Source organism: Canis lupus, chromosome 28 (assembly GCF_003254725.2).
Source record: "Canis lupus dingo isolate Sandy chromosome 28, ASM325472v2, whole genome shotgun sequence".
Lineage (NCBI taxonomy): Eukaryota > Metazoa > Chordata > Mammalia > Carnivora > Canidae > Canis > Canis lupus.
The window spans coordinates 6073575-6193634 of NC_064270.1; the positions used below are offsets into that span (position 1 = coordinate 6073575).

At 38.6% G+C, this 120060-nt stretch overlaps 1 protein-coding gene and 1 long non-coding RNA gene across 7 annotated transcripts; one reads left to right on the plus strand and one right to left on the minus strand.

The window, feature by feature from the left end:
- Positions 1 to 252: 252 nt before the first annotated feature.
- On the minus strand, positions 253 to 6080 carry LOC112672048 (uncharacterized). The gene is made up of 3 exons (XR_003144001.3): positions 5692 to 6080; positions 2798 to 3018; positions 253 to 478 (listed from the first exon to the last, which is right to left on the minus strand). It is a non-coding gene; the product is annotated as an uncharacterized LOC112672048 (long non-coding RNA).
- A 574-nt stretch (positions 6081 to 6654) lies between these two features.
- Positions 6655 to 76892, plus strand: HECTD2 (HECT domain E3 ubiquitin protein ligase 2). Of its 6 annotated transcripts, XM_025466496.3 has the most exons (21): positions 6659 to 6823; positions 26255 to 26384; positions 43104 to 43242; positions 43941 to 44043; positions 44455 to 44544; positions 46338 to 46402; positions 48464 to 48509; positions 50193 to 50302; positions 51775 to 51923; positions 52866 to 52989; positions 55381 to 55477; positions 58576 to 58683; positions 59513 to 59645; positions 60529 to 60617; positions 63990 to 64148; positions 67736 to 67810; positions 68444 to 68531; positions 68617 to 68723; positions 69986 to 70101; positions 71038 to 71181; positions 74399 to 76892. In XM_025466496.3, exons 1-21 carry the CDS (start codon positions 6683 to 6685, stop codon positions 74517 to 74519), a joined length of 2334 nt encoding a protein of 777 aa, XP_025322281.1. In that variant the 5' UTR covers positions 6659 to 6682; the 3' UTR covers positions 74520 to 76892. The 6 variants fall into 6 exon arrangements, 2 of the variants coding, with proteins under 2 accessions (XP_025322281.1, XP_025322283.1); XR_003143997.3 differs by lacking the exons at positions 68617 to 68723; positions 69986 to 70101; positions 71038 to 71181; positions 74399 to 76892 and adding an exon at positions 68198 to 68288; XM_025466498.3 differs by lacking the exons at positions 67736 to 67810; positions 68444 to 68531; positions 68617 to 68723; ... (1 more) ...; positions 71038 to 71181; positions 74399 to 76892 and having other exon boundaries at positions 6661 to 6823; positions 63981 to 64121.
- The last annotated feature ends 43168 nt before the right edge of the window (positions 76893 to 120060 follow it).

Below are 120060 nucleotides of genomic sequence, written 5' to 3' on the forward strand. Positions count from 1 at the left end.
TTATTTAAATAATCTCTACACCCTACATGGGGCTCAAGCTCATGACTACCAAGATCAAGAGTCAAACTCATGACTACCAAGATCATGCTCTTCCAACTGAGCCAGCAAGGTGCCCCGACAAAGTTTCTTTTAACTTAGATTCATGAAAATTTGAAATGAGTGCATCATGCATGAGATGTTTTTGTTGTGCCATTGTTTTATTGTTGTTTTTGTCTCACATGAGTAGAAAACAAATATAAAATTGGGGTTAAGACTTAAAAGCAACATTTGTGTACCTATATTGAGGTATCTAGGCATATACACCCATATATGTGTGTGTGTATTGATACATTGATGTTTCTTTGGAAATATTTTAAAAAGACATCCAAAACCAACTTAAAAACACATGGAGACATTTTTATTTTACTGCCATTAATACTTTCTTCTACGTTGCACTGGGCTAAGACAAGATGTTTGCTTCACCCATAAGTGTAAACTCCTATGAAAACAGAATAAAAAAAGAACTTAAAAAAGGAAGAAATTATTGAGGCTGTTATGTTAAGCTTGTTATCAGAACTCTTTTAGATCTGCCTTCATTATTTGGGGAAGATTTGCTTGCATATCTTCTAAAGAATGAGGTTAAGATGCAATAAAGCTCATTAATAAAGATGCCACTAATTTGGGGGTACTTCAAGAAGACTTCTGAAGAGTTGAGATGTGACTCTAGAGCACTGCTGTGCACTAAGGTCACCACTAGTTACATTGACTACTCAAAAATAACTAGGGCAGCTCAGGTGGCTCAGTGGTTTAGCGCCGCCTTCAGCCTAGGGCATGACTCTGGAGACCTGGGATCCAGTCCCAATCAGACTCCCTGCGAGGAGCCTGCTTCTGTCTCTGCCTCTCTCTCTGTCTCTCATGAATAAATAAATAAAATATTTTTAAAAAATAATAAAGTAACTAAAATTAACAATTCAGTTCCTCAGTCACAATAGCCACATGTGGCTAGTGGCTATTGCATAGGACAGTACAGATATAGAACACTTTCACCATTGCAGGAAGTTTTATCAGATGGCACTGCTCTAGAAGATCAAGACTTTTAAGAAGCGATACCAGACCAAATTATCTGAATGAGTGCAGCCCATCACTCAGAGCATTTTTGTAATTCCTCTTTGGAAACTGTCTTCAGAACCTTTACAAGCCATAGTAAGAAAATATCTTATTTCATTTATTCTGAGCATATCAAGTGCCTTCTTAACAGCACACTCCAGAGAGTGTGCTGAATGTAGGGATTCAAGGAGTAATGAGACATGCCCTTTCCTCTTTATGCCATGACCTACTGGGGGAAGAAAAAGCTAAGATGTAAAGTAATAGGTGTATAAATGGAAGTGTGTTAGTAGGGCACGTGATGTGATGAGCACTGGGTGTTATACACAACTGATGAATTATTGAACACTACCTCTGAAACTAATGATGTATTATATGTTGGTTAATTGAATTTAAATTAAAAAATTTAAAAATTAATTAAAAAATCAAAAAGTGTGTACAATATGCTCTTGGAGCAGAAAGAAAGAAACAATTGATTCTAATTAAGAAAATGCCTTCTTTATAAAGAATTCAGGTAAAAGCTAAATAAGGGGTTTCAAAGTTTTGCCTTGAAAGATCACTAAGTATTTTTTAAACAAAAGACTGACAAGAAGTTGTGTATTTTTGAAAAGGTTATTCTTATAGGAATTGGAGCAGGTAAAACACTGAAGGCAAGACCAACTGGCAAGCTAAAGAAATAATTTGGGTTAGAGATGCTGAAGGCCCGCGTAGGTCAATGGCCATGAGAATCCAGAGAGAAAGAACAGATTCAATAGCGATCTGATTCAGAATTCAAAGCTTGGTAATTATCCACTCCATTCTTCAGTTTTGCCTCTACATAACGTTGTGCAATTTTTTTAAAAAGTCATCCTGGGGGTATTCTAAAGAATAAGTTGCACAGATTCAAAACAGCATTTTAGCATCTTCTGTTTTTATAAAAACAAATCAAGAAACAGTGTGTGTGTGTGTGTGTGTAGATAGAAGATTTTGTGAAGATACAGATGAAGATCTTGGCAATTATCTGAACCTGGGTAGGATCCAGAGTTTATTTTTTTCATTTTGCTAATTTGTATTTTCTATCTTTTTCTGTAATGACAATGTATTGTTTATGTAATAAAGAAAAGCTATTTTTTTTGTTTTTATTTGCATTTATTCTATGCAGAATTTACCCCCGGGCCATAAGGTTTTTTTCTTCAGTTTCTTCTGGAATATCTTTTTTTTTTTTTGGAATATCTTTTTCTTCTGTGAAACCTCCTCTTCTGGTTTAGGAACAATCTGCTCTTTTTCAGTCAGAATCATCTCGATGTGGCAGGGAGAGCTCATATATGGGTTAATCCGGCCATGAGCTCTGTAAGTTCTATGTCGCATCTTGGGGGCTTTGTTCACATGGATGTGCTCAATGACCAGAGAATCTACATCTAAATCCTTTTTTTTTAAAATTCTTTATTTATTTATGATAGTCATACAGAGAGAGAGAGAGGCAGAGACACAGGCAGAGGGAGAAGCAGGCTCCATGCACCGGGAGCCCGACGTGGGACTCGATCCCGGGTCTCCAGGATCACACCCTGGGCCAAAGGCAGGCACTAAACCGCTGCGCCACCCAGGGATCCCTACATCTAAATCCTTAAGTTCAGTATTACTCTCTGCATTTTTAAGCATGTGCAGTAAAAATTCACACTCTTCTTGGGCCACTGACCCTGTGTCCAGCCCCACTGTTTGGCCTGCACACACTTACCAACTCCACCATTGTAGCAACGGAACGGCACACACTGCTTCTGCAAAGTGACATCTTTCAGATACTTGGTGGCTTTTCAGAAATGCATACCCTTGATGGCCACGGCAGCTTCAAGCGTGTTCTTAAAGTGAACACAAAGATCTGAACCTCTCGATTTGCAGAATTTTGTAGGGTATTCTGGGTCCAGTGAGTAGCAAACCATTTTCAGAGGTCACCTCAGGCTGCTCGGGGAAAGAGCGGAAAAGCTATTTTTTATTTTTTTTAATAATATTTTTTTATTTATTTATGACAGTCACACAGAGAGAGAGAGAGAGGCAGAGACACAGGCAGAGGGAGAAGCAGGCTCCATGCACCGGGAGCCCGATGTGGGATTCGATCCCGGGTCTCCAGGATCGCGCCCTGGGCCAAAGGCAGGCGCCAAACCGCTGCGCCACCCAGGGATCCCTATTTTTTAAATAGTAATTTTTAAAAGCCATAGTCATTAAACCTAAGGAAGCGTTCTAACAATGTTTTTAACAATGCCAACATGGCTAAAATCGTGTCTTTTTCCAAGTTTACTACTACTTTAGGATAACAGTCAGTTGAAATGTGAAAGGACATTTTCTTTAACAAAACAAGCTTACTATTTCATAGCTATAAGTCACTCGTAAATGACCTGCCAAAACTTTGCTATTATTCACTAGATTAGTATTATTCTATGTAATTATAATAGAATGTTGTCTATAATTAGACTTTCCATTACCTTGTAATTTGGTCCTTCCTTTTCTTCCTTTTCTCCCATGGAAATGACCAATTCTCTGACCTATCTCCCCCCCCCGCCCCCCCCCCCCCCCCCCCCCGCCTCAAACTCCTATTCTGCATAGGTATAATTAATGAGCTTGGTTTTCCACCTGGATTCAGGAAGGTGAAATGTTTCTCCAGCTTCACTGCCAGTCTTCCGAAGGCTAATGAGTTTATACTCGGAAGCCATCACTGTTGCACTTCTGGCTGACACTTACATAGCTGAAAAGCATCTCCGCACCTTTGCACAGAACGGCTGGAGCTCTCAGCACGTCCTGCTCTACAAGCCTTGTGGGGCCTGGAGGCACATTGGTGGTGGTTGGGAATGTGCCTCTCAAGCCCATTAGTTCCCCACGGGCTATCATTCTGCAGTGTTCTAGCAGCTCCATCTGGACTCCAACCCCCACCCTGGAGTTCATGTGCATTAAAGAAGGATGGAGTGGTACCTACAGGACAAAGTATTTAGTAGGAAGTAAAAGAAAACATCAGCAAAATATGATTTTTGGAACATAACTCACAGGTGAATTAATCAGTGGATTTGTTTAGAAATGGATTATCCATACTAATGCAGTAGCAGAAATTAAAATTTCTGACTTGCCTTGTTTTGCCAATATTTAGGCATTTTGTTCTACTGAATGTGACTACATGTACAGACACACTTTTATTTAGTCTTACACAGGAAAAGAGAAAGCATAAGGCATGTACTTTAAGTGGTTTCTCATCCAAGCATTTTTATCACAAATTACTCAATCTAGTTGAAAACAGTAAGAAGGAGAATACTTCTGCCCCTCCCCCCAGTATTTGTTCTACCAACCTAGCTTGGCAGCCCAGAATATATTGAATTATAGTTAAAATAAAGGCTTCTCTTTCTAAAACAACATTTGAGTTGTTGCCATAGCAAAAGATCAGCAAGCTGACCTGCTAAAAGTAGGATGTGATTGCATGTTCCTCTCTATAGGATGAGTATTTCAGAGGTTTAAGAAGGAAAGAAAATCCTGAAAGAGAATTCAAGAAAAATAGAAGAATGTTTCAAAGTAATGTCTGTATACATCATTTCCCTCCAAGGCTATTTGGCACATAAATACTTTTTCCTGACTATATGGCACTCACTCCATATTTTTAACTAATTAATATTTAAACAGGTGACGACAGCAACTATATTAAAACTAGAAAGCCTTTCAATAAATGAGTCAGAATTTATAACTTAGAAATTAACTGAATAGGGACGCCGACGCCTGGGTGGCTCAGGGGTTGAGCATCTGTCTTTGGCTCAGGGCGTGATTGGCCCTGGAGTTCTGGGATGAGTCCCACATCGGGCTCCCTGTGAGGAGCCTGCTTCTCCCTCTGCCTGTGTCTCTACCTCTCTTTCTGTCTCTCATGAACAAATAAATAATCTTAAAAAAAAAAAAAAAGAAATTAACTCAGTACTAACTGCTATATTCATTCCACTGGTTGCTTCAGATGTGCTTGCTACAAATTCTGGGTTTGAAAAAGATGCAACCTCATCCAACGATGCACTTTAGTACTTAGTTATGCTAATAATTCTGAATTATGTAAAACAACAGGTAATTCAAACATCATCTTTGGCTTTGTTTCAGATATATTTTTGGTTCTTTTTTTTTTGGATTTTATCTATTTATTCATGAAAGAGAGAGAGAGAGAGAGAGAAAGGGGGGGGGCAGAGACAAAGACAGAGGGAGAAGCCGACTCTACGCAGGGAGCCCGACGTGGGACTCGATCTCGGACTCCAGGATCACACCCCGGGCTGCAGGCGGCGCCAAACCGCTGCGCCACCCGGCTGTTCTCACATTTGGATCTGGGTATCCTCGATCTGAAATTCACTCAAGCTCAAATAAAATAACAAAGCCTAAAAACCTGAAGACTTGAATGTCGAGAAATTGCCTATTTTTAATAGGCGACACAGCGCATTCTCACTCTCCCTCCTCTTAGATCTGCAGGTGTCTCCGCGGCTCCAGTAGACAGAGAAAAGGGAAAGGAGGGGGGCGGTGGAGACCAGCAAGGAAAGGAAATCGTCTGTGTGGCTTGGCGGGCGGGGAGGGGGAGGTGTTCATGTTATGATTAAAAGCTTTCCTCTTCAGTTTGAAAGTTCTTACCCATATTAATGTTCTGACATTAAGGAATAGGAGACTGAGCAGCAGCGGAATTTGAGTCTGTCCATCTGTAACTTATAAAAGGAAAGGAACAAAGCAGGGATAGGAGGCAGGAAAGCGATGCAGGGAGAGAGCGAGATGTAGGCGCGTGGGGACGGGAAGGGAGAGGCGGACTTGGCAGCCGAAGGGGGGACGAAGGAACAGGAATGGAAAGTGTGGCCTGGCCGTCCAGCCCGGTGGCGGAGAAGGTGGAGCCCACGACGTCTCACTTCCCCCCGCCCCCAGATCCTTCTTCCGTAGGTGGAGGCTCTCAGGGCATCTGGAAAGAATCGGTGGGCTAAGGAAGGAAAGGCAGTCGCCCGAGGATGCGCAGGCTCCCGGGCGCTCGCGGGGGCGGGGGCGGGGCGGGGCCGGGGCCGGGTCGTGACCCCAAGGCGCGCGGCTCTGCGGCCGCGGGGGGGCAAGGCCGCCGGCCCACGCCCGCCGTCCCGGGGCCCAGGCCGCGGCCGCCCCGCGCTAACCCCGCCACCCGCGCGCTCTCGCTCCCGGCGCCACCCTCGGCGGGCCTCGCCTCGTCCCGCGTGCAGACCCCCCGGCGCACGGCCTGCTGGCCGGGTCGGCGGCAGGCGGCGAGCAACATGGCCGCCGGCGTCGGCCGCAGGGCCCCGGGTCCCAGCCCTCGGGGGCGGCCCGGCAGGCAGCGGCGGGCGGCGGGACCCGCGGCCCGGGAGCGCGGGGCGGGGCGGGGCGGGGGCGGCGGCCGCGGCGGGCGGGGGCGGCGGCGGGGCGGGGCATCCGGGCGCGCGCGCGGGGCCGGGCGCGGGCGCGGGCGCGGGCGCGGCGCGGGGGCGGCGCGGCGGCGGCGGCGGCGGCGGTTGGGAGCGGCGGCCCAGAGCCCTCTCGCGGCCGCGGCGGCAGCAGCGCCAGCCCCACAGCAGCCCGGCCGCCGCCGCCGCCGCCGCCGCCGCCTCGCGCTCCCGCCGCCCGGCCCGACATGAGTGAAGCGGGCCGGGTGCCCTCGCCCGCCGCGCCGCCCGAGCTGGCGGCGGCCGCCCCGGAGGACAGGAAGGGAAGGGAGCCGGAGCGCGAGAAGCTGCCGCCCATCGTGTCGGCGGGCGCCGGAGCGGCTGCGGCGGTAGGTGCGGGCGGGGGCCGCGGGCGCCCCGACGGCTGGCGTCGGAAGGGGGCGGGGGCGCGGGCGCCCGGCGACCCGAGGCCCGACGGCGGAGATGCTCCGAGCGGTCCCCGCCGGCTGGCGCGGGGTGTGCCTCGTGGACAGCCGCCGGCGCTTCTCGAGCTGCACCTTCCACGAAAACTGGGAAATGTTGGGGGGGGGGGGGCGTCGGCTGCCTGTTCGCGGTTATTGCCTGGGAGGGGGCACTTTCTCTAAGGAAGTGACCAGCGCCCCGGGGTCGACGTGATCACATCTGTTGGGTGAGGACAATGTGTCGGGCAGGGGACAGTGGGTTTTCCGCGGAGGTGCCCGCCTGCCTTTGGGGCGCGGAGATTTTCCCCCTGGAATCTCTTCGCCTTTCCTTCCCTTCCCCCCTCTGATTGAACAGGCTGTGCGACGAGTTTCCACTTAATTGTGACCTTTCCGTTGCTGTCAGGATAGTGGGAGGTAGATGCCTCAGTGATGGTTTTATTTTTCATAAGGCACAGACATGTGACGTAAGGCGGGGAGGCTTTTTTAACCTTTTATTTAAACTCAAGTTATCTAAGCTTCACAGGGATGATTTCCCAGCTGGATTTTCTTAAGGATTATTTGGAGAGGGCTCTGAGGCTTCAAACTACATATTGCCAGATGATGTAATGGGACAGCTCCCCCCCCCCCCCCCTTCCCTGTTTTTACTGGTGGTTATGACTCTCGTTACTTTGGAGCACACACACACAAATTAATCTCTGATTTTTGAGATTTTTATTTGACTTAACATTTAAATACTTTTTGAAAGTTTGCTTTCATACATTTAAAGGCCATGACTTGTCATGCATCTGTGCTTGACAAAATAGTAAAAGTTTAGAGAACATGATACATTTTTTTTATTCCTACTTGCAATTCATTTCTTGAAACCTCCCTCTTAAATGACTAAGAAGTTACTAAAATAGCTCACTCTTTAAAGTGTTAGGAATAATGTTTTGATTCTGTAGGTTTTTCAAAAATATCTAAGGACTGGAAATTGTTAGAACAAGCTCTGCTTATTAAATTAGCAAGATGTGGACAATAATAAAAGGACATACGTATTAAAATATAGCTGCAATCGAGTGGTCTATTGGAGTTGTGCGCGGTAAAGAATCACTTAGGGAAATGCGTTAAAGGACTTTGTCACCCAACTTCTGCAGACTTGGTTCCTGCATTTGTACCCTAGGCTTTCAGAGTTTATTCAGGACATTCCGAACATGCAAAAAATTCTAAATCAGTTGTTTAAAACAATGAACGTATATGCTTATAAGAAACAGTTATATGAAATGGTTTAGGTCCTCAAGTTAGCACCCTTCCCAAAACATATTTATCTCAGTGTAACTGAAAAATTGAAGGTTTGGAATAAAAACTTGGAGAAATTGACACAATATGGACCCAGGTCTACAGACTGTTTCCTGAAGCCCTTGGAGTTTAGAGTTTTGGAATCCAGAGTTTTTCAGAGTTTAGAAAGGCAATTCAATGCATATGTTATAGATAACATCCACAGTGAGGTCCTGGCCAACTAATTCTTTGTAGTCAAGCATGTCAGTAGCTCTGGAGTGAAATGTATGTGTGTGTTCACACTAAGTGAGGTAAAGGCAGGCTTAAGTGTTAATAGCTTCATATCAGTTCACATCAGGTTGGATTGTCCGAGTTTAGGTCAGGTATATGTTTTGTCACCATATGAGTCATAAAAACCTTTCAGTTTTAAAAGCTTATAGGATTTCAGAAGTATGAATAAAGGTTTATGGATTTTTACTACTAGCTAAACAAGAGTAGAGTTTTAAGTTTTTAAAACCTTGAATGGAAAATATGTGTTTAGCCCTCCAGAGGGCAGGAGAGTTGGGATGATATCTGAGTTCAGCAGCAGGTGACTTGGAAGGCCTTGGTGTGGAGGATCAGGAAAAGACAGTTTGTGGCCTGTTTGGTTGTTTTTCAGCCTCTGGTGCGGATTAGATGAAGCTTCTGGAGGTTTGCTTAGGAACCTGATTACCATCAGTAACTTTGTCTTTGGGCCACTTTAGTGATTCTTTTTTCCCCAGGTGAACAGTTCTATGTAGACTAAGTTTATGACTCAATTAATGTGACCCTACATTATTGGCTTTTTCCAAAAATCATTCTATTACATTTTTATGGGAGTTTGGAAATAATTTAGAGTGACAGCTCCCTAGCATAAGAAGAAAGCCAGGTTACGATGACCCAAATTAAGCTTGAAGAGCTGGGACTATATCCTAGAAGTATAAAGAAATGTGCAAGGGTGGGATTGAGGGTGCTGAAAAAGCAGCCCTAAAGTGATTGATTCTAAGACCACTTTAGTGTGAGGGAAGTCCATTCTAGCCGGGAAGTGCCTAACAAAATGTTCTCAAACCTGACTGACCAGAGTTTCCCTGGTGGCACGTTAAAATCCTGATTCCTGATTCGAAGGTCTCACCTCAGAGCAACTGTTTTCAGCCTTTGATGCACAGTGGAACCACCTGGGGAACTTTTAGAGCCATCATTGCTCAGTTTCTATTGCAAACCAGTTGAATGAATTTCTGTGGATGGGGCTTAGACTTCTTTTTAATTCTCAGATGTAGCTAAGATTGAAAATTCATGCTTTATGTACTAAATTAAGTGCTCTATGAAATCTGTATTTTAACTACATTTCTTCAAGTCTACTTAGTTTATGGAGCAACATTTGAATGGACTGGTGAAAAGTATGGATTAAGTGAAAGGCACATCAGAAATCAAAGGGGTGGGGGAATGGAGAGAAATGGTGGTTCTAGCAGTTCTAGTTAAGAGATCCTCAAGAGGCTCAAGATAGAGACCTCAGAAAACCATCAGGGTGCATGGTTTGGCCTTGTTGCTGTGGAGAGGTGATGCAAGTCCAGAGAGTTGAGGAATTGGAAGCAGGACTTGGCTACAAAGGGATGGTGGTATGAACATTGAATCTACTGAGGTTGAGAGAGCGGAGGAGAATATTGTAAATTAGTTACTGATATAATCCAAAAGTTAGGGGAATAATGGTGAATAAGGAAGAAGAAAATGGTCAAAGGAAGAGTAGAAATAATAGTGGCTGGATGGCTCAGTTGGTTAAGTGTTCGACTCTTGGTTTCAGCTCAGGGTTGTGAGCTCGAGCCCTGCATGGGGCTCTACATTCAGTGCTGACTCTGCTTAAGATTCTCTGTCACCCTCTCTCTCTCCCCTGGCATGAGCGAGGGCTCGTGCTCTCTCTCTCAAATAAAATAAATAAATAAAATCTTTAAAAAAGAAAAGAAATAATAGTGGCAAGTGAGGATGAGTTTGTCTACTTCAGCATATAAACCAGGTGAACAAGAAGAGGGAGGAGGTTCTCCACAGGATAGGTTAGCAAGGAATGAAATGGGTTCAAGCAAGAGCCAGATTTAATTAAGTCAGGAAGGTGAAGGAAAATGGAGAAAATCAATTTAGGATTTCAAAGGGAAGTTTGCCCACAACGAAGGTCAGAAGACTTGTCAAGGAGGTGGAACAGAAGCTGAGGAGGAGGAGGTTTTGAAGGCAAGCATAAAGTTTGCAGAGAGGATTTGATAGGAAGTAGCGAGCATGAGAAGTTCATATACGTTGTGTCAGGTGTGTATACATGGGCTTGGTGAAGCCACTAGCCAAAACATTATTGAACATCTGTTATGTTTAGCTTTGGACTGGATGCTACAGAAAACACAAAAACATGGTTTAAGAGAATTCCAGCCTCAGAGGAGGCAGGGCTAACTAACACATGAAAGCATAACAAAGGAAAGCAAGTCACAATGAGCTGTAGAAACAATTTGCACTCTAGGAGACCAGAGAAAGGAAACCATTGTGTGCAGAACTATGAAGAAAGGCCTTCAAGTAAAGGTAATTATTTAAGCCAGCTGGCCATTGGAGGATGATAGGATTTGGATGGACAAAAGAAAGTGGGGTAAGTGATCCAGTGGGGAAAACAACATGAACAAGGCTTAAGGAAAAGCATTAGGGAGTAATACAGTGAGCCCAATGGAAGCGTGCTGGGAACTTGTGGGAGGTAAGTAAGATTGCATGGGGGCTGGAGCCAGATCACTAGGCACAGAAGTATGGACTTTTTTTTTTTTTCCTGTGGTTACTGGGAAGCCCCTGGAGTTGCTTAAAATAAAGGAATGACATAATGAAATCCACAGTAGTGATTAGCGGTAGTTGGCCTGGAGGGGGAGGAGGAAGGGCACAAAGGAAGGAGCTTTGAGCTTTGAAGTTGGTACCCAAGGTGACAGGTGCGTCCACTCAGGTGGTGGCCATGTGATAATGGAAAGAGATGGAAGAACCCATGTGATGTGGAACCTTATTAGAGAACAGAATAGAAAAGAAGGAAGATTGATACGGAAAAAGATTCTATAGTTTCCAGACAAATTCTCTCAGAGAAAAATGTTTACATCAAAAGGCAATCCAGCCAACAGCATTCCAAGTACACATATGTGTGTGTGAACTCACATAAACACTGATCATGTAGGCATTTGGAACGATCTTTTTTTTTTAATTTATTTTTTATTGGTGTTCAATTTACCAACATACGGAATAACCCCCAGTGCCCGTCACCCATTCACCCCCACCCCCCGCCCTCCTCCCCTTCCACCACCCCTAGTTCGTTTCCCAGAGTTAGCAGTCTTTATGTTCTGTCTCCCTTTCTGATATTTCCCACACATTTCTTCTCCCTTCCCTTATATTCCCTTTCACTGTTATTTATATTCCCCAAATGCATGAGAACATATAATGTTTGTCCTTCTCCGATTGACTTACTTCACTCAGCTGGAACGATCTTATATATGAAGACTCTTGTGCCCTTTGTCCATTGTGTTTTAAATAAGAGGTGAGACGGGAAAGAGTGAAGGCTGTGATGCCGTAGGTGTTTTAGGCAATTTAATAAACCACAGATGTTATAAAAATACATCCTATGTGTATATGTTAAATATATATAAGTAACATACAAGCTAGTATTTGAGTACCTACTGTATGCTAAGCATCTTCCCTATATCTCTTGCTTAGATTGCAATCAAAAACAATCACAACCACTGTGATGGTGTGGAAGCTATTCTCATGTCACAGAAAAGGAATCCAAGAGTCACAGAGATTACCTGTTACTTGCTGAAGGGTAAATGGCTAGTAAGGAGAAAAATTTGGTTTAAAATGGATATGTTTCTGACTCAGAAACCCATGTTCTTTCTATATACCATATCTATGGTCAGGGCAATGTGGTTCAAAGAGCCTGCACCTAAAGCAGTATTTGTTATTTTTGAGAAGAGGATGTGGTCCAGTGACAAGTTTGTTCAAAATTTTGTTACCAGAGATAGAACTATTATGGAGGAGAAAGTGTGTTCTAGGATATCTGATAGTGTCAGTTTTAATGGTATGAATGAAAGAATTTTCTATGTAAAATAAAACGATCTCTTTAAAGAAAAATAATCAGAGTTTTAAGACACAAAAAGGAGGGTGATAGCTATATTAATACATATCCAGGGTGTCTCTCATTTTGAGTGGGTTGTAAAATCTGTCAATTTTTTTTAACTGCATGGCCATTATGTAGTTGCCTGCTTATTCTCTCAACTGTAACTAATTCAGGATGTTAGGACACAAGTAATTTGACTCTATGTAACAATTGGAGAAAAGTGGTCATTGTAAGTTATGAACCGGGGAACCTCCAAGAGTACCCTGTAAGATACTGAACCATAGTGAGAAGATTAAATTAATATACATAGGCATTTTTTAGGACATAGTGAGCACTTGACATAGTGAGCACTCAATAAATGTTGGATGATGATATTGTTATCTTCAAACCAACCTCTGTAGCTGGAAATCTGTTTGTAAGCCAGCCAGCCCTTTCTAATTCTGTCCTGTGGCTTTGGTACTTTCCTTCCTACTGTTCTATATCAAGCCTCCAGCCCTGTACCACCCCCATCTTCCTTTTCCACTGTGGCGCGCACACACATACACACACTGAATTAGAGGACATCATGCATTCTCTGAACTCTTTGGGGCTGGTGTATGCCTGGGGTCATATACATTTCTTTTTGAAGAGGAAAACAAATAGCTTCAAAAGGGTAGAACTAGTGTTGCCAGAGTAGCAGCTTATTTTGGCATAGAGTTTGGAAATTAACTTGCTTATTTTTTGTTTGAGTTGAGGAAGACAAGAGTAGGGAAAGATCAACAGAAGACAAATAAGGAAGTGGGTGGAGCTGAGAAAACTCTGGGAAGCTTTGATTTCCCTACTTTTTCTACTGTTTTTGTTTTGTTTTGTTTCTAATATAAGTTTACTCTGTGGGTGAAGGATTCCTTCTTGCATTGCAAAAAGGTTAGACTAGTAAGCCTTACATGAGTAACTAGTTGTTCCTAAGTTGGTATTTGTAACTTAGTAACATTTTGGTAAGCAGTCAAAAAACATGTTTTGGGGAATGATTATAGTAAATGAATATGCCTTTTAAACATAGAAATTACTGAAATGTTACTAATTCAACTGAATTGAAAAGTCTGTCGGAAGTCTGAGCCTAGTCATTAAAGAAAGCTCTATTTCAAAATAACTTGGTTTTGATCCACATGTTTTTATTAAAGAACAGCAGATTGGTTGAGGAATTGTGATTGCATCAAATCATACATTTTTAAAGTAGCATTTTACTATATAATGATAATCTATTGCTGCAATTTTTTTCTTTTCCGAGGTTGTAAAATAAGTGAATAGACTCTCCCCCATGCCACTTTGCCTTCTTGATGAGTGAACACTGAATTTTCTGAGCTTCCGACTAACATTTCTTTTGTATAAAGTTTTCAGTTCTTTGTAAGATTAATTGCATTGTAACTTTCTTGGTGTGGAAATTTTGTTTCAGAATCCACATCCTTATTTCCTAGTCTCCTTTGAAAGAGGTGATTTATATCACTTAAAGAAAAGTAATTCCACTTGGACTGGTGCTACTTAGTCTGAGAGGGAAGTTCACCCCTTGCAAATAGCTAACTTTTCACATCTTAATAGAAGGCTGTCCAGCAAAGTTAGCACTTCTGATTTTATAACCCAGCACCCTAATAGGGAACTGTGAAAAAACATACAAAAAAGAAAAAGTATCTTTACCCAGTAACAGGGCCTAAAATAGTCCCCTTTGTAAACTAAATATAATTGAGCCCTCTCATCTGATATGACCCTACTTGGTCAGTTTCTATAAAAAGTTGGTAAAGCAGACTATCTTAAATATTTTTTTATTTTAACTTAAAACATATAAATGTACTTTTTTTTTCATCTGTCTTTTGACACACTAGCCTTCACTCAGTATCATAGGAAGCTACTCTCTGTACTTTTTCTGTGCATTATAGGTAGTCTCTGGATTTGTTGATACTGAATGATACATGCATTATGCATTATATTAGGAGTACTTAACCTGTTGCTGAAATATTTATCTTTAGACTTGAAAAATAAATTTGGTGAGGTATGCCCCAAAGTATAGATTGCTATTGTCCCTATATCCATATCAGAGATTACCAAAGCAAGAAACTCAGTTTTTATTCATTTAGAGATCTCTTATGCTTTGTCTGTGGAGTATTTTATACCATATTTAAATTCACTACCTTTCCAACAAATCCCTTCTTCCAAAAATTATGTGGGGATATTCTGAATCAGAATAATTCTCTTCTTTTTCCTAAGTTTGTATGCTATATTGGATCTAATGTAGGAAAATATGTTTTCATCTGTCTAGATGAGCTCTGTCCAGGAGAAATACAATGCGAACCACATATGTAATTTAAAATTTTCTAATAGCTACATCAAAAAGAATGAAAAAGGAGGTAAAGTTACTTTTAATAATATATTTTATTTAGCCCAACATATCTGGAAATTTATCATTTCAGTATTTAATCAATATAGACACTGGTTGATATACTTTACCTCTTTTTTTTTCATACAAAGCCTTTGAAAATTGTGTATTTTACACTTACTAAATATCTGTTTGGATTAGCACATTACAAGTGCTGCATAGCCCCCTCTAGCAAATGGCATATTAGACAGTGTAGATCTAGATGATCTCCTCTTGTCCTCCCAAGATATCTTTAATTCATTTGTAGTTTTAATTATTGTTTATCCCTATTGTAGCAGTCCTCAAAGTGTTGTCTTCCACATCCTTACAGAGGTCCATGAGGTCGAAACTACTTTTATGATATGAAGATGTCATTTGTCTTGTCTTATTGCTACTCATTCTCCTGGGTGTAGAGTGTAGTTTACTAAAGGATACCGTGACTTGGTATTGCAACAAATTGAACACAGAAGCAGATAGAAGGATCCAGTTGTCCTCTGTGAAGTCAGATGTTAAAAAATTGATTTGCAAAATGTAAATGCCATTCTTCTCACTAAGATTTTTTTGTTGTTTGAGAAAATATATTTTCCATAAATGGGTTTATTGTTATCTTAAAAGGAATTAATACATGCAATAATTTTTAAGAGTGTAAAGGGATCCTGAGACCAGAAAGTTTGAGAGCCACTACCGTAACATATGTTGAATTTTCTTTGTTTGCTTTTTATTGGGCATTATTGATGACCAGTATTCTACATAAGTGTATTTTCCAACCAACCAAGTGTTATTGAACATTTTAGAATGCCTAATCATTATTTATTGTATGGAGCGTTTTCTAAAATACTTTATGTACCTCTCAGAAGATACTAAACACAATTTAACATGTCCTGTTAACTGGATCCCTGTGACAGCTTTGCATCCAGAGCTGACCTCATCACAGAGCTCTATGCAGAGTCCACCTATCTATATATTTGTAGTGTTTGTCTCTTCAGTAAGTAAAACTTCTGCCAATTGACCTTCTAAATAGCTGGAATGTAATATTAATTTTTACTTGATATGGTTTAAAATGCAAACATTTCCCAGCTTGTTCACAAAACTAGTAATTTAAAACATGTTATGAATAATTAATTTTGTAGATATAAGAATTCAATTTAAAATATTTTAATTCAAAAACTCTAAGATAGTGAGATATTATGGTCTTAAAATGTGTTTCATGATGGAACAGAGAGAGCCAACGTATTCTTTTATCAGTGATTGGTTTAGAATGTGAACAGAAATGTTGTATCTTCTGCAGCAGCTTTTGGGGGATAGAGGATAAGCAAGGTAAATTTTACCAGAATCCTGAATATGATGGAACTTGGTATCCAGTACAAAAGTTATCACAGAAAACCATGAATAGCTGTCTTACTAGCACCTGGTGAAAAATATGATAAAGGGGCGCCTGGGAGGCTCGGCTTAGTCGAGAAGGCATCTGCCTTCCACTTGGGTCATCATCCCAGGGTCCTGGGATTGAGCCCCCATCAGGCTCCCTGCTCAGTGAGGAGTCTGCTTCTCCCTCCCCCTCTCCCTCTGCCTTGCTTATACTCTCTCTCAAATAAATAAATAAATAAATAAATAAATAAATAAATAAATAAATAAATAAATAAAATACATATTTTTAAGGTTCTATTTGTTCATGAAAGACACAGAAAGGCAGAGACATAGGCAGAGGGAGAAGCTGGCTCCCTGTAGGGAGCCTGATGTGGGACTCTATCCCAGAACAGTGGGATCACGACCTGAGCCAAAGGCAGATGCTCAACCATTGAGCCACCCAAGTGCCCCAAATAAAGTCTTTTTAAAAATATGATAAATCAGAAATATAACTCAGGTGTAGTTTGATCCTTAGTAAAGGTTGGAAATAGAAGTTTGTATTAAAATTTAAAATAAGATTGGTAATATTATATGTTAACAATAGCAGAACATAATCTAAGTATTTGTCTATATTTTTTGAAATTATTTATGATTATGAATAGTCAGACCACTGAGGTCCATTTTAGTACTTGTGAAATATAATCTTTGATTAGTTACATAATTAGTACATGAACATTTTTCTGCTATTTGTTGAACCTTTGCCTAGAGAGTCAAGTCTATTATTTATTATGCCAGGTTTAAATATTTTTGAGGATTTTTTTTTTTCTTCAATGAATTCTTGATTTTTTTTAACCCGTGTTCTCTATTTGTGCTTATCCTCAATCTGTAACAGCTGGTTTGGTATCCTGCTACTCTCTATTCTTCAGCATATCCAGCCCACTGCTTGTAGGCTGGCCACATTCCAGGGCTTCATCCTTAGTGTTCTTCTGCTGTAGAACTCATAGATTGCATTTCCAAAACTCCTCAGGAAACCAGATGTAATAAACTGTGGTAGATCCAATTCTTAGAAGACTCAGTAATGTTCTCTAACCTTCAATTTAGTCTGATGTTTGATGTCAGTACCCAATAGCTTCTTGAGTTCATTCTCTATTTTTTAGTTTACCATGGCCAAACAATGCTGCCCTGTTTTTCTCTTGTGAAAGTATTAGGTTATGTGTAAGATTTCTCTTCTATGAGCTAGTCTGGGGCAACGGCAGATTTGCAAGTTTGCTTTTATTAATCATCTGTAGTGTGCTGTCAGCCTCTGAAATTGTACATGATTTGTTCCATGTCATTTCAAATATAAAGTATTGGGAACATAACCATCTTAAAAGACTTACTAGACCAAGGATTTTCCCCCATTGTCTTGTAAGGTTTTTGTTTTTTAATACAAGGAACAGAAAGCCAGCCCATATATGCCTCCCTTAGGAAAAGGGGGGTTTATTGGAATGATACACACACACATAGATCAGAACCAGAGAGCAAACTGGAACAGAGATTGGCTGTTCTCTCACTCTTGGGCGGGCACTCGTTTCCATATTCCTTCATCTAAAATCTGGAAAGACCTCTTTCTGATTACATACTAGAAAGCATCAATGCTCTTTATGCCAGGCCACCTAACATGTGGCCACCCAGGCTACAGATGGCTGCCTTCTGGTTGAGTGCCTATCTCTGCTCCCATCTGTGGCCATTCCTGCACAAAGAATAGCAGTAATGCTGTGGGGACCACAGAAGCAAACATTGGATTTGGCAGCCATGAAATATGCTCAGTGTTACCTTCCCTCAAACCTTTGTCCCCTTCCAGCCATTTAGCCTTTCTCCTCTTCTGTAAAACTTCTGGACAGAGCAATCCTTGCTCTTTGCCTACATTTCCTAATTTCCCAGTCATTCACTAGTCCAGTTCATATAGTTTCTGCCACCAGCATTCTACTGAATCTGTTGTCTCCAGTGTCCACAAGATTTCACAGTTGGTCATTCTAGTAGGCACATTTTAGACCTAACCAGTCTCCATTCTTTAACATCATCGACCCACTTCTCTTGAAACTTGATCCTTCCTTCATTTGTAACACATCACCTTTTCTTGGATTGCACATCTCTTTGGCTATTGATTCTTTATCTTCTTTGTCAGCTCATATCATACATGCCTCAGAGATACTCCAGGTTCAATTCCAGACCACTGCGATAAAGCAAGTGTCACAGTTAAGTGAGTCAAATGAATTTTTTTTCATTTCCCAATACATATAAAATTATGTTGGTACTATACTGTAGCTTATTAAGTATATAAAAGCATAATATCTTGAGAAAAATATACATACCTTAATTTAAAAATGCTTTATTGCTTAAAAAATGCTAACCATCATCGGAGGATTCAGTAAGTCATAATTTTTGTTTTGTTTTGTTTTGTTTTTTGCTAGTGGAGGGCTTTGCCTTGATGTTGATTGCTGACTGATCAGGGTGGTGATTGGTGAAGGTTGGGGTGGCTATGGCAGTTTCTTAAAATAAGACAATGAAATTTGCTGTATCAATTGACTCTTCCTTTCACAAATGATTACTCTGTAGCATGTGATGTTGTTTGATAGCATTATATCCACAATAGTACTTCTTTCCAAATTGAAGACAATTGTCTCAAACCCTGCCTCTGTTTTATCGACTAAGTTTATGTTGACATTTCAACAGTCTTTACCAGGACTAGATTTCATCTCAAGAAACCACTTTCTTTGCTCATCCATAAGAAGCAACTCCTCATCTGTTGAAGTTTTATCCTGAGATTGCAGCAGTTCAGGCACATCTTAGGCTCCACTTCTAAATCAGTTTTCTTGCTATTCCTACCACATTAGCAGTAACTTCTCCACAGTAATCTTGAACCCCTTAAAAGTCATCCATGAGGGTTGGAATCCACTTCTTCCAAACACCTGTGAATATTGATATTTTGACCTCTTCCCCTGAGTCACAGATGTTCTTAATGTCATGTAGAATGGTGAATCCTTTCCAGAAGGTTTTTATTCTAGAAGGTTTTCATTTGACTTTGCCCAGATCCATCAAAGGAATTCCTATCTAGGGCAGCTACATCCTTATGAAATGTATTTTTTAAATATGACTTAGAAGTCAAAATGACTCCTTGATCCATGAGCTACAGAATGGATGTTGTGTTAGCGGTATGAAAACAGCATTCAGTTCATTGTACATCTCCATCAGCGTTCCCAGGTGACCAGGTGCATTGTCAGTAGCAGTAATATTTAGAAAGACATCTTTTTTCTGAGCAGTAGGTCTCAACAGCAGACTTAAAATACTCAGTAAACCATGTTGTAAACAGATGTGCCGTCACCCAGGCTTTATTATTCCACTATTAAGAGTACAAGCAGAATAGATCTAGCATAATATTTAAGGGCTCTAGTGTTTTTGGAATGGCCAGTGAGCATTGGCTTCAATTTAGAATCACCATCTGCATTAGCCCCTAGAAAGGGAATCAGCCTGTCTTTTGAAACCAGGTATTTATTAACTTCCTCTTTCTATGAAAGTTTTATAGTTTACGTGAATCTTCTTCCAATACGCTATTTTGTCTACACTGAAAAACTTGTTTAGTGCAGCTGGCTTCATGAATTAGCTAAATCTGGATAACTTGCTACAGCTTCTATATCAGCATTTGCTGCTTCCCTTGCACATTTATGTTATGGAGATGGCTCCTCTCTTTACACCTCATGAAGCACCTCCTGCTGGCTTCCAACTTTTCTGTAGCTTCCGCACTTCTCGCAGCCTTCATAGAATTTCAGAGAGTTAGAGTCTTGCTCTGGATTAGGTTTTGTCTTAAGGGAAATGTTGTGGCTGGTTTGATCCTCTATGTGGACCACTAAAACTTTCTCTGTATTAGCAATAAGGCTATTTTGTTTTCTTATAATTTGTGTGTTCACTGGAGTAGCACTTTTAATTTCCTTCAAGAACTACTTTTCCTTTGTATTCACAACTTGGCTGTTTGGAGCAAGAGGCCTAATTTTCACACATTTCATACATCATCATATCTTCTTCCCTAAGCTGAATCACTTCTAGCTTTTGATATAAAGTGAGAGTATGCAACTCTTGCCTTCATTTGAATACTTTAGAGGCCATTGTAGGGTTTTTAGTTGGTCTAATTTCAATACTGTTGTGACTCAGGGAGTAGGGAAGTGGGAGAGGGGGAGAGATGGGAGAACAGCTGGTCATGAAGCAGTCAGAACACACACACTTGATCAAGTTTGCCATCTTATATGGGTGTGATTTGTGGAAACGATTGCAATAGTAACATCAAAGATCATTGATTGCAGATCATAATAATAATGATAATAATGAAAAAGTTTGAAATATTGCATGAATTATCAAAATGTGACACAGAGACCCAAAGTAAGTAAATGCTGCTGGAAAAGTGGTGCTGATAGATTTCTTGATCCAGGGTTTCCACAAAACTTAAATTTGTAAAAATGCAGTATCTGTGAAAAATAAAGTATAATAAAAGGAAGTGTGTCCATATTTCCCACAGTTCTGTCTTTATATTAGTTTTGTATAACAGTTGCTATGTGACAGTGGCATGATGATAACCTTGTCAATTAGGAAAAAATCCATTATTTTGGCACAAGAAACATGATTTTACCTAGTGTGCATTGATTCCTTTTCCAGTCACTCACAAATCATATTCTTATAAAACCCAGTCTAGAATTTTCGAGTTTTTACATATTCTTAAGACATACACCCTCCTGTTTATCATGAGGTGTCAAAGAGTGCCTGTTCTCTTGAACTTTGAAATAAAGCATTATATGTTATTTATTTTGTAATTGACAGAAACATTTTGTGATTCTTATTATGCTTCACATTTGGAACTGAAGTAACTGTTATATCATGCCATTTCTTTGGCCCAGCCTTTCATGACTCCTCATTCCTTATTCCTGTTGTCTTGGTTCTTCAGACTTTATGTTCTCTGATAGGCCTGGTTTAGCTTTTAGTATTACTTCCTTCTAGCCTCTTCCTTACACTGCTGACAGAATAATTTTGCTAGGTTACAGATATGATCATGTCACACCCTGCTTAGAAGTCCTCAGTGATTTTTCCCTTTTCTCCTTCTAGCACATCATTTCTACTCCATGGCTTGAGGGCTTCATGATGTGGTTTCTGCCTGTCTTTCAGTCTCATCTCACTGGGCCATTCTCCCTATCTGATTCTCTGTTTCAACTACACTGCTCCCTAAATCCTGTTGTTGCTCAGTCCTAGATAGCAGTTAACTGTTTCTGACAGTTATCAATGAAAAAACAACACTGCCCTTGGTATATTAAATTATTGCAGATATTTAAAGCTAAGTCGACAAAGCTACATTACTGAGAGGCTATTCATTGATCTCATTTCACAAATTGGTTATTTTATTAATTACTATGTATAAATGAAATATAATTCATCAAATTTGGCTTTTGTTCCCACTAGTATTTAAGATGTTCTATAGAACAAAACATACAAGTAAGCAAACATGGCCCTAGTAGTTAACAAAATTTTTAAGTATCCTCATATTTATAGTAAGGAATGATTTACTTTTTCAAATGTATAGTTTATTTTTATTTTCTTTTTCTTTTTTAAGATTTATTTATTTATGATATACATAGAGAGAGAGAGAGAGAGAGGCAGAGACACAGGAGGAGGGAGAAGCAGGCTCCACGCCAGAAGCCTGATGCGGGACTCGATCCCGGGACTCCAGGATCGCACCCTGGGCCAAAGGCAGGCGCTAAACCGCTGAGCCACCCAGGGATCCCCCTGATTTTATTTTTCTAATCAACATACTTGTTCTGTGAATTTGAGTTTATTGCTATAATTTACCAAGAAAAATACTGGATATCACTGTCTTATTATCGCATTCCCCAGTTTTCTCTTTCCTCAGGAATCTGTTAGCGATTAGAATTGATTGGCTGTTAAATGGATTTGTTGATTGAATTAGTTATTTTTTATTATTCAGAGAATCCACAAGTGAACTAAGCAATGTTCTTTAGGAACTTCTTTTATTGAGAAGGGGTAGAAGAAGCAGGAGGAAAATAAAATGTTGAGTCTTTCCTAGATTGCTAGGACCTAATTTCCTTAAAATACACTTAAGTTTTTCTCCTTATGTTGATTTCCTCTGCTTACGTGAATTGCTTCTAAAGCTATAGAATTTTCATTCAGCATATATCTGTAAAAATCTAGAGTAGCCACAAAGTGTTGTGTAAACAGTCTGATATGTGTAACATACCTACTGTCACAGGATAAACTCTTAATAGTGATATCTACTATATGGAGAGATTGATATATGGTTATTTAAGGGTACAGACTTCAGGGTCATTCAGAGCTTGAATTCCCACTTACCAGCTCTGTGAACTTGGGCTTGGTCCTTCAATTTCCTTATTCATATAGTGAGGTATAAATACATATCTCAGAGGAATGGTATATTAAGGTACTTAATACAACACCATGCCTATATAGCAAGTAGTCAATAAGTGAATTATATATTATAGGCATTTGTTGAGCCACTCATCACGTTGTAGGTTTTGTACAGGACTCTAAATGATACTGTTTATGATTGTGGTACCAGATTCATATATTACATCTATTAGAAGATTATTTTAGTTAGGCAACATGTCTAATAGACTGGCTCATGTAGACTAATCCTAACACGTAAATACTAATGAGTCTTCACTGAACCTAAATCTAGTCAGTAGGCAAGCAAAATTTATACTTGTGGCCCTATGAAAATGAATCAGATGATCCCATGTTATCTATAAGAGAGTCGGGAATGTGGGAGAGTCAATCCTTGGTAATCGTGAATGTTTTTGCTACATGGTATATGAGCTAATTCTGAAAAGGCAAATGGAACTCAGTGAATTAGGAAGGAGGAGAGGAAAAGGAAACTATTCTGAAAGCAAAGAAATTACCTTTAGAGTAAAGGAGTGAATATCAGGGAGGTAGTTATGTTCTATTAAGCATCTGTAAGCTAGAAAGATCTAGAGCTAGGAATAAACCCTGAGGTAGCTCCATAATTGAATATTGCCCTCATAATATTTTACTTATAATTATAAAGTACAGATGAATTACATGTTATGGACTATACAGTTACTGTTTTGTGGAAAGTACGCTAATGGATAGATTCTGTGCTATAGAAAGATTGTGCTGTTATATGCACCTAAGGATCCCTAAGTGCTTTGCATTATCTTTTTTTTTTAATCCCATCTCCTGTTTAACCCAACCCATCCCCCCATCCATCTCCCTTCTGGTAACTGTCAGTTAGTTCTCTATAGTTAAGAGTCTGTTTCTTTGTTTGCCCCCCTCCTTCTCTTTTTGCCCTTTGCTCAGTTGTTTTGTTTCTAAAATTCCACATATGAGTGAAATCAGTGGTATTTGTCTTTTTCTAACTTGCTTCACTTAGCATAATGCTCTCAAGCTCTATCTACATTGTTGCAAATGGCAAGATTTCACTCCTTTATGGCTGAGTAATACTCCTGTGTGTGTGTATACGTTTTCTTTATCCATTCATCAGTCGGTGGACATTCAAGCTCTTTCCATAATTGAATTAGTATTTTTGTATTCTTTGGGTAGATACCTAGTAGTGTAATTGCTGGATCATTGGGTAGTTCTGTTTAACTTTTTGAGGAACTTCTATACTGCTTTTCAGAGTCGCTGCACCAATTTGCATTCCCACCAACAGTGCAAGAGGGTTCCGCTTTTTCCACATCCTCGCCAACACCTTGTTTCTTGTTTCGTAGATTTTAGCCATTCTGACCAGGTGTAAGGGAATAGCTCCATTGTAGTTTTGATTTGCATTTCCCTCATGATAAGTGATGTTGAACATCTTTTATGTGTCTGTTGGCCATCTGTACTCTCCTTTGGAAAAATGTCTATTCATGTCTTGTGCCCATTTTTAGTTGGATTATTCGTTTTTGGGGTGTTGAGTTTTAAGAGTTCTTTATAGATAGATTTGGGTACTAACCCTTTTCAGATATGTCATTTGCAGATATCTTCTCCCAGTCTATAGATTGCTTCTTAGTTTTGTTGATTGTTTCCTTGCTGTACAGAAGCTTTTAATCTTGATGAAGTTCCAGTAGTTCATTTTTGCTTTTGTTTCCCTTGCTTCCAGAGATGTGTGTAGTGATGGGCAGCCCTGGTGGCTCAGCGGTTTAGCACCGCCTTCAGCCGAGGGCCTGATCCTGGAGACCCGGGATTGAGTCCCATGTCAGGTTCCCTGCATGGAGCCTGCTTCTCCCTCTGCCTATGTCTCTGCCTCTCTCTCTTTCCCTCTCTGTGTCTCTCATGAATAAATAAATAAAATCTTAAAAAAAAAAAAAAAGAGAGAGAGAGAGATGTGTGTAGTGAGAAGTTGCTGCTGAGGCCAAATACGTTGCTGCCTGTGTTCTCCTCTAGGATTTTTCTGGATTCCTGCCTCACAGTTATATCTTTCATCCATTTCAAATTTATTTTTGTGTATAGTGTAAGAAAGTGGTCCAGTTTCATTCATCTGTGTCTAACTGTCTAATTCTTCTAACACTATTTGTTGAAGAGACTATCTTTTTTCCATTGGATATTCTTTCCTGCTTTGCTGAAAGTTAGTTGACTCTAGAGGTGAGAGTCCATTTCTGGGTTCTCAGTTCTTTTTTTTTTTCTTTTTTTTTTTTTTTTTTTTTTTATTTATTTACTTATGATAGTCACACAGAGAGAGAGAGGCAGAGACACAGGCAGAGGGAGAAGCAGGCTCCATGCACCGGGAGCCTGATATGGGATTCGATCCCGGGTCTCCAGGATCGCGCCCTGGGCCAAAGGCAGGCGCCAAACGGCTGCGCCACCCAGGGATCCCCTGGGTTCTCAGTTCTGTTCCATTGATCTATATGCGTGTTTTTGTGCCAATATCCATACTGTCTTGATCATTATAGGCTTGTAATATAACTTGAAGTCCGGAATTGTGATGCCTCCAGCTTTGCTTTTCTTTTTCTCAAGATTGCTCTGGGTATTCAGGGTCTTTTGTGTTTCTGTATGAATTTTAGGATTGTTTGTTCTAGCAGTATTATTACTATTCCATTGGTATTTTGATAGGGATTGCATTAAATATGTAGGCTGCTTTGTGTAGTATAGACATTTTAATGGTGTTTGTTGTTCCAGTCCATGGCATAGACTATCTTTCCCTTTCTTTGTGTCATCTTCAGTTTCTTCCATCAGTTTTTTCAGAGCACAGGCTTTCATATCTTTGGTTAGGTTTGTTCCTGGGTAGCTTATTCTTTTTGGTATAATTGTAAATGGGATTGATTCCTTAATTTCTCTTTCTGCTGCTTCATTATTGGTGTAGAGAAATGTAACAGATCTCTGTATATTGATCTTGTATCCTATAACTTTACTGAATTTTTCAGTTTTAGCAGTTTTTTCCTGGAGTCTTTCATGTTTTTTATGTATAGTGTCATGTCGTCTGCAAAAGGTGAAAGTTTTACTTCTTCTTTGCTGAGTTGGGTGCCTTTTACTTCTTTTTGTGGTCTGATTGCTGTAGGTAGAACTTCCAGGACTATGTTAAATAACAATGGTGAGAGTGGACATCCCTGTCTTGTTCTTGACTATAGAGGAAAAGCTCTCAGTTTTTTCCTCATTAGCTCTGGGTTTTTCATCTATGGCCTTTATTATGTTAGCATTACCTTTTTAAATCCTGGTACACTCAAAGTATAGTCACAGTGCCTAAAAAGAAATGAACTCTAAAAAGTTTATCTTTTTACCTAAACTGTTAAAGTTGCATCAAAAGGCAAGAAAACCTTCAATGAATCAATGAAGTATCTATCACATGTGTGTTAACTATTGAAAATAATATTTGTGGTGCTCATAAAAATACTGTTACCTAAATACAAAGTCAAAAGAGCCATTAACACGAATGGAGCATGTACGATGTATGAGGAGCTGTGCCAGTGATTTTATATGCATTATCTCAGTGAAACCTCACAGTAACCCTATAAGGAAGATACCATTAATATTTCTATTTCCAAACTTTATCAATTTGTAGCATGATACAACCATTTTCATTTTATATTTAAAATAATTTGGTCCTAGAAAAGGTAAGTCAGTGTTATATATTTTATTTATATATCATATCTATCATCAAATTAAAATCTCGGTTATAAGTGTCTATGATTTCTGCGATAAAATAATTTAAATATAGCTAGTGAGAATTATGCTGCAATGTTAACTTTTCTGTTTTTAGGGTTTGGACAGAGGATCCAAAGGTCAAACTTCCACTTTTAGCAGTTTTATTTCAACTGTTAACCAGAAGAAAGAAGCTGCTGAAAACAGAAGTTCACCTACACATCTCATTTTCCCTAACATCAAGAATGGTAAAATAATAATTATTATTATTATACACACAGTCTGTATATTTTGGCTGAAAATGTATTATCAAACTATTAAAAAGTAGTTTTTTGGTAGGTGAAGTTAATATATAGTATGAAAAAATAAGCTGTATAAATATTTACAGAAAGGAGCAAAATTGTTATTTTTAGGTGATTGTTACCTGGGGTAAGGCATGAATGACATACAAAGCTGATGAATAACAGAATTTGGTTAGGCAGCCAGACACAATACAAATATATGAAAATTCAATAGACTTCTTTTATTTGAGGAATAATCTATTAGAAGACTTGATGGAAAATAATGAAATACTTAGAAATAAACCTAAAAGAAGGTAAGCAAACCTGTATGAGGAAAACTGTAAGACTTTATCAAAATACTAAAAGGTCATGAGAGGGAAAAACAAGATGTCAAGTATATCCAGTTTACTCTCTGCATTTAATACGTTTTTCAACAGTTTTGGGGCGGGGGGGTGTGAATTGTAAGAAAGTAATGCCGTTTGTGCGCTATAAGAATTAGTGTCCAAGAAAATGCAAGCAAAAATAATGAAGGAGCCTTTTCCTCCATAGTACGTATATTATAGAGCTATTGTAATTGCAATACTGCCACAAAGACAGCCAAATAGGTAGAGATAAATGAGTAAAAAATATAGTATGTAAGTGGTATTCATTTATTCAAAAAAATAGAGTTAGGGATAACTGGATAATATTGCTAATAATAACCTGAGATTTTTTAAAACTACAAAGTACTAGAAGAAAACACAGGGGGTTATTTATATAAAAAATCTCTTGGCACAATAACAATGTCAAGAGCCATAAAACAAAAAATTGACAAGTTTAGATACATAAAAAAATGTAAAACTTCCATAGGAATTCCTTAAAGTCCTAAAGTATAAACATCTACAAATGTCATAGTCCTTGAAAAACATATCATTGATCATAAAGACTATTAATAAATCAGTAAAATGAACATTCCAATAAAGAAAAGGCAAGGGATCTGAACAGACCAATCAAAAGAGGAAATTTAAGCAATTACTACACATATGAAAGGATGCTCAATCCTTTTAAATACAATCTTGTATTTAAAGTACAAATAACAATAAGTTAACATTTTCCTCTGTGGTTGCAGAGAATGAAAGGATTTGCATCTGTGATGTCTAGGGAGTGTGAAAATTGGCACTTTATGAATGAGTAGCTTGGAGTACTATGCCTGGTTACGAAAAATGTGATACGTGTATAAAGTGTCTAGGAGAAATGCCCACAGTACACTGTAAAATGAAAAACACAAGTTATACATAATAGGTGCAATATGACTCCAGGTTTTTAAGAGTAAGGAAACCTTTTATACTTCTTTGAGCATATAAAGAGGTATGGAAGGATGCCCACTAATCAGTTTTATGGTTTCCTCAAGAAAGTAGAATTTAAATATGCTTTATTTCTTCATACAGCTCTGTATTGTTTTGTCTCAGGAAACATCCATTACTTGCATAATTTTAAGTTCCCCTAGCCTATAACAAAACAAATCTGCAAAGTTTCAAATGTCCCTGCATCCAAATGACACAAAACAAACCTAGAAATGTTTAAGGACATAGGTTTTGGTAAATTGCTTGTGTCCATAAGCTGCATGTGGCATAAATTACTCTCACACAGATTTTCAGGTGACACTCCATGATAGTGCTAGACTTATTCTATGCTTTTGCAAGTTCATCTTTACATTATTTCATTTATCAACCTTTGCCTTTGATAACTTCTTTCTTCCTTTATTTGTACATTCACAGTGTGCGCGCACGCGCACACACACACACACACACACACAGTCACACACACATTCTATCACTTCAGTCTCCCTCCAAGGAGGCACTAGTGCCCTTTATTTCAGTCCCCCAACCCACAACTAAACAAAACAAGCCTGTAATTGTGGTACCTTTAAAGAAATAAAGAAATTGAGCCTATTTGATGAGTTGAGAGAAATGACATGTTAACTGGAAAACAGCTATAAATTATATTTATGTATATACATTTTTTTGAGTCTCGCAACAATCACGTAAAATAGAGTAGATATTAGAATCCCTGCTGTATTAGTTTTCTATTGCTGTCTAACGAATCACCACAAACCTAATGGTTTAAAAGCAATACCCACTTCTTAGCTGATAGTTCTTTAAGTCAGAGATCTTGGTGAGTGTGGCTGGGTTTTCTACTCAGATCTCACAAAGTGTTGGCTGGGCTGTACTCTGGGAAAGAATCCTCCTCCAAGCATCTTCAGGTTGCTGGCAGAACCTCTGCTGGCTATAAGGCAGGGCTGTTCTCCGCTCCTAACAAGACCACTTGGAGTCTGCCACGTCCACTCACAGAGCCTCTTGGAGTATTGTCGCTTCCTGTTTTAAGGCTGGTGGCAGGAGCCCTTGTGTTGAATCCCCTTCATGCTTCTAGTCTCCCTGACTTTGTCTTTTGCAACCAGTGGGAGAAAACTCTGCTTCTCAAGGTCTTGTGTTATTAGGTTTTGCCTACCTGGATAATCTCCCTGTTTTAAGGTCAACCAATTAATTATTTATATCTGCACAGTCCTTTTGTCATGTAATGTAATGTAATCCTGATGGGACATGAAAAAGTTGAGACTAATGGGGGCCATCTTAGTTTCTGTTTACCACACTATTTTGTAAGGAAACAAGTTCAGAGAGGGTAAATGACTTGGCTGAGGTCACTGCTAAATGTCCAATGTCCAAACCAATATTCAATCCACATTTTCTGACAAAACTTTTGTTCCTCTATCTGACAGAGGAAATTCCTGATTGACTTGTTTCTCTTGCCTGATTAATCATATCACATTAATCATACAACTCTAATTACATCATCTTCATACTCCCTAATGCTTCCAAAATTAAATAAAAAATTTTTACCTTGACACTCAAGGACATTCAAAATATGACAGCTTTTCAATGTTATCTCCCACTTTTCTCCTACATATAACTTATATTTCAGCTGTTCTCTTGGATGCCTCATACCTTACCTCAGAGATTTTGCCAGTTTATTCCCACTGCCTGGAATGCACTCTCTCCTCTTTTCTACCTGACAGATCCTATCCTTCAATGCTACTTCTTTATTGAACCTTTGCTGATTCTCCCCAACCAGATATAGTTCTTCCCTTCTTTGACTTTCCATTTAGATTTTCCTTTGTTATTACTTCTTATCAGTCACTTAGTCTTACATATTATCATTTGAATACTATAATCTCTTAGACTGTATCCCATGAAGGAATAAATACCTTTGTAATCTTTGCAGGCCCTAAGCAGTTTTTACCTTGTCCATTAGAGGTTCTTAGCAAGTACAGTTGACCAGTTGACTCTTGAATGGCACAGATTTGAACTGCATAGGTCCACTTATATGCAGATTTTTTTCAATAAATACAGTATAATAAATGTATTTTCCTTGTGATTTTCCTGTTTTATTTTCTCTAGCTTATTATAAGAATACAGTATATAATACACATAACATACAAAATACCAACTGTTTATATTATCATTAAGGCTTCCAGTCAATAGTAAGCTATTAGTAATTAAGTTTTGGTGTCAAAAGCTATACATGGATTATACCTCAACTGCACGAGAGTTTGGTACTCCTGACCCCCATATTGTTAAAGGGTCAACTGTGTTTATTGCATAGAGTAAAAAAAGAGAGAACTCAAGGCAGAGGAAATAGCTGTCAGAGTGTTTGTGCCAAAGCAATAAAGGCAGCAGCCACAACAGCAACTTCATGTAGTTCTTACTATGTGCCATTCGTGTTATGAGCACTGTGCATATATGAATTCATTTAGTCCTTACAGTAGCCAAAGGTTGGAATTATTTTCTCATTTTAAAGGCAAGGAAACTTAGGCCACAGAGAGTTTTAAGTGACTTGTCCTTCAGGAACTTATATAGCTAATGAATGGCAGACAAAGAAAAAGGAAAAGTGAGCCAAAGGTAGTTTTGGATAATGCCTTCATTAAAAGAGTTGGTAAAAAAAAAGAAAGTGAGTCCTTTAAGAGGGTAAAGAACCATGTTGTGCTGTGACTTGGAAATCAAGGGAAAAGAGGGGTGCCTGGGTAGCTTAGTCAGATAAGCATCTGACTCTTGGTTTTAGCTCAGGTGATGATCTCATGGGTCATGAGGTCAGGCACCATGTGGAGCCCTTCGTTAGGCTCTGCACTTGATGAGGAGTGTACTTGAAATTCTCTTCCTCTGTCCCTCCCCCAACTCCTGCATCGTGCCTATACCCTTTTCTTTTCCTCTACATTAAATAAATAAATCTTTAAAAAAATCGAGAAAATTTACAGGAGAGGATTTTGTCTACAGTGTCATTGCTAAGTGAGAACACCGATGAGATGAGTAAGCACCGAGACAAAGCCAAGGATTTGTTGTTTAATGCGTATATTGGTGACTTTTAAGATAACAGTTTTAATAGGATGGTATGAGAAGAATTCAAGTTGTAGAAAGTTAGGGGACAGATTAGTGGCAAGGATATAGGGACAGTGTAGACTGCCTTTATTTAGCTTAGCTTGAACTGAAAGAAAAGCGGGATCTTGCAGAGTAGTGTGGTCAAGGGAAAGGATCTAATACAGATGGAGAGACTAAAGTTGCAGTGGGAAAATAGAATAATAAAACAAACTAGTAGAATAGAGAAGTGGTATGAGGATAGGATCAAAGAAAAAATGCAAACCACAGTGGTTAAGTTGTCAGCTCCAGCAAAGAGAGAAGAGCACTTCTTATACTATGGAATGAGAGGGAAGAGAGGAAGTAGGAAGAGGAAATGGAAGTAGGAAACTTACTTCTTCTTGCCTTGAATTCACTAATCTCCTTGGAGGGTGTATTAATTTCCTCCTGTTGCTATAACATAGAACACAAACCTGATAGCTTAAAACAGCAGAATTTTATTCTCTCATGGTTCTGGAGGGGTCTGAAATCCAGACATTGGTAGAATTGGTTCCTTTTGAAGGTTCTTAGGGAGAATCTGTTCCATGCCTCTGTCCTAGCCTCTGGTGATGACCAGCAATCCTTGGTGTCTCTTGGCTTGTAGATGCCTCTCAACAATTGCTATCTCTGTCTTCACGTGGCATTCTCTCCTGTATGTCTGTGTCCAAATTGCCCTCTTCTTGTAAGGACACCAATCATTGAATTAGGGCCCACCCTAATCCAGTATGACCTCGTCTTAATTTGTTTGCATCTACAAAGACCCTTTTTCCAAATAAGGTCACATTCACAGGTCATAGAGTTTAGGACTTCAAAATATCTTCAAACTTATTTATTTGACAGACACACAGTTCAGCGCACAACAGTGTTAAGAATCTTAAGAACATTGAAATGTCTGCTATGGAGAATGGTAGTCAAAAAGAAAGTCATGAATAGCTATAACCTTCTTTGTTTGGACTGTTGTTCAAATTCATTAGCCTTTGCTTCCACTCTGATTCCTATATTCTATTCTGTCTGTACCAAAATCCTGCTGTCTGAACCAATGTATTTGCCCACAACCTACCTGCCTTCTCCTTGGGTGGATGCACTGACTCTGAATATGGTCTGTCTGTTTGAGCTCCCACCACTTGTCTGTTTCCCTCTCATCTGTGCCAGTCCTGTGGAATCTGGACTCAGCCCCAATCTGAACTTGGAGTATGTGTTTACACCACTCTCGAGAAGCAGACTCTTAGCACACTTCTTTTACTTCATTAGAACTCCTAGTGTTAACTTCTTCTAGCTATTTCGTCTGGATGCCACCTGGATTCAGGTGTGACTTGGAGTTCATACACTATGGAACTGTCAGGGCTGTTGCAGAAAGAATTCTTTTATTGAATGGGAAATTAGACTCAGTCTTCTAAATGTAAGCATGTTTATACCTCCTTGATCTTTTGGAAAGCCTCTTTTACTTGCCAGTTAGATTGTTTCCTCAAAGATGTACCATCTTTGGCAGTTATTATCATTTCCTCCCTCTTCTCTGGTAGCAGGACCTATGCTGTGTATTCTCTAACAGCTTGTCTCCCCATCTGATCTTCAAGTGGTATTAGAGAAGCTGCAAAAGCCCAGCGTGGGTTTACCTAACAGCTGAGGGATGCCTTTCCTCCCTGTAGATCACATGACTAGGTATGCCTGTCGAGTTGGCTGTCCTTTTGAAGATCAGAGAAGTGTAGGAGTTTTACCTACTACAACAGCTGCTAGGGATGATACATCTTCAGAAAAACAATATAAACTGGTAAGTAATGGTGGAAGGGGATTAGCATTACATTCTCTTATTCTTTTGTATCTTTCTTTCTAAACTGTTAATGTATCCTGCATGGCTTAGCAGTTGGGAGCCTGCCTTCAGCTCAGGGCATGATCCTGGGATCCGGAATCGAGTCCCACATCGGGAACCTGCTTCTCTCTCTGCCTATGTCTCTGCCTTTCTCTCTCAGTCTGTGTCTCTCATGAATAAATAAACATTTTTTTAAATGTCTTTAAATAGCACAGAATATCTTTAGAAGAGGTGAAGCAGTTTCTCCCCATATCTTTTATAATGTCTTTGCAGTCCTGATAATTCAGAAAAGAGTAGACAGGAACTCTGACGTTTACCTCAGGGACACTGTTCCTCTCCCAGCTCAGTGCATTTCATGAGTTTGCTCTAGAGGAGCCCCAATGGGACATAGTGAGCACTGCAGTTTTCTGCCTAACTCTGGAGGAATGCAGATCATGATCTTTACCATTCTGAAATAGCTCAGGGAAAAACAAAGTGGTCTTTAGCTCAAATGGCGGTTGGATCTCTGCGTGGTGGGGTCCTGCAATTCTACACAGGTGAAGTACCCGAGAGTTTTCACAGTTCCTCCAAGAGCAACTTTAGAAGCAGACAGAGAAGCAAGCTGTTAGAAGAAACTCAGCGCAGGACTTGCCATCTGGGAAGATGAAAAGGTCTTGAAATAGCTGCTTTAGGAATCTTACCCTAGAAGAAGTATCTACAAAGCCTCAAATGACCCCATCTCCAGGTTTTTGTGGAGAATGAACTGATTTTAGACTCAATCTCCAAAATCCTTCCCCTGGGTCAGAGTAAGTACATTGGACTTGACTCTTGCTAACTATGCCTATGGGAGAAATGTATCTATCAAGAACTTAGAGTACCCTGCTGCATTTATTTGTTTACTTACATGTCTCTTTACCAGTTTTTAGGCTTCTTAAACCTCTATTTTGGAGAGGGAAAGGCCTATCCTTTTTATTTTTTATATTGAAGTTAGTTTTTTGAATAGGTGACACACTTGTGTGTTTCCAAAGTCGAAACTGTTTTTAAAAATATGTTTCAGATGTCTCATCTTTACATTCTTCTCTGCTGTCTATTATTTCCTGTGTTTCTTTATGCAAATGAAAGCAAATATACATTCTCATTTCCCACCTCTTCTTAAAGAAAAGATAACTGTATATGCCTTGTCCAGCACCTTGTTGTTTTTAGTTAGTACATCTGGATTTTTTTTCTTTATTGGTATATAAAGAGATCCCTCATTCTTTTTTATAATTCCACTGTATTAGATATACTATAACTTATTTAATAAGATCATATTAAAAGAGGGACGCCAGGGTGGCTCGGCGGTTGGGTGTCTGTCTTTGGCCCAGGACATGATCCTCGAGTCCCAGGACCGAGTCCCGTATCAGGCTCCCTACATAGAGCCTTCTTCTCTCTCTGTCTGTGTCTCTGCCTCTGTCTCTCTGTGTCTCTCATGAATAAATAAGTAAAATCTTTAAAAAAAATCCTATTAGGGATCCCTGGGTGGCGCAGTGGTTTGGCGCCTGCCTTTAGCCCAGGGCGCGATCCTGGAGACCCGGGATCGAATCCCACGTCGGGCTCCCGGTGCATGGAGCCTGCTTCTCCCTCTGCCTGTGTCTCTGCCTTTCTCTCTCTCTCTCTCTCTCTCTCTCTCTCTCTGACTATCATAAATAAATAAATAAAATTTTTAAATCCTATTAAAAGAAATGAGTTGTGTCCATTCTTTTACTAAATGATGCCACAATGAATGAATCTGTACATACATCTTTTTGTGTTTCTAAGATATTCCTAAAAGTGGAATTGTTGGGTCTGAGAGTAAATGCATCTACAGTCTCCTTGAGTTTTTAATTCATCTGTGTATCTTCAGGTTCTAGCCTCTGTGGTACATAGGGTCTTTACTTGGCAGATAGTTTACTAAACGAGGAAATATATCTGGGTTTCTGGTCAGTTTTCCCTGTTGGAATGTTAGACCTTTCTCTATAATAAATTCTCTAAGATACATCCAGTATAAGGCATCCTTTCCACTAGAGGTAACCTTTTGTAAAAAGGACTTTTGAATATTTTTATAACTAGATCTGTAAAGAACATTTCACCTGTGTTTTTATTGCAGTTTTACAAACATAAACATCATTAAACTAAGTAAAAAGTACATCTTCAAAAAACTAATGAAAATATTGCAATATATTTGGCTCTGGTGACTAAAGTCCTATGAGTCAGAGGGTTTTTTTTCTCCCTCTTTCTTCCTTTCTCTCTCCCACCTTCAATTTTATTTTTTGCCAAATGTTTAGAAAATCACCCTAAAGACAATGATGTAAACACCACCTGTTATGACTAATCACTCTGGCCTCCCTGTTTTCAGTTGCCTGCCTGCCACTACTGACATAGTCAAAAGCAGTAAAAATACTGAATTGATAGAGGGATCCTTCAGTTTGTAGCTCATTTATTACCTGTCTGATACCCACACATTGTAAATTATGATATTAAATAAGAACTGAGTATTTGAGCTAATTACTACCAGTAACTGTCAGTTGCGATCTTAGACATTACACTTAGCCCTCATAAGCCTCCATTTACTCATTTATAGAATGAGGAATTGGAGTATTATGAGTTGTAAAATATCCTCTACTTCAAAGTTTTGTGACTTAAAGGGTTCATTTTCTAACATAGTGATTTTGTTTGATCCTTGTTGAGCTTTGTTTTGATATTTCATAGTTTACCAAGTCCTACTTCCATGTAAATTTAGGGTTCAGTTTTGCTACTTGTTCTTATACATGGTGGAAGATTTGGCATTATTTGATTGTGGAAAAAACATGGTGGTGTAACTTATCCAGATGGGTTTGAATCCTGGCTCTGTAACTGATGATTCTGGAAAAGTTAGATCTCTGTGCTTGTTTTTCCGTCTGTAACATAGCATAACAAAGAAGCTACCTCATAAGGCTGTAAGGATAAATGGAAAAAAAGCATTTAAAAGTATTCAGTTTCATGCCTTATGAAATTCAGTAAATGTGATAATATTATGGGCAGCTAAGTTGTAGGGAAGGGGCTGTGGTGGCAGGAGTTTTCTTTCTCTTGTTTCAGTTTTCTTTCTCTTATTTCATGAGTAATTGCACAAATGTTTAAAAATTTGAAACATCACACATATAGAAGAATCAACAGTTGTATACGGTTTTAGTAATAAAAGGAAAGCACATGAACTTAGTGCTCGAATTAGGAAAAAGAACATTACAAGCTTCTGTGAACCCACCCAGTTGCATTGCCCTACCTTTTTGTCCAGGGGTAACTACTGTTCCTGTGATTTAAAAAAAAAATAGTTTTGCTGTCTTTATACATTGCTATAAGCAATATACTGCTTAAATTATATATGTAATCACATACACACACTGCTTAGTTTTGAAAAATGGAATAGCAAGCATAAACTTTGGGTGTTTAAGGGACAGTATTCCCATTATTAGGTGAAGAGATGATAGTCTGAACAGTCTCTTGAGTCAGATCTAGCTTCAGCTTCCATAAGAATGCATGACTCCTTTCTGGGGAAGTTAGTGAGCAAGGTCATGAGTGAGTCCAGAGGAACAAAGCATGTCTGACAGAGCTGTGATTTGTTGGACTATGTATGTATTAGATGTCAGACAGAAATACAACCCCTCCGTCTGTCAGGAGTACCAGGTTAAAGTGCCCTGAGGTGACCGGAGTGCCCTCAGCTGATTCAGATAGCACAGCAAGAAATGGAGACCAGGGATTTCATCACCCCACTGGCAAGACAAGCCAAAGTACAGATAACAGTCTGGGCTGGGCTCACCTCTTCTTTCTATCTTCAGTTTAAAAAGAAGAGTACAGAAGTAGTCAGGATCTTGGTGTTGGCAGGCATCAAAATGACTCACTCTTGGGTCATTCTGTTTAAGTGTGTGCGGGGTACAGCTCTCACTTTCCAGGTCCTTTGTATAAGGACAACAACAAAAACAAAAAACCCCTCAAGATTAAAATACATGCATACATACATAGAATGATCTTGTTGCTTTGGGGCTTTCTCTAAAATTGCACAGAGCTGTGACTTGGTGTGGGTCTAGTTTCATCCCTTGTGCAACATGTTTGGTAGGCCTTTTTCATCTAGCAGTTCATGTCCTTGGATTCCAAGAAATTTTCTAGAAACTTTTCATTGATGATTTCCTCTCATCTGCTTCTCTTTTCTTGAGTAATAGGATCTCCTATTACTCAAAAGCCAGACTTTCTAATTTCCTAATTTCCGTATTTTTTTTCACTTCTATTTTCCATTTCTTTATGCTTTTGCTATACATTTTAAGGGCATTCCCTCAAAACCCTTCTATTAAATATTTTGTTTCTGCTAATATACTTTTAACGAATAGGAATTCTTTTTTCTCCCCTCTCTAAATATTTCATTTTTTATAGAACCCTCTTGTTTCCTGATTGTACTGTGTTTTATCCCTCTAAGTTAGTGATAGGTTTTTATTTTATGTATTTATGCATGTATTTTAGTCTCAAGGGGTTTTGGGGGGGTTTGTTGTTGTTCTTTACATTTATCCTGCCATGAATTCATAGGGAATGGGTTCCAGCAGCAGAGGTTCCTTTCCATTGGTTCTCACAAAATGTGCTTTGCTGGGTGGAGCAGGCTGGTGCTTCAGTTGAACCCAAATGCCTTTTTCTTCAGCTTCCTACTTTCTCTGATCATTTTCCTTCATGAACTTCAAGAAGCTATCTCGGCTCTTTGAGTGCTTAATATGCTCCATATATACATTAATTCTCTTGGCAAGAACCTTGCCTTTAACTTGCTTGTTTACAGCAATACCAACAGCAAGCTGGGTAACGTTGTAGACTCTTCCAGTTTTGCCATGGTAACATCTATGGGGCATTCATTTTTTAACAGTGCCCATTCCTTTGGTGGCGACAATATTACTTTTCTTGTAGATTAGCATCTATGTGGCCAAAGGAACAACTCCATGTTTTCTAAAAGTCCTAGAGAACACATAGCAGGTGCCTTTCCCCTTTCCCTATGAGTTGATGATTTTGGCAAATTACTAGAAGATGGTAGTTCTGGCTGAAAGTCTAGTGATAGGTTTCTACATTTTTTTCCCCTCCCTGCATGATTTCTGACTCTTCAAGGTTGCTCTTGTTTATTTGTTTTGGTTTCTACAATATTGAAATCCCATGAAGTCTGTTCACTCACATGCTGGTGGTTGATACTGGCTATAGGCCTTAAACTTTAAATAGGTTCTAGCTGGAACACCTACAGCTGGCCTTTTCATGGACTGCTTGGCTTCTTCACAGCATGGTGACTGAATTCCAAGGTGGAGCACCCCAAAAAGAGGCAGCCAAGCAGAAATTTTATTACCTTTTATAACCTAGTCATACAGCATCACTCTGTCACATTTTTTTATTAGTTAGGGATCCATTAAGGCTGACCCATATTCCAAGGGAGAAAAGTTAGACTCCATCTTTTCATAGAGGAATCTAAAAGAATTTATGGACTGACCTTAAAATGACTGCATCATGTCAACGTAAAATCCCAAAAGAGAACCCAGATCTTTTGACTCTTATTTTAGAACTTTTTCTTATACCCTGTTGTGGGGATAGGAAGTCGTAACTAAAATCAGGCGTTTAGATGACATTATGCATGGTAAGTTTCCATGCTGCTTCAGTTTCTCTATTATATGTCTTCATATAGTTCACTCTAATAGAGAATTTTAACTTTTTTGATTGGTTTGTAAGCCCTACCCATTTTGTTCTTAAATAGTTGTAAAGATGGAAGTTAGAGATTATTAAACTAGTGGTTTTCAAACCTATTTTTATTTTTTATTTTCATAGCAAAACACTTTTGAAAAGTAAAATTTTTCTTAGAGCATCATTATATTAAACAGAGGAAAGCTGAACTGCTCTAAGTAAACATACCCGCCATTACCAGTCCCATGAGGTAGCCCTTGAAGTTCTTTGGAGTCTTGGGAACAACAGACTTAGGTCACCTCTTTCATTTTATAATGTCAAAATTGAGGTTTAAGGAATTTCAGTGACCTATCTAAGGTTATGAAGGTTAGTGACCTAGCCAACAACAGGACCAAGCCCCTTACTCCCAAGGCTGGTGCTTTTTTTGTTGTTGTTACTACTTATTTATTATTTACTTAATTATAACTTAATTCAGGATGAAACGTAGAGTATAGCATTTTGCAACAGTATGTCACCAGCCGCAAACCTTTTAAAACAATATTTCCTTTCCAGCAATAGAGGGATAAGGAACGAACACCTAACCTCCATAGAGACTCTTGTTTACCTGTGATGTTGTCATTGCCATCTGTGCTAGATGGCGGGGAACAATCTTCAGTGTCCTAATCATGTGGCCAATTTAAAATGTCAGTCTTAATTTTGGTGACTACAGTTGTGGAAAACCACATATTACTAGTTTTCAACCAGAGTCAGCTTCTGATAGCTTCTTGAAAACAGTGAGTTGGCTGGCAAAATTTGACTGATAATCTCACACTCTCATACACAGTTGTATTATGATCTTCATGGTTTTTTTCTATATACTTTCAGCTTCTACTAGAACCCTTATTCTTCTTGCACTGGCTTCAAGTGTTTTACTTAATGTTTCTAAGCAACCAACTAAAATTGGCAGCACTATATTAAAAGCAAGGGAAAATGATTACTGCTTATCAATTTAGCACACAGTGTTCCCAAGTATTGGCTGAATGAAACCAAAATGACAGGTTTTCGCTGATAAATATATTTTGGCTTTTTTCAGTGAATTTACGGTATTCTATGTTGCAGAAAAAAACCTGTATGTGATGGAACAAAGAATTGCCTGTTCCATTTATAATATCAGTTTGAGATTTAATTAATCTCACATCACTACATTTATTGATTTTCTCTTTTGAATTAGATTTTAATAACCATCTGTGAGAACAGACTGAAAGCTTGTCTCTGGAAACAATGCCTTGATATTTAGGGACATGAGAGCAGCTGTGAGCTGTTGTTCTTCCTTTCTTAATAGCTGAGTGTCACATCCTGTAGTTTGGCTTTCATTCACTAATGTGAGCAAATGATCTGCCTTTCTTTCTGACTCAAGTTCCATTTACATAGTACTTTAGCATTCTGTATTACTTTTCAGTCCAAGTTACCTTCTGACCTAAAAATAAATCCTGTCTGGGCCTCTGGTTCTAATCTCACCCTATAATCCTCTTGGCCTTACCATTACTATTTCTCTTACGTAAGAATCTTCCCACTCTCAGGCATTGCCAAAATCTAATTCTCTTGCTAAAATTTCACTCTTCTTCCACCTCAGCATGGTATTAATAAAAATGAGTGGGTATAAAAATGTGTATATATGCTCTTGTGAGTGAATAAGTTAATTTATATTTGAATGAGTCTGTGTGTATCTAATAGTGGGTGTTTATAGCCAGGTTGGGAAAGGTGTGTGGGAAGGGATAGGAAAGGGTAAGCCTGGTGAAGAGGAAGAGAAACTGTAGAGGAGCCTCAAGACAATAGTAACAAGACTAGTGTTGGAGAGAAGAGACTATCATCTGTTTCTTTGCTGCTGAGATGCCCTTTCTTTCTTAATAAAGATTTCCAAACATAATAAATCATTTGTAGAGATATCTAATCTTACTTGCTAATGAATTAAACATCTGTCCAATATGTGCCTAAAGTAAAAATTACTAGAAATTGGATATTTCCATACTTAATAAAGGATATAAAAATCAGTTATGTAGAAGTGAATGAAAGAAACTTAATGTTTTTACTGTCAGCACCATGGTTCTTTCCTCTTACCACTGAACAATGTTTCTCAGTGTGACCCTCAGACTAGCAGCATCACCATCATCTGGTAACATGTTAGAAATACAAATTCTCGGGCCCCACCCCAGACCTACTGAATCACAAACTTTGGGGAAGGGCCTAGTAATCTGTGTTTTAACAAGCTCTCTATGTGATTCTGATATATTGTGAAATTTGAAAATCATCGCTTTTAATTATAAGAAATTGGCATCTCTGTAGTATCTTCTAATATGAAAGACATTTTAGTATAAAATATGCCCTAACACTAATGAAATTTATCTTAGTTCATTGAAGTTAGTGATAGATCTAGGAATAGATATTTATTGGGAGAGCGGATAAGGAAATACCTTATAGCTGCGTTACTACTGTCATGATTGATATAGCTATGTTTGTTTAGTTCAAAAATGTATCTTGATTACATAAGAATAGAATTAAAATTCTACATATGTACATTCCACTATTGTAGAATTTAGAATATGTAAAATATTCACCTATTCTATTGGTTTGAAAGTATTAATAATTAAGAAAATACAGTGACCAAAATAAAGTGCTTAGTAGATGGGCTCAGCAGCAGAATGGAGGAGACAGGAATAAATGAACTGGAATATAGAACAATGGAAATTACCCAATCTGAGCAATAGACAGAAAATAGACTAGAAAGCATGAATTATCTCAGGGACCTGCAGGACCATAACAGAAGTAGTTACATTCTTGTCATTGGTGTCTTGGAAGGACAGTAGAAAGAGGGTAAGCTGAAAAAGTACTCAGAAATGACTGAAAGCTTCCTATATTTGGCAAGAGACCTAAACCTACAGGTTTGAGAAACTGAGCAAACCACATTCAGGATAAGCCCAAAGAAATCTATGTCAAGATATATGATAACTTAAATCTCTGAAAACTAAAGACCTTTGAAAAGCAGCCAGGGAGAAACACCCCCTTACTTACAGAATAAGGATAATTAATAATTATAAACTGAGAACTGAAGAAGAAACGTAATAGGTACAATTTCTACACTGATAAAATGATAACACCAATAGACTATGATAAGTTATGTATATATAATATATTTAGAGCAACAGATGAATCAAAATGGAATTCTAAAAAATGTTCAAGTAATCCACAAGACAATAGGAAAAAGAAAACCAATGGAAAATAAAAAATAAAATGACAAACTTAAGCCCTAATGAATCAATATAGCCAGGTTACATTAAATGTAAGTGGTCTAAAATACATCAACTAAAAGAGATTGGCAGAGTAGATTAAAAAACATGACCTAACTATATGCCGTCTATAAGAAACTCAATTCAAATACAATAATATAGGCAGGTTGAAAGTAAAAGGGTGGGAAAAGATATATATAGTAATGGCTGTATTAATATCAGATAAGGCAGACTTAGCACAAAGAAATTATTGGAGAGAGAAAGGGACATTATATAGTGATAAAATCAAAATTACAAGGAAACAATTAGAAATATTTTTTAGAATTTAAAAATGAACCAGAAAGAACACAAAAGCAAACAAACACACATACCAGAGAATGCCTTGAGAGAACTAGAAGATGAACGAAATGTTTAAAATTTAAAAAGAAATGAAGAAAGCTAAAAATTTGAGAGAAATTAAAATTAAAATAGGCAGAGTCTAACATCTGGATAATTGGAGCAGGGAGGAACTTGGTAAGACTCTATTCCTCAACTGGTCAATGGTTTCAGAGGTGTTTATCTTATAATAACTCATTAAGCCATAGATTCCTTCTGTGAGATTTTTTTGTATTTTCTTTTTTTTTTTTAAGATTTTATTTATTTATTCATGATAGACATAGAGAGAGAGAGAGAGAGAGAGGCAGAGACACAGGCAGAGGGAGAAGCAGGCTCCATGCCGGGAGCCCAATGTGGGACTCGATCCCAGGACTCCAGGATCACGCCCTGGACCAAAGGCAGGCGTCAAACCACTGAGCCACCCAGGGATCCCCTGTATTTATTTTCTTTCCAATTAAAAGATTATGAAATGCAACAAAAAGGCAAAGGGTAAACTGGCAAATATTTAACAAAAAAATATATTAAAATGTCATACAAATTGATTTTTTTAAAGAGGCAAAAACTACAATAGTTACAGAGAATGTAAATAAATGGTTTGCTTATATTCAGAAAGGTAATAACACTAAAAACATTGAGTCTTACTAAAGTACTTCCTGGAAGACAACTTTTGGGAAAGGAAAAAGGGAAAGAAACTTTACATTACCTCTGGATAATGTTTAATATAAGATATGGCCTAATATCTGTTGTGGATGAAGTTGGGGTTAGGGGGGACTGGTGGCAATAGAGCCTTCAGTAAGTACCCTTCCCTGTGGTAGATTTTCTGTTATATGATCTCAAGGGGAATGCAATCCCAAATAATTCATTTGCTTTCTGTTCATGTTGAGTTAGCCTGACATTTTATGATTTAGAAAAATTTTACTATTAATTACATTGAATGGGGGATCCCTGGGTGGCTCAGCGGTTTAGTGCCTGCCTTCCACCCAAGGTGTGGTCCTGGAGTCCTGGGATCCAGTCCCACATCAGGCTCCCTGCATGGAGCCTGTTTCTCCCTCTGCCTGTGTCTCTGCCTCTCTCTCTCTGTGTCTCTCATGAATGAATCAATAAAAAAATTTTTAAAAATTACATTGAATGCTTTTTTTATACTTCCCAGTGAGAGACCTACCATCAATTTGCCTTGATGTTAGACAAAAACAGCGCATTTCTGTAGACCCATTATCATCTGAAATAAAGGCCCCAGTTCTTCCAGAACCTGTCCTTCCTCGCCAGCCCAAAACTATGAAAGACTTTCAGTAAGTTTCAGCTCACTGTTATGTGTAGACATACAGTCATCTGCATGCCAGTACTTTACATCATTTAATATTTTTGTGTGAGAAATTGATTGAACCTGCGGCTCTTTATAAGGCCTTGGTCAAGAGTGAAGATACAAAAGATTGGATATCTCAAGTTGAAAGTGAAAATAAATATATAAATAACCGGTAAGGGGTAGCTAATGCTGCAGCAAAAGAAACAACACTAAATAAGAATATGAGTTAAAACAGACAAAAGGAGGTAAAGGTGGTGATAAAATAATGTTTCCTTTTTTAAAAAAATACAATTTCATCTACTATGTGACACATAAACTGTAAAAGCTATGTGACTACCAAAAATAATCCAAATGGGTACTAGAAGGACTAAGTGATAATAAGAAAGTAGAGACAGAGAATGTAAACAGAATCTCTCAAGAAGTTTGGCTATGAAAAGTATTAATTGTAAGGAGCATGTCAAGAATGACCTTTTTAAAGAGCAAGTGAATGGAAAGCTGAATTAATATCATGATCTATTTAAGAATTATAAGTTCATAAACTATATTTACATTAACTGGAACATACTGTATTCAGCTTCAGTGTTTCAGATTACATATTTGGTGACATTTATTTTTAAAGAAGTAATGCTATTTTATCTGAATAATATTTCTATCTGTTATAGTTAATGTATGTTTTCATTTTAGGGAAGATGTAGAAAAAGCTAAGTCAACAGGAGATTGGAAAGCAGTACATGATTTTTATCTAACAACATTTGATTCTTTCCCAGAACTAAATGCTGCATTTAAGGTAATAACACATAAAACACATTTTTCAGTTTTAGTTTTAAATTTTCCAAAGAAGATATGATAACTTAGTTCTTTTTCTACCTAATAATGACTTAAGCAGCTATTTAACAAACATATGTATATATTAATTTCTGAAATTATACCCATCACAAATAAATATTACTTAAGTGTTATCTCAAAGATTGTGTTTGTACTAATGATGAAGTTTGACTCCATTCTTTTAGTTTTAAAAAACAAACTGATTAAAATAATTCTTATATATTCATTTTTATTTCTAGCCTTTTGCCTAAAAGTTCTTTTTCATCATCCTTGTAAAAAATATTAGAAATTGTGAAGTAATGGTTATGTTTCAAAATTACTAAGAACAGTCCTTAAATGTTATATACACTTAATTTATTAATTGCATTTGCAGAAAGATGCCACCGCCTCATTTAATACCATTGAAGATTCTGGGATTAATGCTAAATTTGTGAATGCTGTGTATGATGCCTTACTTAATACTGTAAGTACTATTTATGAACAAATGCAAATATTATAGTTCTTTGTCTCTTTTGTATTTCAAAAGCAGCCACACAAATACTGTAATAATCACCTTGTAGCCTAATTATATAATTTTATAGTAAATTTAGTTGGAATTCTCAAAAGTTAGACTTTTTTGTTATTAAATGAGAATTAAGGAGAAAATACTTTTATGTCTAGTCCTTCTTTGGGAAAGCTCGCTGAAATAAAATCATGCTTCATTTAGTCAGCAAAAGGAAATAAATTATTTGATTGTATTGACATTGCACTGAATCTATAGTGGTTCTCAAATTTTAGTATGTATCAGAATACAGGAAGGGCTTCTTAAAATACAGAGTTTCAGATTCATTGGGTCTGGCATATAGCCCAAGCATTTATGTTTCTAACAAGTTCCCAGAGACCACATTTTGAGAACTACAGTGCTGTCGATGAATTTATGAGGAGTTGACATTTTTTAATCCATGAGCATGGTATATCTCTCCAATCATACTTAGATCTTCTTTAGTTTTTCTTGGTAATGCTTTGTAATTTTTGGATAAATACCTTATACATATCTTGTTACATTTAGTTCTAATACTTAATTTTTTATGCTATTGTAGTTTCATTTTCTAATTACTAGGATATAGAAATACTTTCATATATTTATTTTTATTTACCATGCCAAATTCACTCATTAATTCTAATAGCTCATCAGTCATTTTATTTGGATTTTCTGTATTGACAGCCTTATCATTTGTGAAAAATAAGACTTTCACCTCTTCAGTCCTTCTGTCTTGCATATATGGATGGATAGATATAAGTATTTGCCTCATTGCACTGGCTAGAATCTCTTGTATCATTTTGCATGAAAGAAGTAATAGTATCTTTGTCTTATTTCTAATCTTTGTACTTATTATTAAATACGTGAAAAGCTACATAATAACAATTGTCATGAGAGAAATGTAAATAACATTACACATCCATTCAAAATGAGTAAAAGGTTTTTTAAGTACCATGAATTGTGGGACAGCTGGAACTTTCATACCGTGATGTAGTAGTATAAACTAGTACAACCACTTTGGAGAATTGACGTTATTTACTAACACTAAGCATGTATATATACTGTGACCCAAAATGTTCCATTCCTAGGACATTTGTCTGACTTCTTTTGGCTCGAAATGATATCAGTGTTTTATAGACACTAAAAAATTAAAGCTACAACACAAGGGGAAAACTCTCTAAAATGGAAATAAGATTTTTCTTTTAATATTTGAATTATTAAACTATATAGGAATGTTATTTTATGCCTTTTCCAAGTCCAGTTATGATAAAAATTGTATTTTTTATTGAACATAATTTTATTGCACTTAATAATGAATTGTGGATTTAGCTGCTAATTGTAACTTGTTAATGGTAGTAATAAATTTATTTAAATATATGCAGTTGTGTTCTATTGTTAAACATGCTACTCTTTGATTTGTGTTCATGATTTTATCCTGCCAAGCCAGGGAAAGTGAAATTTTTTTCAGTTATATAAAACTGATTGGCCATCAGAGGGCCACCATATACATTTTGCAGGGTTTTTTTGTGCACAGCACATCTCAGGGAGCATTCTCATTGTACTCTTATGACATTGGTGCTCTAGTGCTTAGATGTGAAAATCATACTGCCATAAATGGTAGTCCTCAGTCATCAAGCCTTATTTTAGTTATTAAAACAGCTCTGTAAATACAAATAACATATAAAAGTCACCTAAGTACCTAATCCTGATTTTTTATTATTTTCTTTTGTCCGTAGCCTCAAGACATTCAGAAGACAGTATTAAAGGGAATCATTAACAGCTTATTACGAGAATGGAAAGGGTAATTTTACCTAATATTTAGTTAATATAAATAATTTCTATGTCCCATACAATATATATATATATGTATTATAAATAAGTATATACTTATTGGTATATATAAATATATACCAATTTATATATATATAAATATATATTTATAATATATATTTTTTTTACTCTCAGATTTTAGTTGATTTAAAAACAGATCAGAAAGAAACTATAAACCATTTATGACCAAAAAAACCCTGTAAAACACTTATGACAAAACTTTTTAACTTGAGATTTGTGACTTCTCAGAAGGCTCCATAAAGGGTGGGCTTCACAGAATCTGTGAATCCTTTAAAATTGTATATAAAATTTGTTATGTACAGATATATGTGTGGTATAAAAATGGGGTGGATAGTTACATCAGTAACCTAGAATTAAATTATATGGACATTAAATTTAGCCTTGGATTTCTTAGTAGCTAGAGCAAAATTTTTCTTCTTTCTAATATAAGGAAATATAAGTTTGGCTACTGAAATTTTTTTTTCTGGAACTAAATCTTGAATCATTATATAAGGAATGATGAGCAATGTAATTAATATTATTTAAGTAGCGTATAACTTAAATAATAGCTTCTACCAAAGCCAAAGAAATAATAATTCAAATGTTTATATTAAGCCCCATTTAAATATAATATTAAGCCCCATTTAAAAATTATTAAATGTTAAGGGGCACTTGGGTGGCTCAGTCAATTGAGCACCTGAGTCTTGGTTTCAGCTCAAGTCATGATCTCATGGGTCATGGGATCTAGCCCCACATCAGGCTTCACACTCTGGTGGGGATCTGCTTGAGCTTCTCTCCCTCTGCCCATCCTCACTCACATGCATGCACTTTCCCTCTCTTTCTCTCTCTCTTTCAAATAAATTTTTAAAATTATTACTAAATGTTAAATGTACCCTATTTTTTTAATAGCATTGCTCTGATTTTCAAAGAAATTCATGGTTATTACAGAAAATTTAGAGAAAGCACTACTAGTATTTTTTTTTTAAAAGTAAACATGTCAATATTTTGCCATCTTTTTTCTAGTCACCTTTTTAAAACAATTGAAACTATACTGTGTAGTTTCATGTGATTTTTTAACAGTATTTTTCCTAATTTGTCATTATTGTAATAAATTTGCATTTTCCTTAAATTGTATGGTTTTGAGGTGAACCATTTTTAATTCAAGAAGTTACTTCAGAGTATTTATGAAAGGGTATTCAGTAGATCCTGAGAGGGCAAGAAAGAAACACTCGGCAGCTTTGAGGATAACAACAACTCTTGGTCAAATTTGATAATGTGAATATCCAGATTAATATGGAAAAAGATTACATATTAGTTACTTCCCAGAGGTATTCAAATACGAATTTAATTTCAAATTTAATTAGAAACATACTAGATGCATTTACAGTGTGATTTGATTTGCAGACTTTTCTATATCATTTCAGAAATAGATGTATAAACACAAGCATATTTTCTTTCTTCAATTCATCAATATTTTTAAGCTATCAACTATCCTTTATTAAAACAAAAATATAAATATTCTAAAATTGTTGATTATTCTTCAGGCTTTCAACTCTTTCCTGAGTTAGTCTTGATATTTACCTTATAAAATGTTATAGCCCACTTAATTCATTTTTTTCTTTTAAGATTTTGTTTATTTGAGAGAAAGAGCATGTAAGAACATGAGCAGGGGGAGGGGCAGAGAGAAAGAATCTCAAGCAGACCCCATGCTGAGTGTGGAGCCCAACACAGGGCTCCATCTCACAACCCTGAGATCATGACCTGAGCTAAAATTGAGAATAAGATGCTTAACCGACTGGACCACCCAGGCGCCCCTACTTAATTCACTTTTTAGGTGTCTTCTGAACCAGCCAAGAATAAGCACAGAAGAATCTATATATTTCTATGTCTCAGTAATTATACATATTAACTTAAGTCTCATTTTTGGCTTTTACCAACTGAATTCTCACAAAAACATGTGCTGATCATTTTTTGTTAGATGCCATAAGATTAAATACTAATCTGTAAGCAATTATGCTTGTTTCTTTTACAGTCCACGAACAAAAGATGATCTTAGAGCATATTTTATACTTTTACAGGTAAGAAAGCAAGAACTAAAGTTGTCTAATTGAGATCTCAATCTATGCATGTGTTAAGGGAAATGATACCAAGTGCTAGGTATTATTTTTTTGCAACATTATTGATATTTTTTAGACTATAGTGTTACTAGAGCATGAAAGTTATAACAGATAAACAATGAGAAGCTAAATTATATTTGGGATTAAAATTTTAATGTAGTTCTTGCCTTTCTGCTGTGGTATTCAGGAATAAGCAGAATGAAAGCACCTTTTCTTCCTCTAATCACCTTCTTCTAACTAGCTTTACTGGGCTCCAGAACTTTCTTTTATTTCCCAACTAGTAGTTTTCTAACTTCTCTAGGTATTTTTAATAATTGCTTACATTACATTTCAATGGAAAAATCAAGGTGGTTGCTTATGTTTGCTGAAGGAAAGGTGATGAACTTTCTCCTCTTGAAAGATACAGATTTGTAGATACAAATAAAAAGGTCCAAACAAATGAAAAGCGATTTTTAGTTTGTATTATTTTTTTGAGAAAGAAGTATGTTATTACATAACTAGCATACTGCTTTTGTATTAGTCTTTACAATTTACAAAAGGTGTTTGCATATATTATTATCTCACTTAAAGGTAAGAAAAATAAGATACAGAGTTTAGTTTAATATTTTGTCCAGTAAAAGGAAATATGCATGGTGAAAATAAAAGAAGGGGGATAAAGGAGAAAAAATTGGAGAAAAAGGAGAAAAATAGACAAGAGGTAGTTGAGAGATATAAGAAGGAGAAATAGGAAGGACAAAGGCAACACTAAAAGAACAGACATCTATGTAGACAGTAAAAGCTAGAGAAATGACAGCTGAAGTTTGGATTTTGTGAGCGAGTCTGTGGGTCAGCGGTAAGCTCTGCCCATGATGCCTTCTCATGAGCACCACTAGGTGAGGCTATCAGCTGGAGGTACTCTGATTTTGAATTTGTCCTTGCCACTAAGTCAGTTTTGAAAAATAGATGGTGCTTAATTCCCACAGCTTATTTTTCAGTAATACTGATTTTTTTCCAGGAAATTCTGAAATACACATTGTGATGAGAGTATAGGTTTTAGAGATGTAACTAGAGACTCCAAGCATTCCTTCTGTGTCCCTTTGACATTTGAAAGCTGCCAGAAGCTGTGATGTGGTTCTCTCCTTATTCTTTGTAAGACATGCACCGAATTCATTTCACAGTGGCAAAAGTTTCACAACCAGCTTTTATTTCATTTTTCTAGCATTCTTTTTTAATCAAGGAAGAACTAGGTTTTTTTGTTTGTTTGCTTAATTGGATCATAGTGACTACCATGGAACAAGGTGCCTTACATACACTTTATTTTTACTACTTAAAAGAAATAAGATAGATATTATCATTCCTATTTTACAGATGAGGACATTGAGAATCAAACTTTAAGGAATATGCCTGCAGTGGTAGAATCAGCCCTCAGACCCAGATCTGTCTTAATTTCAAAGCCCATGCTCTTTCTGCTATACCACAGCCAAAATCAAAGTCTCTGTTAATTAAATAATTAAACAAATAGATTATTGTTTTTTAGGATTTCACCCAGTATTTCATAGTCTCAAATTTAGTTTCCGAATTTACCACTTAGCTCATTAAGCTTAGTGTCTTTCCTTTTACATGTTAACAAAATTTTAACACAATTATCTTTAATATCTTTTTCAGAATCCTCAATTTAATAATACATCTACGTATGTCATCTATGCTCACTTGCTACGGCAGATAGCTACCTTAGTGGAAGCTGATCATCATTTCCTAGTTCACTGGTTTAAAAAGTAAATCATTCTATCATATTAATAAGAACTCTTATAATCGTACAGTATCAAGTTTGATATTAGTTATTTTATAATAAAATATATTTAAATGTTTTCAGGTCTTTAGAAATGATCTACTTAACCATATTCAAAGCCAATTATAAACATATGCCTTAGTACCACAGAGAAGATAATTAAACATCTGTTTTGAAAGCAAGTAACCATTTTGCTGGTGCAGACTGTTGTTCAAGTTTCTGTCCACAGCTCTAGCTTATTACACAGCACCTTCCTGTCAGTGGTTTTCATATGTCACAAAGGTGGTGACTGGATTTTCTCAGATACTGCTACTTCAATTTGTGTCTTCTTATTTCCTGTTCATCATTACTTCCATAGTACCTTTTCCTTACCTAATGACGGCACCATAAAATATAGGGTAGCCATCAATATCAACTTACTAAAAAAACAGTCTGTTTTTCCATAGAAGTACACTCCCATACACAATGATTTTTCTCCATTTTTGATAAAATGTTAGAGGGAATATTTTCAAAATTAATTTTAAAGACAGTTGGTTCTCATTATTCATATTTATGTTCTGTAAAGTCACTGCTAACACTGAATTAACAAATACTGAATCACTGATCCTATGGGACATAACAGGGTTAGGTTCCAATGAGCTGTTGGTCATAGCATTTCCATCAACCAATGAATACATGATCTTATTTTATCTGCATTGTATGTAAAGACATCTTATTTAATAGAAGTTGTTGATTCGTTAACAATGACCTCACAACCAACAGCACTGTGACTAATGTCTGAATGAATTTTATCTAACAGAACTTTATTCTGAAAAAAAAAAAAAAAAGAACTTTATTCTGCATAAGCTACCTCATGTTCCTCTTGTGCTTGAAACGCTAGACAGAACTTTAGCACTACATGCTGGGAGCCATTTTAAAACACCAGAATTACTAACAAAAAGCACAAAAATGTGAAAAACACGACTCTAAATAAACTGTGTAAAAGATACTCATTTACCATCTGAGAGCTAAACCCAGAAGGCAGAGTGTTTCTTTGTTCCACCTCATCTGGGAGCATGCATATCTGGCAACTCCCATTTTTGGCCATTCTGCCCATCTGCAGATGCCTATGACTGAACTCCACTGACCCTGAGTTTGGGGTTACAATTAAATTTTAGCAGGGAGGGAAATTTGCAAATACTGAGTCTAAAGAACAAGGATTGACTGAATATTAAAAGCCTTAAAAATGAAATGCTTAATGCTACCACTATAGTAATTTTGGTGTTTATTTCTTATTTAAGAAACAATACTCCAGGTAAGATTTTGCATCTTTTCAAACATTTGGCAACTTTAAAGGAATAGAATTTGGGGGGATATTCTAAAACTTTATGTGTACAGAATGCATTTTGATATCTAACAAACATATTGCCAAAATAGAAAATGTGAATTTGATTGGAATTATTTCAAAATCTTTACCAGAATATCCCAGAAGAGGTTCAAACAATTGGTAGAGAGATTGCTGCAGTTTATTTCTTTGCGCCTGTTTCCTGCAAAGCCTGAAGAATTTCCACCTATCACAAAGTGTTCCTGGTGGATCCCATCAGCATCTAAAGTGTTGGCTTTACTTAGTAGGTTTTATTATTCTATCTTCTCTTTTGTTAAATATTAGGGACTTTTCTATAAAGATCTCAAAGTGCTGTGGAGATTCTTAAATTTTAACCTTCTTTAAAGTTGAGAGTTGTAATTTATTTCCTGTTTTGATATTTGATAATGGATTTCACAATTTATAAGCATAAAAAAGCTTTATGCATTTTATTGGACAGTATTCTGTGTCCATCTGCTGCATGTGACCTGCTAAGTAGAGTCCCCTAAGAAAGCAAGAACTTGCATTAATTTATGAGAACTCCTGCAGGGGAACATGCTGATAGGAAAGTGGTGTGAAGAGGTGCTCATCTGTTTACTCCCTTCTCTGTACTGTTCTAATCCCCACCATAAGTTGTTTTTTTTTTTTTTTAAGATTTTATTTATTTATTCATGAGACACACACAGAGAGAGAGAGAGAGAGGCAGAGACGCAGGCAGAGGGAAAAGCAGGCTCCATGCAGGGAGCCTGGTGTGGGACTCGATCCCGGGACTCCAGGATCACGCCCTGGGCTAAAGGCAGGTGCCAAACTGCTGAGCCACCAAGGGATCCCCACAAGTTGTTTTATAAAAGCAAGAACTTACTGGCTACATCTGAACCACATTTTTTTTTTTTAAGATTTTATTTTATTTGAGAGAGAGAGACGGTGGGGGTAGAGAGAGCATGAGCAGGGAGAGAGGCAGAGGGAGAAGCAGACTCCCAGGGCTCCGTCCTAGGACCCTGAGATCATGACTTGAGCCAAAGGCAGACACTTAAGCGATTGATCCACCCAGGCATCCCCTGAACCACAATTTTAAAACTACTTTTTTAATTTGGAGCTTAAAATAGGAATTTTTAGATAAAGACTATCTGGTGAACATTAAAATGTTCTTATTAGAATGAATCATGCACGTGTTGGAAAAGATCATTGTTAGAATTTATCTTTACAGATACTGCAAACAGTTTGATTCATCCTTCCCTTATTCCTTATACTGATTTCTATAATTCTACATTGGATCACATTGATCTTATGGAAGAATACCACACCTGGCAGAGCTTTGGAAACTCTCACAGGTACAATCAGAAGCTCATTTTGATTAGTTACCTAAATGAAATACTATTCAAAATAGTGATTGGATGTTAAATTTGTATAAATAAATTTAAGTATGTACATAACTTTATATATAAACTTACAGTTTAGATATCCAGCCCTGAAATATCATTACATTTCTTAAAACATTTTCTTTTTCTTACATTTTGAATTTATGTACATGTTAATTTGATTTTGGTTTGATTAACAACATCTTTTTAAGAAGGGAAAGGTTCTATCTTAGTATGCAAGTTTCTTATATCTCCTTTTTCTATATGCTATCATCCAGTACAGGGGCACAGACTTTCTCTAAAAAAAAGTACTTCTCTAAAGTACTAAATGGTAAATATTTTTGGAACTCTGGTGTACCATTGTAACACAAAAACAGCATTAGGCAATATGTAAATAAACAGGTGTGTCTGAGTCCCAGAAAACTTTCTGTATACAGGTGGTAGGCCGTATTTGTCCCATGGGCCCTAGTTTGCCAATGCCTGTTCTAACACAGTGATCATACACATGTGCACATACACACATGCGTTTCACTCCTTTTCTCCTTTATTCTGTAGAAAAAGTGATTGTCCCTTATACATAATATAAAATAAAGAATGGGAGTTACAGCAAAAGGGCTTCACACAAATTATTTATTACAGTAGTAGAATGGGTTTTCAGAACACTTGACCAACTTCTTTAATATACTACATCAATATCCATACTTCTAGTTTGGATTAAAACAGCATGAGTATCCCAAACATAATTTATTCCCAGACCATGTTGATATCTTAGTGTGTCTATTCTAAAGAAGTCTTAAGAGATATAATAGGGATATAAGAAACCTCAAAACCCTAAATTAGTTTATAAATTGGTTCAGTCTGCCAGGGACCCTTTCTATCAGAATCAGCCATAGCCATAGACTGGCCTTCTAGACATATCTCAGTCCACATCTGAACACTCAACTAAATAGGAATTGTTTCTAAGGACCTTGTTCTGTCAAATGGATATTTTCTTGACAAAGTATATTTATTTTACAAAGACGCTTTTTTCTCCAACTTTAATATAATTGTGTTGTTGTAGACAAAACAACTCCCAAGAGCTACTGTGCATATTTCAATGCCATCTTTTAATAAATACAGAGCTCTTCTAACCACTGTGTCACAGCACTGGTGTACTGAGAACAAGTTACAAAGGAGTTTTGATGCTATGATCCTTTCAGTGTGGGGAAAACCAGCCTGGACTTAAAGGGGTACCTGGGGCCTGAGGGCAAGTCACCTCTGGTGATGAGCAGCCACATCTGTTTATTTCAGTGTGTCACACAGAGTATCACTTTTTCTGTGTGCATAACTAGAGAAAGGCTGAGTCACACCATTTTAAGATACATGATAAGACCAATATATATCCTACTGAGTTCGTTGTACTTCTTTCATTTCCAGATTTTTAGTTAGCCCTTATTGATTCAATACTATTACATATTAGTGCTGAACAACTCATTAAGTAACAATTGCATTTCGGGGAAAGCCATTTTATTTGCGATTCACACAAGGGCTCCTTTTTTTCCCTCATCATGCCTTCTTCACATCCAGTGAAGTTGACTAACTTGGATGGATTCTAGCTGTAACTGATGAATTCATTGAAGCCACTTCTGACGGAAGTTTGGCTTCTGTAGTGTCACTGTCACCTACTAGCTCTCAAAATGTATTTCTCTCTGGGTAGTTGGTGGCTTTTTTACATAACATAGGATCAGCTCTGACCCAGAAAGGAAGTTACTTTCTTGGCCTTCGATCATAATGTTATACTTTACAGATACATACCATTTCATACTACTACACCATTAAACACAATACCAGCAACAACATACTTTTCATCCTTTTATTTTATTGATCTTAAATTTATTACTTTTCTTTTTACTACTGTACTTATTGCTAGATTTCTTCATTTCTGAAGCTTGCACATCAGAAATATCCATGTAATCATGGATCTTTATAATAATTTCTGCACATGAACTTTCTCTCCTAATCCTCCTTTGTTAGTACTTCTGTCTCCAGGTTCTGGTGTTGGCCATATTTTCACAGGTAATGATCTACAGGTGACTACATAAACTGAAACTATTTGTATAAACCATCTAAATGGTTAGTACATTTCAGAATGTTAGATGTAGCTTTCTCTAGAGAATGAGTGCACAGTGCATCTAGTAATGATACGAGCTTCACAAGGCTGTGGGGATTAAAAGAAATGATGCACATAAAATCATTTTGTAGATGGTAAAACACAATACAAAAGTAATGTTTTATATTGTTAGGAGGGGTACCTTAGATATTCCCTTAGTATAATTTTGCTAAAAATACACCATTTTGCTTTTTCTGTTTTCACTTGTTGAGCAGGTTTTCCTTCTGTCAGTACCCATTCGTTATTTCTATAGCTGCAAAAAAAATCATTATTCAAAGAGACTCAGAACAACAGATGATAAGCATCGCAAGGGTAAGCCAGCTACAAAAACATATTTATGCTGACTATAATCAATATAGTAAATAATTTAATAAATAAATCAAATGTCTTGTGAATTGTTCTAGCATAATCAGGAAATGTTAAAAGTAAAATTCATTTCATAACTCCCTCCAAATTGCTTAAACCTGTGCACGATACAGGAAAGACATACATACCCCTCATCAAATTCTCATTATATTATAAATAGCGCAGGAAGATTAAATGCCTCTCACAGACCATCAAAGTACTGGGAACTTGTTGGGCATCATGTGAACACCATATTCCAGCTCCACGGTAGCCAACAGAGCACTGGTGAAGACTACCGTAAAGGCAAGGAGTGTCCCTAAGAGCAAACCACTGAAACCACTGAAATCAAATAGAAACAACAAAAAAATTAGAAGATGTACAACCTTGGGAAACTGAGAAATATATCCAAAAGAGGTGAAAGATGTTTTATGGAGTCTTAGGAAACTAAAATGCATTGAGACCATAGAGACTAGGCTAGCAGTCAAGACTGGCTGTAGGCAGACCATGTAGCAGGATGAAATTTCTCTCTGGGCCTAGCCTTACCACCCCCTACCACTTGTTTTTCGGCACAGCAGAGTAAAGTTGCGTATGTTACTAAGAGATACAGACTGAGTGAGCAGTTTTTCTTTTATTGGAGCACTAGACTATACATTTAAATGCTCATGTATTTTGAGTATCTGCTTTCATGACACTAAACTACTTTAAAAATTAGAGGGAAGGCTGGCTGTAGTCTTCTTAAGATAAAAAGAGATTCTCAAATTTAAAAAAAAATGATTTCCATGTCTTGTCCAAGAATATAAAAACAACCCTAAAGTATAAATTATAATGCTTTAAAATGCTTTTAAAAATAAGAAATGTTTATTCTTCAGTAATTCAGTTCCCAGAAGGTGAGTATTTTTTTCTATCACAGAGCAGGACAAAAGATTTAAGTGACTGGTGACATCCCAGAGTCAGCTTACACTGACTATGAGAATATTAGAAGAAACGTTATTGCCTGTGTGTACCAAGAGAGTTCCAAAGCCACTCTACCCCCCTGAAAAGTAAATTTAAACAGGTATATTTGGCATCAGAATTATTATTTAATCTTGGGTAGATACTAGCACAAAGATTAGTCTATACAACTAGTCATTTTGGCAGTTTCTGTTAGCTGCATTTATGCAATTTCACATGCCTTTTTAGTACGTTTTTACCTTGGGCTATGACTTTTTTATATTTGTAAAACAAAACAAAACAAAACTCAAAGAGCTAGAAGTTTACCTCAGTTTCTCTGAGCAGTTTTTTGCCATGTCACTCACACTTAAAACGTCAAATATCTTCTATTATGGAAGTTTTCTTCTAATAAAAGGAGAGTGGCAGGTGTGGACTCTGTCACAGGCTGTCTTGCACAGAGGATGGACACAGATGAGTAGAGATTGAAGAGTTAGGTGTCATCATCTGTTCTTACAGAGATCTCCCAACATTTTAACTTGTAAACTGCCACACCACTTGGAATTAATGACCGATGATTATTTTGACATGAGGACAGACAGCCTTACAGGTAGTTAATATAAACAAGAACTTATATGGTATCTGAAATTGCAACAGAAATTCCCCAACCTAAAAATAACTTCCTCATCAGATTGGGTCTAAATTCTACTTTTGGAGATTATTTCTTTCATTTGAGGCATATTCTATTAAATATTCCAGATGAGAGGAGTGGCTTCTAAGCCTTGTCTACCATTAGCATCTTAGTATGAATTTGTTTGCTGGATATTTCCGGTGTAGTGGCTTTCCACGAGTAGACTATGAACACAACATAGGAAAGGGTAGGACAATAGGTCCATGACATAAGATACTATCCCAGGAATACAGATCCATTTGAGCATCAAAGGGGGAGCCCTAAAAAGAAAAGAAAAAAAAAACCCACAATATTAAAAGCCTTTAGAATTGGAAATTGGAGAAATGAAGTGCTCTGAATTAGAGTGTTTTATTATAGCAGTCTACAAAATCAAGAACATGGCCTTCTACAGATTTTATTAAATTAAAATTTTACCTACTAAAGCACTTCTCTGCACTATTTAAAATGTCTGAAATGTTCATCTCTAGTATGTACAATAATTTTTCTTTGTTAGCAAAGAAGATGTAGTCTGATAAAATAATTTAATTAGATTATATAAACTTGAATTATACAAGCATGTAGATTTCTTATGATCCTGTATATTTCTAACATATTTTAATGTGTTTTTTACATACTCATTACTTATACTTTGAAAAACCATGAAAAATAGATTTTTTAAATTACCCACATTTCCATTACCCAGACATAACAACTGTTAATATTTTAGTAAACTTTCTTTTGATATTTCTTCTCTATATTATCTTTAAAAGGCAATAGGGTTGAAACAATTTTGTATATATACTTTTGTTCCCTGTTTTTTCATCTGTACCTTTCTTAAATATCTTCCATGTTATTTATATAATTATACCATCCATTTTAATAGTTGTATTATATTCTATTAGATGGATACATATATATTTCTAAAGTTTCACTCTTATAGGTAATGCTGTGATGAACATCTCACTGTATAAAACATTGTTTAGAATTCCCAGAAACGAAATTATTGGGGCAAAGGGTATGAACATTGCTAATGTTTCTGATAAATGTTAACAAATAACTTTCTAAAAGTAGACTAATTGTGCTTTTATGGTAAATTCAGTATCTAAAAAGCTTAAACCAAGTTTATCATCAGTAGTATATACCTCGTTTCAGATGTTCCCACTTTGTATTTATTGAACAAAAAGCCTTGCTATTTAAGAGATGAGACATGGAAACTGTAATGCAACATTCTTTACTATAGAAGGTGAATTTTTTTGGTCCTCCATTTTGGACTGCCTTTGGCTACCATTGTTTCAAAATGAAAAGATCTATATAATAAATAACAAAAATTTGCATAATTGAGTTTATGAAAATACAGGAGAGATAGCATAGTGAAGGATTTAAGTAATTTTTACTATAGTGCTTAAATGTTTTAAATGAAATTACAGTTTAAGTAAAAGTAAAAATGCTTGCTTTCTTTTTTAATTAGCAAAGTCTGGTGGATAAAGTATCTCGAAGACAGAGACCTGATATGAACATGTTATTTCTAAATATGAAAGTAAGACGGACACATTTGGTTAGTGACTCGCTTGATGAGGTATATAGATCATTTATTCCAAAATGGCACTCACTGATTAAAACTTTAAATAAATTCTACAATATAGTGTATTATGAAAATCTGTTTTTTATTTTTGTATGCTAATAAGTGTACTTCCTTATATTTTGGTACCATTGTTAAAATCAGTTGTGTATTCACAATTAAGCCATATGTTCATTATTTATATGTTTATTAATAATTTGTTATTAACACCTCAGAAAAGGATTTTATGTAGAACACTTAAGTGAGCGATTCATGTTTCTGAATATGTAACTTAGATACTGGACCCATCTTTTTTACTTGTTGGGTATGTAACAAGCCATTTTAAATTCTCTGGGCCTGAGATTATTCATCTACAAAATTAGAGTTCTGTACTCCAGGGTAGACTGAGTGTAGAGTGTACTCAGGCCCCAGTGTACTTTGATTGTGTGTATATTACTAACCTACATGTATTGCACGGTGCTTCAGCCAGATCTTCATTACAAGATAATGGCTAATGTCATTATGTGATTTTTAAAATCAAGAAGGAAATTAAATATTTTATGATATAATCTGCTAAATTGAAATCTTGGAGGCAATATGATACCAGGATACAGTAACTTTGAGCAAGATACTTGATACTTGACCTAATTCTCTTGATCTCTACAGCAAACATAATAATGCTTAATTGATACAGTAACTGACAAATTATTGAATGAATGGATGGAGTGAATTTTGTGACATTGTAAATAAAGATAAAGATTGCCTAATACATCTCCCAGAATTGAAAAAGTTAATTTCCCTTTTTACTGCCCTTTGTTCTTCTCTTCGATATAATTTCTTTAAATAGTTAACCCGGAAAAGAGCAGACTTAAAAAAGAAGTTGAAAGTTACATTTGTAGGGGAAGCTGGTTTGGACATGGGTGGCTTGACTAAAGAATGGTTCCTTCTTCTAATTCGCCAAATTTTTCATCCAGATTATGGTGAGTATTCAATTTTTATGAACAGTGTATCTTCATAATTATTATATTAAGTAGGCACTCTCATTTGCAACCTACCATATGACTTTATGGATATTTTTGTCCACCATAAATGTTGAATAATTTAAGGATTGTTATTTACCTCTTTAAAAGTGCCCAAATTGATGATCAAAATGTTCATTATCTTACTGTAAATCCTACACTATAAAGACTGAAAGTATATATTTGCAAGGTAGCATCCCCATCTTTCCTGAACAAACCAAATGCAAGAAAATTTGTCATTGAAATAAAGAACATTCAGAATTTAAAAACAAGACTGTAGCTTCCTCCGTACTAATATTTGAAGCCTCTTTCATTAGATTTTGAGCCATTTTGATAAATAAGAATTCGTTAATTTTTAAGACATGAGTAAACTTTTGAATTTTGTTTTACCTTATTTAGAGAAAACTTATATAATCCTTAGTATCTGTAAAAGATCTTTCTTCAAAGAGAGTTTTAAGTGTTTTTCTTACTCTTTGTTTTGTATACCTGTATGTATGACCGCTTTCTGGGAATGGAGAATAGCGATGACATAGATAAATTAAAATCTTTAGATAATTCTCAAACTTAATTTTGATCATGTTATAAAACTATCATTTTTATAAAAGAAAATCAACTTATTGAGTTTTCTATCTTTTTAGCCCATTTATACCATTGGTTCAGGATACCAGTAAAGAGTAAAATGCTCTTAGACATCAGTGTGCTTATATTTTATATATTTTAACATGAAAAATGGTTTATAACAACTACTGCTGAAATATTTTGCTTCTAACAGATGAGATACTATGTATATTTTTAATACTTTAATTTTTTTTTAATCAGTCATGTTAATGTTTCTTTTTTTCAGGCATGTTTACATATCACAAGGATTCACACTGCCATTGGTTTAGCAGTTTTAAATGTGATAACTATTCTGAATTCCGATTGGTTGGAATTGTATCCTTTAAACTTTCCACTAGGAGGTGCTAGTACATTAGAGATTTTAAATTTTATCTGAATTTTGGAAAACTGTTCTCATTAAGCCTTTTATTCAGATATAACATTCTTGTCAAATTTACTAATAGATTTTCAATTATTTGCAATATCACAGCTATATAATGTCACCAGAGTTAATTAATTAAAAGGAATTGTGAGTTTTCTCTATTTTTCTCTGAAAATGTGATCTCAAAATAAAAATAACTATTGCCTATTTCATATATTATCTGAATTGTCAGAAAATTAAGACATTTTTAAAATTAAAGTATCTTTTCCCTTCATAAGGAACTACTTTTCTGTTCTTTTACTTTGTGCTTATTTTGCTTAATTTAATAAATTGAAATTGTGGAAATTAAATCTAGGTTGTTAATATGTCCCTAAATCTGGAGATATCCATAAAAATTAAAAATTGAATGGAATGGGAATATTTAAAGTATATATTATTTTATAGTATATTTTAAATTATATAAATCCTTGTGCTATCCTCTGATCCCTATCAGGTGTAGTGGAGAGGACATTCCTGCACTGGGTAGGAGATTGGAAAAGATAACTTCCACAGTATTTTTTTAATTCTAAGAGATATAATTGACTATGGAAGAAAGAAGGGAAGAGTAAATAAATGAGCACACACTGGAGATCCGTAGAGTAAAAGAGGGGGAAATATCCTCTTATGAAGGTTAATGAATAGCCTTATGAAGGTTATGGTCTAGATAGGCAGAGGACTACCAGTTCAAGGTCATCAGTTCTCAGACTCATGATTTTGTGACATTAAGTACTAAGGAGTTCTGAGATGGAAGAGGATAGGTGTATTCCTCCCAGAGAAGGGAGAGGCTTATAAATGGAACCATTCTATCTGATTAGCACAGCGTTGGAGGTAGTAGGAAACAGTCTGGGAGAATGGCTGGAAAGCAGGCTACATTGTCCTAGGCCCCTTGGGTGAAGCAGAGGGCCCCCCCGGGAGTCACGGAGGATACCTTCAACAAAGGGATCAGGAGTGATGCTGGAGAGGGCTTGGAATGCTCAGTTGCATTTGATGGAATAAATCCTGAGGAATGTATATTAAACTTGATGGGAAAAAAGTTAGCAGGGAGAAAACTGCATGTTAAGATGGTAAACCTTATTTGAAATGTTATATATGTCATCATGTCCAAAGATCTAAACACCAAGTTCCACAATATGGAGTCCTGTCAGTTCTTAGATGTCTGGTTTTATTGTGTTCTCTACAGTGATCATTTGTTGAATGTTTCCGTTTCATTGAAGGCCTGAGCCACCAGTACTTTCACTACATTATGAGCTATTTGAATTCCCTGACATATATGTTTGTCATACTTTACATTCTTAGCACAGTTTAGATTTGTGTGATATTTTGACTTTCAGATATTTATAATGCAGTATTAGATTTTACTTTAGCTATCTCATTTTTAGAATGGTGTTATACGTAAAATCATAAGTTTACTAATCAGCTGCTTTTGCAGTGGGCATTAGTTTCTATTCCAATCATTACCCAAAAGAGCAAGGTCATTAAGCATACTTACATATGCTGCATATTTCAAGTTAGTTAATTAAAGCTAAAATTAAATTATTAAGGCCACTGCCATCTCATTATTATGTGTATTTATCTCACATGCAGACTCACAAAGAAACTGTAGGACATGAAATAGGTGCCCAAAAAGCACGATTAATATATAGGAAAAATATGAGATGATAATGGATTATGATCATGTAAGTAGGTGATAGATCTATCACCGGTGAGGAGAAGTAAAAATTGAGAACACACATTCTATATTGAGAAAATATCATTGGTTCTGTACATATTTTCACTTTCTAAATTTTAGGACCAAAGATTTCTCGTGCTAGTAGTTCTGACAGCATTGCATTCCTAATACCTCAATTTTAAATAGAATAAGGCTTTGGAGTTTACAAGAAATGTTATAGTAAAACCTGTAATAATAATTATAGAATGTTTTGAAGATTGCATGAAGAGCTATAAATATAACAGTTTTTTAAAACTATAATCACAAAAAAAAATAAATAAAATAAAAAAATAATAAAACTATAATCACTTTTACCAAATGGGGCATTTGAAACAGGATTTTCAAACTCTGGTTGCACCACGTGATGCTTCAGTGGCCCAGCGGAATTCCCCCGTCCTCTTCTCGTCCCTGCTTCAGCCAGCATGGATTGACTTAGTATGACATGAAACACTGTAGTCTGCATATGAAAATGCCCTGAGGCAAATCTTATGGGCCTACTCAACTGCTCAAAACCTGCCTTTAGGGTTATAATTTTTTTTTAATAAAAAAATACTTAGAACTTGGCACTGTGGTGGATGATTATAAATGGTAACCATCTTAGTATTATGGCCACTATCATTGTTGCTATCATCACAGTATAGAAGTATATTAGACCTTATTTTCAATATCTGTCCCTTGAATATACTGCTCAGTCCCTGTTGATATGGTTACCTATAAAGTAATATATCTATTCCTTAAATTACTATTAACTCTCATTCTGCCTTGACAAATTGAAATACTGGTTGTCTTCTAATTTTAAAAATTATTTTCAGTAATTTATCCAGCCCATATATTTAGATTTCCTTTGAGCCAATAAAATTGATGACTTCTTTAATAACTTTGACAGCTGAAATATGACATTTAAAACCCCTCACAGCAAATGGATAAGTTACATATTGCCGTATAAGTAATAAATAAAATATAATTGGGCAAGGTTTATATGTATAATATCTGTAGCTTTTAACTTCAACACTTTGTGTACACTTCAAGTAATAAAGGCCTTTCAGGTATTTCTGTAGGAGATTAATTGTCTTGTTAGCCTATCAGTAGTAAGTGTGTACATCTGTGTGTGTTCCCGTGTCCATATGTTTATTCAGTTCAGCTCTCTTTACATAGTCTGTATTTAGTTTTAAAATAGTTAAAATGATCACCAAAATTAGTAGTGTGTTCTGTGTGGAGTTCTGAATAAATTGCTGCTGCTACCTATAAAGTCACCAACACCATTTAAATTTAGAAAATGTTTTTCTTTTGTGTCAAATAATTTATGAAATGTCTGAAATTGCTATCTGTTATGATCTTAGATAAAATTTTCTAGGGAAATCATCAAATACTATCAACCGACCCCTCCCTTTCACATAACTTTTGGTAATCAAGGAATTACATTATGTAAAATAAAGGGAAAATAAAGAAAAGGAAGTATGTGGGATTAATTAAAGTCAGTGTTAGATCTGACAGTATGCAAGAAGTAGACTGATGCATAATTCAAAACTCATTTTTTGTCATGGATTTTATGTTAATGCTTAACATTCAGTATGCATAGCTTATGGGACTAGCTGTGTATAACAGCATCACCTTGGATATTCGTTTCCCTCCCTGCTGTTACAAGAAATTATTGAGCCCTCCCATCATTCCTAGTGATCAAAATATACCAGTAGGCATCTGCAGTGTGACCACTGACGACTTATGTCAAATTATGCCTGTAAGTATAAAGTTATTAGCATCTTATTCCTTAATGCTGAATCATCTGTCTTCTACCTGAAATATTTCTCCTCCTAATGCTCTTCTTATTTTTAAATATAATTTCTGTCTACCTATGTAACCCATCTCCTTTTTTGTCTAGCTTTCTCCTTCCTCATAGAGACTTAGCACCCACTTTGCTGCACTCTTGGGCCTTTACAGCATAGCAGAACAGGCTTTGAAGTGAGAGAGACAGAGATTAGAATTCAGGCTCTGCCACTTACTGGTTCTATAAACTTGGATAAGTTTTTTTAACCTTTCTGACCTCTAGTTTCCTTATGTGATCAGTGGGACAGCAAAACTTATATACTGGGGGGTTAGATGAGATAATAAAGCTCTCCTGTGGATTCTAAAATTAGATGATACTGTGCCATATTGGTTAATAGTGTCTGCAAAAACATCTCTAAAATAAATACAACAAATGAATTTAATGGTACTGTCTTTCATAACATTCCTCCATTCAGAAATTAGATTTCTCATCATCAAATGTAATCAAAGATTAAAATTTAGCAGAAGAGTGGATACTATACATATACTTCTGACTATCCTCTATAGTATTTTTTACAGCTGATTTTTGATAACTGTTGGTTAGCAGAAAATTCTTGGTAATATCTTTAGCAAATAGCCTAGATGTGAAGAATCTCTTTTACTAAATATTCCTATCTAAATAGCCCTGTGTTTTAATAATCTAATGAGTTTGATATAAGTTTGGTGCTTTCCTGTGAAAGTTGAGAAATCTCTTTAGAACATGTGTTTGGAAAAAAAAAAAAAGAACATGTGTTTGGTTAGAAAACTAATCTTCATACTCTGCGGGGTTTGATATCAGGCACATTTTTTGGAAGTTGGTTTAGGATATTTTCAATTAAGGGCATAAAGCCACATTTTTAGAAGACTTAATAGTGGGGTGCCTGGGTGGCTCAATTGGTTGGGCATCAGACCCTTGAGTTTGGCTCCGGTCATGGGGCTCTGTGCTGGGTGTGAAACCATCTTAATATTCTCTCCCTCTGCCTCCATCCCCCAACTCCCTCCCGCAACATGTGCATTCTCTCTCTCTCTCAAAAAAAAAAAAGACTTAATAGAAAAATAGTGTGACATGAGAGTGCACAAGTTAATAGAGCAGGTCCTGATTAAGAAACTGAAAGGTCTCCTTTCTGTAATCTTCTCTCTGAAACATATTAGCTTTGACTCTCGATTATTCACTTAATTTCCTTACTGTAAAATGTAGGAAATAAACTAATCTCTGAGTTAACCATCTCATTTTAGATTTTTGTGATTTTTAAAAATTACACATATTCCATTTCTGTCAAATTTTTTACCAACTTTATAATTTTATTATTGGTTTTTGCCAATAAATTGCGTAATTTTATGAGTAAAGCTATTCAATATTGGCTTATTTAGAGCTAGCTTTTTTTAAGTTAATGGATATTTTATGAATGACTACACTGAAATGTTTTATATTATGGAGCTGAAGATTTCACTGTGCTAATTTCATATTCTTATGTTGGCCCTTTAATAATGAATCAAGATTCCTGCAGTGTGGTGCCAATAAATGCAGTAATATTCCACTGTTTCCTTAGAGCACTGGGATTGTCCAGCGGGAACAATAAGAAACCTTCCCAACCACAGCCTTGTAAGATTATACTCGAGGGTTTTAGATGAGAATAGAGACTCAAGCATATCCTGAAATCAGCAACTTATAATATTTCTTCTGCTTAAATCACTCCCAAATATGTTGTATTAAATAAGATTAAGCAAAAAAAAAATAAAATAAGATTAAGCAGGGTATTCAAATGGTGTGTAAAAGCAGTATTCAGTGTCTTCAGTGTGACACTGAATACTGCCCAGTGGTTAATTAATCATATTTCAGAAATAGCATATTATAGTTAAGAGTCTATAAGACTAAGATTGACAGTGTAGGTAAACAAAAAAAAAAATCTCAACAAAAATAGGGGTTTGAAAATACAAAGTCTGGAAATAAAGGGCCTAATAGTCCTAAATAAAACAGATTTGAATACATAACTTCATAACCTATTGACTTTGTATTTTGTCATTAAAAATTTCATCTCTAAAAGATTATGACGGTAAGTCCTTTTCCATGGGTTCACCTGGTAGTCTGTGGAGTTCCTAAAAAAATGGAAACTCAGGGCAGCCCAGATGGCTCAGCGGTTTTTTTTTTTTTTTTTTTTAAGATTTTATTTTTTTATAGAGACACGGAGAGGGAATGAGAGGCAGAGACACAGGCAGAGGGAGAAGCAGGCCCCATGCAGAGAGCGTGACGTGGGACTCAATCCGGGGTCTCCAGGATCACGCCCCAGGCTGCAGGCGGCGCCAAACCGCTGCGCCACCGGGGCTGCCCTGGCTCAGCGGTTTAGCGCCGCCTTCACCCTGGGCGTGATCCTGGAGACCTGGGATTGAGTCCCAGGTCGGGCTCCCTCTGCTTCTCCCTCTGCCTGTATCTCTGCCTGTGTGTGTGTGTGTGTGTGTGTGTGTGTGTGTGTGTGTGTGTGTGTGTGTGTCTCATGAATAAATAAATAAATAAAATCTTTTAAAAAAATGGAAACTCAATTTTCAGTGTTCATGATTTTTATTAATAATTGAAGCAAATGATGACAGTCATACCAAATCTATGCCAGCCTAGATTTGTATAAAAATTTCTGATTTTAAGAGATTGGAAAATTTATTACGTGTATAAATATGTAAGATCATTCTAACTATGCTGCTTACCTTTTTCCTCTAATAATTTAAAATAAAACTTTAATTTTTTTCATAAAACCTGAAAAGTATCTTTAAATATTGGGCCAGGGGATCCCTGGTTGGCGCAGTGGTTTGGCGCCTGCCTTTGGCCCAGGGCGCGATCCTGGAGACCCGGGATCAAATCCCACGTCGGGCTCCCGGTGCATGGAGCCTGCTTCTCCCTCTGCCTGAGTCTCTGCCTCTCTCTCTCTCTGTGTGACTATCATAAATAAATAAAAATTTAAAAAAAAAATAATAAATATTGGGTCAGTTTTTCTGTTTGTAAATCTTTGTTCATGGATAACATGAATTATAGGAATATATTTCTTCCACTGTTTCCAACTTTTTGGGGGGAGAGAAGAGCACTGTAACTGAAATGTAGAAACTACTTAACATGTATGAACTGTTTTTTTATGCTTAAATGATTAATCCTAAGATTTTTAAAGATTATATATGGAGAAATACTACAAATTCATAAATAGTAATGTTGCAGATGGCAGTAAATTATAGTGGAAAGCTGTGCTCTTAGCTTGCTGCATAAGAATAGGTCCCAGAATTATGCCTCTATCATTTGAACTGGATGTTTTCCTCTTACATGACTTTTCCCAGTGAGTTTTTCCAAGCCTTTTATGTGGTAGAAATCATTAACAAACATTGTGTGCCCTGGAAAAATATATCTGAAATACTATCTTTAGTTCAAAATCTGAAAGAGTCTATCTACTCTATCTTACATGTGAGTTCACTCTAAGATCTGCTTAACTAGTTTTAGGTAATATTTTTTGATTAAAAACATAGGTAACAGATTTCTTTTTACAGGAGTTGGCCCATGGGTTAAGTGAACTCTTGTCGTATGAAGGCAATGTTGAAGAAGATTTCTATTCAACATTCCAGGTACTGTTAAGGGCAAATGGCTTTCTGTTAACCATGTATTTCATATATGAAAATTGCCATTTGTTATTCAACACCTATTACTAGAAAAGATGACCGAGAATTGATCAACACACACCATACCATCCCTTATCATAAAGGGTCTTAACCTGATAAAGTAGAGACAGTGCAGCAGATACTTGGAGATGAACAGTCAAGGAAAGTGCCTAAAGAAATTCCCCAAGGGTGAAGGCACCCTGCTAGGCACCTAGCATATTCCCTTGCTTCAGTTACTTTCTCAGAGCTCTTCAGCTTCTAAAAATAAGCCTCTCCTATAGCTTAAACACAAGAAGTTAGGAGCAGAAACTAATGGATCAGACCAAAACAGTCTCATTTCCTTTCCCTTAACAGTAATTGGGAAATGGAAGTCAGAGTAATCCACATAGCTGCAAAGAGCTGAGTATTATCTCAATGGCTACACAAGTTGATGAACAGCAGTAAGGTATTTAACTGTATTCAACAGAGCGGGCTCAGTCCCTGTAGTTTGTATGTTGACAAGTGGGAGGAAACCCATGCTTAAATTTTACAAACTTGTTCATTGAAGTCTATTATTTTTAACCATACCAGTAAATATCTTATGTTGGAATCTTCCATTAGGTTTTTCAAGAAGAATTTGGAATAATTAAGTCCTACAATTTAAAGCCAGGTGGTGATAAAATTCCAGTTACCAATCAAAATAGGAAAGGTAAGTAAACACCATTTCTTAATTAAAATGCATTAATGTTTACCATTTACTTTTACTATTTAATGGATATAAAATTGCTTTCCAGAATATGTACAGCTTTATATTGACTTTCTTCTCAACAAATCCATCTATAAGCAGTTTGCTGCATTTTATTATGGATTTCATAGTGTGTGTGCTTCAAATGCCCTGATGGTGAGTTTAAAACTAAATTATGCTTTCAATTAGGTTTTGTAATACTATAATATTGACAAGTCCTTAAATAGATAAGCTTCTAAAGCAGAAAATACGTTTTACTTTTTAAAAGTAGAGCTAGAAATAAAAATAGTTTTCTCATTTTAGCCTTAATTCTCTAATGGAAAAAAAGACCAGTCAACTCGATTTTTCTTTCCTTGGACTGTGTCTTATTCTGTATCTTTTGGGGCTTACGAATTTTCCTTAAGAGTAGATGAAGAGATCCCATAGGCTCAATGTCTTAATCCTGAGGGACAAAGCACAGAAAACAGAGTTAACACGTAAGCTCCAGGGCCGAAGCCATAAGTTCTGATTAAGGAATATATTTATAACTGCTTCCTGAGTCACTTTTTACCCATCGGAAGTAGTATGTCTTCAGAGTCATGATAAACTCTGTTTGGTTTGACTTGCCTTAGTCATGTGAATACCGTGTCAGAATTACCCTTACCCTAAGGTAAAATTCTTCTAAAGAAGTACTGCTCTCCGGCCCAGCTACACAAGGGGCATTCCATCATGCCACTTGTATCTCCCCTCAGTTTTACTATGAGGGTATGGAGTAAGGTCTTCCCTTTGATTTACTATTATAGGAGAGAGCTTGTTTTAAGGTAACTTTTGTCACGTATTTGTTATTAGAAGCACCTTTGAAAAAGGAGCACTTTATTGAGCTCTAACTGGGTTTTTGTCTGTGAAGCACTGGTAGTTGTGGGGTTGGAGGAAGGGAAAATAAGTAAATGGCATAGCATGGTCTCTATTCTTAAGTTTTAATCTCTTTAGGTGAGAGACAACTTATGTAAGTGAAAAACCAGTGAACGACATGAGGCAGAGTATAACCAAGTATCCAAACTCTGCAGTGCACCTAGGAGACGTGTGGGATATTGGAAGGAGGCTGAAATAGCTAGGAGAGTTTCAAGCAGGCTTTGTGGGAAGAGTTGTAATTTGGATTCATGCTTAGTCATCTGCTTGTTTCTCTGGCAAACTGCTAATTACTATTTGCAAAAGGGAGAGCCTAATAGTTTGACAAGATTTATAAATTTTTAGAAGCAAAAATACCTTAGCCTCAGTAGAAAAATAAAAATGGAGATTTTTTCCCCAGTAAAAATGGCTTGATTTACTATAAGAGAAGTCATGTGTTTTATAATATGATTCAGTGAAGATAGTTCCAATTTCATTTTTTTTAATCATCTTTTTTTTTTAAATCATTTTTGGAAAATGATTATTGGCAGCTGCTTCGTCCAGAAGAGGTTGAAATTCTGGTATGTGGAAGCCCTGAACTGGATATGTATGCTCTACAAAGAAGTACTCAGTATGATGGCTATGCCAAAACAGACTTAACTATAAGGTTAGCTCATTCTACTTCTGAAAGTGAGATTGCCAGAGAGGGAATGAAAGAGAATGTGACTTACTTGTATAATTTAGTCTTTAAATCAAGTTAGCTGAAATATTGTAGAGTCCTACCTTGCTTTATCTTTAGAAAGTAATGTGAGAATATTAAATATGAAATCATTTAGCAATCCCCTTGGGAGAAAGTGATATAAATAAGTTTCTACGAAAGTATAAAAAGTTTTTGTTTTTTATTAGAGTGTGGGGTGGGTAGGGCAGAGAGAGAGAGAGAGAGAGAATCTTAAGCAGACTCCACATCTAGCACAGAGCCCAACACGGGACTCAATCTCATGATCCTGAGATCATGACCTGAGCCAAAATCAAGAGTCAGATGCTTATCCTACTGAGCCACCCACGTACTCCAAGATTTTTTTTTTTTTAATGGCTTTGAAAAAAAAAATGGCTTTGGTTCTAGAATTTCAGGGATGCTATACTTATAAATAGCATTTTTAAAATACTGTGCTGAAAAAAAATAAGACTTGTGAATTATATAGGAGATAAGTGACTTTGGTACTATCCACTGTTGGATTACTTTTGTAATTCTATAAAGTAACATGTTACTTTTGAGATGCTTTGGTGGCTCAGTTCACTAAGTGTCTGACTCTTGATTTCAGCTCAGGTCTTGATCTTAGGGTCTTGAGTTCAGGTCCCATGTTGGGCTCCATGCAAAGCATGGGGTTTACTTTAAAAAAAAAAAAGTTACTTTTATAATAATATTAGTCAAAAATCCAATTCATATGTAGAATCTTATGGCTCCTTAACTTCACATTAAGGGCTATTGTGTATGTTTAAGGGAATTTTTTTTTCCTTAAGAGTTTACTTTATGTTACCTTATTCTGATCTGTAGGATTTTTAACAAGACATTTTTATATAAATTTCCTTTGGTGTTCTTTAGATATTTTTGGGATGTTGTGCTTGGATTTCCTCTTGATCTTCAAAAGAAGTTGCTACATTTTACTACAGGAAGTGACAGAGTACCGGTAGGAGGAATGGCTGACTTGAACTTTAAAATCTCAAAGAATGAAACTTCTACTAACTGGTAAACTTCCAGATTGTAATTTTATTTTTAATCTGTAAATTTTGCTAATAATAATGTGTTTGGAGGGGATCCCTGGGTGGCTCAGCAGTTAAGCACCTGTCTTCAACCCAGGGTGTGATCCTGGAGACCCTGGATTGAGTCCCACGTTGGGCTCCCTGCAGGGAGCCTGCTTCTCCCTCTGCCTGTCTCTCTGCCTCCTCTCTCTCTCTGTGTCTCTCATGAATAAATAAAATCCTTAAAAAAAAAAAAATGTGTTTGGAATTAGAGGATTCTTTCAATCAGGAGTCATTTTTGTAGGAGAAATCTTGGGAGTAAATAAAGCCTTGACATGAGACAAAATATGCATTCAAATTCTCTACTAATTTTGAACACTTATCAATGCCAACTGTTAATTCCTTTCTATCAGCTTTTTACTTTGCTAAGTCAACTGCTTCGTAGTCTCTTTTAGAATCTAGCTGGCTTTTTGTAGTATACTGTATAATGTTCTTTTTTATTTAAAGGTGTTTTTTATTAAAAATATTAAGGTGAGTTTTTTTGGCTACTGCAGTTAATACAAGTCCTCTAGTAGTAGTCCTCTCTCTCTCTCTCTTTTTTTTTTAATCTAGTATGCTTTGCATATGAAAATAACAATGATGGCTTTATTTTCTAATAGTATTGATGGGTTTAATGCTTATCTACTTGTTTTCTCAAACACCTTATAATTTCCAAAGCTGATTTGAGTAGTCACTATTTTTATTAGAATCATTTTTTTTCTCCCACTCAATATGTTCCCTGAGTTTTGTCAGCTTTTCCTTTCATTTTAAAACTAGACTCTGTTCTTTCCTTTCACTACTGTCACCACCCTGGTGTAGTTACTTTTTGCCTCATTCCTAGTTTATTGAAATGGACTTCTTCCTGGTCTAGTTGCTCAGATTCTTCCCTTCTTAGTTACTTTATCTTACTAAATTCATTGTCCTTAACACTGCTTTGTTCATGGTTATTTCCTTAGGCCATAATAGCTTTACTGCTCTCCTTCAGTTTAAGTTCTAGACTCTGGAGCCTGTCAGATAAATTATGCTCTACAGTCTTCTCCCCAAGATTACATATCAATTTTCCTTTCTTGTCTTGCTTTAGTCAGCAGGCTATTTTGCTATTCCTTAGATACAAAGACACATTTTGTCCTTTCCTTTTTTCATATGTTTAAGTAATTCTCTTAAAACACTTCCTAAAAAAAAAAAAAAAAAAAAAAAAACTTCCTATCTCTCTACTCATGAAAGTTCTACCCCTCCTTAAAGATCCAGTTTCACATCAATTTCCTCTGTAAAGCCAAAAATCATTCCTTTAATGTGCACATCAATTGTTTTATAGAAGTCTTAATGTCACTTAGCATTTTGCACCTTTATCCTAGTCATTTAGCCCCTCAAGACAGAGGCCATGTCTTATACATCTTTGTAATTTTCAAGTAGCCACACACATATTAGGTGCCCGATAAGTGTTTCTTGAAAGAATATTTAAGTCAACATCATTATATTAAAATACAAGATAAATATTCATGCATATGTATATATAATGAAAAAATGTCCAAATAAGATTTACAACTAAAGACCTAAAATGAAAAAAATTCAAAAGAAGCTTTTTAAAGGTTATATAGGCTTTTTTACTTAACAGAAATTAATTTTTTAGAATATTAACAAAACTATTGTCAATTTAAAAAGAGTAATCTAAAAAAAATAATAAATAAATAATAAATAAATAAAAAGAGTAATCTGAGGGGTTCCTGGGTGGCTCAGTTGGTTAAACGCCCAACTCTTGATTTTGGCTTAGGTCTTGATCTCCATGTCGTGAGTTCAATCCCGCATTGGGTTCCATGCCCAATGTGGAGCCAACTTTCAAAATAAGGAAGGAGGTGAATGAATGAATGAATGAATGAATGAATGAATGAATGAATGAATAAGTAATAAAGGATAATGTGAATAATGCAATTTAAAACAAAAAGTGACATTACAACCAAACTTTTCTGTTATCATTTCAGGGATTATTTTGTCGGCACACATGGTTTAGGCATAAATCTTTCACAACTCTAGGATTTGCAGTAGGACATTCACATAGATTAAATATAGTTGACTATCAAAGATGGTCATCACCATTGTAGATCCATTAGATTTTTGTTCAATAAGAGTGTTCAATTTTTACATGGCAACAGTACTGGTGTAAGGTCAAACAAATCAGGGTTTGATTATTGGGTCTACAGCTTTACCAGCTCTATAATGTCAGACAGATTGCTTAACGTGTATGTTCCCATGTTTATTTTTTCTCATCAGTAAAAGGAGGATAACAAAAACCACTTTTTAGGTTGCTTTGAGGCTTAAACACTGCATATAAAAGCACTTAGCACAATACTTGTTGTAGACCAACCACTCAATAAATGCAAACTGATTATAACAATTTTAAGTCTCTTAATAACAAGGGCTATCGAAGTTTAGTTTCTAATCATACAAACTTCTTTAAAAATGTTCTCCTTTTCTCTGGTACCTTCCCTATTTTTGTTCACTGCCTTCTCTGACTGACAGCTGTTCTGATGCTGCGAAATCCATAAAGTCTGAAGAAAGGGCATAAGAAATCAGTAGCAATCTAAAGTGAAGATGAACAGTATCATCAGGGAAAGGGACTGGGGGCTGGTCCAGAAGATTCAGAGGATGAATGCTGCACGTGCCCTGAGGGCAGCGGCATTGAAAGTATGGGCATCAAATATCCAGAAATGTTCTTTCAATTATTTTTGTATAGTCAAGACTGAAATAATAGTAACAGCTCTATTATCTACTATTCTGCTGGGTGTTTTATACACATAGCTCTTGAAATCTTTTAAACAACCTACTTAGATAGGTTTACCCTGTCATGGTAACAAAGACACTGACATGTGGAGACCTGAAGCCACAGCCAGTAAGTTGGGGAGACAGCATTCAAATTCAGGTCTGACTCCAACAATAATGCCGCCAGGATGCAAGTTTCACAAGAGCATAGGGACATTGACTGGTCCATAAACCCAGCCCTAGTGTCTAGAACAACAGTGCGCATACATAGGAGGTACCCTGTAAGTATCTGTTCCATGAAGAAATTAATGAGTCACCTCTTGGTACAGCAGCAGAGATCTGAATTGGCCATATTTGACAGTAGCTTAGCTCTTAGCCTATATGTATTTTGAGACTTAGTGTCTTTAACAAAATTTTTTTTTCCCTAGGTTGCCTGTGGCCCACACCTGCTTCAATCAACTTTGCCTTCCCCCCTACAAGAGCAAAAAGGACCTAAAACAGAAATTGATCATTGGAATTTCAAATTCAGAAGGTTTTGGACTTGAGTAACCTAGAAGACTTGAAATATATTTTATATGTAGCATTCACTTCCCTCTTATTGTGCCTTTAACCTTTTCATGTCTCTGTCTCACAGTACCTTGATAAAGCTCACCAACTTTAAAATACTGATTTTTTAAAAATCAAATATGAAATATGTTCACTGGAGGAGGCATGATTTTCTGAAAACACAGAAATTACTTGAGTGAGGAAAAGACCAGATGGCAGAGACAGGTGTGGGTCCAGCCCCTCTTTTTTATAGCACTTTATGATTCTCCATAAGTAGTTTCTCACAGGTGTTCCACTGGGAAAGCAAAGCACAGTGAAGAATGCATTGACCACACAGTGGAGCCCAGTGGCAGATTGTGTGCTGCTAGCACACGGTAGCAACACACATAGCTACATTCTCATTAATGTAAAGCATGTAGCCATATTTTCATATAGAGGTGAACAACAATAGTATAAAATGCAGTTTACAGGGTTTTTTTGATATACTGGCTTTGGTCCTTTAAGATTCTTTTCAACTTGCTGAAAAGCATGTAAATAACTACATAATAGCCTGAGATTAATGGGATTTTGATAGTGCCATTTATTGCTAAAAGATTTATTTTTACAAAGTAAATTCAGGGTTTTAGATGTGTATACAGCTTTTACAAATCAATAAAGATGATTGTACAAGAGTGTTAACTATTTTCAGACTAATTGGATTTGAGGTTCTGTTCTTTTAAGTAATGTTAGTCTGCATGCACATTGGCAGTAAACTAGTTACTTTGAGTATTCTGTAATATTTGTATAATGATCATTTCTTCTTAAGGGTCAGGACATTAGAAGGGAAATCAGATCTAACTAATTGTTGATAAATTAAGTCAATTACAAGCACAAAAGAACTGTTTTTATATATACTTTGATGTACAAGGCTTATTTCTAATACTTTTTGATCACCAGTTACACTGAAACACTAATTTTTGAGAAAGGCTAGGATAAGATATTTGACAAAAGTGAATATAATGATGACATGTGTCAAAATGATGTAGCTTGGTGTAAAAATAAAGTTCAACATTTTGGCCAAAATGTTTGTATTTCACTGGATTCTGAATGTAGTAAATTCAAAAGTACCCTTCTTGGAGTTTCTAAAAAGTAGCATGTAAAAAGAAACTGCATTTTAAGTCAGACTGTAAATGGTTTTCTTTTTATTTACAGCAAATGAAGCAGTTTTATTGGCATGGTACAAATATTTCCGAATCGAGACTTCTCTATTATACTTTGATAGCTTTTCTTCAGAAAACTCTGAAGATATATTTGCAATAATAATGAAGCCAGCATTTGGTACCAGCATACGGTTCACAGGCAAATAATACTCTCCCCCAATTTTTTCTTAGTTACACTGTTTTCTTATTGCTATGCTTCCTGAACCCCACCAGCAGAATTCTTTCAGGGTGGGGGAATGAATCTGCTTGTTCTCCTGTAGTGCTAAAGCCAATTCGAGAATCTTTGAGGAATAGGAGTTAGATTACCATTTGTTCTCCTTGAGACAGCAGTGACTCTGCTTTCCCACTGACTATATACTACGTAAAGGAGTTTTCTCTTAAAAATCTTGGAAAAGCCTAAGAGAGTTAAAGGCATGTTGGTTTTGTTTGGTTTGCTCAGTTTTTTATCCATATATGCAAATAAAACTGCTTCTCTGTTACACTGCTTGAATTAGAACGTAAGATGTTTAATGTAGGTTACTACTTACTAATAAGCACAAAAGAATCATGTATCAGAAATCAGATTTAAGTATTTTAAATAAAATGTAAACAGTTTTTATTTGGTAGAGATGGAAAAATTGTGTTGGCTTGGTCTGCATGTGTTTAATGATGTGCTTGTATATCGATAGCTCTGTCACTTTTAGATAAGTACACAAGCAAGCCAAATTTTTAAATGACAAAGTCCATAAGTAACTAGAAAATTATTGTTGTCTGTTGTTATTAAGTTGAAATCTGTAACCATTTATCACTTAATTACACATTGCCTTTATTTATTTATGTTCTGTTTTTGGTTTACAGTGTATTAATACCTCATTTTCTTAAAAAAAACAAAAAAACAAAAAAACCCCACTACTGTTCTATTTCGTAAATTTAAATAGCTAGAAAATTCATGTAGTTGCTTTTTCTAATATAATCTGTTAGAGAATTCTTAATTTTTATATCTGCCACAGTAAATTAAAGCATTGTGCAGTATTAGTATTTACAAAATGTCCTATCCTTTTTAAATCTTTGCTTAATCATATTTTTGTCTGTATCATCAAAAGTTTTTAACAGTCTGTCTTTTTTGTACAAATCTGTATTAAGTTGTTCATTTCTGGATAAATTTTTTCAAATATTAAAGTTATACAGTCAGGTTTCAGCTCAATTTTTTAATATTAGGCAATTAATTAAAACCATAAGTTTAAAATACCTTATAAAATCAAACCATTCTCTTCATTATACTCTTAAACTTGTGCTTAGGACAACTTCTGATACATACAGCTTCAAAAGATATGTGTTGATATTGACACCAAATAAAATCAGCTTCTTTCACATTTTCACAGTATGAAACAATGTCTATCCAGTGTCTGGATGGTCCCAGACCATTCTGTCAAATGAACGTTACAACGCCACGGAGGCTACCCAGAAAGGAACCAAGTATGACATTTCATTGGGCAACTTCAGATCTTTAGTATTCCTCCCCAAAACCGTTAGTTTGGCCTTCTTTCCCTTGCCCACATCTCCTATGCTTAAGGAAAGAGAGGATATTATGAGAATGTAGGGAGGAATGTCCTGGTGATTCATGGAAGAAGAGAGGTGACTGATTAATGAAAGATAGGTAGCTTAGTAGGAGGAAGAAAGACCAGGGTAGGTTTTCACAGTGGGAAGTACAAGATTAGTTCACCTAGATGGCCACACAGCCTTTGGTCTGGTGGTCTGGTGTGGTGGTTACGAACCACACTTAGGAGCCAGAATACCTGGGTTTGGGTTTGCTATTCACTAGCTGGTTTCCTTCGGCAAGTTACTCTCCCCATGCTTCAATTACCATGTGAAAATAATTTGTAAATGGAAATATACCTATCTATCTCATAGGTAGACTTGTAGGAGGATTAAATGAGTCAATGTGTGTAAAGCACTCACAGCACCTGGCATATTGTAAATAATATGTGATGCAAGAGGGACCATGGTGCTAATGTGATAACGTCTTAAAACCACTGCTTTTGAAGCCTTCTGCAGAGTTTTGAATATCAGACACTGGGGACAACCACAAATTAAAGAACACAAAGTGCTTCTGAGGCATTAAAATTGTGTTAGAATATTTCTTATTCTAGAAACAGTGCTTTAGAATTTATCCTTCTAGATATTTCACTAGACAAGGGTTTGGGTTTTTTTGCATCAATTTCTCTTTGTATTTTATTTTCTTTGTTTAAATTTCATTGATGTATTACTAGCTTCAGAGGTAGAGGTCAGTGATTCATCAGTCTTATATGACACCCAGTGCTCATTATATCACGTGCTCTCCTTACTGTCCATCATCCAGTTACCCCATCTCCCCATCCCCCTTCCCCTCCAGTAACCTTCAGTTTGCTTCCTATGATTAAGAGTCATTTATGGTTTGTCTCTCTCTCTCTCTCTCTCTCTCTGGTTTTATCTTGTTTTATTTTACCCTCCTCCTATGATCCTCTGCTTTCTTTCTTAAATTCCACATATGAGTGAAATCATATAATTGTCTTTCTCTGATTCACTTACTTCACTTAGCATAATACCCTTTAATTCTGTCCATATCGTTGCAAATGGCAAGATTTCATTTTTCTCTGATGGCTGAGTAGTATTCTATTGTATATATATACATATACATATATATATACCACATCTTCCTTACCCATTCAGATGAACATCTGGGCTTTTTCCATAGTTTGGCTATTGTGGACATTACTGCTATAAACATTGGGGTGCAGGTGCCCCTTCTGATCACTATATTTGTATCTTTGGGGGTAAATACCTAGTAGTGCAATTGCTAGGTCATAGGGTAGCTCTGTTTTCCAACTTTTCAAGGAACATACTGTTTTCCAGAGTGACTGCACCAGCCTGCATTCTCACCAACAGTGTATGAGTGTTCCCCTTTGTCCACATCCTCTAGGCAAGGGCTTCCAAGACTATTTTACAGATACGTAAATGGCATAATTTTAAAAGTCATAGATGAGTTTATTTTTAAAGAAATATTTCAAATACAGAGATTTCAGGGATTAATAAAACCATGTCCCTACATTCAGATCTAACAAATGTTAACATTTGGTCAGTTTTATTTAAAAATAAAATATTCGTGTCTAAATAAATACTTATATTTATGCCTGAGCCTTAATCATATGTGTGGTATTATGACTATTATTATCATAGTTTATACATTTAGAGATATTTAGTATGAGGCCTGACTTTCATAATACGAATTTTTTAATTTTAATGTAGTTCATGCAATGAAACATGGTTGATGTTTGTTTAGATTTAACCATATATTTACAATTTCCTTGCACACCATTCCCTCATCTTTTGTTTCTCACATTTACCTCTGGGATCAATTTTCTTCCTAAATTACAATTATTAGAAGCTCCTTTAATGTTTGTTGGTAGTAAATTCTTTTTTTCATTCATCTGAGAATGACTTTCTTTCACTTTTATTCATGAAAGATAGCTTTACTAAGCATACATTTTTATGCTGATGGTTATTTTTCTCTTAGGACTTTTAATACATTAATCTATGTTCGGGTTTCATTATTGATATGAAATAAGCTGTCAGTATAATTGCCATTTCTTGGTAGATAATCTCTTTCTATTTAATATTTTCTCATGACACTACTGAACATCAAAGATTATATATTTATATAGTGTGTGTGTGTATATGTATGTATATATATAGTGTATTTTTTATCCCACTTAGAATTCATTATGGTTCTTAAGTCTATGGATTTGCATCTTTCAATTCTAGAAAATGCTTCAGCCATTTCCTCTTTAAATAATGCTTCTTTCCTGTTCTCTCTAATTTCTCTTATTAAGCATATATTGGAACATCTCATTCAACCATTCCATCTCTCTATGTGCCTAATCTGTTGTTTAGCCAACCCACTGATTTTTTTTTTAATTTTCAGTGGCTCTGTTTTTTATTTCCAGAAATTCTTTTAGTTCCTTTTCAAGCTCACTTGCCCTTTCTTCACACTGTTCTTTCCTTCATATGCCACCCAGTTTTATTTCTTTAATAATTTTCAGCATATTTGTTTGATACTCTCTTTTAGATGGTTCTACTCTTTAGTTCTTGAAGTACCAATTATTTATTTTTATTTTTTTCAATAAAGATTTAATTTTTAAGTAATCTATACACCCAATGTGGGCCTGAAACCCATGACCCCAAGGCTCAGAGTCACATGCTCCATCGACTGAGCCAGCCAGATGCTCCTAATTCTTGTACTTCTTCATCTGCTGGCTCTCTTAGTGATTTGTTTCCTTGTGTGATTTGTGATTTTGTGTTTTTGCATTTTCTGTTTACTTTTGGATCCTGAATCGTGCAGGTGCCCTTAGCAGAGTAATTCCATGTTGTTCTCAGCCAAAGCCCTCCAGGTTTCCCACACTGTAGCAATTATACAACTCAATGTTTTCATGCCATTTAGACATTCTAACTGAACCCATGGGTGTACAGACAACAGGAATATTAGTCCCCATTGAGTTTAGCTGCTGGATTTTCCAGCAACAAAACTTGGCTTTTTCTATATGCACATATACCCCCACACCTATACAAATCACAATAGAAAAAATATAGAATCATTTCAGTAGGATTTCTCAGGGGGCACAATCTCGTGCTGTGTTTCCACATGTATATAGGCCACCTCTCAATATGCCTCCCTTATTTGTCAGTGGCAATCTTACTCTCCTGATTGACCTGGCTTGTAAAGAATGCTCTCATTTCAACTTTTCCTACTCTTCAACCTCTTATCAGCAAGCTTCACCTGCATGATGTTTCTCCCATTTGACCCTTCTTTGTATTCCACTCCTACAGCTTCCTCCTTTGTTTAGACACTCAACCCCTGATAGTTAACTGGCCTCCCTGACTGTAGACTCACTCTTCCCTCAATTATCCGAGGGCTCCTACAGTTAATCTTTAAAAAAAAAAAAAGATTTTATTTATTTATTCATGAGAGACACAGAGAGAGAGAGAGAGGCAGAGAAACAGGCAGAGGGAGAAGCAGGCTCCATGCAGGAAGCCTGATGTGGGACTTGATCCTGGGACTCCAAAGGCAAGCGCTAAACTGCTGAGCCACCCAGGGATCCCTCCTACAGTTAATCTTTATAAAATTCTACTCTTGTCATATGCCTTGCTATCAAGTTGCTTACCTGACCACCTTCCAACTCCAAAACCTAACATGCATTCCACTTCTATTTTCCCCAACACCAACTTCCAAGAGGATATATAGCTCCTTTACTGAACAGCCCTGTTCAGTCCCATCCCTGCTCAGCCTAGTGCTTCTGGGGTACTCTTCCTTCAACTCTTACCATCCAACTCCTCCCTTGGCCCTACCCCCTAATCAGCTCACATCTCCTGCCCTCCATAGCCTCCCAGACTTGAATTTTCTCTCCCTTGCCAAACCTTGCCTGAACAATTACTAACCCCCTACGCAAACAAAAAAGCTAGCTGGAAGGTAAACTTCACTCTTTTTTCACACCATCCTACCTATCTTCATTTCTCAGGTGGTGCTCAGTGTTTTCAAACTGGTGTGTGGTTCAGTATATGCATTATCAGCAGCTTGAGAACGGAAGTATTTCCTGTGTCCCCACCTAGCACCTAGCACAGTGCTGGGTCAGTAAACTCAGAAAGTATTCTCCCTGACTTGTTGACTGGGCAGGTGAAAGAGTCATCAAATCAGTGGAGTGAACCAGAGAACTACTTGCCCTGCTTGGGTATATAGTTTCATCGTTAATCATAGCCTACTGTTCTGACTCACACAAACCAGTCCACACCCTGGCTATCAAGACTCCAGTGTGTCAGCCTTGGGGAAAGGCTGGGAAAACCTTCTGAATCCCCACCTACAACCATGTTCCCATCAGCCTAAGCCTACCCTTCCACTCCAAACTACATGGAGCCTAAGCTTGCCTACCTCCAATTACCGAGTGGCTCGTTCTCCAAATGAAACAAAATCAATGAGCAGTGGCGGTCATTGTACATTAACTGTGAAAGGGGGGAAAATGACCACAAAATAGTTTCGTGGTATAATCCAAATTTTGGTTATGTGAGTATGTATATATGTGTGTACATAAATGTATGTATATGTGTGCATATGTTCTGAAAGATTATATTGCACTTGGTTACTAGTAGTTATCATTGGGATTATGCATGATTTTACTATTGTCTTTTTGCTTGTGTGTTTTTAATTTCTCTGCAATGAACACTTTGTAAGAAGGAAAAAACACTTATTTTTAAAAACAGTTGTCTAGTACTCTAATCATCTACAGAATATTAATTGAAGGAGAAGAGATGTATATATATATTGATCACCTATGGTATATGAGACATTTTATGTACACCATTTCACATTTCATTTAATCTTTACAACAGCAGTACAAAATTGATAATTGAAACTCAGATAAGTCTAGACATTTGCCATGCAGGAACCGAGGCAGAATTTGAAGTCATGTCTGTCTGACTCTAAATATGATTTTCCATTTCAAATGCTTTCCCAAACTAGTGAGGCTCTCCAGAAACTCCTAAGTTTAAACTATGCTGCTAGAAGTGTGTAACATTTGATGATTTCCTTATTTGCCTCCATTTTGTCTTCCAAAAAAATGACAGATATTCTTGGAATTTTAAAATAGAGTACAGAATAATAATTTCCTCTGGGTCAATGAAGAAATTTCATCTACAATAATACCTTAGGGAAACCATGATAGTAAAACACTATACATCTGATCACCTGGAATATAGGCAGAGTATTTATGGGGAAACTTAACAGCTCTAAATATTTTTATTGCTAAAAGATAAAATTCATTAATTCAACAAATAAATTTCAGTGAGGGGAACAGGAAACAAAGAATAATAAAGATAAAAAGATAAGAAGCATTAGTAAATAGATTGGAAAACATAAAAACAGTATAATTGAGACATTAACCCAAAAGCAGATCCCTTGAAGGGGCTGATAAAATTGATAAACTTCTATCAAATATTAATCAAGAAAAGGGGAAAACCACCCCAGATTAGAAAGGAGAAGCAGTTGCAAGTGGCAGGATGTGCTGCGGAGCCCATGTTTCTCCTCAGCAGAGGCTGCCAAGTCCATCACCGTCACCATCTGGAAGAAAACATGGTTGACAGGACAGATGTCAGAGGCTATTTTCATAGCACCCTCCAGAAACATGGCTAGGGAGGAAGAAACTGTATTGGACTCTTTCCTGTTCTGCTCTGTCCCTCGCCATAACCTCTCTGAATTCTCTCCCAAATCTGCTCCCCTGAGGGTCCTAACAGCTCCTCCAAAATGTGGCCACTTAGATCTCCAATCTCAGGTCCTCCCTTTCTCCTCTCATCCTCCCATTGTCCTTAATCTCTCTTCCTCCACCTTTCTTCTCTGGTGCTAAAAAATGATACCACCTACCTGGTAACCCCAGGTCTCCCTTGTCCTTGTCCTTGTCCAAGCAGTTGCTGAGCTCCATCAATTGTCTCCACAGCATTATCTGTTTACTGGTCCAGGCCTTGACCACCTACTTACGTGGTGAGCTCCAATCTGGTCTTTCTGTGGCCTCTTTCCTCCCAAATCCATCTACGCCCCAGCTACCAGCAACACATCATTCCCAGAAGCCCTCAATGGCTCTCTGTTGCCCACAACACAGGGTCAAAACATGGCAGCAGATCGGAGACTTTCCATTGTTCAACCCAATTTAATTAACCTTAGTGCCTATGCTTCTCCTTCAAATACATCGTAAACCTTCCAGACTTGTTGAAAAGCCATAACAAGAGTTCTGAGGGATACCTGGATGGCTAGTAAGTTAAGCATCTGACTTTGGCTCAGGCCATGATCCCAGGGTCCTGGGATTGAGCCCCATCATTGAGCTCCCCATTCAGTGGGGAGTCTGCTTCTCCCTCTCCCCTGCCCCTCTCCCTGCTTGTGCTCTCTCTCTCTCTTTCTCTCACACACACACAAATAGATAAATGAGATATTTTTTTAAGTATTAAAAAAGTTCTGAGAGTGTTACTAAGAAATTGTGTAGACACCCAAGTTATTCTTTGAACAAAAATGCAATAAACATTTTTTTAAATAGGCTATATGCCCAGTGTGGAGCCCACTGCAGGGCTTGAAATCACAACTCTGAGATCAAGACTTAAGCTGAGATCTAACTGAGCCACCCAGGAACCCTACAATAAACATTTTTGAGCATGCAAGAATTTAGGGAACACAGACCCTTAAATGCCCATCTTAACCAAACAAACAAAAAAACTACCAGATGACAAAATACAAGCTACAAGTAGATTAATCCTAAATGTAAGAAAACAAAAGCAAACAAAATGTTTTATGCGCAAGTGAAACCTGTGTATGAGGCAAACAAGACATGTTATGCATCATCCTCAGCAGAGAAAAGTATATGGTGCTTTTAAGTCCCACCTCTGAGTCAGACTAGACCTGGATTTGAATCCTCCTCTGTTCCATAGTGGTTATAGGACTATGGAGACATACCTCAATGTCTCTGGGCCTTGATTTCCTACCTATCTGCCTACTTACCTGTCCTTATCATCATCTACTCTTATCTATTCATTATCTATCTAATATCTATCTATAGGGATGCCTGGGTGGCTCAGTGGTTGTCTGCCTTTGGCTCAGGGCGTGATCCCGGACTTCCAGGATTGAGTCCCCCATCAGGCTTCCTGCATGGAGCCTGCTTCTTCCTCTGCCTATGTCTCTGCCTCTGTGTGTGTGTGTGTCTCATGAATAAATAAATAAAATCTTTAAGAAAAAAAATATCTATCTATATACCATCTATCATCTACTTCTCCGTCTATCATCTATCACCTAGCCATCTGTGAATTACAGAAACAACTGAATTAGTCCATTGTTGGGGAAATCCTCCTTCTTCTCCTGCATACCAGCCTTGGTGTGCATACACACACACACACACACACACACACACACACACACAAGGCCTTTGATTCTCCTGTTCACTCAGTGCATGTTAGAATGAAAATATGCTTTCTCTCCACTCTCTCCACTCTCTGCCCCCAAGGGGGCAGCTGCTTTTGGGCTGATGAGAGCCCAGGCTCACTGGGCTATGTTTCACTGGAGTATGGATCTATGCACAGAGAAGCTGCCCTAGGGCTTATGCTTCTCTTTAGTCCTCTAGGAACCTCTGGCCTAGCCACAGTGGTCACCTGAGCTTCCAGTCTCCTCAGTCAATGGCCATGCCTATGAGGCTCATCATTCTTTAGCTCCTCCATTTGTGTCTGGGGAAGTAAGTGCGGAGGGGAGAGAAGTCAGGGATGACCAGCTAGCGAAACAAATAGATGCCCCAAACTCATGGCTTTGTAGAGTAGAAGTTAATTTTTAACTCAACAGTTCTGGGAGGAGATTCAGGTCAGCAGGACAGTTGTCTCTATTGTCATGGCCAGGCCATTGCCATCTTGTGGTTCCACCATCCCTTAGGGCATCATTGATGTTTGCATCCAGTGTGTTGAAGGAGAAAGCATGGCAATCCACCCAGAAGATTTTCATGGGTCCAGGCCTAAAAATAGCATACACTGTGTCTGCTCATATTGCTTTGGAGAGAACTCAGTGACACAGAGTCACAGGCTGGATTCTCAAGAACCAGATGCTGCCATTGAAGTTCAGGGGTACACAAAAGTCATTCAAAAGCAATCCCTGTGAAAGGAAAGGGGAAGAAGCAGAACAGGGCAGAGGGAGAAGCCAGGCTATAACAACACAATCATACAACACAATGGCCAACCCAGTTGGGAACTCTGGAGTGAATATTACCTGTCAGAGTTCTCTTTTTTGGGTCAAAATGGCCAGGCCTTTCTGTCATGCCTCAGGCAATCTGGCAGGCCTGGGAAGGGTGTGATGTTGGGTGAAGTGGCTCTCTGTAGCTTAAGCCCACACTTACCTGACCACGCTTCCTGCCTGGGGGCAGCAGGCCCTTCCTGGAAGGGATGTCTGGAGGCACAGCTCTATGTCTGCCATACATGTCCACACCTAACTGCAAGAAAGTCTGAAAAATGTGATCCAGCCCTAGGCCCAAGAAGAGGGGAGAGCAGGGCATGGTGACAGCTAACAGGCAAGATCTCTGCATGTTCCCCAAGCCCAAGAGGAGCCTGTGCTTGGAAGTTCAATGTCACAGCAGATAGATACTCTGATCTCCATTTAGCCACATGTGCTTACTTTACCTGCTATAACCCTGAAGAGAGCAGGGTGATGGGCACAGGAACCTAACCCTGGCACTAATGTCTATAGAGTATCTGTACAAGAAGTGCCTGAACAATGTGGCTTCCATCTGCAGCTTTTCCTGCTGAATTGGACTTCTTTGAGGGTATGAACAACCTCATTAGGTGCCCAGCTTATCAGTGTTTGGAGTGATTTATTAAGTAAAAGGAGGAGATGAAAATGGCCTCTGAATTACACAACTGCCCTAGATTATGTATGGGCCCATCAGCCTTGACCTCTGAGCTGCTGAAGGCCTATAATTGCTTTCTAGTCCAAGAGAAAAATCTAGAAACCTAGAAATAAATCCCCCACTTTATACCAAATGACCTACTTTTCTCTTCTGCTGTCATTTCTGAGGTTCCAGTGGTCAAAGGAGAAGTTGGGAAGTTGTCTGTGCTGGTCATAGCTTAGGACACAGCTGCCAAGCTCTTCTCTTTGATCTCTCACATGAGAACATTGGGAAATTCAAGCCAAACACACGTCCTGGCTGGCCAGGGAAGCTACCTGGGTTAACTTCTAGTCATCTGGATTCACAGGCAACCAGCATTGGGTGCTCACCGCCCTGAGCAGGGAAGCTGGCAGGTTGGTGCCAACGTCAGTGAGAGCAGTAAGGTTGCAAAGGAGGGCCTGGTGGGATAGGCAAATCTGGGCCTACCCTTCCTCCTCCTGTCACCCTTCAGTGGTACCCTAAGCCTTGTGTTCCCTTTAAAGAGAAGAGAAACCATCACAGAACTAAGAGGAAGAGACCATCTCAGCCCTGCTCAGGCCCTTGCCTGCTCTGTGACCTTGAACAAGTGACCTCGCAGGGCATCCATGATATAACCATTAAATGAGGTGATAATATCAAGTTTGTAAACCTTGAGTTTGTAAACCTCCCGGCTCTGTGCACATCTTCCTTGAGGTTAATGGGTTCTCCTTTGTCACTTTTCTTTTTTATTTTGATAACCAAAAATGGTTTCTACAAGATGACTCTTGGCTTACCTGAGGGCCATGTTATACTGAATCCTGGGTTAGTTCCTGCTCATCCAGAACCACAGACATATCATGGTTTCAGACATGGTGTTTGTGTTTGAATCCAAGGGACCAACTGGCATCTCAGCAGGCAAGACGAATGAATGAAGGTGTATTAGTTTCTTATGGCGGCTGTGAGAAATTACCACAAGCTTAGATGCCTAAAACAACATGAATTTACTTTCCTATAGCTCTGGGTCTTAGCAAGTTAAAATCAAGTTAGTTGTCAGAAGGGCTGCATTTCTTCTGGAGGCTCTAGGGGAGAATCTGTTTCCTTGCCTTTTCCAGCTTCTAGAGATTGCTCGCATTCCTTGGCTTGTGACCACTTCCTTCATCTTCAAAGCCAGCATTGTAGCATCTTGTAATCTCTCACTCTGAGGCTCCCGCCTCCCACTTTCACTTATAAAGGCCCCTGTGATTACATTGGGCCCACCCAGATTATCCAGCATAATCTGCCCATCTCAAGATCCCTCACTTTGTAACAGCTGCAAAGTCCCACTCCGGCTAAAGCAATATATTCACAAATTCCTGGGCTTAAGACGTGGACATCTTTGGGGGCCATCATTCTGTCTGCCACAGAAAGCTTTGCATTGCTCAACCAACGAAGTCCAATTGAAGACAAAATGGACATAAGAATAAGGAAAGGTCAGAACAGTAAAGCGGGTCTTTTTCATTTACTCACTGAAGCAATGCAAGCGTCATTCTTGTGATGGTTTTTTTACTCAACTGTGTCTGAAGTATTTGAAAACTAATTTTAGATATTCTGCTCTTCCTAAATACAGCAGGAATAATATAGAAAATGAAAGAAAACAAGCTTTATATACATCATGGTTTCCTCCTTTTTCTAAAGTCCCCAAAGCATTAAGAAAACCTCTTCTTGATGGAGTACTTCCAAATTCGTTCTATGAGGCCAGCATCACCTTAATTCCAAAACCAGACAAAGACCCCACCAAAAAGGAGAATTACAGACCAATATCCCTGATGAACATGGATGCAAAAATTCTCAACAAGATACTGGCCAATAGGATCCAACAATACATTAAGAAAATTATTCACCATGACCAAGTAGGGTTTATCCCTGGGACACAAGGCTGGTTCAACACCCGTAAAACAATCAATGTGATTCATCATATCAGCAAGAGAAAAACCAAGAACCATATGATCCTCTCATTGGATGCAGAGAAAGCATTTGACAAAATACAGCATCCATTCCTGATCAAAACTCTTCAGAGTGTAGGGATAGAGGGAACATTCCTCGACATCTTAAAAGCCATCTATGAAAAGCCCACAGCAAATATCATTCTCAATGGGGAAGCAATGGGAGCCTTTCCCCTAAGATCAGGAACAAGACAGGGATGTCCACTCTCACCACTGCTATTCAACATAGTACTGGAAGTCCTAGCCTCAGCAATCAGACAACAAAAAGACATTAAAGGCATTCAAATTGGCAAAGAAGAAGTCAAACTCTCCCTCTTCGCCGATGACCTGATACTCTACATAGAAAACCCAAAAGTCTCCACCCCAAGATTGCTAGAACTCATACAGCAATTCGGCAGTGTGGCAGGATACAAAATCAATGCCCAGAAGTCAGTGGCATTTCTATACACTAACAATGAGACTGAAGAAAGAGAAATTAAGGAGTCAATCCCATTTACAATTGCACACAAAAGCATAAGATACCTAGGAATAAACCTAACCAAAGAGGTAAAGGATCTATACTCTCAAAACTATAGAACACTTCTGAAAGAAATTGAGGAAGACACAAAGAGATGGAAAAATATTCCATGCTCATGGATTGGCAGAATTAATATTGTGAAAATGTCAATGTTACCCAGGGCAATATACACGTTTAATGCAATCCCTATCAAAATACCATGGACTTTCTTCAGAGAGTTAGAACAAATTATTTTAAGATTTGTGTGGAATCAGAAAAGACCCCGAATAGCCAGGGGAATTTTAAAAAAGAAAACCATATCTGGGGGCATCACAATGCCGATTTCAGGTTGTACTACAAAGCTGTGGTCATCAAGACAATGTGGTACTGGCACAAAAACGGACACATAGATCAGTGGAACAGAATAGAGAATCCAGAAGTGGACCCTGAACTTTATGGGCAACTAATATTCGATAAAGGAGGAAAGACTATCCATTGGAAAAAAGACAGTCTCTTCAATAGATGGTGCTGGGAAAATTGGACATCCACATGCAGAAGAATGAAACTAGACCACTCTCTTGCACCATACACAAAGATAAACTCAAAATGGATGAAAGATCTAAATGTGAGACAAGATTCCATCAAAATCCTAGAGAAGAACACAGGCAACACCCTTTTTGAACTCGGCCATAGTAACTTCTTGCAAGATACATCCACGAAGGCAAAAGAAACAAAAGCAAAAATGAACTATTGGGACTTCATCAAGATAAGAAGCTTTTGCACAGCAAAGGATACAGTCAACAAAACTCAAAGACAACCTACAGAATGGGAGAAGATATTTGCAAATGACATATCAGATAAAGGGCTAGTTTCCAAGATCTATAAAGAACTTATTAAACTCAACACCAAAGAAACAAACAATCCAATCATGAAATGGGCAAAAGACATGAACAGAAATCTCACAGAGGAAGACATAGACATGGCCAACATGCATATGAGAAAATGCTCTGCATCACTTGCCATCAGGGAAATACAAATCAAAACTACAATGAGATCCCACCTCACACCAGTGAGAATGGGGAAAATTAACAAGGCAGGAAACAACAAATGTTGGAGAGGATGCGGAGAAAAGGGAACCCTCTTACACTGTTGGTGGGAATGTGAACTGGTGCAGCCACTCTGGAAAACTGTGTGGAGGTTCCTCAAACAGTTAAAAATAGACCTGCCCTACGACCCAGCAATTGCACTGTTGGGGATTTACCCCAAAGATACAAATGCAATGAAACGCGGGGACACCTGCACCCCGATGTTTATAGCAGCAATGGCCACAGTAGCCAAACTGTGGAAGGAGCCTCGGTGTCCATCGAAAGATGAATGGATAAAGAAGATGTGGTTTATGTATACAATGGAATATTACTCAGCTGTTAGAAATGACAAATACCCACCATTTGCTTCAACGTGGATGGAACTGGAGGGTATTATGCTGAGTGAAGTAAGTCAGTCGGAGAAGGACAAACATTATATGTTCTCATTCATTTGGGGAATATAAATAGTAGTGAAAGGGAATATAAGGGAAGGGAGAAGAAATGTGTGGGAAATATCAGAAAGGGAGACAGAACGTAAAGACTGCTAACTCTGGGAAACAAACTAGGGGTGGTAGAAGGGGAGGAGGGCGGGGGGTGGGAGTGAATGGGTGACGGGCACTGGGGGTTATTCTGTATGTTAGTAAATTGAACACCAATAAAAAATAAATTAAAAAAAAAAAAAAGAAAAGAAAACCTCTTCTTACACTAACATGGACCAAGGTCCAAAATATGTGGTTAAGTGTGAAAAGCAACCCTCAGAGCAGCATGTTTATTGTATTTCCATAAAATAATAGATTTGGGTTTGTTTCTACGTAGAAAATACCTACACGCATATACACTGAACTATTAACTGTGTTAATAGGGACTGGGCGCCACAGGGAGAAAGCAGCTACAGGATTACAGATTTTCTAAGTTATAATTTCAATAATGTTCAATTGTACTTTTATATATATGCAAAATGTTATGTATAATACAGCAATGTATATAATAAACTCACATTATTTTTTATAAGTAGGAGAAAATAAGACAGTGCTTGTTTGTGTTTAAGAGGCTCTTCTAGGGATGCCCGGATGGCTCAGTGGTTAAGCATCTGCCTTGGGCCCAGGACGTGATCCCGGGACCCCGGATCAGGATCGAGTCCCACGTCGGGCTCCCTGCAGGGAGCCTGCTTCTCCCTCTGCCTCTGTCTCTGCCTCTCTCTGTGTCTTTCATAAATAAATAAATAAATAAATAAATAAATAAATAAATAAATAAATAAACAAACAAATAAATAAATAAATGCAAGCTTAAAAAAAAAAAGCGGCTTTTCTAAAATATAGTTTTTGCTGGAGAGCTTGAATCAAAGCTTCAGGATTCTGTCCAGTCAGTGAGAACCTTAAGTCTCACCTCCAGGTGCTTCCTATTATCTCTTTTCCAATTTCTCTTTAGAAATTTGAGGTCTGTCCCTCGCCATTATAATCACATGGAATGTAGGTCATGTAATTAGTAACCAGGGTTTGTTTACTTTGGAAAACACTCAGTCCACTCAAACAAAATAGGCCGTTCCCCATTCCTCAGGACGGCGGAACCCCAGGGCTTTTGAGAGAAAAGAGATTGTGAAGTCAGGAAGGAAGCCCCTTGCCCCCTGAGGCCCAGATCTCGATCACGAGCTAGTAAGGAGCAGTGCTGAGATTCAAGCCAGGTCTGTGGGATTCTGGAAGTTTTGTTCTTGCTGCTTGACTGCCCTCCCTGCCCACCCCCTACCACCACCTCCCACCCCCGGTCAACTACTGAACATGGGCCTTCCTGGAGGGATTCCAACCTGGGTTCCAGTGAGTTCGCAGGGCCCAGGTGTGCAGCAATGGCTGGCCGCCCATGCCCCCTGTCACCTGGACCTGGGTTACTGGTGACCATGGGGAAGGATCAGAAGCATGGGTGACTCAAACAGCCCAGAGATGCACATGTTGCAAATGGATGGAAGGTTGGTTGGCGGGCAGGAGGGACTGGGCTGCTCCTGTTGCAAAGCAGCATCTCTGTTAACGCTACAGTCTTGACAATTTGCTATGTAGCCCCCTGGCTCCTTAAATGTAGAGCTTTACAAGGCCATTCTCTTGAGTGAACTGAATATGCTATGACTCATGGACTCGAGAATGGCTCTGGCCAGTGAGAATATCAGTGCCAATAAATGGGAGCAGTTTTTGAAAATTACTGAGGATGTTTACATCACTCACTAAGCATCAGGGGAACTGGAAGATTCACATGCAGAAAAGCCTGAGATTCACCCAGAGGGTCAGGACAGGAGGTCTCAGAATATAGCAGCATTGGCCCCCCAGCTCACCAGTAGGTGCGAGCCTATGAAGAAAGGAGGCCCAGCGAGTAGCCATCCTGGAGATACTACTTGGTGTTTCCTCACCAGACTCTTTGCTGGTGTTAATGTGGCCACCATACTCTCCTCCAATCCGGACAAGTCATATAGTAGAAGATGCTGGGGACACATAGCATTGGTGAACGGGTAAAAGCTGCTTCTGTTTGACACCTCCAGTGTGTCACCACCCATGAGCAAAGCCTGATCCCAGAAAGTCACTGGGCTTCATCTCCAAGGAAGTGGGATCCTGGTGCCACACATATAGATCCAGCTACTACATAGCTACATTCCCTTGAAAGTTGGAAACATGTGCTTTGTTCTATGGGGATGAGATGAATAAGGACTGGAGCATCTACTCCAACTCAGAATTCTGAACCATCCCCTCCAGAGCCTTCTAGAGTTGTTCTCATCATTTCCAATTTTCAAGGATTCACCAGTGGGGAAAGACAACTAGCTATTCTCTATTCCAGAGGTGTGGTCCTAGAAATTCTATCCAGAATGGCAGGTTTTGGAATATAGGGTGGATGTGAGACCAGATCTCAGACATCAGGAAGATCTTTCTTCCAATGGAGGCCTTCTGTTCCTTCTGAGATCCTGTGTTCAAATGCCTGGGGACTATGAGGAAGTCACTGTGTACCACTAAAGGTTGATTTGTTGAAGGCCTGCTTCTTTCTTGCCTCCTCACTGTAGACAGTATCATAGTCTGGCTACAAGGGAAGACAAGGCCACAGAAACAGAACTCAGAAGCCATCTAGGAACACAGCCCTACCATCAGGAGCTTTGAATGCAAGGTTGCAAAGGAAATGGATGATCTTACCGCATATAAGGCCCCAGACTTCTGGGAGTCACTCAGGAGAATGACCATATCATATTTCAGTTTCACTATCCAGGATGTGCCAGAAAGCAAGAAAAGGCAGATGGTTCTGCAGTGCCATGACCACCTTGACAGTCTTCCCTCCCTCCTCCACTCTGAGGAATGAAATGACTCATCACACCTTCCTTCCCTTCTCAAGACCTGATGATTTCCTATCTAAGGGTGGGCTGTGGAAGGTGAAATAGGTCAAGGCTCAGGGTAGGAGCAGAGGAGGATGGTGAGGAGATAAGAGGGGGCCCTAGAGAACTAAGAAGAAATCAACTAGGAGAGGAGCTGCTTCATTTGACATGGACCCCAAGGGACTCAAGCCTTCCAAAACCCTAGGTAGAGAAAGTCATCCATCTAATCCAGCCTCCTCAGGGCACAGCTGTGGGAGGAGTCAAAGAAAAGGAGAGGACAACCTGCGCCACACCAAACACATTCCTGGCTGGGCCTTCCAGGCTCCACCTTGGCTCCCCTGGACCGCTCTTTCTCTTTTCAGGGTTTCTTGGAGCTCTGACAACCATGTCAACTTGCAACAAAGCTTGTGGTTGCATCATTACTGACCCCAGACAGTTTACATTTAGGCTCCTCGATGTGGTATGGCCCAGCACTGAGGCACGTGGTAGGGATGGAGGCTGCCCTTCCTGTCTCCCAGTCACCCTGCCTGTTGCCTGTAACCAAGCCACTGCAGGGCACTGATGAAACACTGTGTGAACAAGGGGGTGATGGGATGGTCTTTCTGGCATCTCTGAAAGAGCAGTTCAAACAAGAACATGGGAATGATGAGTGTCTCTGAATTCCTTCCTAAATCTTTGTCCAGGCATTTAATCTCCAAAGCATGAGGATTGTCATCCCCTATCCCCCACAAAAAGACCTTTGTCTCAATTTACTGGCCTTTGCCCATAAGATCCCAGGATTCTTCTGGCTCATCTCTGCCCCCAAAATTCCACCCAAGGACTCTACAGCTAAGGTTCTGTATAATGCAGCTCCAAACTTCCTTCTCTGCTTTGTTGGCATGAAGGCACAGAAAACACAGAGATGAAATAAGACTCTACTCTTGCTGAGATCACCGTCTGGTAGGGAGATGGGATCTAGGTGCTCTAGTCCCTAGAGGTGGTGTGTGCTGTGGGAGAGAATTCTCAAAGAGCCATGGAATCCCAAGAAGAGAGCCATCAATTCTAAGTGAGTAGATCTGGGACAGCTCAGGGAGGATCAGGAGAGTAGAAGGATGAAGAATAAGGACTTGGGCTGAGCAGACCAAGTATAAATCCTCCTGCTGTGTGACTTGGTGCATGTTAACATCTCTAGCCCAGGGTCACATGTAAAATGGGGATAATAATACTCATCTCACTGGGCCATTGAAAGTTATTGAAGACTGTGTGCTTGATGCTTGCCCGTTGCGCTTGCTCAGTATACATTATTTCCAAGAAGGAGGAAACCATCTGAGGCCAAAGGCTATTGCAGTTTAGGTCATGGGCTGTGTAATCCGAAGACCTGGGTTCAAATTCTGACAAAGTATGTGGTTTATCTGAACATCAGTTTCTTCATCTATAAAATAGGAATGATAATAGGACCCAACTCAGAGGGCTATTGGGAAACTAAATAGAACACACTTGTAAGATGATTAGTGTAGGACCTGGTATTTATTAAGCACTTAATAAATGTTGGCTACTTTCACAACTGGTAGACTCATGCAGCCTGGGTTGAGTGGTACACATCACTCACTGGCCCAAATCCCAAATGGCCTACAGTGAGGACAGGGCATGAGGGTCTCTCAGGGGCCACAGAGAGAGCAGCCACGATCACATGCTTCAAATGAGTGAGTCCTTTCACCAAGAGACCACAAAGTCACCAAAGCTTTGTGGAAACACCTGTCTGTTTGCTCAGTGGATTTCAACACCCGACCTATTGGTCCTACCTCCATCCATGAATTCCAATCTGTTTGTCTGAAACTTTCTTCCTGATAGATGGTGTACGAGTTCAACTTTAAGTAGTCAGTGGTATTGTCAACAGTCCACCCACTCCTCAGTTTAGTTACTTTAAAGATGAAGCAGGTTGGACTTTGATCTTGCCTCTGAACTGTTATGACAACACAGTAGTAAACAATGTCTGTCCAGCTCATACAACATCTCTGCTACACACTCTCACACTCACTCCTCATGACTGCCTGTGAGTCTGATGGGGCAAGGGTATCTCAGCAGGTTAGGAGGAGATGGGCCTCCAGTGGCCACTCTATGTTTTGTAAATTGTCAGCGGTCTGGAGGGGGATTCTCTTCAAACTGCATGTGCATGATAGCACCCTGTTGTGGGTTGATCTGTTGGTGGCTGGTGGCTTGAAGAACTGATAGCCTCCCCGGGGGACCACTAGACGTTCAGTATAATCTAATTCAACTTTCTTATTTTGCAAATGGAGGAAGTTGGGGTCCAAACAAGGGAAGTAACTTATCCAAGGTTATGTGACAGGAACAGGAATTCCCATATCCCAGTTCCCACTTTGTGATTTTTCTACTAAACCACCACACTACCCAGCATATTTTGACTTGGTAATTTTTTCGTTAGAAAAAAATCATTTCTGCCTTTGAAGTAGTATAGTGAGAAAACAATCTTTTTAAAAAAGCTTTTATTCGATTTACTTAAACTAAAAAAACCAACAGTTTTTCTCCCAGCCCTGTCCCTGGCCTATTACAACCACTCATCTGTTTTCTCTATCAGCTTATTTTTTGCTTTTTAATTTGATTCCACATAAAGCAAAATCATATGGTATTGATCTTTCTCTGTCTGACTTATCTTACTTAGCATAATGCCCTCAAGGTCCATCCATGTTGTCACAAGTGGTAAGATTTCCTTCTTTTCATGGCTGAGTAATATCCCATTGTGTGTCCATATACCATGATTTGTCCAGTCATCCATCAATGGGCACTTAGGTTGTTTCCATATCTTGGCAATTGTAAATAATGCTGCAACAAACATGGCACAGACACCTTTTCAAATTAGTGTTCTGGTTTTCCTCAAATAAATACCCAGAAGTAGAGTTTCTGGATTATACAGTAGATTTTCAATTTTTTGAAGAATCTCCATACTATTTCTGCAGTGGCTACACCAATTTACGTTCCCACCAATAGTGCCGGAGGGTTCCCTTTTCTCCACATTCTTGCCAATACATTATCTCTTATTTTTTTTTATTCTTGTCATTCTAACAGCGTGAGGTGACATTTCATTGTGGTTTTGATTTGCATTTCCCTGATGATTAATGATATTGAGCATCTTTTCATTTATCTGTTGGCCATTTGTGTGTCTTCTTTGGAAAAATGTCTATTCAAATATTCTGCCCATTTTTTAATTGGATTTTTTTTTATTTATTATTTTTTTTGCTAGTGAGTTGTATGATGAGGCATTTGTTTTGTTTTGTTTTGTTTTGTTTTGTTTTGTTTGGGGAGGGTTAGTTGTATAAGTTCTTCATATATTTTGGATATTAGCCCTTATCAGATATATGATTTACAAATATTTTCTCCCATTCAGTAGGTTACCTTTCATTTTATTGATGATTTCCTTTGTTGTGAAGAAGCTTTTTAGTTCGATGTAGTCGAACTACATTTTTTTATTTTTACTTTTGTTCCTATTGCTTTTTGGTGCCAGATTTTAAAAATCCTCACCAAGGCCTACTATGTCAAGGAGCTTACTGCCTATGTTTTATTCTAGGAGTTTTATGGTTTCGGGTCTTATGTCCAAGTCTCCAATTCGCATTGAATAAATACACCATATGTGTTTCAGAGTTCTACCCCAGCACTATTTTCATTTGAGCAAAACTGGGGCCCTGAAAGGGCAAGTGACTTGCCTCAGGCCATAGAGCCAGGAAGTGGCAAAGTTGAACAGGTTTTCTTGTTCTTTCCCCTGCCCCTCTGGCCCAACCCCTCAAACATAAATGTGCATGCCCCAGCCTGAGGCTCCAGGCTAAGCTCCTCTTGTGCCGGAGTGATCTTCTCACCCCTTGATCGTTTCTGGCATGTTTTGCAGTCTCCCTGATTGTTGAAGCACAAAACTGAAGCCTACATGGTTTTGGGAATGGATATGCTTTTGTTTCCTGGGAAAGCCAAGCTCCCTTGAATAGACTGGACATGATAGAATGTGATAGAACATTAGGGCTGTGGCAGCGCCTGCCTGAAATGCAAAGGAAAAGAAAAGTATTTCGCTGGCTAGGGGATGAAGGGTGGGGATGGTGAAGCAGATGAGATTAGGCATCTTCCACCTCACAATTTCTTACCACTAATATGTCTTCTACATGATGGCTAGTCTTGGTGGCCTTCCCAAAGGTAATTTTTTCTAAGAAAAGTGGCATTTTGCCACTCCCATATAAGGGATAGGCTGGGTTTCTTATGTCTGCATCAGGGGGTACATGAGGAGAGTTGGCAGGGAGGTGGGAGGAAGGGAGGATACTGAGGTGGAAACTGCAGTGTTTGGTTCATGGTGAAGACATAAGAAAGAATAAGAGGACAGTTGATTTGCTGAAAAAGGAAGCTAGAGAAGATTAATAATAATATTAAATAATGATAATTTATTGGACATATTTTACATGCTGGCATTATTGTAAAGGAAATATTCAAATCACCACTTTATAGATGAAGAAATCAAGGCGTAGAAAGCTTCAGTCCATCAATGATCACCCAAGATAGAAATTAACATTTTGCTCACCACCTGAAAGTACCCAATTTAAATACTATTTAAAAGGTTTTTGTTGTTGTTGCAAGATTACTCAGTCTTTTTTATAATAGTACAGGTTAATTTCTTGTTTTATTAGTTTCAGAGGTAGAATTTAGTGATCCATCAGTTGCATCTAACACCCAGTGGTCATCACTTCAAGTGCTCTCCTTAATGCCCATCACCCAGTTAGCCCATCCCCCAACCCACTTCCCCTCCAGCAACCCTCAGTTTGTTTCCTAGGGTTCAGCCTCTTTTGTGATTTGTCTCTGTCAGTTTTTTCATCTTATTTTATTTTTCCTTCCCTTCCACTATGTTCACCTGTTTTGTTTCTTAAATTCCACATGTGAGTGAAATCATACGGTATTTCTTTTTCTCTGACTGACTTATTTCACTTAGCATAATACCCTCTAGTTCCAACCACATCATTGCAAATGACAAGATTTCATTTTTTCTAATAGCTGATTCCGTTGTATATCTATCTCACATCTTCTTTATCCATTAAATTTGTAGATAGACATCTAGGCTCTTTCCATATTTTGGCTATCACAGACATTGCTGCTATAAACATTGAGGTGCAGGTGCCTCTTTGAATCACCATGTTTGTATCCTTTGGATAAATACCTAGTAGTGCAACCAGTGAGTCATAGGGCAGTTGTATTTTTAACCTTTTGAGGAACCTCCATACTTCCCAGAGTGGCTGTACTAGCTTGCATTCCCACCAACAGTGTAAGAGGGTTCCCCTTTCTCCACAATGTGGGTTAATTTCTAAAAGAAAAATCATTTGTAAAACTTTTTCCAAACTTTAAGTCCTTTTTTCCCAGCAAACGCTTCTTAGTATCTTCATAACTAACACAGGTGGGAAATGTTGTTCTTATCTTGTCTATCTATTTGCATCTAAAGAAAAAAATCATTTCCTAAGCCAAAAATCAATCATGACTCAGAAGGTAAAGAGAGGGGCCTCTTCTCAAAATGAAAAAAAGAAATCCCAACAAAGATTCATTATGAACATGAGACTGCCTTGACTGCTGATCCTTCATGAAACATCCAGTAAAGGTGGAGGTGAAGCTGGAGGAAGTATGCCAGACTGTATTTTACAATGACAGCTGCAAAAATGCCTGTCCCACTTTCTTTCTTTTTGTTTGACATTTTTTATGTATGTATATTTTTTTATTGGAGTTTGATTTGCCAACATATAGTGTAACACTCAGTGCTCATCCTGTCCAGTGCCACTCTCAGTGCCAGTCACCCAGTCACCCCACCCCACCTCCACCTTCCCTTCCACTACCCCTTGTTCATTTCCCAGATTTAGGAGTCTCTCATGTTTTGTCACCCTCTCTGATTTTTCCCACTCATTTTCTCTTGTTTCCCCTAATCTGTCCCACTTTCTCTTCTACAGTGCAACCTTGCCAAGCTGCCATTAGGAGGCATAGCAGATTTCCCTTCTGCGGAAAACTCAGTCACAAAACCTTATGACTGTTTTGACCAATGGAATAGGGCAGGAAGTAACACTGAGTTCTGGGGGCTGAGTCATAAAAAGTGATGCATCTTCTACTTAGGCTCGCTGAAATACTCATGAAAGAATTCCAGCTGCCCCAAGGTGGCCATGCTCTGAGGGAGCCCAAGTCACAGGGAAAGGCCAAATGTAGGTGCTCTGATCAGCAGTCCACGTCTTCAAGTCATAGTAGCCAAGGCACCAAACATGAAAGTAAAGGAACCTCCAGGTGACTATGGCCCCCACCTCTGAGGTCACTCCTAGCCTTCTAGTCTTCTCAGCTGAGGTCCCAGATGGCACGGAGCAGAGATAAGCCATCTCCTTTGTGCTCTGTCTAAATCCCTGACTCAAGGAACCCGTAAGCATAATAAAAATGGTTGTTTTAAAGTCACTAAATTTTGGGGTTGCGTGTTATGCAGCAATAGTAACTGGAAGAGCGAGTGTGTGTGATAGGGCACAGAGAACACATTTAACTGAGGATTTAGGTAGGTTTCAATATTCTCTTTTATGTTGATAAGTGATTCTCCTGTATGCCTTTTTGACTGGCATTCAGCCTTTTGACTGGGGACTCATTTATTCAACAATACCTATTCAGAGATGCCTGGGTGGCTCAGTGGTTGAGTGTCTGCCTTTGGCTCAGGTTGTGATCCCAGGGTCCCAGGATCGAGTCCTGCATTGGACTCTGCCTATGTCTCTGCCTCTCTCTCAGTGTCTCTCATGAATAAGTAAATAAAATCTTTAAGAAAAAATTACTGAAAAAAAATTTAAATACATATTCACATACAGCTATTTGTAGGATCAAAGGGGTACCATCTCCATGGTGCTTCTATTTATGTGGTTATTTAGTCAAATGCTAGTTTCACACAACTGGAAATACTCAACAGGAAGGAGGGACTGGGGGAGGAAAAGGAAGGAGAAACTCCCTGGTAACCAGGAGATAAATAAAGCTCTGGGTGCTCAAAGCCCTGAAGACAGTAAGTCAAATGGCTTGATGCCGGAAATGGTTTTCCACCCAGCTGTGAATTTGAAAATCCCGTATGTGGTACAACATTAAGCTGCTATTTTGGAATTTCTTTCATCTTTTTCAGAAGCATCTCAGGAGCCCTTCCTTCCTCTTGAAAGGCAGCCAGTCCTCTGCAGAAATCACTTCATCAGCAGGAGCCGAGGCATTTCGCATGCAACTGTATAATTCTGGAATCAGAGCTTTAAAAATATTCTCTCCGGGGTGAAGAAAGAAACATCGAGGAGCAGTGTTTCTGTAAGCACCAGCTGGGCAGCTTCGAATGCACTCTTTTTTCCTTTTCCCTTTGAAATGGCAAAATCCTGGCATCTGCTTATGAGCGTAATGCAGCATTGTTGATTTTCTTAAAAGAATGATGATTCCACTTCTGAGTTATTGAAAATTTTCCATGATCACCAGTGTCTATGGCACTGGTAGCATCCTTAAATGTTCAACTGAATTTATACTTATTCATTATTTGTGCCAGACACTGCCAGGAGCTGGAGATGGGGTAATGAACAAGAGTCTCCCTCTTAGCCAGGCCACAGGAGGAAAAGCAAGGATGATGTTCCCTGGGGTGGAAGCGGTACTAAAAGCACCCTGCATCAGGATGAATGGGAACCCATCCTAATGAATACATTTTGGATGCGAGAAGAAAAAGTCATTGAGACTGAGAAATTTTAACGTGAACGGGGTATTAGGAATTATTAACTATGTTTATATGATAATAGTACTGTATGCAGGTGGACTGTTGTTGCTTGGTTTTTATTGTAGTCCTTTTCTGTTACAGGCACATACTGTATTTATAAGTGAAATAATATGCTGTCTGGGATGTGCCTTTTGAATGTCCAGGAGCACACACACACACACACACACACAGAGTAAAGCCCCAGACTACTTCCCAAGAGTATTCTATCAACCCTTTAGGAACACATCATTACAATGCTATTTAAACTGTTCAGACGACTGAAGACAGATTCACTTATTTAGTCCCCATTCTCTCATTTAGTGGCCCTATGAGGAAGAGAGCATCCTCACTTTACATATAAGGTCACTAAATCAGAGATGTGAAGAATCTAGGAGGTGGTGGAAACAGATTTGAAACCAATCGATGCAATTTCAGTGCAATGCCCCTAACCTAGGGCTGCCACATATGGTCCTTTGGGAATAGCACTCTCTGGAGTTGAGCAGAACATAGCACAACCTTTAGAATGTTCATGTGAACCTACCTTTATCACTAAAGTGACAGATTCCTGTCATTGACATTACTTGCTTAGATTAAGGCTCAAACAAAATGTGGATCTATAAGGTAAGGGTAAAAGCACACAGAAACACATTATTTCATCCACAAGCTAAGAGAAAGTAGGACCAAGAGAAATGAGATCCAAAAGAGTATCATGAGAGAAGAGAGAAATCCCCAAAGTCCCAAGTGCAGAGCTATTTGTTGAGAAGAACTTACCTCTGGTACCATTTTGGAGGGAAGGATGGTCTGGGAAGATGGGCCAGGCAGGGTATGGACATTGGAAGACCAGCCAAAGACCTGGGAGACCAAGAGCTGTAAAAAGAGAGAAGATTGAGAAAGGGTTGAGATGGATGTGTTGGTTTTTATTTCTGTGTGTACAGAACACTTTCCCATACTTTTTCTTTTAGATCCTTTGAGGAATCCCTCTCCATTTCATAAGGTCTCCAGTGACTCTCTTAATCACAGTGTCCAACTCTCATCTCAATGAAATGAGAGTGTGATCCAGGCTAACCAGTTAGACTCTTCCATGAGACTGATACACAGACTTTGAGAGAGAGAAGTCTGCCATCAACATCTTTTTAAATTTTGCTTTAGTTTATATTTTCAAAAAACTCCAAATGTACAGAAAAATAGCAAGAATAGTATAATGAACTGAGTATGTCCTTCACCAAGATTAACACTTTGCTATATTTGTTTATCACTTTTTCTCTTTTCCCTTCTCTACATAATCTTTTCTGTTCTATGTTGTTTTGTTCAATTCTATTCTATTCTGTGGTATTATAGTTTTATTGTGGTTATTTTGTAATTGTTACTGAACTATTTGAGGAAAAGTTACAGACATCATGATCCTTTATTCCTGAATACATTTATCTCTTAAGATCAAGAATATTCTTTTATATAACCATAATACAATGATCAAGTTCAGGAAATGTAAGGTTGAATCAATACTATTACCTTAGGTACAGTAAATTCCTTTATAACAACTTTTCTTCCCAGATCGAATCAAGGATCCAGGATGGTGCATCGCATTTAATTTTCATGAATACAAATAAGACTCTGTGGTTTCATTTAGTTTGAAGAACTCCTTAGTCTTTCTTTGTTTTTCATGACATTGACATTTTAAAAAATATATAGGCTGGTTGTTTTATAGAATGTTCCTGAATTTGGGTTTGTCTGACTGTTTCCTCATGAGTGGATTCACTTTTGGCAGGAGTACCAGCAGCCTTATTGACAGATAGGGAGAGCCAGTCAGAGGAATGACGCGGTATGGAGATGAGATGAACAAAGAGGTAGAGAGAGATAAACCAACCCTGATGAGCCTCTTAATCCAGTGTACCTAACATCAACTGCAGCTCTGGACCTTCCAGTTACAAAAGGTTACATAAGCCAATAAATTCCTCTTTTTTGCTTAATTTAATCTGAGTGGGTTGGTGGCTACTCACTCATCTCTTAGCCAATAATTTTGGGCTATGCAGTATGCTCAAAAGGCCTCAAAAGAGTAGGACCAAATGAAGTCTGACCAGAAGAACATATCCCAGGCATCCCAACAAAACTGACCATCTCCCCTAGTAGCAAGTCAGAGCAAGCTACTTTCTCTTGTTTCCCACCTAAAAGCTCTTGTCTCTGGAGAAAGCACATAATGTGCTATGGTCTGAGACCTAGTGACATAGAAAGGAACCTGGCTTATCCATAGTCCAAGGATATGGTCTTTCTCTTCTTTCTGCCTCTACTCCTTCTCTGGGACCTCCCCATGGGGGGGGGGGGGCCTCCATTTTCTTCTCCTATGTCCATCAACCTATAGTCACCAGATGTCCTATCTTCATTTACCATTCATGCCTCATTACCATCTCATTATATGGCACAGGCTCTTGGGCAGCGGCGTGCCAGAGGTCCAGCTGAGCGATGCAGGGGGAACTGGAGACAAGGAGAATCACTAGGAGATCCTCAGCCCCCCAGAAAGGGGGGCCCCAGTTTTGGAAGCTAGAGAGGAGAGAGGCATCCAGAAAGAAGATGGGCCGACTGGAGAAGCACAAAGGAAGGCAGAAACGGCAGAGCTCCAGGATTAAGCATGGAGAATAGACACAGAAACCAGGAGATCAAAATCTCCCCTTGTACAGGCTTGAGGACACACACAGCTGCTCTCCATCTGTGTTAAGCCTCATCCTGACACCCCGAGTTGGTTAGGAAATGGCTTGGCAAGGTCCCTCCTGGGTTTTTGGAAATTCTTCTGAGCTACTGGTCATTTCCCCTCCATCCCTCTTCCTTCCCTTTTTCCTCCCATCTTCCTCTTTCTTCCTCCCAACCTCCTTCTCTTTCTCCCTTTCCTCATTCTCTCTCTTTCCTCTTTGCCTCCTTCCCTTCTAACTTCCTGGCTTCTGGGGGAAAAGTTGCCCCCAGCTATGCCTCCAATTCTTGGAGGACAGTCCCCCCTTACTCACTGGACGTAGAAGAGCAGAACGATGCCAGAACACTTCTGCTAATTGTTCCCACCAGCTCCAACTGCCTCACCCCCAGAAACCTGTCCATAGGAGAAGGTCCAGTTCAATGACACAGGAAGCCCCTTTTTCTCTCAAAACTCTCCAAGCTGTTGATAATCAGCTTGTAGGGAGAAGGGATGCAATGGCATTTAGAGCAGAAAGGCCATCAGCTCCTTAGAAAGGCTGGCTTCCATTGCAAGGGACCTTCCATTGCTCAGAGGTCTGTGGCCAGGTATGGCCAACACACCCTGGGTCAGTCTTGGCATGTATCCTCAAGGGGGCAGGCTGCCTCTTCTTAAGTGTGTATGTGCGCACAAGCACACAGGTACTCACACACACATACACACAGGCACAGTAATCCACCCCACATTAGGAAAGAGCCATTCTAACCCCTAGTTGGTAGAAATGGACTCTTGCAGCTCTAGATGGGAATTCGAAAGCCCAGGTCAGCAGGAAACCAGCTTTAACTCCTTCCTTGAGCCAGTCATCTCAGCTAATAAATCCTGGTGCCTGGGAAGTCCTGCTGACCTACATAGACTGAGCCTCCTAAGTGTTCCCTGTCCTTTGTGCAGCCATCCTCTCACGAAAACTACTTCCTCTGTCACACAGCACTCCGTACACTGGGGGTGTCCCACAAACACTGTGCAAGGGGATGTGGATTTTCCCAGAGAAGGCTTTAAACCACCAGTGGTCTTGGCTGCAAGGCTACAGCCTCTCCTCCAGCCTCTTCCATTTGTGATTTATCCAGGGCCCTTCAGTTCAGCAAGGACCCCTGGAACAGGCCACACCTGCAATGCAGGAAATGTTTATGTCAAAAGTTTCAAGTAAGGTGCATATCCTTAAGAGTTCTTTCCAAACTGCAAGGTTTGAATGATTTGTACTGAAAGTACTGCTGTCACCTGAGACTTCATCCCCCATATAACACATGTGCACCCACACTCATGTAAACACTTAGACATATACAGATGTGTATACACATTAATCTATTCACTTGCATGCATAATTACAGAATTTTATTTTTTATTTTTTAAGATTTATTTATTATTTTTAGGGAGAGAGAGAGAGAGAGAGAGAGCAAGGAGGAGGGGCAGAGGGAGAAAAAGCCAAGCAGGCTCCCTGTTGAGCTTGGAGCCCAATGCGGGGTTTTATCTCACTACCCTTGAGATGGCAACCTAAGCTGAAACCAAGAGTTGGCCACTTAACCAACTGGGCCACTGAGGTGCGCCTCTTTTTTTATTTTATTTAGGATTTTATGGGGCGCCTGGGTGGCTCAGTCGGTCAAGTGTCTGCCTTTGGCTCAGGTCATGATCTCAGTATCCTAGGATCTAGCCCCGAGTCAGGATCCCTGTTCAGCAGGGAGGCTCCTCCCTCTCCCTCAGCCTCTCCCCACTGCTCATGCTCTCTCTTTCTCTCTCAAATAAATAAATAAAATCTTTTTAAAAGATTGTATAATTACAAGGCATTTATAATTATAATAGGCCAAATATTACAGAGATTATACTTTAATAATTTCAATACTTCAAGTCATCAGTGTTAGCATTTTGGAATATATGCTCTTGTATCTTTCTCTGACCTGATACAAACACATAGAAACACTCACCAGGGACTTTTAGATCTAAAAACAGGATCATTACTAAACTTGTTTTTCAGCAACCTACATCTTTTAACAGTTTTTGGGCATTCCTTCAACTCAATATGGATTTGATCCTTTATAATAGCTGTACACCCACACTTAATCCACATGTACTTATGTTTGCACAAACCTGTGTGTATAATTATACACACACACACACACGCACACACACATCCATCCCCAAGGCTAATCATGCTGGTACTGCCCCCAGTCTGCCGAACATGAGGTCACTGCCATGTGGTTTCCGCCTCATAACCACTTTCCAGACCTCACTGGCTTGACTCTAGAAGGTGGTTAAGGACGTTCCACCTGACCCAGCCTGAGCATCAGAGAACAGGCTGCTCTTGCATCTCACCAGCCCCTACTTTCAGAGGTAAAAACTTTATCCTGAGAACATGGACCATGCTCAGTCCAAGGCAAACACATTCAGAGGCTGCTATGGTGATGGGAATGGAGAAGGGAAATTGGTAGGCACAGCAAGAAGCTAGGAGTGTCCTGGAGCAGCAGCAAGAGACCCCTAAGCTTAGGGATCAGAAACTGGGTTCTAGCCCCAGCCATGACATTAACTCACTGTGTGATGATCTTAAGCAAGCCTTTACCCTCTCTGGGCCTCTGTTTCCTCGGCCATAAAATGAGGGCTTAGCACTGAAGTTCTGAAGGTCCTTCAGCACAAATACTGGGTTTGGTCAGTATTTGTGACCAAAGAAGAGAGTCTTGCTTCTTTCTCTGTGCTGGGAGCTCCCTCTTACACCATCCTCCCCTAAGACCCTGCTTCCTGCACCCCTGGGGCTGAGGGCTCCTGGGAGGGAGCTGGGGAGGCCAGGGCAGAGGTTGCGCCTGCTGAGAAAGGCTGGTAGAAAGGCTGCCCTGGAGGCCAGAAGAGACTAGAATTTCCTAGGCCTAGACAAAGCCCCACCACCTCCTCCTTGAGCAGGAAATGCCCATTCTGCCTAACTGGTCTCAGCTTTAACTGTTTATCTGGGCTGGTCTCTAAGTAGAATCTGTGGCCACCCTCAAATCAGGCAACTGGCACAGCCTCTGGGTATTGACTGATTCAAAGATTATAATTGAGCAAACAGGAGCACGTTAATTTTTAATTTCACTTTGTTGACTGGTGATCAGGCTTCCTCTTTGTCCCATAACCGAAGATGACCTGGTCAGAAGAAACATGCGATCCTTGCCCTGAAAGTCCACTCATCTGGCCTTCCTGGTCCTAGCAGGGCTTTTTAAAGCAACTCCCATATTGATTTGGTCTCAGTCAACAGAGAAGTAAGGGACTTCTGAGTTGGGCAACCCTGGATCAATAAGAGGCCCAGGCTGAGCAGCATGATCCTCCAAGAAGTAAAGAGGTGGAGGTCTTTGAGGTTTGGGCTTTTGGGTAGGGACAGGGCCTTTCTTCTAACAACGGAGAGACTGTGACAGAGCAGGGGTCTCTTTCCGGGGCCCCAGGTCAGGATGAGTCACCACCTACCATAGACAGCCTGCAGCACAGCACAAGGGCAGAGAAGACCGGCGATGTTCAACTCATCCTCACAGGGATGCTGCTGTTTGCCACATTCCTTTTTTTAAAAAAAATAATATGGAAAATTTATTGGCTATATAACTAAAATGTCCAAAGATATAGTGGCCTTCAGGAAAGATTTGATCCAGCATTGTCAGTATCACCACATTATTGTTTTTTTGTGGGGTTTTTTTGTATATTTTTTTTATTGGAGTTTGATTTGCCAACATAAATTGTAACACCCAGTGCTCATCCTGTCAAGTGCTCCCCTCAGTGCCCATTGCCCAGTCACCCCATCCCCCTGCCCACCTCCCCTTCCACTACCCCATGTTTGTTTCCCAGAGTTAGGAGTCTCTCATGGTCTGTCACCCTCTGATTTTTCCCACTCATTTTCTCTCCTTTCCCCTTTAATCCCTTTCAGTATTTTTTATATTCCCCATATGAATGAAACCATATGATGATTGTCCTTCTCTGATTGACTTACTTCACTCAGCATAATACACTCTAGTTCCATCCACATCGAAGCAATGGTGGGTATTTGTCGTTTCTAATGGTTAATATTCCATTGTATACATAGACCACATCTTTATCCATTCATCTTTTGAAGGACATCGAGCCTCCTTCCACAATTTGGTGTCAAACTCTCCCTCTTCACAGATGACATGATACTGTACATAGAAAACCCAAGACTCCACCCCAAGATTGCTAGAACTCATACAGCAATTTGGCAGTGTGGCAAGATACAAAATCAATGCCCAGAAATCAGTGGCATTTCTACACACTAACAATGAGACTGAAGAAAGAGAAATTAAGAGATCGATCCCATTTACAATTGAATCCAAAAGCATAAGATACCTAGGAATGGGCAGCCCCAGTGGCCCAGTGGTTTAGCGCCGCCTTCAGCCCAGAGCGTGATCCTGGAGACCTGGCATGAGTCCCATGTCGGGCTCCCTGCATGGAGCCTGCTTCTCTCTCTGCCTGTGTCTCTGCATCTCTCTCTCTCTCTCTGTATCTCTCTTGAATAAATAAATAAAATCTTTAAAAAAAAGATACCCAGGAATAAACCTAACCAAAGAGATAAAGGGTCTATACGCTAAAACTACAGAACACCTCTGAAAGAAATTGAGGAAGACACAAAGAGATGGATAAATATTCCATGCTCAAGGAAGAATTAATGTTGTGAAAATGTCTATGCTGCCCAGGGCAATTTACACATTCAATGCAATCCTGATAGGGATTGCAAATACCCATGGACTTTCTTCACAGTGTTGGAACAAATCAACTTAAGATTTGTGTGGAATCGGGATGCATGGGTGGCTCAGTGGTTGAGCATCTGCCTTTGGCTCAAGGTGTGATCCTGGAGTCCCAAGATCAAGTCCCACAGTGGGCTCCCTGTGAGGAGCCTGCTTCTCCCTCCGCCTCTGCCTCTCTCTGTGTGTTTCTCTCATGAATAAACAAATAAAATCTTAAAAAAAAAAAAAAAAAGATTTGTGTGGAATCAAAAAAGACCCCAAATAGCCAGGGGAATATTGAAAAAGAAAACCAGAGCCGGGGGCATCACAATGCTGGATTTCAAGTTGCACTACAAAGCTGTAATCATCAAGACAGTGTGGTACTGGCACAAAAACAGACACATAGATCAGTGGAACAGAATAGAGAACCCAGAAATAGGCCCTCATCTCTATGCTCAACTCTTCTTCGACAAAGCAAGAAGGACTATCCACTGGTAAAAGGACAGTCTCTTCAATAAATGGTGCTGGGAAAATTGGACAGCCACGTGCAGAAGAATGAAACTGGACCATTCTCTTACACCATACACAAAGACACACTCAAAGTGGATGAAAGATCTAATTTTGAGACAAGAATCCATCAAAATCCTAGAGGAGAACACAGGCAACACCATTTTTTAACTTGTCCACAGCAACTTTTTGCAAGATACATCCATGAAGGCAAGAGAAACAAAAGCAACAATGAACTATTGGGACTTAATCAAGATAAAAAGCTTCTGCACAGCAAAAGAAACAGTCAACAAAACTCAAAGACAACCTACAGAATGGGAGAAGATATTTGCAAATGACCTATCTGATAAAGGGCTAGTTTCCAAGATCTATAAAGAACTTATTAAACTCAACACCAAAGAAACAAACAATCCAGTCATGAAATGGGCAAAAGACATGAAGAGAAATCTCACAGAGGAAGGCATAGACATGGCCAACATGCACATGAGAAAATGCTCTGCATCACTTGCCGTCAGGGAAATACACATCAAAACCACAATAAGATATCACCTCACACCAGTGAGAATGGGGAAAATGAACAAGACAGGAAACCACAAATGTTGGAGAGGATGCGGAGAAAAGGGAACCCTCTTGACTGTTGATGGGAATGTGAACTGGTGCAGCCACCCTGGAAAACTGTGTGGAGGTTCCTCAAAGAGTTAAAAGTAGACCTGCCCTACGACCCAGCAATTGCACTGCTGGGGATTGACCCCAAAGATGCAGATGCAATGAAATGCCGGGACACCTGCACCCCGATGTTTATAGCAACAATGTCCACAATAGCCAAACTGTGGAAGGAGCCTTGGTGTCCATCGAAAGATGTTTGCCACACTTCTTAGTTCCCATCGACAGCATGCTGTTCCTAGCAGGTCACCACCAGCACTCCCTGGCATAGAAAGGGAAACTGAGGATAATTAACCTGCCAAAATTCCACAGTTTTTCAGTATCTTACGGGGTACACTCACTTCATGTAGAGTTCTGCCACATGTTCTTCTTCTTCCTATTTTTATTTTTTTGGGGCCAAAGTGGTTTCAGTTTGAAAACTATGTGGAATTTAGCATAGATCAAGAAAAATTGCAGAAGCAGTTTTTCCCATCTACTCCCTGTGATGGAGTAGATGCTTCTATTTTATGCCACTGTGTCTACCCTGTCACTCACTGCAGAGATAACATTCTGACATTTCCCTGAGGCTGTTGGACCAAAAACAACCCAGAGAAATAAAATATGTAGTCAGAACCTGAGCAAAACTTGGTATTGGGAACTCCTGAGTGACTCAGTTGTTGAGCATCTGCCTTTCAGCTCAGGTCCTGACCTGGGGTCCTGGGATTGAGTCCCATGTCAGGCTCCCTGCATGGAGCCTGCTTCTCCCTCTGCCTGTCTCTGCCTCTCTCTCTCTCTCTGTGTGTCTCATGAATAAATAAATAAGATCTTTAAAAAAAACTTGAATGTTAGAGACCCACTGAGTAAGGATTCATTCAACTGGCTTTTTAAAACAACTAACTCCAGAAAAAGATGGGTCAAAGACACGTGTATGTGTATATATATCTTGCCAACTTCAACTTCATTCACAGATGTTGGCAAGTGACTAAAAAAAGGGGGGGAAATTTTGTTCCAAGCTCAGAGATGAATGTATTAAATCCTACAAGCCCCACAGAATTTGAGAACCAGAGGGAGGCTAAGAAATGAGTTAGGAGAGTAAGTCAGGGCTTGTAACCTTTTTCTGAAGAGCTACTTCCAAGTTTCCTTAAATGTTATGGTCTTGGGAGACATCATGGTTGGTGTGGCTGGGGAGTTAGGGGCAGGGCTTCCTGAGCACATGATGCTATCATTTGCCTGCTTCATGTACCATGAGTCTTCCCATCACCTGTACCAGTGTTTCTGTCGAAGGTCAGTCTCCTGGGGTCCTTCTCTATGCACATTTGCATGGTCATGCTTGTTTGGGAGATGCTGCACATCACAGGCTATTCTTGGATGTTTATGATATCCATCAAAAATAAAGGCTGTTGCACTAAGAAATCCCAGAACAAAGGAAACCTTATTAACTTTGTTTAAGCCAAGCCCCCAGTCTTATTTCATGATTAACAGGTAGGATACAGCTGCAAGTAACAAAAATTCTGACTCAAAACTGTGATGAACAAGAGTGGAAGTTGATACTTCACAAAACAGACGTTCAGCAGGGTAAACAGGCTTTGGAGATTTTTCTAGTCTGGCATTCTCCGTTGCAGCTTTCATGTCAGACCCACCATGAGATGGCAATTCGAGGCATCACGCTCAGGCCTAATGCATGAGAGAGAAAGATGAAAGATGATTCCTTCATAAGAAGAAACTTCTCTGCAAGGACTCTGGCATCCACTCAGGTCTCACTGGCCAAAATCAGGTATCATAGCCACTCCTGAATCAATCATTGGGAGAAGAAATATCATTCCCTTCTGATCAATCCCTCTCCTGCTAGAAGTGGGTCAGCTTCCCTAAAGCAGGTGGCTGTATGGAGCCGAAATATATTTCTGAACAAAAGTGGAGCTCTAGTAGGAAGGCAGAGGAGAGCCGATTCACAGGCAACTAAAACCACAGACCCCCTTTACACACTGTGATGGTTAATTTTATGTGTCAACTTGACTGGTTCACAGGGTCCTCAGAAATTTGGTTAAACATTACTCTGGGTGTGTCTGTGAGGGCATTTCTAGAGGAGATTAACATCTGAATTGGTCAGGCAGATTGCCCCACCTGATGTGGGTAAACTCATCCATGGAAGACCTGAATAGCCTGAAAGGCTAACTCAAGAGTGAACTCCTGCCTGACTGCCTGACCTATGACACTGGTCTTGCCCAGCCTTTGCACTTGGACTAAAACATCAACTCTTCTTGGGTCTCCAGCCTGCTGACTTTCAGACTGGAATTTGCACCCACTCTCCTGGTTCTCTAGCTTGCTGACAGCACATCTCAGGACTTCTCAGCCTCCAATTCCTTATAATAAATATCTCTATACAGATACACACACAGACACACACACACACATCTGTTGGTTCTGTTTCTCTGGAGAATCCTAACTAATATACACATTTTCTTTTCTTTTCTTTTTTAAGATTTTATTTATTGGGACGCCTGGGTGGCTCAATGGTTAAGCATCTGCCTTCTGCTCAGGGCATGATCCTGGAGTTCTGGGATGGACTCCTCGGGCTCCCAGCATGGGGCCTGCTGCTCCTTCTACCTGTGTCAGTGCCTCTGTGTCTCTCATGAATAAATAAATAAAATCTTTTTTTTTTAAGGTTTTATTTATTTATTTGAGAGAGAAAGAGAGCATGAGCAGGGTGAGGGGTGGCAGAGAAAGAGGGAGAAGCTCCAGTAGGGAGTCAAACTCAGGGCTAGACCCCAGGACCCTGGGATCATCACTTGAGCCAAAGGCAGACACTTAACCGACTGAGCCACCCAGGTGCCCCTATTAATATACACCTATTATTGTCCTCAGAACTTGGACTCCTCCATACTTTGGGAAATACTAGAAAACTTTCCTGGACAGAGTCCAAATTCTCTCATATAGCCAATCAGAGCAAACAAGGTGCTCATTCAGACACAGTGTGCTTTTGCAGGTTCCATTCCCACTATTTGCCCCTTTCACATCCATCAAGTGCCCACTTAGTTCTTAAGCACGGTTCAAACACCACATCCTTCAATGAATCCTACTCCATCTTCCCAATCCACTATCAATTTTGTTTAAGAGCAATCAAACTGAGTCCTGGCTCTGCTTCTCACTAACTACTGGAAACTTGGGCAAGTTGCCTAAACTCTGTGCCTCAATTCTTTCTAGAAAATGGAGGTCACATCATCAGAATGACTTCCTATATTTACATGCCATGGCCTCCTAGGAGTAATGTGCACACTCTGGACTTTGTTTCTATTTCCACATCTTTGCTCATTTGGTGCCTCCCATCTAACAATCATCCTCTGCTCTCAACCTATAACTGGTGTGACCCACTTTATTATTTTGGAGTACAAACATAGTCACTTTTTTTCCCAAATTAATCCCCTGGAGATCCTATTAGACCTCCTATTAGAATGATATTTTCCTCTTTGTGTTCTCCTAAAATTTGTATAAGCATACTAGGGGCTTTTTAAGTACAAATAATACACCAACTAGAAAATCTAATCTGGGGGCACCTGGATGATATGCAGATGGTTAAGCCTTGGACTTTTGGTTTCTGCACAGGTCGTGATCTCAAGATTGTGAGACTGAGCACTACACTGGGCTCTGTGCTCGTGCAGAGTCTACTCTCACCCTCTGCCCCTCTCCCCACCTCAAATAAATAAATCATTAAAAAAAAAAAAAAAAAAAAGAAAGGAAAAGAAACTCTGTTCACTTTTTGTTACCTCATGCAGTTGAAGGGTTGCCCTGCACCATCTTGGGATACTTGTCTGCCCAGTGATTATGCTCTGTTCCAGGTCCTAACTCAGGTTGCAAGTTACAGCTCTTATAATCACAGCTATCTGCTGAGCCATGCCCTCAGAGCTTTATTCTAGTGACTTCCACTGCTGTCATTAGGCCATGTAGAGCCCAAGTCACAAAGCCAGATTCCTCTTTTCCTCGGAGTAAGTCCCTCTCTGGAGACTTTGGAGTGATATTCTGCTAGTCAGTTCAAAGTCCTGACCACCCCATTACGCCCCCATCAGATTCCTCTCATTTCCAAACTCTGCTCCTGCCCTTTCCCTTCTCAGAAGGGCCATGTGTGCAAATTGACCCAACCTTCTTCAGAGTGCTACAAACCAGAGGGAGAAGCCAATAAACAAGTCTCCATTATACCTTTCTCCGAGGCCATAGGTGTCTGCTTACATTTGCTTAACAAAGAGACACTACAGTGAATAGCTATGCCCATCCTCTCAGAGGTAAGCTGGTGGTTGCCCAGTCTAAGCTGTTTTTCTAGCTTGCTCCCTACCTAGTAACACATTATACAACCATGTCATATCTCATCCTTCAAAGCCCTGAGAAAGGGTAAAATATATTTCTTCTAAAATTCTCATAGTACTTATATATAGTCCATATCTTGATTTATTCATTTATTAAACAAATATTTATTGAGTACTAATGATGTACGAGGCCCAGGCACTGGCATTGCAGAATTAAATGGGCCACAGCCTCTGCTTCCAGAGCCTCCTAAGCCCATGGATTCTATATTGAGCTGTGTTGGTCATTGTGACAGTTGCCAAAGCCATGTGCCCACAGCTGTAATGCCAGAAGGCCCACTTGCTCTGTTACAGTTAATCTGGTGGATAATAGATAAGGTTGCAGCTTCGAATTGCAGCCCAGTTTCTGCCTTCCCATGATCATGACTATTACCTCTTTCTACCTTCAGCCCATCAGCACCTGCTCCATTTGAAAGGACAGTGAAAAAGGATCCCCTACCCTCCTACAGAAGCATTTGTAAGTGATAAGGCAGAAAGCATCTTAGCTGAGACACACTAAGCATTGGGTTGGGTTTCTGAAAACCATGTAACCTGGTATAGTCATCAAAAACTAATTCAATTCAAATGAATTGAATATATTTGAAAACAAATATACGAATGCTTATATGGCAACTGCCCAATGGCCTGATGAGTAGTCAGTATCAATCAACATTTTGGACCTTCTTTGTTTTTGTTGAGACTAACAATAATCCTAGTGTACATAGAGTTGTTTTGTAAATATAGATTCTTCTCTGAGTGAAGGGGAAGTAAAAGAAAATGGAAGGCTCGAGACTAAGTGCCTACCTGCCTACAAAAAAGATAAACATGTGAAGTTGAATGAGATGATGGACATTAATAAAACTTCTCCAGGCTCAGGATCCCAGGTGGAGGAAACATTACAGGTTCCTAAGTGAGCGTGGAATCCAAAAGAAGGAACCAATAGCACCCCAGTGGCTGCAGAAGAGCTGGGTGTGAGGTCCAGCCAGAAAGGAGTAGATTTCACTAAAAGCTGAGGCTGAACAAACTCACTGAACAGACCAGGTGATCACCAGAATGCATATAGCCAGGCCACTGTGGATCTGGAGACTTTGGAGCACACCTGTAAATTGCTTTCCTATACATCACGTATGCCCTGAAATTCCTAGCAGGGGAGTGCAATTTCTGGGAGAGTCATATGCTTCAGATGATTCACCACAAAACAAGTTTAAGGCAGAAAGAGGAACAAGGAATCAAATTTTAGATCTTGGTTCACAGGCAAGAGAAGGAAAAGGCTCCAGTTTCTTGAGGGGCTCGAAGTGACCAATAATGAAAAAGGTAGCCTCCCATTTGAGGATGTCATCCAGGAACTGACCACAAGCTAAGATAAGAATCATTCATCTGCAGGAGGGACCACAAAATCTCCTAAAAAGGCCTAGTTGGCAAGGAGAAGCCAATCATACTGCACACTCAGCTCAGGTCCCAGGTACAGCCTTGCTCTCCATGAAGTGATTGATCCCATAGATGCCCATGCGAGTCCCAATTGGCTGGCATCGGTGGGCTGAGAGTCAGATCCTGCGGGGATGAGTTTCAAGACAATGCACAGTTCTGAAATCGTAGCTTGTTGTCAAGGTGATCCTCACAAGGCACATTTGGAGCAAGGACTGCCCCAGGACAAGCCAGTCCAACTTCCATGGAGCTCAGACAGTAGGGAGGAACCATTTTGCCCACAAATATCATCTGGGGTATAGGATAGGTCAGTTTTCTGAGGCTTTCAAGGAATTAAAAAACAACAACAACAAACATTTCTTGGGGGGGTGATTCAGAGATGCTTCTAAGGACAAGAGAACAGAGTATTAGGAGAAGGAGAGGTTAAGAAGTAAGAATTATTGAATATCTAACGTGTACCAGCTGCTTTATTTACATTCTATTTCTTAATCCTGAAAAAAATTCCATAAAGGAAATGTGACCTCTCTGCATGCGGCAAATGAGAAAACAGATTGAGAGAGCGTGTGAGCTGCCTGTGGATGCTAGGAAGTGGCTGGGTCAGGATGCAAAGCCAGTTCTCATTTTTGGCAGAACCTATGTTTTCCTAATTAGATTGAAAATCTAATTCAATAACAACAAAATATTAAGTGTCTTTTATTTAATAAGGCATTGAGCTGGGGCCTGTGGGCGTACACAAATATGGACAAGAAACACTGTCTCTGCCTCACAGGCTACAAGGAGACACAAGAACTGTAATTATAAAGGCTGGAAACTGATAGCAGGTAAAATAGTCAATATTAACAGCTCCTCAACCTCACCTTGCTCACTCTCCTCTTAGTCACTAAGTCTGACTTAGACTGGCCATCTTCCTGGTCCACATAAGTCTAGCTCATTCCTGCTGCAAAGTCTCTGTATTTGTCCCTCTCATACCTTTCCTGACCTTCCCCAGCTCAATGTCGCTTTCTCAAAGTCTTTATCCATCTCCCTTGCCCCCTTTTGACACATCCTCACTCTCTTGCCTCCCTCCTGGCTTTATTTTCTTCCTCTTAAGGACAGGCTTTGAAGTCTTATTGTCTGGATTCCAGTCTTAGCTTCACCACTTTCTAGCTGTATGATTTTGGGCAAATTAGTAACTCCCTGAGCTTCAGTTTCTTGTTGGTAGATAATAATTGTATGTAGTGCAGAGTGTTTTTGTGAGGACAAAAGAGAATAATTAAAATTCCTAGAGCAATGACCGGTATATAGAAACTGCTTAACATGGGACAGCTCTTGCTGCTATTATTAATTTATTTGTTTCTTTTATTTCTTTCCCACTACAATGTGAGCTCCGTGAAGGCATACATAGTCTATTCACTGTGACATTCTCAGCACACAGTAGCCCCACAATAAATATATATTAAATGAATAACTTTCTATGTACCAGGCATGCATGGTTTATCCATGGTTATTACAAAAACTCCATGAGGCAAGAATTATCATCATCCTCGTTTTACAGATAAGATTTTAAAAGGCTAAATACATCTTCTAGACCACATAGCCAAAACATGGTGAACCAGGATTCAGACCAAGTACCTCCACCCTGTTATACCACCTGGCTTGAAAGCCAGGGAGGACATGGAAGTGCAGTGAATGAGGCAGAAGCAAAGGGCAGGAAGAAGGAGAATTGGTTGTTTTGTGACCTTCAGTTTAGGTACCCTGGAAAAGCTGAATAGGTCTGGACAGGGTTTCTGAGTGCGTCTGACGGATGGGCAGGATTTGTGGATAGAGATCGAGGAGAAAAGACTTCTGGAAGCAGGAGAAGGAAGCAGTAGAACATAGGCCTGAAAACAGGAAAGCTCTGGGCATGTTTAAAAAGCAAATTGTCTGACTAGGATATGAATGCCCTGGGGTGTGACATATTGAGTCACTGCTGGCCATAGTCATTGCTGGAGTTATTGCATTATTTGAAAAGGGGTGACTGCTGAGGGAAATTATGCAATGCCAGTCTTCTCTGTGTCCAGGGGTGGAGACAGCTAGTCATCTTGAAGCAGACTTTTGTATTAATGGGAAAAATCACTTGAGTGACCCCTTGTCCAGGGAAGGGGAAAAATGGGGACTCTTTCCTGTGGTCTGGCCATGGCTGCCTCCTCCCCACAGCTCTACATGTAGAAACCCCGAGTAGTGGAGCCAGGAAATGATGAAAAGCAATTGGCAAAGGAGCCCTTCTGGAAAGGAAGAGACCACAACCACACTTCTCTTCCCAGAGCAGAAAGGTAGAAGCAATTAGTCCCGCTCACTGGAAAGGACACAAACAGCCCAGAAGGAACTTGACCCAAGGTAAAAGCCATGGACTGGTGTCTTGAGTTTAACACAAAGTTAAGGTAATTGGTGTGGCACAGGGTGAGGACACAGGACACAGGGTCCAAAGGACCCCAACCACCCTGATCAGTATCATTCTTTGGAAGCATCCCTTAAGCACATAAGAGAGCTGAAAACCATGACCCTGGGGTCACAGCCCTGCTGTGATCACTCACAGCTCTCTGCATCGTTAGATGAGTGTCCACAGACAGTGAGGGATGGAATGGCATAACCAGAATAGTGACACTGTTGGAATGATAGAACATTCCAGTACTCTCGATCTGGAAATGGTTTTGATGGCCACTTGTGATTTTTGGCTAATTCTAAAGGAGATAAGCTTTAAAAGCAGATATCAGTCTTTTTGCTACTAAGAAAAGAGGAGCTAGAGCAACTAACTGGAAAAAAGAGATTGAAATTTGAGCATATTGGTATTTTAACCTAATGATGTGGTTATAGTTTTCCAGAAATAAGCAAGATATTTCCCAGCAACACCCTGCAGCAATAAAGCAGGTGACTAGTTAGCCAAGATACGCTAACTAGTAGGAAGAGGGTAGGAAGAGGGAGGAGGCTGAGAGCCCAGGATAAGGAGCAATGTCAGGTTAGCAGGAAGGAGTGGGAAAGCAGGCGGACGCCAGGGAAGACACAGCATGTCTATGTCTATGGCTGCTCCTGCCTTTAGCTAGTCCCACTTTCAACTTCAAAGATTACAGAGATGTTTCGAACAGGCTAAAACTGTGACACAAGGACTTAATTTTTATGTAAGGCAGACTCTCCCAACATATTATCTAAAAAGTTGTCAGATTGTATTCATGAAGATAAAATAATAATAATAGACTGATTCTCACTAGTCATCAGGAAAGCTTTTGGGTCGGGCAGTGGCTGTCAAACATTTTTAGTCACAAATCTCTATTTGAATAAAATCTTTACAGAATCTCAATATTTAAACTAGAGAAATATGAGCAGTTTGGAGGGAACCAGTTGCAAGATCCAATGAGCCATGGATACCAAGATCTTCCATGTATCCCCCATCCCTGCTCCAGCAGCTCTGAGGGGTCTATTAGGAGTACCAGGGGCTTTGTAACATACTGTGTAAAAAATGCTATAGTGGGAGATGTGATCTGGTAAAATAGAATATAAGTCATAGTCTCTCGTTTCTCATGAATCTTTACTTATAATACAGCTTCTCAAATCACAGCTGCTTCTAGAACAGAGAGGGTCCCATCCTCAGCCAAGATCACTGGCCCAACTAAAGTAGTGGGTCACAAGTCTACAGCAGGCATATTTCCCTAAGAGTCAGCTGATGGTCAGTGTTCCAAGGCTTAGCCATCTCTTGGCATTGATTCCCAGCCTATGCAACACCCTTCAGTGATGGGCAACCTGAAGTGGCACCATTCCTTCATATTAACACCTGCAGCCAAGCTCACTTTGAACCACCCTCAAAGCATCCCCAGAGAGGAGAGCCTCTTCAGAGTCCCACTTTTCCAAGTGCCATTAGTGTCATCCAAAGGGTGACCATAGAGAGCCAGACTACTCCCAGAATAATCAGAGATAAAGGTGACAGACACCAGCTTAGACTTTAGTGACAAGGCCTAGATGAAGGACTGACAATCCCATGTTCACTATGGCTTGTTCACCATCAGATCTTACAAGCCTGGCACAGTACTTGGCACATGTAGATGCTCAGCAGATGCTTGCTGAATGAGCAAAAGAATCACTACATCAGGAGATAGGATTTGCTCTGGCTCTGTCACTAATTAATGTGTAACTTAGGACACGTCATTTCACTTGTTTGGATCTCAATCATCCAATTATAAAATTAGAAAGTTGGATCATATAAGTTGTTCCTCAAGAAGTGAAATATTGTTCACTAAAAAAATAAACATTTTAACTCCCTAAGAACCCATTCATTTTCATTATTTGGGTATAATTTTGAATTCTGCATAAATTTAAATTGAAAAACAGTGGAGGAGAGCTTATTTTGGCAGGGGGGGGTGGGGAGGGACAGCTTATTTCTAAATGTTTGCAAACTACTAAACCAAATGACCTATAGGATTCCATCAAGTGTTGATATTTTTTGAAACTTTATTTCCCAGATTATTCATAATCTATTCCAAAGAGATGATGAGATTGAACTAAAAAAAAAGTGAATTCAATTTCCACTTGGGATTGTACACCAGAAACTAATATAATGCTGAATGTTAACTATACTGGAATTAAAATTATTTTTAAAAATTCTCCTTGGTTCCACCTCCAGATAAAACTGTGAAAGAGACTAAGGTAGGTTCCCATGTCATCTGTGCATCTTCATCGGACACCACTGACCCTTGGACACACTATCATGCTGGGCCAATAAACACCTGGAGCACAATCCTGGCACTCTATTTTTCCATTATATCCCCCTCAGAACCTATTATGTTGATAAATCTATTGGATTAACAGAGTTATGCTAATGCCTTAGGATCACAGGCCTAGAAGGGACATTATAGTCACCTGCTAAGTCATGTGGCCGAGAGGAGGAGAGTGATTTACCCAAGGCCAGAATCAATATCCAGGTTTCCCAGTTCTCAGACCAGGGTTCAATTTACTGACCAGCAAGTAGCTCAC

What these genes read in the sequence shown, in the direction of transcription:
- HECTD2 (XM_025466496.3), top strand. Translation starts at nt 6,683, where the DNA reads ATGAGTGAAGCGGGCCGGGTGCCCTCGCCCGCCGCGCCGCCCGAGCTG. An exon ending in GCGCCGGAGCGGCTGCGGCG is followed by an intron (nt 6,824 to 26,254) that starts GTAGGTGCGGGC and finishes TTCTGTTTTTAG; the next exon opens with GGTTTGGACAGAGGATCCAA. An exon ending in CATATTTTATACTTTTACAG is followed by an intron (nt 48,510 to 50,192) that starts GTAAGAAAGCAA and finishes TATCTTTTTCAG; the next exon opens with AATCCTCAATTTAATAATAC.